The following is a 144,179-nucleotide window of genomic DNA, read 5'->3' as shown; positions in this document are numbered from 1 at the left end:
ACAGGAAGAGGTCTTCGACGGGCAGCCGCTGGAGGACAGCGCGCACCACCGTCGAGCAGCGCAGCGCCGCCTCGGCCACGGCGCCCATCCTTGTCGTCGTCGTCGTCGTCGTTGTTGTTACTGCTATTGTTGCTGTTCGTGTGCTTGTACCTTGTGGTACGTGCCCACTACGGGCGAGTGGCAACGATTCAGCTGGTCTGGAAAGAAAGCTACACAGGGTGTGCTTGTACCAAATGGTACGTGCCCACTACGGGCTTTTGGCAACGATTCAGCTGGTCTGGAAAGAAAGCTACACAGAGTGTGCTTGTACCAAATGGTACGTGCCCACTACGGGCGAGTGGCAACGATTCAGCTGGTCTGGAAAGAAAGCTACACAGGGTGTGCTTGTACCAAATGGTACGTGCCCACTACGGGCGAGTGGCAACGATTCAGCTGGTCTGGAAAGAAAGCTACACAGGGTGTGCTTGTACCAAATGGTACGTGCCCACTACGGGCGAGTGGCAACGATTCAGCTGGTCTGGAAAGAAAGCTACACAGGGTGTGCTTGTACCAAATGGTACGTGCCCACTACGGGCTTGTGGCAACGATTCAGCTGGTCTGGAAAGAAAGCTACACAGGGTGTGCTTGTACCAAATGGTACGTGCCCACTACGGGCGAGTGGCAACGATTCAGCTGGTCTGGAAAGAAAGCTACACAGGGTGTGCTTGTACCAAATGGTACGTGCCCACTACGGGCGAGTGGCAACGATTCAGCTGGTCTGGAAAGAAAGCTACACAGGGTGTGCTTGTACCAAATGGTACATGCCCACTACGGGCTTGTGGCAACGATTCAGCTGGTCTGGAAAGAAAGCTACACAGGGTGTGCTTGTACCAAATGGTACGTGCCCACTACGGGCGAGTGGCAATAATTCAGCTGGTCTGGAAAGAAAGCTACACAGGGTGTGCTTTTACCAAATGGTACATGCCCACTACGGGCTTGTGGCAACGATTCAGCTGGTCTGGAAAGAAAGCTACACAGGGTGTGCTTGTACCAAATGGTACGTGCCCACTACGGGCGAGTGGCAACGATTCAGCTGGTCTGGAAAGAAAGCTACACAGGGTGTGCTTGTACCAAATGGTACACGCCCACTACGGGCTTGTGGCAACGATTCAGCTGGTCTGGAAAGAAAGCTACACAGGGTGTGCTTGTACCAAATGGTACGTGCCCACTACGGGCGAGTGGCAATGATTCAGCTGGTCTGGAAAGAAAGCTACACAGGGTGTGCTTTTACCAAATGGTACATGCCCACTACGGGCTTGTGGCAACGATTCAGCTGGTCTGGAAAGAAAGCTACACAGGGTGTGCTTGTACCAAATGGTACGTGCCCACTACGGGCGAGTGGCAACGATTCAGCTGGTCTGGAAAGAAAGCTACACAGGGTGTGCTTGTACCAAATGGTACATGCCCACTACGGGCTTGTAGCAACGATTCAGCTGGTCTGGAAAGAAAGCTACACAGGGTGTGCTTGTACCAAATGGTACGTGCCCACTACGGGCGAGTGGCAACGATTCAGCTGGTCTGGAAAGAAAGCTACACAGGGTGTGCTTGTACCAAATGGTACATGCCCACTACGGGCTTGTGGCAACGATTCAGCTGGTCTGGAAAGAAAGCTACACAGGGTGTGCTTGTACCAAATGGTACGTGCCCACTACGGGCGAGTGGCAACGATTCAGCTGGTCTGGAAAGAAAGCTACACAGGGTGTGCTTGTACCAAATGGTACGTGCCCACTACGGGCTTGTGGCAACGATTCAGCTGGTCTGGAAAGAAAGCTACACAGGGTGTGCTTGTACCAAATGGTACGTGCCCACTACGGGCGAGTGGCAACGATTCAGCTGGTCTGGAAAGAAAGCTACACAGGGTGTGCTTGTACCAAATGGTACGTGCCCACTACGGGCGAGTGGCAACGATTCAGCTGGTCTGGAAAGAAAGCTACACAGGGTGTGCTTGTACCAAATGGTACATGCCCACTACGGGCTTGTGGCAACGATTCAGCTGGTCTGGAAAGAAAGCTACACAGGGTGTGCTTGTACCAAATGGTACGTGCCCACTACGGGCGAGTGGCAATGATTCAGCTGGTCTGGAAAGAAAGCTACACAGGGTGTGCTTTTACCAAATGGTACATGCCCACTACGGGCTTGTGGCAACGATTCAGCTGGTCTGGAAAGAAAGCTACACAGGGTGTGCTTTTACCAAATGGTACATGCCCACTACGGGCTTGTGGCAACGATTCAGCTGGTCTGGAAAGAAAGCTACACAGGGTGTGCTTGTACCAAATGGTACGTGCCCACTACGGGCGAGTGGCAACGATTCAGCTGGTCTGGAAAGAAAGTGATACAAGGCGTTTCTTTTAGCCGCACCAAAAATTTTTAAAGATTGCCTACGGCAGATGTACCACAATTCTAACCTTTGGGCTAAATTACTTGATGATGGGGCCATTACTTCTAGGAGGAATAAAATATGTTCGTTTGAAGAATTAACGCATTAGGCTAATTATTTGTTGATTCATTACCTTACGCCCCATATTTCTAGGTTCGAATTATAGCCGCCTATAGTTCGCACGGTGTATCCACTTGGAACGAATTATCTGGAGAGCAGCAGTTCCAAGATATTAATTTTCAAAGTGTGCGACGAAATTCATTGACGTTCCAGTTACTTCTTTAAAATCGCTGTTTTACGCATTGAAGCACAAAAGCAGTATTAGTAATCTGTAACTAAGTTACCTTAGTCTTCAATTCATAGGCGCTTGCTGTTCCTCTCCCCTGAGCCATCTGCACTCCTCTTTTATATACAGGGTATATGTTTCCCGTACCAAGCCATGAATTCTTCGTCGACGGCGGCTGCAGTCTGGCGACTGTATCCAGCATAAGCATAGCAACGATCGACATTTACTTTTGGAATGATGCGACATGCTATAAGTTTGATGAAATCAAGGGGAAATATATATATATATATATATATATATATATATATATATATATATATATATATATATATATATATATATATATATATATATATATAACGAGAGAGAGAGAGAGAGGGCAGTTTTTCGCTCGAGGGGCAAAGCATGCATTGACAGGGATAGCACGGTTTAGTCTTGCTACTGAACTCCTCGGATGGTATTATTATATAATGATCGGGCACGACATGTTCAGACGACGCACCCCTCCAGGCAGCTGCTGCCGGGCATAAGGAACAGCGCCCTGGCTAAAAGTCTGCTACCAGACATCTCACGATGCTGGAGTTGCGAAAACACCCGTGTGCTTAGATTTATGTGCACGTTAAAGAACCCGAGGTGGTCCAAAATTTCGGAGTCCCCCACTACGGCGTGCCTCATATTCATAAAGTGGTTTTGGCGCGTAATACCCCGTAATTTCAACAACGCAGGCCTGGCTCAACTACCGCGAGGAGGGCATGAGGAGGGCCGCCGGTGTGAATGTGCCTCGAGGGATCGTATATAACTGCCATCAATATAACAATGCTTAACACAACATTAACGAAACGGGAAGTGCGCATTCGATCACGCCACAGAAACAACGTTCGTATCCTATTATCTATATACGTGACCCACGCGCTTATTCTACTTGCCTTTGTGACTTCGGCCAACGCAGTTCTTCAGCACTTGGCAGCACCGCAAATCTTCCAAAGCCTTACTACTGCGTTATGTCAATGGCACAGACCTCTTATAACCAACTGTACTAAAGAAGGACGCACTGCCTGTTATATGTGAGAGGCAGTGTTCCCTCCATGCAGTTCTATATACTGTTCTCGGTCCACTTGCAAGAAGCATGGAAAGCGATAGCAAGGTTTAGCGTTGGCCTGAAGCACCTCGGGCGGTGTTCTAAGACTGTACGGAGGGGGGGGGGGAGGGGGTTGACGTGTTGGCGTAGGCCACGCACCAGTCGAGGCATAAAGCGCCCATGGCTCGGTATACGCAGATGTGGCGTGGAGCGCCGCCAGCGGTGTTGCAGGCCTCGTTGGTCCACACGAGGTGAGCAAAATAAATGAATCGGCGTTCGGTAGCTTGAAGTGTGCGTCGTCCGTATACCACTCAGACAACTTTATGCACCTCTGCGTGGTATGCAGACAGCTGCACCAGCGGGAACGTTATACTGTGTACGTGCGCACATACCACGATAGCGCTCGAACGCATGCCGCGTGCAAATGCCGCGTTGCCACGGCATGCAACAATGCGCGGCCATGGTACAACGATACCAGCAGCCGATGGAAAAGCGCTGCCAGCATGACCGATTGAGCGGAAGCTCGAGGGTGCGCGCCTCCACTTTGCTTTAGTTGTTTTTGTAGTCAAACGCAATGCGCGCCTCTCGCGTCGCTGGATCGCATGCGTGGACCGTGCATGCGCAGTCGATGCCCTGACAGCAAGGCGGCGGCGACTCGAACGCGCCTTAACTGTCCATATAATTGCATCCCAATAAAATTAATTTACGGAACAACGGCGCTATAGTGCTTATGTTCCAGCATGATGGTATGGTATGCTATGCTATGGTATGCTATGGTATGGTATGGTATGGTATGGTATGGTATGGTATGGTATGGTATGGTATGGTATGGTATGGTATGGAGAAACTTTATTGAGGTCCAGCAGATCGTGAGTCGCCACGAAGCAGGCCGCTCCCACGTGGGAACCGGAAGGCCAAGCCTCTCGGCCGTTCGTGGGCCTGCTGGACAGCCCAGAGTTGGTCAGCCAGAAGAGGGCTGCGGAGAACCGCCTCCCATCCGGCCTAGCTGTTATCGATGCCAGAGCGTGACCGGGCACATCGCCAGAGCATGTGTTCTAACGCGGCTATTTCTCCACAATCGTGGCGAGTACCATCGGTGTAAGTATCCGGAGAGATTGTATGTAAGAGCGACGAATTGGGATACGTGATGGCTCAAACAAAACTTGTTGCTGAGCTAGTCGGTTCATGACTTCAAAAACAAAAGGTTACGGCGCTAAGCAGACGAGGATGAAGTAGACACAAACGGCTTATACGGGGGCCATATATGTCGTTTGTGTCTCACTTCGTCCTCGTCTACTTAGCGCAGGAATCTTTGTTATCAATTTATGATGGTTCAAGTATAACATCGAAATTTTAGACATACTATGTACATTGATTTGCCGAAACATCGTCCTCATGAATTCCCATGTCTTTCTGTTTTTCTTTTTGCACTTTGTGACTTCGCTATGCATTCTGGAGTCCCCCAATACAGCGTGCCTCATAATCACTTCGTTGTTTCGGCGCGTAAAATCAAAGATATTTTTTTTTCGCCATGTAATCTTAATTATGTAGACATTGCGTTATAAACGCATAGATTTAAGGTGACTATTAATATCCGCAGAATCTTCTTACCTTCATGCATATAGAGAAATATTATTGCTCTGAAATCTAGAATGATGAAGCGTGATCAGTACCGCTGCAAGAACGCCGGAAGCCACGATGAGCGTGATTTGAGTAATCCACGCACACCTATATAATTCCCATGGTATAGCTGGAGGATCGCAGCTTTGCAATTCCCTCTAGTATCTTTTTTTTTTTTTTTGTAGGGAACTACGGTTGCAAGCAGCAAAGCAGCGGAGTGGGAAATGTAGCGAGGGGAACGAAATAAAAATTGCCAGGATGGTAATCCATGTGGATTAGCCCGCACGAGTGCCCTGCGGCACCAACGCGCATATATCACTTACCATAACAATGCGGCCACGGAGGCATTGCCAGCGTGAGGGGGTATCGTTGAAGCCGTGAGAGCTTATTACTGCATGGTGGCACAGAGGTCTCTCTGTCACTACCCCCCCCCCCCCCCGCCCCCCGTACCCTCTTCGCTCCTTCCTGTAATAACGCTCGTATCGACGGCACAGCTAGATCCGCTTATAACGCCACAGATCACCTCCGTGGTCACGGTGGGTGGCTTGGAACATAAAGCTCTAAAGGAATATGTTCATTCTGGTCTTCTATTGCGTTTCTTTTTTTCTATATTTGCTTTCTTTGGACCCCTCTTCCTTTTGTTGTCGTCCCATCAGCAAAAGCAGGCAGGCTTTTCATTTTCTTGCGATCTTCTCAGGCACGTATAATATGTATATGTACGGAAGGTATCACCTTCGCATTACAGCGTTTCGAACAAAAAAAAATGTACGACCTTACATCGTTGTTGTTTCTTCTTTTTTTATTTGGTCACGTATAACTCCCTTCTCATCTCTGGCTTTGTGCACCGTCGTTGTGTCGTCTGTTCGAAACGGTGCCTTCGTTCCCGATTTGTTGTCATTATTATTATTTTTACTTCTTATTCAGTGGTTACGTAACTTCTAAGGTACATATCATCTGCGGTTTTGTGCAGCATCAAAATGTCGTCTTTGCGAAACGACAACTTTGGGCGGCCTCTTTCAACTCCTCGCTGAAAACCGGTGGCGATCCTTTGTGCGCACTCTCCGGGTGTCGTCTGCTTTTATTCGTGGCCAACTGCGTGAGCCCACGGGATGCGTGACGCGTTTTGCGCGACCCTCAGATTGCAGCACCTACCTTTGTGCATGCACAACGTTTTGAGGACGCTCTTGTTTCCGTTGTACTGCGGGTACCTGTGTCGCTATAGTATCTGAGCAGATTAACAGACGTGTCCCATGGCGCCAGCATAGGCTTCGTCGACTTGGGTGAGTGTATACGATCGACTTGAGTCGTGAGACCTGTGTCGTTTTCTTTAGAACCGACCGCAACGCTCTTAACATTGACGTCTGCAACCATTCAAATTTAGATCACGCCTTTACTTGAAGCTCACGCACGGTTTCAGCGCCTCTGTGAGCTTGTTGTATGCGAAGATGTCAAGTGCAGTTCAAGGGGTGGATGAAATCGAACGTACGTGTCTGGCTTCGGGCATGTCGTGCTGAATGCGTCACTTGTGGCAGAAGCAGTGCGGGTGTATACGCCTGGTGCTTCGGAAAATGCGCTTCGGAATTGCCTAAACATAGGAAGTATGCGTGGTGATTCATCGAATCCGTTGGGATCGCTCGCTTCATCTTCACCCGACGACGAGGCGTAGACAACCCCGTCGTCCATTATGGCCGTCGGCTAAGGGCACGATGGTTGCGCCTTTGCGCAGTTCAGTGTCGCTTTTCTGGATAAAATTGGCAGGGATTCCCTACGCCGCGAAAATTAGCAGCGTGTTCCTTTCTTTCTTTCTTTCTTTCTTTCTTTCTTTCTTTCTTTCTTTCTTTCTTTCTTTCTTTCTTTCTTTCTTTCTTTCTTTCTGAATATATGTAGCCATTATGAACTAAAATAACAGGCTTCAATTTTTGTATGAGATTCATAATCATTAAAGAATTAGCAAAATTTCCATAATTGCTCCTCGAATTACTATCTTGAGTCATTTCATACGTATGCCTCTGTGGCAAACACGTTTCTATGGAATTCGCTCAGTTATTGCATTTGCATTTTCCTATTTTAAAAGTTTCTAACGTATTTTGTGAAACACTCTTTATGTTAGTATACGTGAGAGCAGCTAGGTTACCAGGGAAAACCGAATGCTGTCTTTCTGCTGTATATATATATATATATATATATATATATATATATATAATTACCAGCCACTTAGCAAACCGATATCTGCTCAGCAAGAGTATACAAGCGTCGGGTGTCCGCCATAAATGAGACCATGGCGGTGTACGCAGCAGAGTATGTTTAACAGTCTTAGCAAAAGTACTGCCTATTTAATGATACTTCTCGGCCTGTAGCATGTCGATAGACACAGTGCATGAAATCTTGCATGAGCGACTTTCATCGCAACCTATGACACACCCGTTTGAAGACAAGCTGTAGGTGTGTGAGAATGCAATCTATAGGATTTTTTTTTTTTTGCCAACGTCCTTCAGGCAATGTTTGCGATGTGAAAAATTGAAGTATTAATGAATGAAGACGTATTAGAACAAGGTACTGATGTACGACACGCTCTGAAAACTAACGTGTGCTCGTAATATTCAGTTTTGTATACTTGGCCTCCGAAAACTAACCGTCCAGTGAGAAAAATAAGCAAAAAAATATGGTAATTGTGGATGGCATCGATGTTTCGCGTGGGATATGATATCGACAATACGAGAGCAATCACCCCACACTGCAAGAGCTACGGACATCCACTGCCCAACACATTGCACAGATAACTCCAACCGAGTGCTTAGCAATGTGCTACGTCATGTGTAGGCATGTCTTCAAGCCGGTGGTGAACATTTTAAGCATCTACTGCAGTGATCAGTGCAGTGGCGTATATGCACAAGTAAAAAAAAAAAACTTCAAGTCTGAAGACCACCATTTTTACTGCACAGATACCATTCGGACACCCCGTATGTAGAACCAGTGGTCGAATCCTGTCTCCCTTTATTTGCTCTTTCCTCGAGTCATTTGCGTATATTGATTAGACAGCCGCATGTCATATCATAGTCAAATAAATCCACAAATCAATCCAGCCTCCGTCGCAACTGGAAGGGGCATTTAGTAATTCTTTACTGGTAAATTTGTAGTATAATTTGAAACTCTTCAGCTGTGCTTAGTTGCGCATGATGATCGTATTTTTTTATACTGTTTACTGACTTCGCTTGACATTAAAAGCACGGCGGCGGCATTTCGATGGGGGCGAAATGCGAAAACACCCGTGTACTCAGATTTAGGAGCACGTTAAAGAACCCCAGGTGGTCGAAATTTCTGGAGACCTCCACTACGGCGTGCCTCATAATCAGAAAGTGGTTTTGGCACTTAAAACCCCATAATTTAATTTTTTTACCTTTAAAAGAACTGAGAGCCGGGCTAGCTGACCTTGGTTCATCTTGAAGTTTCAGTGCAAAACGAACAGCTAGGGACAACGTAGAAACAAACACGTATACGGCAATAAAATGTAAGGGCTTTAAACCCTGTCACATGAGGTAGAGGAAAGTAATGCCTAAATTATTAGAAAGAAAATTGACCCGCCCATATGCCCTATCTAGTAGAAAGCAAGACATCCACGCGTTCGACATCTTAAAGTATAAACCCCATGCAAGCGATCTTGCACGCGACAGCGACAGGCGACGCGATGGAGATGGCTGTCGCGTTCGCTCGTCGCCTACAAGTTGCACCCCATGCGAGCGATGACTTCGAGCGACGTCTCCCCAGTGTTGCCGGTATGAGGGCAGCAATATGGCGCCGAAACTAGCGTGACGCGTGCTTTATTAACTTAAGTTGATGTATTTTACTGTAAAAAGCAGCATAAAATATTTCTGAAAGTCTTGCAGTAGGTTCTTATCCTTGCACCTATAAATATTCAATCGTTTGCTCGTTCCGTGCGACAATCGGAAGTGCTGGAGTTATGTACATCCAGTTCCGGCTTTGCGCTATTGGCTAGTCGCTCATAGCACTTCCGGGCGACGAGCGACGAATTCTAGATTTGCAAAACCGAGCGATCGCGCGACAAGACCGAGCGATCTGTTCAAGCGACGGCCTGATCCGTCGCGCGAACCCGTCGCTCGTCGCTGTCGCGCACAAAATCGCGCTAATGGGGTTTAGCCTTTATTTCGCATAGTTTACTTGCAACGTGTTATTAAATCCTTAAACCGACATTCTTCTCATCAGTTACTTAATCCCTTCTACCGCGCTGTCGCGATTTTGTGACATACCGAACCCGAGTTAATAAATCCTTACGGGACGCCTAAGCGAAATAAATCCTAATTTTTGACGTCATGTATGGCCCAGAACAAAAAAAAACCGTCAGCGTGTAGCCGACAACAACGACTTGCGCATGGTGCATTGAAGGAAGGTAAAAACTCGTGCGGTTGCATCCATTCAGGTGCCTAAATTGAAGTCGCCATCTCTGCAATACCGACTGTTTCACGGCCCGCCATAGGATGTGGCACTTTTCAGCTGGAAAGTCTGAGTAAGTTCAGGGTGAAAAAGTGCCGGTATAAAGGCACAGTTGTGTGCTAGACGCCTGCCTTAGCTTTTTTTTTTTTTTTTCATCGATATACAGATCTCACCCGGGGTACGAAATCGTGTAGAGTAATTTTGTGGCTTGCTCTCCTTGCATACAAGTATTTCTAACTGCAATTCGAGTGTTTTTCTTTAGGCATAAGATGCGGGCCATAAGAGGTTAAATGACCTCATACATGTATACACTTGCCGCAGGTTATTTGGCCTTCTTGTGAACTTGTGCAAGCTTTCTGCAGAAAAAAAAAAGCTGTCAACTTGATTTCTTTCGGGTTGGTGTTAGTATGTTAAATTAGAACAAAAGTTGCTTCAGACTAAATATTTATGCAACGGTAAGGCCATAAATCTACACACACACGCTGTCTAGAGACGACTTTATTTTCGATTCATGGCCGTTCGGTTGTTACAGACAGAAAACGGCAACTTTAACAGCCCCACGTGGAGTCATGCACCCAAACGCTTCCGTATGATAGTTTACATAAAAATAAATTGAAAGGGAATGTGCCTAATGTTCTTACAGCAGCTCTGTTGACTAATTTTTGTAAAGAATAAACCATCCGATAACGGCTCTTTATATTTCTTTTCTTTTTCGTTTTGTAGCTGGCGCCCTAAATGAGAAGCAGTTCTGCGAATTAAAAAAAGAAGAAAGGAAGGCGTGCACCTTTTCAACTCGTGGAAATGAAGTGTCGGTTGCTACAAATTCTGCGTCCTTCTCACAGAGAGAGGCAAAAAAAAAAAGAGAAAAAAAAAGAAGGAAAGAAAGAAGCTGGAATTGTGGGTATTCTCCGCGCAAAACTTACAAAGGGAAAAACAACGTGAGCTATAACGATCGTTCTCGTTTTGGCCTCGAGCCACGTCAGCTTCTGAGTCGTTAACGACATCATAGTTCACACAAAGTGCACTTACACCTTCTCATCTCGCCTTCCTCCCCCGAGTTGCGCTACACCAAACAGAGTAAGCGTAAAAATAAAGCGTATACACAAATGAGAGACACGCGAACATGGAGATTAGCAAATTGCAGAAAACAAGTAGCCGTATCCTCCGGGAGAACGCGGCGAGCCACACCGAACATTATCCCCTCCCCCTCAGGATAGCACAGGAGAGCGCCCACTGGTGAAGAAATTACCTTTCTGATTGCAAATTGACTCTGATCCAATAAGTTTTGTCGTCCCAATTCTCCTCGCTTATACCTCCTATTCCTTCTTCTTTCTTTATTATTATTTTTTTTTAATCTTGCGTCGCTTCCATTACCACACGTTATCTCGCACAAGCTCCGAGACCCAGCGAGCGTTTCAGCCGCAGTTTCCGATCGCCTCGAGCATCGTCGCGTACACACTCTTATATATATATCGCATCGACCAAGCGAGCGAGCCGAGTTTATTGGAAGGGAGCTAGCCATGTACACCCTGCCCGTGGCGAATGAGGGCGCTGCTGCTGTTGTTGCTGCTGCTGCGGCTGCTATACGCTCACCGCGAATCATCCCAAAAATAGTTTCGCGCCAACCTGCGCGGTGGCGGGCTCGAGAATGAGTTTCACTCGTTACCGGTATCCCATATCTCTTCCACCCCAACCACATCGCCGGCCGCGAAAACGAACACTTTCCTATCAATGCTGTGGTTTGCTTAAATACGTGCAGTGCACGACGATGGTGCCAGATACCTCTCGCTTCAGTCAATTGGAAGTAAGCGATGTATTTATTATTGTTGTTGTTGTTGTTGTTGTGGTGGTGGTGCTGCCGACAATGGTTACGGTTGTGCTGTTATTCGTGATGACGATGTTGTTTTTGGCGGTGAAACAGCGCAGAAAACGAAATCAGACTAAAAGAATGCACACAGGTGACGTGCCAGTATATCCCAAGGATCTAAATCTACACCTACACACGTGACTAGGGGTGTAGTCAGGGGAGGTGGGGGGGGGGGGGGGAGCGACCACACTATGCTTAATTACAATTCGTGTGCAGCTTCACCAGCCACGTAAGTGAAAGCATAGGCAGGTGGTTCTCATAGGCGCGAACCAACTGGTCTTAATTTCAGAAGAGAATGCATCTGCTCTCATGGTGGCTCATGTGCCACTACACATGTTATCATCGCTATAGATACCGGCACAATAGATGCTTGGATATGTCGCGTAGGGCAGAGTGTATCGTCAGACCTCATGCGTTTTGCGTAGCGCGCTTCTTTGTACCTGTACAACGCGTTACAACCGCATCCCAGCATATGGTTCTTCGTATTCCGTAAAATCTCGAGTACTGAGGGGAGTAAAAATTACTCCCATAGGGAGTAAACTGTGTAAGAAAGTTGTAAAAGCTCTATAAAAGTTTATAGCAAAAGATGTTAGTGATATTACAGAAAACAGACGAAAACAGCCGTACCGTAGACTTTTGGGGGCATCGATTCTTATCACAGCCGTACAGCCGGAAGCTGCGCGGAGAAGCCGACTTTTCGTAGTCTCGATGGTACGTATTTGCGTTCACACTGCAAGGAAACGCACTCAGACTGCTGCAAAAACAAACAGCAATAAAACCTCGGCACTACTTTCTTAGTCGCAATGCATAGTGACCGCCTCATCACGCAGCTCGTGCCTTCCGCCACGCTGCATCGTTTTAGGCAGAGCCCATACACTGCAAACGCGAAGCATGGGCCTTCCAAGCGTGTATCGTCTCGCGCTGCCCGTGGACCGCCTGGTGGAAGCGGCGAAGCCACGGCCGGTTGCGGTGCGTGGCTTCGTACGGGTGCTCAGGGGAAAACGATTCTGCTCCTTTGATAATTCACCTTTCTTTTTTTTTTTAGCACTATACGTGTTGACAGCTCGCTTACCGGGAAACGAGGCAGATAAAAAGAGTAAAAAAAAAAAGAAAGACAAAAAGGTGGCGTGCGGTGTCGAAGAATGGAGTTTCACCCGAGCGGCGCAGCATCATTATCATTTTTAGCCCCGGGCGAACGCGCGGAGACCGGCGCTGCGAAATCGACCACATCGCTCGCGCGCGCCGCAGGTGTAAAGAGTAGACGTCCGCAGTGGCCTCGTACAGTAAAGCATAACGGAGAGGGGTGTTATATGGACGAGAGCTTGTTGTACCTACATCAGTATGCGTGTATCGCGTTCGCTCGGCACCCGGTTCGCGCATTTTGATCGCTTCTATCTCTCTCTCTCTCTCTAGAGAGAGAGAGAGAGAGTTGACGCGCAGTGTAGTTGACACCACCGCCGCTAGGCGTGGGTCGCGACGTTCACGATCGGTGCGATGCAGTCGCCGTCACCCTCCCGCGGGTTCTCGCTTTTGTTGCGCCTTTTCGATCCCCTCGAGCTCCGTTTCGAAAAGACAGCTGCGTCGTGACGGAGTGGCGGTACATCGTTTTTAACAGCGATAGCTATACGCCTCGTGCACCGCCTAGGACGCTTCCAACAGTACACGCTGGAGCAGTAGCAGACGACAACCCTTTGCAGCAAGGATGGCTGAAGTTCGCGGCTGCGATTTCTCCTTTGTTCGGGTGCCAGGCTGCTTCTTCTGCGGTGACAGCTGTAGGGAAGATGCTGACCTCTGTGCGAGCGGGTACGAACACGATGTTACCGGTGTTTGGGACAACATGGTCCGCATACGTGCAAGGTGTGTCCCGCAGACAAACGCCATGAACCCCATTTACATGACGTGGAGCTCATGTTGAGTAGCCGATAAATTTTGTTGAGTGATGCGATCTCTCGATGTTTTTTTTTATTCTACCCTTGCCGCAATGCTGCTTCTGTACCTGAATAATAAGCACCCGTCGTTAGTGCAGACTTATATCAAACAAATCCGCACGGGGCAATCTCTGCATATGCCGTTGTGATTTTTCTGCCGATGAATACATGTGACATCGCCGAATAAGTGCAGTCGAAGTCGCCTCAAGAAGAGTAATTGCCAATTTATTGATGGAAACGCGTACACTAGCCAACGAAGTCACCAAACACACGGGTTAATAAAAGCGCGTGTTAGTGCTGTACCGCCGATGCAATTCTGCCGCATACGCCCTATGAACTACCGTTCCCGCTGCAGTTTGTGCAATATTAAATTCCCCAAGGGAGCTGCTTGGATACGTACAAAGCTAAAGACTGACTAGCTTTTCAGTACTTTCTTATATCACTAGAGAGAGGTGCCACGTGATATATTTAAAGACAGAGCAGCGCCAGTCAAAGTAGATGAGCGCTGGCGGCAAGGCCCGGTTTAGTCGTCTGCAGCGTAAGTATAAGAAAGAATTCAGTTGAGTACAAAACTGACATGCAAGAAGGGACTACGTTGTGAAACAAACAAATCACTCGGCGTGTTAACTTTGCTCAGGCAGCATCGAGGTGTGATGACTTCCCAAACAGGACGCGAACTTTTCAGCGAGAAATGGAACAAAAATACCATATGCAGCAGCTATTAGCAATTCTCGCCCTCAACTACCTATTTTCTAAACACATTTCCAAAAACGCAAACAGTATCTAAGATGCCCTCGGGCGAAAAGAATAAAGCTCTTAAAGAAGCACTTCCTTGGTATCATTCCGATAAGACACAGCGTGATTTATACCCTTTATAAACAAGGCAGGGTGAAAACTTCGCAGCTCAAAAGAATCGACAAGAATTATGCATGGAGCAACTAGCAACAGTTAAACATGTGCGAAGCCTTGCATAAAATAGATCTAAGAACATGAAGTGCGCGACAACTGGTGCGAGGATTTACCGCGCCACATGAAACCAACCATTTCAGTTCTTGCAAACTTCAGTAGCTTTAACACACAACGCAATGCGCTCGTGCAGTCGTGCTGCCTAGCTAGCGCAACGCGGTAAAGAAGGGGAAACAATACAAGCAGCAAACAGCATTCCGAACTTTAGCGAAATGCCTTTAAACCTCATGCTGCACTGCAGACGAACTTCGTTGCTCACGCGTCTAACTATGATCGAGTGAAAAAAAAATACCGACGAGACAAAGGAAAGGATGAGAACAGGAAATTTCCCTTCAAAGCGACGATCCATTTTTGCTACCGTTGCTCCCGCTGATGAGGCTTTGCCGGGAATGATTAGAACCGTATCGCCGGCACGTTTTCGCCGGTATTTGAGCCCCCCACCCTGCAACAATCCTTCTTCGACATTCCTGAAGCTTTGGCGACCCCACATGTGCGAATGGTGTTGTCTATCTTGCTCTGAAAACGTGAATAAGACAGAGAAGCACGATCAACGACACAAGAAACTACGGCGCGCGCCAGGCTCCACTCCCGCGTGTTCTGCGCAAGGCCGCCACCAGTGGCGCGTCCGTCGGCGTGCACGGCGCGTATAGACCTTTGCACTGAGGCTCCCACGGGCGCCACCATATTTGGACTACTGGCGCCGCCTAGCGTCTGCTTGGCGGCAACGCCATACTGGACTGTCGTTGCTTAGCCTCAGCGCGCTGCTGTTGCTATCAACAAACAGATCTAAAAACGTTGGTTGCTATCTACATCTGTGTATCTCCGTATCTTCGATCTTCACAGAGTCGTCTAGCCACTTTCGTGCTATTCTCACCAGTGTCGAGAGGCATCGGCTACGCATTGAGACGGAAACTTTCCTGCTGGCGGCGGCCGTACGACTGCACGCGACTGCCGGATGGCGCCGGGAAGCGTCAGCTCAGCGCTGCAGCTGCTTTCACCCATGATTCTCTATATCTTAAGTCTCCTCAGCATCGTTTTGGACCTTTAGTGCAAGTATCACCAGTGTTGAGAGGTGTCGCTTTACGCATTACGGCGAATGCTTTCCTGTTTTGAGCGCCCGTGGCTGCGAATCAGTCCGTGCGATTGCGGAAAGGCGTCGACGTCAGCCACTGTCGGCTTGCCGCCGTGAGTCGACATCGCATCAAACGGGCTCCTTCCCCGGCTTGCTCCTGTGGCCACGACGATGAGGATGTTCGCCAACTACTCCTCGAATGCCCCATGCATATACGAGATACAAAGACAGCAGCTAGAACAAGAGCTACACTTCATCGATCCTCACCGGCCTTTCTCACTCGCAAAATTGCTGGGCCCATGGCCATCGAAAATAGCACAGCGAAAAGCATTGAACGCAATTGAGCATATTTATGCGGACACAGGCGTCCTCAACAAATACTAGGCATTGCATTGAATAATCACACGATGTCACTAAAACATTCTTCTATTATTTGTAATTATTAGTGCTTGTATATTACGTGTTATAATTTCTTGTTGTTGTGCATGAATTATTTTAACACTGTAATTCTTCTTCTGTTTATATGCTCATCGAAGTCTACATCATGGCCGTTTGTGTGTGTTTGTGACTGTTTACGAACTCATTGTGGTGCAACTTGCAATTGACTTTTACACTGTGATGTTCATAGGCGATTAGGACTGTGCTGTGGCTTTCTCAGTCTATGAAGTGACTTTTTTTCATAATTTTTTTTTCATTTTTCTACATTTTTTATATTGCTGTTTCTGCTATGAGAAAAGGAGTAGCCGTCACCATTGTAAAGTGACTACGTCTCTTTCTTTTATTTTCATTTCAATAAAAAAGACCCAACAAGGCCAAAACTTAATTGACCTTGTTGGTTCATATTTATTTTATAGCCCATCTAAACATTAGGGGCTGACGATGGAGACACATACAGTGCAACTTACCTACCTCGCGTATCCGAGCTGAAGCAGCGGCTCTGGATTCTCAGGTGTCCGCTTCCCGTCGATAAAATGAATCGAGAAGACGCGCGACGACTCCGCAGGGAGGAATCCCTTACGATTTACAGAGCTAATCCAGCGATGCCTCAGTACCGCGTAGCAAGGAAACCGATACAACAGGCACATGATGCAGCCGCAGTCTCTTGCAGAACATTGTGCGTGCTGCACTGCACTTTTCTTGCTGCACTGTGTTTCTTCTGGTTGTTCGAACAACCGTGCACAGCGCAGTGCTCCCCGGACGTTCGCACAGCCTGTGCGGATAAGCATAAAATCGCGAAAACGTCGTGCAGCCAATGCGGGAACTGCGCACGTGACAGTCCAGCAAGAGATGGCAACTATGAGGCGCTAGCTACTCTCGCTACCGGGGGCCTGATATCCGTTTCCCACTCTCTGGTTCGAGGCTTCCGGTGCAAAGGTCTAAAGCTAAGCGCATTCCAGCTGCAGTCGCGCGGCGCTGCTGTAGCCGTCGTAATCCGAGAGTTTCCTACAAAGATCGCTAGAGGGGACCCCTTCGATGGGGGCGAAATGCGAAAACACCCGTGTACTTAGATTTATGTGCACGTTAAAGAACCCCACGTGGTCGAAATTTCCGGAGTCCTCCACTACGGCGTGCCTCATAATCAGAAAGATGTTTTGGCACGTAAAACACCATAATCTGATGTTTAGAGGGAGCCCTGGTGCTAGCGTCTGCGGCATCTGCAGGCATGGTGGTTCAGAAAGCGGGGGAATGATGGGTACAGTATACCGTATTTACTCGTGTAAGGTCCACACTTTTTTGTTGCAATTTTTACCGGGTGCGGCCTCTACACGAGACGGGCTTATGGCTACTTACTGAATCTTCTAACTACGCCCAGACAACTATGCAAATAAATGCAGCCAGTGACGGCTGACCATGAACAAATTTACAGCCGCCGACCGATCTTTTATTTTTTTTGGGGGGGGGGATGGGGGATGAAGACTAGCGCTGCCTTGTGACGGCTTGCAGGAATAAACCAACGCATGAGTAGGCGCGTGATGCATAGTGAAACTTTTTTTCCAAGTTATCGCACTCCAGAAGCTGTGGGTTTTAGACATGGGCGGGCCTTACCCGAATAAATACGGCACATAGTAAACAATTTAAGCCTCGTGCTTCTGGTTTCGAAGGGCTTTGTTCTTAGCACATTGACAATACCAAGAAAGCATTGTGCCTCGCTTCGCGATTATTGTGCATGTGCAATGAAACTTGTTACCTTTCATGCGTATAGAAAAATAATTTCTTCGAAATTCATACAGCCAAAGCGCAATGAACGACGTCAAAATAAAGTTTGGAGCAAGAAGAAAAGAAAATTATGCAGAACGCATGCCCGGTGTTAGTTCATGTAAGCGAAACTTTCTTAGTTTTGGATAACGGCGCATGGTAACAGAACACATGGCAGCACAATTCGCAGGTCTTTTTTATACGGAATCATCATTTTGAAAAGGTCTCTGAAAGGTTTCGGACTAACTTTGAAGACGTGTAGCGTACGGCTACAGTAAGACATTCGCGGAGCAATTTAGGTGAAGCGTCTCATATTAAGAGAGCTACGGACGATTACAAGGTATACCCTCCTCCATAAGCATGCTTCTACAGCGAAGCTGTTTATGGCTAGGGTTCCGTGCATTTTCATTCTGAGCGTGGAAAACCCATGGATAGATCCCGGAGATACTACAATACCGGGCCCACCCGCGGCGGAGGTGAAGCAAGCTTCAAGCACTCCGCCACCTTGCAAAAATAAGTTTAATACATTGGGTCCAAACAGAACCCGTATCAGCTATTAAGCTGATCAGAACAGATACCACATTTTGACCCGCGTCGATCGTGTCTACGTTCGCACCGCCCTCTCTTTTGTCGGCGTTCCAAGCGCTTGCGTATCTCCTTTCCTTCCGTTCTCCCGTGGTGACGATCCCGTCGAGACGCCACGCCACGGCCGCTCTCGTAGGGGTGCGCGCGCTTCTCTAGAGAAGCGCGCGCACTCTAGGTCTAGAGAAGCGGCACTCTAGGTCTCTAGGGGAGCGCGCGCTTTCCTAGTCTCTAGGAAAGCGCGCGCTCCCCTAGAGACCGGCCGTGGCCACGCTTGTCTAGTTTCCTCCGGCTCCTCGGGGCGGCGCTCCCGTCGTCCACGCTAATGTATATAAAATCACGGTAAATGAGTTCGTTATACCATTGTGCAAAATTCCGTGTCCCCTCTGTGTCCTGTGCTAGACAGCTTCGATCGCATGGTCATCCAGCATCACAGAGCGGAATGGCTCATGATTTTGTTTCTCAACTCGTTGTCCGAGTGATCGGAGCAAAGCTCCGCCTTCACTGGCTCTGCGCCATCATGTGAGATCGGATCACCTACTTCCGCTTGTCCTGGAGCCAGCGCACGAAGCCTTTCCAACATCTCCGCTAGCCGCCTGGCCGTCGACCCTCAGCAACAGCTCCCCAAGGAGCATGCGTTGCGAGGGTTCTGTCTCAACGCCGGGGTGTGTCCGGTATTCCGGTAACCACAGGCGAGCTGGGCGTTTCGACGGATGGGTGGAGGAGTTGACTAAAGCACCTCCGTTTAATTAGCGAAACACAGAGCTAATAATCTGTAACCAAGCGCAAAACATTCTACACTTGGATGGGGCCCTTGGTGGGCCCAAGCGGTCTATGTGTGCGTGGGGGGGGGGGGGGGGGGGGGGGCTCTAGAGAGACTAACTGCCGCGAAATTTTGGACCACGTAACAAGAGAACAGCGAAACGCTGATCAAACGTATTCGCGCGTCACCATTTTGAAAAAAAAAAAACCATTTTTTTTGCGAAGTAACTTTTTGAGAACTTGACCACGCCTGAGCACTTGCTTAATTTCCCTATATAGTTATTTTTCTTTCTCTTTACCCCCCTCCCCTACGGAGTGTGGCGGTAGCGGGGCACCTCATGCTGCGTGGCAGCCGCGTGTAATCCTTGCATAGCACCTCCACTCCAGTGCTGCTCGCGGCACCGGCCTGCCGCTCTCGCTGGAGATATCCGTCGCGCACTCCATAAATAAAACAGTGGCTCGCCGCTCATCGCCCGAGGCAACAGTTATGAGACGATCCATAGGTGGCGCTGGCGCCACCGTCGCGGCAGTTTCGTTCCCGATAACACCTCGACACGATTCACTTTTCTTTTTTCTTTAATTCGCTCTCTATCCAGCTGGAAGCGAGGGAAACGGGAGGTTCCCCCCTCCCACCCCTATACACTGCTTCGCTCGAGCAATTCTCGAACCTCGAATTGACACCGTATATGCACGTTCGCCGAACCGTTGTCGCGTTGGTTCACCGAGCGCTTTGCGGTATACGTACTGCGTTATACCGCTGCGCGCAGCCCGTGTTTTTGAGTGTCTGGTTCAGCGACTATTTGACCGCAGGGTATGTAGGGAAATGGAACGAGTGGTCCGGGCTCGGCTCGGCTTCTTCTGTACTCCGTTTCGTACTATTGGCACGCGAAGCTAGTGAAGCTACTCAAGTATATCGTGTGGCTGTAGAACCAGAGATGCGAATGGCTGAAAAAAAGAAATAGTGGGAATAAAAATCATCTCTCTTTTTTTTTCAGCTTGTTTCTTGAGCCCCTGAAAAATTGGCGAAACTTTCCAACCCCCCAAGAACAACAACGTAAAGTTTAGACAAAAGTCAAGTAATGCAGCTGTAGAATTAGAGAGATGCGAATAGCCATGGCGAAAAGAAAGAACACGAAATATTGCACACACACACACACACACACACACACACACACACAAAAGATTTTTTTGCGTTTGTTTATTTCTTGCATACCGGAGAAATTGGCCAAAATAACCAGACCCCCCCTCTCCCCTACCCCATTTCAAAAGATATCAACGTAACAGTTAAACACAACCATGTGCAGAAAGGGAATCGAAATTTCTCCTGTCTACATTAAGAATCAATCTTCAAGCGGAAGCAGTGACAGCTTAATTTGCTGATTTCCTTTTTTCACTTGTTTTTGTTTCGAAACATCCCAATTTAGACTGTATTTGTAGAAAATTTAAATTTCCGATGTCACAAGCAGTGCATGTGCCAGTTCCCCCGCTTAATCTTGCATTTCTAGTCAGGCAAAGGAAATATATTGACAGCCTGTTCATATTTCTGACCTGTATAGCGTGCATAATCGCCCTGCTATAAATAATTGTAGTGGAGAGTTTGAAACCTAGTTTATTTCATATTTGTCCTGCAAGGAAAAACCGGTAATAAAAGAAAGACATAATTTTACGTCCCTATGTCGAGCTGTTTCACTGCACGGTGAGCAAAATGAGAACAAGAAGAAAGCAGGAGCCATCACTTCGACAAGTGGACTTCTCCTTTTCAAGGCGACATATGCTCTCCTCAGCACAGTATATATACTATATAGTTAAGGTTTTTCGGAGAGAGGATAAGGTGGGTGGGCGATGGGCGAAGCAATGACTGAGAGTGTGTCAGCGGCGAGGGTGTAGAATTGAAGAGAAAAGTGTGCTGCTGAACATCGGTGGAGGTATGTGAGGTAGCGCCGTGTGTCTGCCAGTTGACGCGTCATTGTGGCTTACCCTTTTCGTGAAAGGGGCGTCAGTAAGCCAGTTGCCTCAGTAAGTCATAATTAAAGGCAACGTCGTGCCTATAGTTACTTAGCACATCTTGGCTCGTGGATGCATGCCGCACGAAATATCGGTCTTAATCCATCGAAGCTTTGACTGGTGTAAAACGGTGTATATATTGCTTGTTTCATGTTTTAATCGGGAGCTATACTTGCGCTGACTGTGTGTAGACGATTTTCATCGCGCTCCCGAAGGCGCCGCCATGTTTGATCACGTGGTGATGATCCCTTGCTGGCATGCCTCCGCGGACGCTTCTTACGATGGAAGTGCAAGACGCTGTTGCGGCGCAGCAAGCCTCTGTTTGGGCGGCTGTCGTAGACAGTGACTGGGTGAAAGACAAAAACTTAGATCAAACCTTCAGAGGAACATGTAAACGTTGCATACGTCTACCCTTCCGAGCTCATTATGCCTTGTCCAAGTGGTATACAGGCACACATACGAGAAGGCAGGACGAGAAACGATCGATGTTATATAACTCAGTAGATAGTCCAGACTCTCCACCTCCGGAATAAATTAGGATCACTGTCTTTTTCTCTTAGCTTTAGCGTCTTTGTGTGCCCAATTACTTTGAAGCCACAGCTCGTCATGTTCTCGGTTCAGTAAGAACGCTTGTTCGGTGTCTTGTCATCTGATAACTTTTTTCTGCATAATCGCTCGAAAGCGGGCTCCGTTGCGGAAGGTTGGTTCTTGCTATGCTCCGGGCTTGGATTGTTACGAATGCATGACATTTCAACTGTGGTCCCACTGCAGCAACCGCGCCCACTGCTCTACACATTAGGGCGTAGGTGCGTTTCTATTCTTTTAAATTATATCAGCAAGTGTAACAGCTGTATTAATCAATGAATGGAACTTTATTTTCAAGAACAAAAAGAAATGTATAGCACATATATTTGGACCGGTAAGCGGCTCTCTCTCTCTCTCTCTCTCTCTCTCTCTCTCTCTCTCTATATATATATATATATATATATATATATATATATATATATATATATATATATATATATATATATATATATATATAGAACGTGAACTTTTAACAAGCCAACTAACCAATAAACCGTCTTTCTTTGTTCGTATATTTGAGTTCCCTTTTCTATATCATTTCTTAGTATCAAGTAAAACGAGTGGTAATTTATTTACTCTCTGAGTCTTGATGTCTCTTGGATCCACGTGGTTGTGCCCAACAAAAAACCGATCTCCGCCATTCCTCATCTTCCTGATCAAGAACCAGCGCACCCCTTCCACCTCTGAATTCATTCAGGAAGTCTGCTTCTTGTTCCTCGCTTTTTTTTTATATGCCGATCATTTAGTAGCTACAGGCCGTGACCAAATCGGACTTCGGAAGCGTTTGAAGACAACCGTAAGATAGCCTCGCTGTCCCTGACGTATGAGCTGCTCGGATTTACGTACGTCATCGCAGGTTTCAGCACTTTTTTTCATTTTTTTTCCCTTTTCTGATCGAAATCTCACGAAAAGAAATGCCACGATTGTGTCCTAGTTACTTTCGTCTAGCAGTACGCAAGGGAGAATTTTTCTGTAAACACGGATATACTAACCGGAAAGCCATGCAGTAGAGCTCGAAAGCACGCTTTAAGGGCACGAATAAACCTTACCCTATACTCAAGTGCGAGGCGGATGAGCTCTTCGAAACGGCGTTCTCACAGTGGCGAAGGTGGAACCTATAGTTGGAGCAACTGAACGCCAGATGGCGGTACGTTCACGGTAAATTGGCGCGGGCGCTCAGGACGCCAGGGTGAGTAGTAATGACGAAGCGCCTCCGGGGGAACCTCAGAATAGCGTCGCCGTCAATAACAGAAAAAAAAAGGAAAACAAGAAAGACAGCTAGAAAGAGAGTTCGCAGTGCAATAGGCTACATAAACATGCAGGGCAGCAGAGAAAAAAAAGGAAAAGGGGGTAGATATTGAGGAGCAGTTAAATAGAGAACGAATAGGGGTGCATGCAGTTACAGAAGCGCACTTGAGAGACTCGTAAGAGCCGCCAGTGATTGAGAATTATGTTTGGGAAGGGTGCAACAGAACTAAATCGGAAAGAAAGGGGAGGAGAGTCGGGATGCTCATCCATCAGGGAACCAAATGGAAAAGAGCGAATTCAAAATGTCAAGAGCATTTTTGGTTATCATGCACGATGAGTTGAAAGAGAAGTTGACTGTGCGTAACGTATTTGTGGACTGGAAATAATCGCACAGAGAAGAATCGAAATTTGGTGGAATGCATAAGTGCTGATATTAAGACTTTCTGGAATGATGCCGAAGTTATCTTATTAAGTGACATGAATGCCCACATACAAGATGTAGATGGTTATACCGACAACAACGGGAAGTCAATGCTAGATCTTTGTGAGCAACATAACCTCGTTATCGTGAATACAGGGCCTAAGTGTGAAGGGCAGATCACGTGGGAAGTGCGAAACCGGCAATCGACCATTGATTACTGGCTGATCACAGAAGGAATTCATGTAAGGTTGAGAGAAATGGTCATTGAAGAGGAAGAGTACAGCAGCGTAGGGAGTGACCATAAACGCATCATTTTGAATATGGTATATGTAGTTGGGAAAGAGAGCAAGCATTGCAAAATGGCCAATACAAATTTGAACGCTGAACAAATAATAAATATAGTTCCAGGTTTGTTTTATGCAGACAACATTGTGTTAAGTACTAGCTAACAAGCAAATTGATATGCAACATCTGGCTAATATCTCCTGACAGGAAGGTGATAATTTAGGTCTGAAAATCAGGTTTTATTGTATTCAATGAAAACAGTGAATGGACAGTGTCAATACAGGGCCATTAAATACATCGCGTGAAAAAATATAAATATCTTGGTATATGTACAAACGAAGGCCATAGGTATATGGAAACATAAAAAGAACAATAACAGCAAAGGGGAAGAGAAATGCAGCCATAATTGAACCACAGAGCGCTACGGGGTGCTCCAGGGTATGTGGAAAGGTGTAATGGTTCAAGGGCTTATATTTGGAAATGCGGTTGTTTGCTTAAAGTCAGGGGTACAAACAGCTAGGACTCGATGGCAACCAAAGGTCAGTGGGACGCCTCGCATTGGGCGCTCACGGGAGGGCAGAGAGGGACTGGACAAGCTTTAAACTGGGGCAAGATTAGAGTAAAATTGATTATGAAAAACGACTGAGGAATAGGAAGAAAGTAGACGGGCTGGGAGAGTGTTCAGAGTACAGGAAGAACAATGGTTCACAGTGGAGGAAAAGAACTAGGAAGATTACCAGCGAGTACGCGACCTGTATGGTGAGCAACGTACACGGCAACGAAGAATGTCAAGCGGAAAGTCAGTGAGGCTGAGAAAATCTCGCTGGTGGCGGCAATGAAAAAAAAAAAACCCTGCCATGAGTAACTACTATACGAGAAAGAAGCGAAATCACTGAAGAAAGAGTTTATAACTCAAAGGGAAGCTCATAACTTTTCTAAGAGAGATCAGTGTGCTTTATAGCACGCACTTACAAAGCAAGGTACACCAAGGACGAAGAAGCATGTGCCTGCTGCGGCAAAGCTAGGGAAACGATGAAACATGTTTTATTAGAATGTGAAGATTTCATTAGAATGTAAAGACAGTGGTTGATTTAGGCACCTCTTGCCTTCTTGAAGCGACCTTGGTTTCAGCGAGAGCGGAGAGAAAGTAAACATGTCCGCAATAGAGATTAGTAAGAGGTGATTTGAAAACTGGTTCTATGAAGTAGGGAAATGACAAACAACGGAGACGTACAAAAATAAAGTTCCTAATAGGGGTTCAGAAAGTTAGTGATGGGAATTATTCGTGTTTTTTTATACTTCGCTTTCTTTTTCTTCTTTAACATAGGTGGGACATTAGGCAATTTAATAAAAACCTGGTGGCGTAATTAACCCAACGCCCCGTTGCAAAATTGACGCTGGTAGGATCCATCCATCTATGGATAGGCAAGTTATAGTTGCAGCGGCGGCATCCCAGTGGGAAGCAGTGTCTCGAACAGCGTGGAGATTAGAATGGTGCAGTCGAGCGCCTACATAGACGTAATAAACAAGAAATTAATGGTAGAACCAATGACTTGCAGTCCATACATGCAAACTGAACGAACTAAAACGAAGCGCCGTTACACTTACCTTTTGCTCAGCCTTCTGGAGACATAGCAGTGCGTAGCAATATACCAATAATTTGACGACGTTGCTTAAAAAAATCGCATAGAAGGAAATTCCTGCCGGCAGTGCTCTGTCTATATAGAGTTAAGCTGTCGATATAGGCATGCTCACATGAATATATTTATGTATGGAGAGGGTCGGCTTCCTTTTCTTATTCTCGCTATACTTTAATCGCTTCGCAGTACCGCATGTATGGTTAGGCTGTTCAGAGGCCATTCGACTTTATGGTGGCATGAAAACAACCGTTGTTGGCCTCGCCAAAGACGAGATCTCCTTTTCGAAATGTTGGCTCCAACCTGAGGCAATCATTAATCGGCCATTGTTGGTCACGTTGGAGCTATAGGCGGTTGGCACTTAGCCGACGAAATTAACACACACACAACACACACGGGGGGAACCGCACCCACAACCTTCGCAATATATATATATATATATATATATATATATATATATATATATATATATATATATATATAGTGCGCGATGATGTAGCAACGCCCACCCTATAGTTCGCGGATTCGTTTGCCGCCCACATTCTGACGGAGGGGCATCGCAGAAACTTACATGAGGCTGGCTCTTGCGCCACGAAACAAATAAACAGTGGACTAAGGCATCTCTCGTAGGTGGGCTGTTCATTTGGGAAGCTAATTCTTACAATTTATGCATACGTATTATTGCGCAAGCATTACATGCCCCATTACGCGAGAATGCGGCGGCGGCGTGACCGTGCGGTAATATATAGATGTGTGAAAAATGGCCAACGGCGCGAAGAGCAAGAACACGTCAGAAATGATCTGATTGGCGTCAAATTTCGCGGAGAGGTTCCAGGTAATAAAGTACATTAATGACTTTGAAAACAAGATTTGCTATGTTTCGGCCTGGGTGAGAATCGAGCCCGGGCCTCAGGGTTGCGAGACGAACACACTTCCCCGACCCCGGTTCTGGCTGACTAAAGGTGTGGCTATAGTGCGTGCGTCATTGGGCACGTGAGGGCGCAGCCAATGGGGAAGAGGTGGCGCCGCGTCATGAGTCCATAAAGCGAGCTTGCTGCCTCCCAATCAAAAACTATCAATCGAAAACATTTCACAAAAGGGAACTATGTTTTCGCATTCCCACGCGTAAGCAGTCTTATCCGCCGAATTTCTTTTTGTTTATCTTACCCCCTGGTAGTTACTTGAACCCATCGAAGGAGCAAAGAAGCGTGCGTGCTTACCTTTTCGCTTTGCATAACGCGGTGTATGCTTGGAAAAATATCGAAATAAATGCGCTTTCGTATATAGGAACGCCGTTTACGAGCGATTTTCTTCAACAGCTCAAGGAATATATAAGAAACTTCAATTATTTGATTTCCCCTGTGCTTTCTATGGCTTCATTGTCTGTTTCTTTTTCTTCATAAGATTGTTACTACAATCGTATAGCCGGCTGTAATTTTCTATTCCTGCCCAGTCGTTTTGAGACATAATAGCCGCTAAAGGAATGCGCACAAATCACAGACACGAAATAAAAAGCAAATTGCGACAACACGGACGCGATTGTTTTTCTTTAGTGTCTGTGGTTTGTGTGCGTTCTTTTAGCGGCAATTATATCGTAAAGCAAGTATACCAATAAAGCCAAGAACAAGTTATTCTACCCAGTCGCTCTGCCGTGCAAGTGAGGCAGCGATCTACTGCGGCAGCACAACAGTTAGCATTATATACGCGTTGTTGCTAGAGCATGGATATCTTTAGCTGGGCACTGATGCCGCTCCTCGGCTTCCGCATCAAGGGCGATGAAAGATAATTGACGTGACCCTAAGCGCGCCCATGCATTAACTGCAACCAACTCGGAAAGTGCCGCTCTCCCAGTTAAATCTTGGTTTTGGCATCCCTGGGTTGGCGTTGAAAAAAATAATACAGGAGGCTATGTCATAACATAAATTAATGACACGTACTTTTCTTCTGAGTGCTGCGAGGTGGATAAAAAGTGAAGATAGCAAAAAATAACAAAAAGGTCATTACAACAGGGAGAGATATGTCCCTTAGATCTATCGATTACTCGATAGTCAATATACTGCCGAACAATATGTATACCGAAAGCGTGTCCACGCATTACTTCCTTGCGCAAGCAGGTTATCGGAGCCATATCAACGGTGAATTCGTGACGCTGAAATTGGGCTGGGCACCAGAACACGGGAAAATAAAAAGACAAGCAAGCATGTTTATTCGTAACGACGCGGTGTGATCGGCCTCAGCGTGTCATCATTGTAGCTTGAATTTACACCGCACCCGCGTATAGCAACACGATTGTCCCTCAGGTGTGGCGGGCTGCAGAACGTTCCTGGAAGAGGGCAGATAAACAGTCAATTAGCACATCATTGACCAACTTTGAGCAAAGCGGTATACGTGCATAGCTTGTTATTAATTTTAGCACAATGCAACTTATAACTCGCAAGTTACGTTGTTAAGTAGCTTAGCGCATGCCACCTATGTGCTCTCATTCAAATGCGAACAGCAGGCCGCGTGGTTTTTGCGCAACCCAGCAAGTAAACTGCACGGCGCCGAAGATGTGCGACGTCATATATGCAGTTGGCCGTACCTCTCCGAGGCCTCTGCTTATTGCCGAGCTTCGCAAGAACCACGCGCTCCGTTGTAGGCATTTGAACAACACCGTAAAATAAATTACACCCTTAAAAGTGTAAAAATGGTGTAAATATATCCATAGTTTACACTCACACCCTTTCTGGGTGCAGCAAAGTGAGTCATAGAGAGATTTACACCCTTATTCACTTTAAGGGTGTAATTTATTATACAGTGAACTACTAATACATTATACATTGAAGGAAACGCAGCTAAAGGGACAGCACAATGCAAAGGCAAATCCGCTTAGACGGACAACGTATTCATCCAAAACTCCATCTTCGTTAGTTTTGCGGTGAGCGGTTTTGATTATGGAAGGAAAAAATGGAGACCAAGATTGATGAGTGTGAATCAATGACTATGAATCCATGAAGACTGAATCTAGAAGACTACATATTAATCAAGTGTGTACATTGCTGTATAATCGTATACTGTGTTTTATTTGTAAACCTGGTTCATTTTACCTCAAGGTTCTTTTAAAATAATTTTTCGGCTATAAGGTGTAACGTTGTGGCCGCAGTGCCTGGCCGAAAAGTCGAAATAAACTTGTACGTGTTGTCGTCTTCCTGTGGACCTATTGTTTGCGCTGTTCGGAATGTCTATGTTCAACCCACTACATAGTCCATCGTGAATTGTTGCGCTAAAGAAACCGCCACAAAGAAAGATACACAAGGGGAAGTGCTTTCTAACAATAGTTAGAAAGTGTTAGAATTGTTGGAATGTTCTTGGTCATGTGTACCTTTCGTTGTTCCCGTTTGTTTAGCGCAAAAAATTCACGATGCATCAGTTACAACTAGGCCGGATCGCAGTGATCCGAAACCGAAATTCACACTCTAGAGCAACTACTGCTGCAGGCTGATGCCTGATGCCACAAGCTTCTTGCTTGTGCCGGCTGTTTACTTATGCGTATCTATATCCTTGTCAATAAACGCTATTAATTTTTATGCTATGCAAAATGTTTAGAAATTGCCTGTAGACGATAGCACACGTCTACTAACTAAACTCAAAGAGGCGGACGTTATCTGCATGATAAATCGAGATCAATATTCAGCTAATTAGCGAAATTCTGTTATTGACAGTTTTAATTAGTTACCTTAAGGCACGTGTTCTAACGTACACTTGGAACAAATTTAGAGGTTGGCACCGGTTTCAAGATATGCGTCGTCAAACTTGCGGTAAAAATGAGTAGGGTCCATTTTTTTTTAACAAAACGCCATTTTACGCATTGCAGCCCAAAAGTAACTGGAACGACAATGAGTTTCGTCGCACAAATTCTGAATGAATATCTCGAAGCGGTTGTCATCCAGAGAATTCGTTTCGAGTGGGTACGCCTTGCGAACTTACCGGCTACAATTCGCAAATTTCAACGTGTGTCCTAATGTAAATAGTAAAAAACTTAATTATTGTAAATTTGACGTTTAGCCGACTATGAACTTCTTTTAATTTACAAGTTTAATTGGTAATTAGTCGAAACACCCTCCATGGAGGTTATCCGACCCAGTCCCCGCCTCCTTTCCCCGGGAAGTTGAGCATGCCACGAAGAATCCTCTTAAACACCGGTCTTCACTTCTCGCGAAAATTTCGTGAACTCCTGCTGTTGCATACGGTCTCAACGATTGAAAAGCGATACTCGGGCAGCACGGCGGCCGCCGCTTTTCGCGCCACGGGTGATCGCTGGGTGATCGAGTGCAAAATGCAGTCACAGTGCACCACGCAGGCTCTGGCTGTCGTGTTATACAATAAATGCACCATCTCGGTGTCCCCCGAGACCACCGGTGGCGCAAAAGAAATGACCGCCAGTCACGTCCTCCGAGAACTGCGTTTCAATTGCGGAGCACTGTATAGTGTACATACAAGATGCAATTCCTTTATTATTACGCCGTACGGGTGAGACAGCTCAATTAAGAAAAACGTGAGTACGACAGTTAATTAAGCCAGATGGATACAAGAGCTCGTCTTTATTCGCATGCAGCTCTCAGTTTCGATAACATATCCGCTTAGGTTCATTACGTGGCCTAATTAAAAAGTCTAGAAGCGCCTATAGAGACTAGACGCACCTCTTCAACACCGAAAGTTAAAATACTACATTGAGTAATTGCAGGTTTGAACGATGAAAGTTAGAAAAAGTAATCAACCTTCCAACCATAAAGAAAAGCACGCACCTATACAATCCTTGAAACATTGCAGATATGCCTCACAAGACGCATATAGAACAGTGATTGATTATCCGAGACTTACGGATGTATGATGACATGGCAAAAACATCACCGCTGCAGAACTGCGAGAATTATTTCTTTTTTTCGTTCTACTATACGTAGAAGTAAGCTTATTACTTCATGATCATTCTTGATCTCTAAATTATTATTGCAATTGGGCATCCTTCAAAAGAAACAACACTGCCAGGGTGCTCCAATTTTTTTCTGGTCCCGCTTAAAGCAAAGCTACTAGACAACTGTAGCCGCAATTTCTTCCGCAAAATCGTCCCGCGGTCTGCTCATTCGTAAATCCTCGATAACCATTTCGCTCGCCTGGCACTTATTCATTTATACTCCATGACAAATCACCGGTTACCTCCCTCTCTCAATCTCAACATAATCAATCGGGCACTCAACTTCCAATGAGCATAGGGAGACTACATGTTTTCTTCTCCTGTAACAATGCGCCTATACGGATACGAGTATACTTCTCGCAGTGGAGCTGCTGTCAGTGAACTGGATGCAGCAGTGATGCTGCTGTACCCAATGTCAATCAGGGAACAGCCAATCACGCCACCTCAGTCTGAGACCCGAATTTTCGCTTTGAAAAGCACCTGTATCAATGATTAAAGGTTACCTTGCGTACACCTCACTCGTCCATGGACAACTCCTCTGTGCGGCGTTTCTTTTAGTCAGTAATCCGTAATTTTTGTTTCCGACGTCGCATTTTACTGGCTCGACGTTGGAGATCGGATAGGAGTTTGTTCGGCTGAACGGTGAAAGCTGACAGCAAGGTCCAGCATACACTGTAAAATAATTTACATCCGCAAGAGTGAATAAGGGTGTGACTCTCTCTATAACTCACACCATTGCACCCCAAAGAGTCTAAGAGTGGGAGTTATATAACGATTTACACCTTTATTTACTTTTGAGGGGGAAAACTATTTTATAATGTGGCGCAGCCTGTGCTACACTGAACCTCCTGGTAGCGGGGCAGCGGCTGAACCGGCAAAGCGGCCGTATGACTAGGGAGTCGGTAATTTACGCCCTTGCAAGTGAATGAGGGTATAAACTGGCCTATATCTCAGAACATACACCTTTCTTGAGTGTAAGCGAGTGAGTTATGGACAGATTTACTCAATTTATCGCTTTTAAGGGTGTAAATTGCCTTACAGCGTATTTCCATCGAAGGGTCCGAGAACTCGCTCATACATATTCACTGTTCTTAGGTGTATACTGCAACAATTTATGTCTACTATAAAGCTATTTTGCCTTTTCTGTGTCTTGTTCTCATGTTCTCCGGACCTTTTCTGTATTTTTGTTGTTGTTGAAGCCGTTGGTTCTAGCCCCTGAACCAGCCCTCCCCTTATATCATGCTTTTGGGCACTTAAGGTGAAATAATTGAAGTAGAATATCAGTCGCTCAAACTGGCATACAAGGATGTCCTTTTTTTCAACCGCTTGTTTAATTCACTTCATATTTCCTTGAAGACTACTCATTATGACGATTACATAATACTGTTGCTTTACCTACGGCTGCTTTTAATAAGAATAACGTTAGAACAACCACTCATAATGAGTCGCTTCCGACTCACTTGGAATTCACCAAGTTTGCGGACAGCTTCATTGCGTCTCTGGGTGTCTTTGCCGTTTGTGTGTTTATGTGATCACTTTGTATACCACAATTATCATTCGGGACCTGTACTAGCATGCCAGGCGATCAGTTAGGCTAGCATCCCTAGCTTATCATTAATGTCTGCGTCGCTGTCTCACAGCGCACGTGCGATAAAAATAATGCGAGAAACTCAAAGAAACTTATGGCGTCTACAGTAGTTGCTGTGGGTTGTCCCGATTTCATGTTTAACTACGCGATTCACTGATAGACCTGTTTCTTGATTATCACTGTTTTCGAAGATGACGGCAAAACGAAAAAAAAAGAAAGAAAGACACTACTTCGCTTTGCAATATGACTCAAGACATATAAGGTTCCGTTGAAAGCTGAACAGTACATGAAACGCGCGCCTCGAACAGTTCTTTCAAATATTTGCGTTCTTACTATCGAACTCTCAGATGTGGTCGATGCGAACGAAATCGTTTGCTCGAGACGACAATGGCCGCCGCATTTGTGTATCAGCATGTTCTTCAAATGTTATATTCCACGGTAATCGCACCATACGTGCTACGGTGTGTTAGTATACCCTTTCTGTGGGGCTGGTGGAAGTCAGGCAGAATTCACGTTGTCCTGACCACCGTACCTGTGCACGTCCGTTCAATGTATAGCCGACCGCAGATGCTTACGGACTGTGCGATATAAGCATCCTTGAATTTCGAGGAGTTTGCGATCGTAGCCAGTAAAACCGTATATCGTACGTTGCTCGCGTATACCTACTATCTTAGTACATGCTGTAAATTCGAACACCACGCTGCGTTCGCAGGGCTGTGGAAGTGTTCGCCCTTTTCTCATACACCACGGTCTATAAACTTTTGCGGTGAACTGTTCATAGCACAAGAATTTTACTTTTAGATTATACAGCTATATCACTGCCCGCTAGTGCGTCGGCAGCCATCACTCGGCTACTTAAAGCTACGTGAGGCCAAATTTAATAAGAAAGATTTTACCGAGAAAGGTCAACGTTGAGAACAAGTACTTTCGCCTTAGGAAAGCTTGAAGTCACCTCTTGTGCCCATGCCATCGTGTAGAGCTGACATTATAATTTGGTGTGGCTCGCGAAGTCGACGACGAATAATACACTGTTTAAAAGGCAACGCCTTAATAAAACATATTCCTATATGGGTATCATTACTAGATCTGGAAAACGATTAATTATCATTAATTATGAAAGCCTGATCTGACGCAAGAACAACATATGTGCCTGATGCATAGTCTTTGAGGATCAGTGCCAACCCAGCAGCCGCCCCTTAATAACGTTAAACTCGCCGCGCAAGCGGGATGCCGTGCATGAACTCTTTTCAGGGAAAAGGAGGTAGCGTTATGAAACCATCGCTTACCTGTTCTTTGTTCAGTGCGCACAGAGTCGTCGACGCTCGAAACAGATTGCCGCTTGCAGGGAGCCTGATCGGCCGCACGTCGTTTCACCAAAAATGGCAGTAAATGCGAAACACAACACGCATGGCCCGCACCCACTGCCGGCCGGGAGCCGTCTGCTCTCTTGACGCGCGCGCTTCATCGAAACCGGAGAGCAGAGCATCGCCGGCCTCTTCTGCGCACGCGCCGAGAACGCCGCTCTGCGCAGGCGCAGTACGCTTCTTGCATTCCGGTACGGATCGTCGAAGGCGCGCCGCGGCGTTTCGAGGCGGCCTGTGCGCGCGCTGGTTGCCTCGGTTGCGCGGGGAGGGCGCATGCCGGCTCGCGCTGGAAAGAGAGACGCGTGGAAAGAAGGTCGGGGACTTCTCGCTACGCAGTGTGATATGCCATTGGCGGTAGAAGGAGGGGGGGACGGTATCCACGGCGACGCCGGTTGTACGCGCCCGAGGCTCGGCCAGAGGAGAGGGGCGGCGCCACCGATGCCCCGATGAGCCGGCTCGCCTACCCCCAAGCCCGGCCCTATCATCGCCGGCACAGTGGAGCGCGAGCCAGCGAGCGGGCCGCCTGCGCGTCGCGCCTGAGCCGGCCATGAGCTGATTGGCCCCGCCCGAAAAAAGTTGAGCGCGAGGAGCGTGTTGCCCGCGCCGATTCCGCAACCGAGCCGCCTCGGACTCCAGAATCAGTCGGTCGACAACGCACACTGTGTGCACGCGCGCGCGCGCGCTGCGCATTCCGCGAGTGAGCCGCCGTTCGGTTTCCGTCTGCTCATTTAGTAGCAGACGACTGAGCTCATTGAAACCTGTGCACTGCCCACCGAGCCGCACTGCCGGTTGGCTATCATGCGGAGTGACTGCTCGCCGCTCCTCAGTAATCCAGGAGCGGACGACGCGCCGTGTTCTGTGCCGCTCCCGACAGCAGACGACGTGACTTGTGCGCCGCTACCCGAGTGATCAAGAGCAGACGACGCGCTCTGACTCAACCGCTTTCGAGTAGTAAACGTCCGGCCTACCTCAGGAGCAGACGACGCGGTTTCCTCAGTGAACTTGTACGCCGCTCCCACGCACAGCCACCGTGTAGATTTGTGTGTCTTGTGTGTTCGGCGATGGCGCTGGGGCCTGCGCCCGCTCCAGCGGCCGTGTTTCCTGCGTCGGCCGCTGCTCCGCCTCACCCACCGATGCTGATGCTGCCGACGCTCAACTTTTCCGTGGGCCAGGTGGCCGCCGTGTGCGAGACGCTCGAGGAGAGCGGTGACGTGGAGCGGCTCGGCCGCTTCCTGTGGTCGCTGCCCGTGGCGCACCCAAACTGTGCCGAGCTGAACAAGAGCGAGGCGGTGCTGCGCGCCCGGGCGCTGGTAGCCTTCCACGCGGGAAACTTCCGCGAGCTCTACCGGATCCTGGAGGGCCACCGGTTCGCCAGAGGCTCGCACGCCAAGCTGCAGGCTATGTGGCTCGAGGCGCATTACCAAGAAGCCGAGAAGCTGCGCGGCAGGCCTCTGGGACCCGTGGACAAGTACCGGGTGCGCAAGAAGTTCCCGCTGCCGCGCACCATCTGGGACGGCGAGCAGAAGACGCACTGCTTCAAGGAGCGCACGCGTTCGCTGCTTCGAGAGTGGTACCTCCAGGACCCCTACCCGAACCCGACCAAGAAGCGGGAGCTGGCGCAAGCTACGGGGCTGACGCCTACCCAGGTGGGCAACTGGTTCAAGAACCGGCGCCAGAGGGACAGGGCGGCGGCCGCCAAGAACCGGTGAGTCTCCGCCGTTTCTACATTGTTGCGTCTCTCGAGCACTTTGCGTTGTTATATACGCGGTTTAGACTCGCGACCGTTGCATCGAAGGTGATAGTACTACTATATGCAATAATTTGTCTGAGAGAACACTTACATGGATGCGTCCACTTGTGCGCGGTATTTAAACACAAAAATAAAAATGCGATGATGTGAACAGTTTTATATATAGAGAGGAAGAGAGCGAGCGTGGCGAGGATCATATATTCTGCGCCAGAACTTGAAAAATAAAAAAGCGTACAAAGAAGGGACTCTTCGCACGGCGAAACCGAGATCTTCAAATTTAGGGTCTATTCTTACGAAAGGAGGGATTGGCGCCGCGGTATGGCTTGAGTGGCATATAAAGCAACGCGCACCTGTAATTATACGGAGGATGGGGGTAGGAGGTGGTCCCCGCCCTGCGGCAAGTTATCTTTTCGTCCACTTTCATCATCTCCTTACCTTAATATTTCTACATTTAGGTTCAACAGACCAATTAACCTTCCCTATGCTTTCGCTGGCTTAATTGCCTGTTACTTGTTGTGACTACCCGAAAATCGAGCTCCTCTGATCGCATCATTGTTCAGGCTCAAGGTATGTGTTTCAGGTTGGGAAAATCCTTCTGTGAGCCTTGAAAGAGTCAAACAGGCATGTAAAGACGCGCGAGAATCGCGGTAATACTGTATGTGTCAATTCTGCACATAGCGATGTAACATGAGCGATTTACATTCACGCTGACCGGTTCATTGATTGAACAATTCCGACAAACGGAGCTGCAGTTGAAAGAATTTTTCACTCACGAGATGATAATCACGTCACATCTCACCATTAGTCTGCCTATCACGGCAGCAGAGTGTTCATATTTCCTCGAAATTAATCCGGCATTTCTTGGACATGAACCGATGACTTATGAGCAAATAATGGAGTGATTCCGGTGGAATGGGCAATAGGATCATGATCAGTTTCGTGAACAATATTTCGTTGTATTTATTCCATTCATTTTCTTCCCATTGATGCCCAATGGTTGGATACCGTGGTTTGAAACAAGGCGAACAAATATACCTGCGCGCTCTTTTCAAACGACGAAACCCAGATCGTCAAATCCGGATCCTCAAGTTTCTGACTGCGCTTGTTTATCTCGTTTTGCAACGAAAGCTTGCTGAACAGGCATAGGGCGGATATATAACCGAATAGTGGCTAATGACGAATTGTCAGTGGAACACACCTATAGGAGAACCATTTGAGAATACTGAGACGAAACTGCGGATCATATTCTCCATGCCGGTTCGTATAGTCGAATATCATACAGTGAAGAGTACTGAGGCGATCGACTCCTGTCGTCAGCTTGAACATTTATAAACCGGCCACCAATGCAAAGAATATGCACCAGGTATATTGCTCAGGAATGTAATTCAGCGCTCCGTTTTAAAATTGTTGTTAAATCGCATACCTGCCGTCTTGTATACCCCTGGAATAGAATATACAATTGCGCTGGTATACCGTTTAAGTGTCACGTGGTTTACGTTTTACATGTGAATAACTTGTTTGCTGAGGCGTCACGTATATATGTGCGATTATGCGCTACGCCAAGTCCTTGCTGCGCAGTTCGTTCCATTAGGCGTTGTACATTTTATCATTCAACGTTCAACGCCTCATTAAGATTGAACAGTACACAGGTGGTAGGGTGCCTAACCTGATCTGTGTTGAGTCCAAAACAATTAATAAAGGAAATGAAACACCATCTCTGACGCGTGCAGCGCATGATGAATTAATATTCGTGTCCTGCATTCGGTGTTTGACAGGTACTCACTGGAAAGCCTCGCCGCGTGGTCACATTTCTATACGCGTGACAGATATGATAGACCGCAGAACTATATATACAAAGCAAGAGCGATCAATATCATAGTACAGCAGAGCAGAGTATTTCAACCCACAAGCACAATTACGTATACGTAACAAGTGTGGATGGCGGAAAAAAAGAGCTGTATAACAGCAGCTTGACCACTGGCCCACGTCCCCTAATATAGAAACCGGAAAACAAAATGACAACATGCACCAGGTAAAAAAAAAAAAAAATGGGAGGAATCGCAGTATGGTCGAATAATAATGAATTCCAGCTTGGAAAATTCAGAAAATAGTCCAAATAAGTACAGTCCGCTGACAAGGAGATCACAAGTAAAGCATTTTTTTTTAATACGCGGAATAAACTTTCGTGTGTTATTCTGTAAGTGTTAACAACAATTGTAAGTGTTATTCATAAAGTGAAAGCCAATGCTTGAAATGCATAATTGTTACGTGGGCTTGGAATAAAGCAGTATGCTGAGTGTTGAGGCTAGATGTGGTACTTTGGCGTAAATTAACACCTCGTATTTTTAACTAATAAGACGAGTTTAATATATCGGCAGCATCAACACAAAATTTGTGTATTAACCTCGGATGAGCAGCAGCTAACCGTCTCTCTCTCTCTCTCTCTCTCTCTCTCTCTCTTGCTTTCGACTAATGTACGCTAATGGTTCACACTCTATTCGCAAATACGCAAGCTGATTGCATTTTCCTAATCGAAAACCGTCGCTCCTGTATCAACCATTCCCTTGGCGAAAAAAGGCAGACTGCCCTCGTGTTTGTGTGTGTTAGTTTACTTAATTATATGAATTTAACGGCTATCATTGCGCATCTAATGGGGCCTCGGCTACATATGATCCTCGTTGTGGGATATAAGAAAACATATGAAAGGTCAAAAAGCTGTCGTAAACGCGTAAAACATTGTATATAAGAGCGCCCACACTTGAGAATTTCATGCCTATACAATTCAAGGAAGGCACACAAATGGAATGCAACAACGCCTACAGACATACACAGTATACCGTATAAATAACCGAACCTCTTGAAAAAATTCTTCCAGATAACATGCACAGAAAGTTCCCAGTTCTCACATGAGACGAACAATGCGAATTCACGTCTGTATATAGTTAACAACACGAAATTAACACGGATAGAGACGTAAGAACGGCGAAAGGCAGAGAAGTTAACCAAAACAGAAATGTCTGTTTGTTACCCCACTAGAGAACGGGGGAGGGAGAATTGAACTATAATAATAAAGTAGAGAGAGAGAGAGAGAGATAGCACAGACAGTCACGATCAACACGCTCTATTGCAGCACGGGATCACGGGCAGCACAATTAACACCAATTCAGGCTACAAGCCGTTCGCGTGTGCAAGTCTGTGCTGCGATGGCTAATTGAGGTTGACAATCCAAAATAACTACATAATACGACAGCTAACTGAACGTGATCCGCACGTTGTGCAGCTAAACTTTAAGTTTCTTCTACCTCGATCCAGTTGTTCCCGTGGCCCGCATGCATCCTCCTGTTGAGTTTTGCGTTTAGGCTTTCCTTCCATTGTTTTCACTTCTTCGTGTAGTCTAAACGAACCATATATTACCCTTATTTTAACTATCTTCGTGCACACTCCAGTTTTTAGGTGTAACTGTGTAAACAGATGTTTGCTCATGTGTTGCCGGATTGATTTCTATTTCATGTACGCTTTCTTTTTTAGAACTTGTGTAGCTTTTATCGGTCTATTATGCTGCGGTAGCACGCGCAAACACATGCACAGACATACACTTGCTCTTCACATTCATATATACTGCGCTTGTTTGTCCCTAACTACTCGATAAGCTGCCTCCTCTTACTTTGTTAGCATTGATTTGTCGCCAATACCGCGTTAATTTTTATGTTAATACTCATTGGAGGTCCTCGTGACAATGTTTTAACTCCTGAAACTCCTCTTGTACTAATACTAAATGTATAAACAAGAAAATCAAAGGACCAAGGTTTTATTCTCGATATCATTGCTGCCATATTCCACGATTCGGTGTGCATACGACTTCTGTCGCCCTTTGAAACGAAACTCTCAGAAGTATAGGTCCATGGAAATAGGCCGTTTCGTTCTTGCTTTGCAGAAATTTGTAAAATAGGTTGTTTGTGCTTATTTCTTCAGCAGATCCGCGATGCTTGCTTATACTGAGGAAGTCTCTTCCTTGCTTTCGTATTTATTTTATTTGTATATATATATATATTTTTTTTTAGACGTCCGCTTTTTTCTTCTCATTCTCGACACACTTGTAACCATAACATTGATCCCAGCCGCAGCCCCTACTCCTTATTGATTTCTATCACTTATAAATGTTTAACCAGCGCCGAGCACACCCTGCCAACATCAATGACCTCATGGCTACCTCTATCGTCATTTATCCAGGGCTCAGACTTCAAAGCACCGTCTCTCGCCTTTCCCTTTAGTTTCCCTGTATGCTTTAAGCATAACACATCCCGCTTCGCAGCGAAAACAAACAGAATCAGTAGTACACTGTAGAATAATTTGCACCCTTAAATGTGAAAAAAGGTGTAAATTAGTATATAACTAGTATCGCTGCAGCCTGTTGGGTGCAGATGTGTAAATGCACAGATTTACACCACTATAGACAGACTTACTGGCAGATTTACACCCTTGTTCACTTTTAAGGATGTAAATTGTTTTATAGTGTATAGGAGTCCCGCATTCACACAGTGCTGCATCGTTGGACCGTTATTGTCGATCCGCTGTTGCATACCTGTACTATATAACACATACGACTGCGGCAAAGCGCACAACCGACAAAAACAGGCGCGCAGTGCTTTCGTCCAGTGGGTAACGTGATGGAATCGAGATTACCTTACCCACGTAACCCCCCCTCCCGCCCCCCCGTCCTCCTCTTCGTGTATGCTATGTCACACGAACGCAGAAGAGATGAACGCCCCAAAAGAGCCGAGACCGACGCACTAATATCGCCCCCGACCACATGCCCCTCTTTCTCTCTATGCCGTATTATATGCGCACTCGCATTGTCAGCGCCTCCTGCTGGCAGAGTGCGTATAGCCGCTGCCGAACGAGGTTGTGCTCGCGCCGCGCGAGCGCCCCACGGTGCACAATGGACAATCGCTGTCCCCCCCCGCCTGGTCTGCCTGCAGCTATGCGTGCAACGGTGGGTCGTGCCTTATTACTTCGCTCCGCGAATCATTATACCTACTTTGTGTCTTTCTCGTTGCGTCCCGTCTCTCTCCCACGCCCCATCGTTCGTTTCTCGGCAGAGAATATATATCGCCGGTGATATGCGATATGCGCGTGTACGCCTCTCTCAAACAAGAGGTCAAATCGGTTTCAACATAGGTTTCAATATAATGCGCGAACACGCATGTCCCGTATAATGAAGTGCTCAGTGAATCTAAAACGTTCAAAGGAACAAGCTGTTGCTTATCTGCGTATTAAGGCGTCAAATTCGAATCGACACTTTGCGAGTAATCGCTGCTTGAACACCAGCTCAGTGCTCATTCCCTCTAATGTCGTTTACATACGCCTGCCAAACTCACTCGCACTAACGCCAGAACAAGTCATTCTGCATACCGTTCGGTCTATTCGTTCAAAACATTACGCACGCGGAAGAAAGCACACGCAATTCACAAAGCGAGCAATGTATACCTGCAATCACAAACGCGCCATCGAGTCATTCTGCACACCCGATTCCGCCTTTCGCGCCGCTCATTAAACGTGTGACACATACAAGTCAAGCAACACATGCTATGAAACACACGTACGCAAGCACACACACACACACACGCACGCACACACACGCACACACACACACACACACACACACACACACACACACACACACACACACAAACACACACACACACACACACGCACGCACGCACACCCACACACACGCACACACAACACACACACACACACACCGGGTTATTACATTTATCAAACACCGAATAACGCGCGCACCCTCGCGCGCTTTCTCACTCACCTATCGCCGTCCCTCTCCTCCGGCCTCCTCTCGCCATCATCATCGCGGAATTATGCTCAATTCGCTGTTCATTACGGTGCCCCCGACCCGAATAAAAGTCCGCCCCATTAATATGTCCCCTTCTCATGCTACCTCCCCCCCCCCCCCCTCAAACCAGCGAGCCTTCACTTTTCAGCTGGCGTACGTTGTCGTTATGTCTCCTCTCCTACATCCCATGCCATCATTCTCTTCCCTCCACCTCTTTTTTTTTCTCCTCTCAATCCTCCGCTCCCTTTGTGTCGTGCTCTGTTCGCTCGTGAGCGTGCCATGTCGCTTTCTATTTCGATGTCTCTTTCGTGCTTTCTTTTTTTTTTTTTGCGAGCGTGAGTGCGCGTTCTGTAGGCCGCACGTTTTTACGTATACGTACATTGTGCACCTCCCCAACGGATTTTCGCCTCCCCATGGACCGTCGCGTTTGTGCTATAACCACGTGTCCGATGTCGAGGGGTGCGAGTGGGCCAGTGGATGGTGCGCATCCATTTCTCTTTTAAAGGTGACGCCAAAGCGCTGCGTTAAATTAGTCTACATAGACTGATGACGTATAGTCTTTCACAACGTTCGTTTCGATACGCGCGATTGGCAGCATAAGGTTGATTACTCGAAGACAAAATGAAGGCGAAATAGTGACGAGAAGAAAGCTCAGCGGTATAATCGAGCTTGGAAGTCGGTTCTCATCCCCTGCTGGCATGTTACAAAATCGAAAAACCGACTTTGTCCGTAAATAACACGGTTATATGCTGAAATTAACTTGTCTTTTCTTCTTATTGAGACGAATTAACAGGGAAATTGTGGGAACCAAGAGATGACACTGGTTGCTACTTTTTCGCATGACTGACATGGAAATGCATCACAAACATAGCTGGAAAACAATAAAAGACGTTAGACAATGATACCCTATGAAACATCTCATTATAGGTATCGCAACCACAGCAGAGCTACACAAATTTCACAACAGAGAAAAGTGGGGGATAAAATGATGCAATATAAATGTTGCAAACACTATACAAGTGCACGTAGTTATGAATAAAATGTCACGTGAGTGAGTGAGTGAGTGAATAAACTTTTATTGGGTCCAACAAAACGCGATGAAACGCTCACCCGGCTCATCCCACGACAGGACCGACAGGTCCGCAACGTACAGATGTATGCAATATGTACTGTACTGCAGTACATAACATGTACTGCAATATGAATCTCTATGGGGGACTTCAAGCTTTATAATTTGGCGCATGGAAACATGACACTGACTAATGTCGACTGGTTGAATTTCTCTCTCTCTCTCTCTCTCTCTCTCTCTCTCTCTCTCTCTCTCTCTCTCTCTCTCTCTCTCTCATGTCGTCATGTTGTCGGTATACTGCCTTCGAAGAAGCGGCTTCTTCCCAGAATGTCGATTACGGTGTACTCGATAGCAGGGCAGGAGAGTCGACGCATTTGGCAAAGACGAGATCAGTACCTTCGGTTCCGGTGTTCGATCCTATATACTCTCTGCATCGTGTCTATAGTATACGTATATATATATATATATATATATATATATATATATATATATATATATATATATATATATATATATATATATATATATATATATATATATATATATATATATGTGTGTGTGTGTGTGTGTGTGTGTGTGTGTGTGTGTGTATGTGTGTGTCGTACAGATGAGGTATATATATATAAAAGCTTCCTCTCGTCAGAGTATCCGTACCACCTTGTCAAGTAGTTGAGCTGTCAGATGGTAAACGGTACTGATCTTTAGAGGCGTTATAATTGTGATTGTTTAAAATGAATTCAAATGCCGAATGAGCTTATGATTTTCAGCGTAGAAAGAAAAAGCTTGGGAATAAACATGGCAAAGAAAGTAACATGTTATTTTTCTAATAGACTCAATGCTATTCGGAAGTCCATATACGCGGCTATTCTCGTATAGGCCACGGTTTCGGTACGCTTCGTGTATAGTTCTCGTATCCCCCCCCCCCCCCCCAGCTGTAATCGAATTTTCAATTAACCCATACGCGAAATGTCCGAATGAACCGCCTTGATTGTAATCACAAGTGCTCGATTCGTATTCGATATTTAGAATATCCGTGCACCCGTGCTTATTGTTATATTGAACAAGCTATGACTCGCTTCTTGCGGAGTCACACCTCGTAGGTGAATTTCTATCAACGGTGTGTGCGGCAATACCTCGCCAATGGTGTCGCTTCGCGGAGAACTTTATATCAAGCTCGACACGAGACATCGCTGTCCTCTGTGGCAACATTGCGTTTTTCGTTCCATTCCAGAGAGAAAGAAACATGTATACCTACGCCACTTCGTTCCGCGTTGAAGTGGGCTGCTCTCGCATGCAAATGAGGCCATATCCTAGCGGTGAAAGACATGCTAGCTCGCATGATACGACCCACGCCATAAACATTCGCGCTTCTGTAGACGAGCGTGCGACCCGCACAAAGCTTTTCCTAAATGTATAGGACAGTTTTGGTCGCGGACACGCAGAAGCGCTACGCCCCCCCCCCCCGCCTTTTTTATTTTTTTGACGACGTCTCACGGATTTCGCATATACCGCGTATCTGTCGTCCATATCCGCACTTCTTTTTTGGATCAAATTGGTGCGGGAGGCGCGGACGGCAGGTTGAGTCGCACCTCCGAAATGACCTGGCACCGGCGTATACTTAACGAGTCCCCAGGTGACGCAGGGTCGACCCGAGTGTTTGAGTGGGTGGCCCCGAGACCCGAACTCGACTGGCGTTTGGGACCCTGGTACGGGCTTTTGTTATTCGTGAATATGTATGAAGCCTATATAGTGATACGCCCTGCAGGCGTGTCGTAGTTCACTCGATATATATATATATATATATATATATATATATATATATATATATATATATATATATATATATATATATATATATATATACGTAGCTGCGTGCAGTGCCGGGTGCGCGTATATTTCCGAGTGGCGACGAGATCTTCCAAGTATACATGCATACATTCAGACCACTTCTTTACGCATCACAATGAAGGTAGAGGGGGGTGGGGGAGTGCTTTTCGAATATATACCTATACACCCTGTATATATATCTGCGCGCGACGAAACCGCTATAGTATACGTGGTTTTGAAAGCGTGTCGTAGCATACATTTCCGGAAACGGCTGCGCGTATAAATTAAATAAACTCCCCGCTCGATTCCTGCGGTACGTTTACGCTCCTGGTATTTATTATTTCTCCGAAATGTCGAGGGCAGGAGCTAATGTAATGCGTAGATTCTACGGATATGGCGTTTCCTTCTACGCGTATACGACGGGGCATTTTAAAACTGTAATAAGTGATATGCGTGAGTTTTCTCTTCTTGGGGGGTGGAACGGAAGAAAAAAAAAGAAAATCTGCTTTGAATACGGAGTGACACTTTCCTGCGATTTCATCTTCCAGGCGTGACGAAAAAAACAAAAATAAAGAAAATATCGCGGGGATTTCAAGCGCGAGAACTTGGCTTTATTCTCTTTTCTTAAAGGCGTAATAACAAAATAGGTGAAAACATTGTGTACCGTGGTAATATTTCTAAATTCTGGCTGTCTATTGTGCCTAAGTACTTAAATGTCCCGTTCTTTGGGGACGTACATGCTGTTGAGCACGCTGAGTACAAAAGAAGGAAATGGATAATTGTTGTTTCGCTATCCGAAATTCGCCGCATTTCCTGTGCTGATTTAAGTCATCTTTCCGACTGGCAAATAGGAAATACGAAATGTCCGGGACATTTATTCAGGTCTTTTCTTGTAGGGGAGGCAAAATATCTTTCGGTGTATTATATCTGAAAGCCCCTTTTAGTTGGTAAAGCTAAAGAAAAAGAATTACGGGGAAAGAATTGAATTTTTCAGTATGTATACTCGCAACCCGCATGGCGATAGAGGGAAACTGCACCGAATTTCACTTTGACTAAATTGGTTATAAATGAGTATAGCTTACGTAGAACCTCGTTATAACGAAGTTAAAAGAGAAGCGACAATTACTTCGTTATGTACATTATAACATGTCCTGCAATATGAATATCTATGGGAGACTTCGAGGGGAATTTCACTGCGTTACATCCGGCATGTTGTTCTATGCCGCTTCGTTGTAACGAGGTTTGACTGTGTATGCTATCTTGGCAAAGCTGCAGGGCTGGTAAATACTTAATTATTTGTATAAGCAGACTTTAAATAACAGTTAAACAGGCGACGGGTGCATCTGATGGTTAGCGGATACGATGTAAATCCGATCACAGCACCGCCGATATTTTTCATCGCGCCGCGGGTAGCCTCAGGCAATGGCTTACTATTCGAGGTCCGAGTACTTTGGAAGTACTCGGACATTTTTTTTTTTGCTCTCTTCCTTCTCCTTTTATTCCCTTTACCCCTTTTCCCAGCACAGGGTCGCCAGCCGGTATTTACACTGGCTAACCTCCCTGTCTTTCCTTCCCTTTTGTCTCTCTCTCTTTCTCGAGGTCCGAGCTCGCTACCTGAGGGCAAAAAATCAAAAGAAAGAAAGAAAAAGAAACTTACTGGAGCAAATATTCGTTATCGTATGAGTCCTGTGTCCGTTGCAACAAAAGCCCGGAGACGACTCGGCACATCGTAATATAGTTAATGCCAACGTATTCAACTAGCAAGACTTGCCTGTGTTTATATTTGAAAGGTTCACCTTCCAGAATCGCCAGTATTGAAAGCGGATGGAAGCATTGACTGCAGGGTCAGCCAGTCGAGATAAGCAATAGACCTATTGAGAGAGAGAGAGAGAGAGAGAGAGAGAGAGAGAGAGAGAGAGAGAGAGAGAGAGAGAGAGAGAGAGAGAGCGACCTTATAGAATACAACGAAATTTGAGGTCCCGTGGTTGGGGTCCTTAGTCCAGAGCTTCACTGGCGCGGGCAGCTCGCTGGTCTTGTTCCAGGAGAGCCAGTTGGCTATTTAGAGACGTTCAGAATATTCAGGGAAAAATAAAAGTGGGCAAGATATTGGTGGAGTCGGAGTTTCTACAAGCATGTAGGTAACTCCACAACATCGGATATCGACGAAGTGGTTTTAATGAGGAGAGAAAAGATTAAGGCTAGGTAGGCAGAAAGCTAGACTGAAATAGATGTGTACTATCGGATTACCTCAAGCGAGCTAAGTGAATATTTGTCACCGTCCCCGTTTCGAAGGGGATGCCAACAACATAGTATCATCATCATCACTGCGCCCAGAAGTCACGTATTCTGAACCATGCGTCACTTCCGGCAATCGATAAAATTATGGCGCTGTTTTTATGTTTCAACAAAATCTAAAAACGTCTGCTTATGCGAGACTTTCGTGACGTATCTGTACTGACATATTCAACGTGAAATTTTGTACGGACTAGGCTTTTTTTACGCGGCCAAACATTTCGTTTGAGTTTGCCTTTAAAACTCGAGAAAGCGCAAGTCACCTGCATCTCCTGCACTAAAGGAAGGAAAATGCGAAGAGCGCAAGAAAATCATTACAAGTACGTCTCACCAACGGGACCAGAGTAGCCACGACGCATTCGCGTCCGGCACAACCTGGCGGCGCGAAACAGTCGTCGTCTCCAAAGCGCAATTAAGCTGTCATCTCAACGGCTCCGTAGGATTTGCGCAGCCGCATACGTACACAGAGAACACGTGCGTGTACGTGTGTGTCGCGCGCACGGATGACGCGTGTTCTTAAGTGCCGCAAAACCAAGCGTGCCACCTTGTCCGGCGGGTGAGATGACATCAAGGACGCGTGAGGCGGGGAACTTATCCTCATGGCTTGTCATCCTCAGGCACGACAATCACTCCGTCTCTGACAGACGTTATAGCCCTCTCACTCCCTTCATCATCCTCTCTCGGCGTTTAGGTTATTGTTTTAAATGCCGGCCTCCGCGCGGCGACAAGCGGCTCCTTAATTCTGCTATTAGTTTAACCGTCATGACGCAATGAACGCGGACATGAGGAGCTCATAAGAGGAGGTGGTGGAGGGAGGCGGGAGGGGGTGATGTTCTTGGAAAAAACTCCCTGTTTGTGGAATAAAACCAAGGAAGAAATTGATAGAACCGGTGTCGTTACAGGCATAAGTTAACCGTGAAACTAAGAGCTAGAAGTTTTAATCAGGATAGAAATATCGAGGACATATATAGGCAATGTGCTAGCTAGACTATGTTGCCTGATTGGCTCAAGCAGGCCAGCTGACTATTCGTCACCGCCATGTTTCGAAGGGGTAAATTGTTGGTAAACTGTGTCGGTAAATTGCTCTTCTGCAATACAGCAAAGCGGAAAGTCTTGCCGTGCGTGGAAGCCTGGTAAGCCGGAAGAGGACGCTAAAGCGATGACGATGATCATGATCGTGGTTAGAGCATCTGCCAAGCTGGCACCTGTCGTCAAACTTGTGCCTTAAAATTTTACGATGCATTTAAAACTTTTCAAATCCCTTTTCCGCTCAATTAGATTACTCTCAGCAGAGAGTTCGTTTCATTGTAACTTGTTCCTTGTTCATTTGCGCCAGCAACCTTACAAGACTGGCCACCAGTTACTATAGACTCTACAGCGATTTCATTAAGGCTGCAACTGTCATTTAAACGTAACATCTCGGTCAAGCCCATACATCCTGCGCACCTATTGCGGGATGGGCGCTCTGACGTGCAGTAACTGTATGCACGAGTGGTTCCGGCAATGTGTGCACACGGAAGAGCGGTCTCGACGCCATCTTGAAGTTTTCGCACCATGAAGCGTGCCACCAGAATTTCGCACAAGTATTTTATTCGATCAAATTATAATCACGGCCAGACACAGCAAGACCAGGGTCGAGCTTACATCTGCTGCCGCAGTTAAAAACAGGAAAGCCGAAGTGCTCAATATTCACAGTGCGCGAACGTTACACTATTCTCGCCTATATATACAGTCACATATATGAACATCGCTGAAACGTGACGTGATCGTTCACATTCATCGCGCGTGCAACCCTTAACGCGAGCATGCATGTAGGCGAGCCTTACATCTGCGCGAATTCTGTGCACCTGGCCGCCCTTGAACGCTGGCGCGCATTCCTATTGTGTTCCGCGTTGTGTGCCCATCACTGTGGCGATCAGGAAACTAGGTTATGTTGGCGCACTCCGTAAAGAGCGAGAGTTGTTTGAGTTCGCAAACAAGGGGACTTTGTATCCAGTGCTCGAGACGATGTGTGCATACGTGCAGTATATTGCTTTCAGCCGGAAAGCAGTTTAGCGCGACGCGGAGTTCCGTTAGCGTTGCGACCTTCGACCCCCTTTCTATTTTAATTTTACTGAGGCACCGAGAGAGAGAGAGAGATAACTTTATTTTACTGAGGCGCAACTGTTCTCCAACAATCGCGCTTCGTGTTTGTCTATACGGCTATTGTAAATGAAGGCTATGTAGACCATTATCGTTTCGAAAACCTCGCGAAGTTGGCTGTATACACGTAGAGAGATATGGAGGGCGATTCGTGCTCTGTTCTCCTGCGTTGGTGTAAGGAATGTGCGTGTGTGCGCGTGTTAGTTATTATGTTAGTGCATTCACTGTATACGTATATGTCGTCTCATCGTTCACAATGCACCTTTCTCGTTCTCTCTATAAACGCTTGCTTTAGCTTCAAGCGACGCATCGCACGAGTGAGCATGGAGGTATTTTAATGAGAGAACTCGCATTCGAGGCTTGCCTGCCTGCGCTACGGCTCGCTTGCATACGAACAGGCACAAGATGGAAGCAAAGCGGGAGATGTACGAGGCTTCTTTGCTGGCGGTCATTGCGTACAATGTAGGTCAATCACAGCGAACTTTGCATGCGCTGGCTTGTAATGTGCAATGTGTGCTTGTAATGCACACGTGTAAAGGCACTGTTTGGATCCGACTGCTGGTACGATCTGTTGGGAACTCGGCGCTGACGCCCGTGGTTGTACCTGGGTCGCAAGCCCCAAGGGTAGCGTTGGCCTGGCGGCCTGGGGTACAACTGGAAGCATCCGAAGGTCCCGGCAAAGCATGAGTCGACTGGTAACAACGAAACAACTTGTTTATTTTAACATCGCAAAGAGTTGGTGGTCAGGTTTGACCGAAGTATAGAGACGGGAGAGCACTTCACTCAACAGAAGAAATCGGAGCCCCCTTTTTGCGTCCGGGGGCAGCTGTTTTTATACTCTCGCAGTTGAGGGCAAGAAGGAACCCCTCAAAAGACGAGCACGTGAATGTACAATGGGCTAATGGTGACGCACACTGTCGTAGCGATGCCGTAGCACCATGACGAGCACGATCTCGTAGCACCCTGTCGAGCACGATCTCGTAGCACCCTGTTGTAGCGCTGCCGGTCGGGCACAATGACTGTAATGAGAGGATGGTCCCTGCTTTGGCATCGCCTGTTTCGGGCACAATGACTGGAATGAGAGGATGGTCCCTGCTTTGGCATCGCCTGTTTCGGGCACAATGACTGGAATGCGAGGATGATCCCTGCTTTGGCATCGCCTGTTTCGGGCACAATGACTGGAATGCGAGGATGATCCCTATGTGGTCGCATCGCCGCAGTCGCGCCTGGAAACACCTGGCGATGAGCGTTGCGGCGACGACGATCGGGCCAAAAATGTCTGCCGCCCCGCCGCAGTCGCGCCGGCAAAACCACGTGTCGCAGGCGAATCGCAACAGACCGCCCCGCCGGGGGAAGGAGATCCCGATGGACAGGGGACTGCATCCGCTGTCCGGAGGGATGTCGCTCGATGATGCACATAACCGAAGTCGGGCGTCCCTCGACGTTTCTTGAGCGCAGCGCACAGAGAAGGCCTCGTTCTCTCGTTCAGGTTCGCACGGGACACTGCAAAGTGACTTCGGGAGAGTTCACATTTTTGTTCTCGTTCCCGGCAAGCGTTAGAACTACGCTGAAACTCAACCGCTCAGTCAGCAAGCACGGCACAACCCTCACTAAGCCCTGCCAGGCTCTTTCCCCTTTTTATACCACTGCCTAGTTCCTTACAGTAGTCTAGCATCACTCAGAACGCGTCCACAAATTGGAAAATTGCACTAGAAAGCATATCATCACTTTGAAACACTAAACAAAAGCAATATGTTAAAAAAGATCCTGCCTCAGGAAGAAAAACATCAGTAACAAACAATTTTGAGGCTGATTCCTACGTTAGGGGCTTCGACTTAAGCCATCGGCGTTACCGTTGAGACTCCCCTTTTTGTAACGCACCTCAAAGGAATATTGTTGTAAAGCGAGGCTCCAGCGCAGGAGGCGGCCATTTTTGGGAGAGATGGTCTGCAGCCATTGGAGAGGGCAGTGATCCGTCTCAATGATAAACCTCGAGCCGGCTAGATAGCATGACAATTTCTGAACGGCCCACACGAGACACGCACACTCTTTCTCGGTGGCGCTATACGCCTGCTCACGACTGGACAGCTTACGACTAGCATACAGGACGGGGTGTTCTACTTCTCCATTTTCCCGTTGGCACAGTACAACGCCCATGCCTCGCTCACTAGCATCGCACTGAACAATGAACCCTTTTGTATAGTCTGGCGATCGTAGCACAGGCTGGCTTGTTAGGGCACTCTTTAGGGCGCTAAAAGCTCTTTCCTTTGTCTCGTCCCAGACGACTGTTTGAGGCTCTGTTTTTCTTAGAGCATCCGTCAGGGGAGCCGCGATATCAGAGTACCTAGGGATGTACCTCTGATAGTAGCCGGCGACACCCAAAAACGACCGAATATCGGTCTTGGTGCGCGGTTGCGGAAAGTCTCGCACAGCGGCCACTTTTATTTCAGAGGGGCGGCGACGACCCTGACCAATCACGTGACCGAGGTAGACAACCTCGGCCTGTGCTAACTGGCACTTAGGAGCCTTTACTGTCAAGCCTGCTTCGCGCAGGCGGGTTAGCACTGCCCGCAAGTGTGTCATATGCTCAGACCAGGATGCGGAGAATATCGCTACGTCGTCTAGATACGGTAAAGCGAATTCTTGCTGTCCCCGCAACACTTTATCCATGAGACTTGAAAAACAGTATGGCGCGTTCTTCAAACCAAAACTCAACACTTTAGGACGGAATGTTCCCATTGGTGAAATGAACGCCGCATACCTACTAGCCTCTTCTGTAAGTGGAACCTGCCAATAACCCCTGACAAGATCTAGGGTGGAAATAAACTGAGCGCTACTAACTTTCTCAAGGCGCTCCTCGATGTTAGGGATCGGATAAATTTGATCCTTAGTGATGGAATTAAGCCTGCGGTAGTCGACGCAAGGACGAGGTTCCTTGCCCGGTACCTCAACTAAAATCAAAGGGGAGGTATAATCACTCTCACCTGCCTCAATAACACCGAGCTGTAGCGTTTTCTTTACCTCAGCCTCCATAATATCGCTCTGGCGGGGTGACACCCGATACGCCTTGGATCGTACTGGCTCTGTGGAGGTAAGTTCTATATCATGAGTAAGTACAGAAGTCCTACCAGGCCTCTCAGAGAACAGACCTTGAAACTCTTGTAATAGCTGGTGTAGTTCGGTTTTCTGCTCGGGCGACAGCGGTGCTTTACTGATAAGGTCACTAATGACTTGACCGGTGTCTTCCCTGTTCGTCACTGAGCCTAGTCCCGGAAGCTCGACCGGAAGCTCTTCAGGAACGTTTACCATCATGCACACCACTGCTTCCCTTTGTCTATAAGGTTTGAGCAGATTACAGTGGTAAACTTGCTGTGCTTTCCGCTTTCCTGGCAGACTTACCACGTAGTTAACGTCCGACAGTTTCTGAACAATTCGTGCTGGGCCCTCCCACTGCACGTCTAGTTTGTTGTTTAGCGATGTGCGCAATATCATGACCTCATCGCCAACCTCAAAACGACGGGCCCTGGCTGTCCGATCATAATAAACCTTGGCCCTCTGCTGGGCCTTTGTCATTGCTTCACCTGACAACTCCTGTGCCCTTCTTAAGCGTTCGAGGAGCTTAAGCACGTACTCCACCACGACTGGGTCGTCGCCCCTACCTTCCCATGATTCTCGAAGCATGCGAAGCGGAGATCGAAGCGAGCGACCGTACACCAGTTCAGCTGGCGAAAACCCCGTAGCCGCATGCGGCGCGGACCTTAAAGCAAACATCACCCCAGGCAGACACAGCTCCCAGTCAGTTTGATGTTCAAAACACAAGGCTCTCAACACGCGCTTCATGACGGAGTGGAGCTTCTCAACGGAATTCGACTGTGGGTGGTACACTGAGCTGTGTAGCAGCTTTACCCCACACCTTTCGAGAAAAGTTGTCGTCAAAGCGCTAGTAAACACTGTGCCCTGATCTGATTGAATTTCTGCAGGAAAACCAACTCGCGCAAATATGGACAGTAGTGCATTAACTATCTCAACTGAGCTGAGTTCTTTAAGCGGCACTGCTTCAGGGAACTTTGTCGCTGGGCAGATCACAGTCAAAATGTGTCTGTACCCCGTGGCTGTTACCGGCAGAGGTCCCACAGTATCAATAACGAGCCGTCTAAAAGGCTCCGTAATGATAGGTACCAATTTCAACGGCGCCCTCGATTTGTCCCCTGGTTTGCCCACCCGCTGACAAGTGTCACATGTCCTCACGAAATGGTCTGCGTCCCGAAAACACCCTGGCCAATAGTACTCTTGCAAGAGACGGTCCTTAGTTTTCTTAACTCCTAGGTGTCCGGACCACGAACCCCCATGCGACAAGCGCAACAGATCCTGACGATAGCATTGAGGAACGATCAGCTGATCGAACTCCACTCCTCTGCGGTCTAGATACTTCCGGTACAGGACTCCACCTCTCTCCACAAAACGCGCAGTTTTCCTGGCGATACCTTCTTTGACATTCCAGCGTATGTTTTCCAGGCTGCCATCCTTTTTTTGCTCGGCTATCAAAGCCGTCCGGCTGACTTTTAGCAACCTATCAAGTCCGTCTGACGTAGGCGCGATGAGCAAATCAGTAGATAGCTCTTCTAACTTTCCCGAATCGGGATTTTCCTCTCCAGTATCTGGCGCCTTCAACGCTACAGACTCAATTTTATTCAGTTCGGGCGTGCTCTGAATATCAGCTTGCTGCGCCTCTGACCCTTTTTCGTTGTTTGATAACGTCGGCCCCGCAACTACCGCCTTTGCAGCGAGCTCCCGAACCTTCGATCTGGTTAAGGCCTGAACACTAGCTTCACCAAACAAAAGCCCCTTCTCGCGCAGGAGGTGATCGGACCTGTTTGAAAATAGGTACGGGTACTGGGGTGGCAGCATAGATGACACTGCCGCCTCTGTCTCAAGCGCTCCGAAAGGTCCTTCAATAAGCACTTTTGCTACCGGCAGACACACGCTATGAGCTTCCACGGCTTGCTTGATCCATGCGCACTCGCCCGTGAATATATGGGGTTCTACGTAAGACGGGTGAACTACATCCATCGTAGCTGCGGAATCGCGAAGCACTCGGCACTCTTTCCCGTTCACGAGGAGGTCTCGCATGTAAGGCTCGAGAAGCTTCATGTTCTCGTCAGTGCTGCCTAATGAAAAAAACACAACTTTTGGTGTTGTTTCTGGACACTGCGCCGAAAAGTGACCCGGCTTCTGGCACGTATAACAAACGCCCGCTCGCCTCATCTCGAACCGCTTTCTGCGTTCGGCTTCGGCTGCCGCCGTCTCTTTACGTTTGGTCGGACTGCTTTCACTTGCATCCTCACTACGCGTGTTCCCCTTTGCTCTCATGGGTGTGAACTTCGGCCTCTCAAACTTCGAGCCAAATTCACCCTTTTGACCGTCCTTAGCTCCGCGAGCTCGACGCGTCACAAACTCCTCGGCTAGCTCAGCGGCTCTAGCCACCGTACAAACGTCTGGCCTATCCAAGACCCAGTACCGCACGTTCTCCGGTAACCGACTATAAAACTGTTCTAGCCCGAAACACTGCAGAACTTTATCGTGGTCACCAAACGCTTTCTCTTCTTTGAGCCACTCCTGCATGTTCGACATAAGCCTATACGCAAACTCTGTATATGACTCACTTCTGCCTTTCTCATTTTCCCGAAACTTCCGACGGAACGCCTCCGCAGACAGCCGGTACTTTTTTAGAAGACTCGATTTCACTGTGTCGAAATCCTCTGCCTCCTCTCTATCCAAGCGAGCGACTACGTCGGCCGCCTCGCCGGGTAACAAAGTGAGCAAGCGCTGTGGCCACGTTTCCCGAGAGAACCCCTGCTTCTCGCACGTTCGCTCAAAGTTAACCAGGAACAAACCAATGTCCTCTCCAAGCTTAAATGGCCGCATCAGGTCAGTCATTTTGAACAATACGCGTTCTCCTGCACCGTGTGCCTGACTTCCATTACGAGCGCGTTCCATTTCTACCTCAAGACGCTTCATTTCCAAAGCGTGTTGACGGTCACGCTCTTGTTGCTCTCGCTCTTTCTGTTCTTTACGTTCACGCTCTTCTTTTTCTTTTGCAGTCTCCCTCTCTTCAATAGTCTCAAGGCATTCCGACAGCTCGTCATCCTCAGCCTCTAACTCAAGAATAGCCTTTAGCAGTTCTGGTTTTCTGAGTTTGTCCGAGACATCCAGACCCAACTCTCTTGCAAGCTCCAACAATTTCGGTTTGCGCAACGACTTCAAATCCATGGCTGCTCTGAATGCTGCTTTCTCTACTGCTTACTATTGTCTTGCCGCAAACTAACCCGGCAGCAACGACAACCACAATTACCAGCTCTGTTTCTGACACTAACAAAAGCCTGGCAAAGCTCAGAAGAAGAAAGTCCCGCACTCACCAAACCTCGCAGCCAAGAGTCCAGCGCAGTCGTTCCGCTGCAGGCAACCAGTCATCACACAGGGCTCGTTGCACTGCTCCCGGATCGTCGTTGAGCTGCTCAGCATACTGTCAACTGCATCTCTTTGCTGCTGGCCTCCGTTGTGGCGATCTCACCGCTGGCAGACAGTTGTTTGAAGTCGTAGGCGATCTCACCGCTGCCAACCAGATGTTTGGATCCGACTGCTGGTACGATCTGTTGGGAACTCGGCGCTGACGCCCGTGGTTGTACCTGGGTCGCAAGCCCCAAGGGTAGCGTTGGCCTGGCGGCCTGGGGTACAACTGGAAGCATCCGAAGGTCCCGGCAAAGCATGAGTCGACTGGTAACAACGAAACAACTTGTTTATTTTAACATCGCAAAGAGTTGGTGGTCAGGTTTGACCGAAGTATAGAGACGGGAGAGCACTTCACTCAACAGAAGAAATCGGAGCCCCCTTTTTGCGTCCGGGGGCAGCTGTTTTTATACTCTCGCAGTTGAGGGCAAGAAGGAACCCCTCAAAAGACGAGCACGTGAATGTACAATGGGCTAATGGTGACGCACACTGTCGTAGCGATGCCGTAGCACCATGACGAGCACGATCTCGTAGCACCCTGTCGAGCACGATCTCGTAGCACCCTGTTGTAGCGCTGCCGGTCGGGCACAATGACTGTAATGAGAGGATGGTCCCTGCTTTGGCATCGCCTGTTTCGGGCACAATGACTGGAATGAGAGGATGGTCCCTGCTTTGGCATCGCCTGTTTCGGGCACAATGACTGGAATGCGAGGATGATCCCTGCTTTGGCATCGCCTGTTTCGGGCACAATGACTGGAATGCGAGGATGATCCCTATGTGGTCGCATCGCCGCAGTCGCGCCTGGAAACACCTGGCGATGAGCGTTGCGGCGACGACGATCGGGCCAAAAATGTCTGCCGCCCCGCCGCAGTCGCGCCGGCAAAACCACGTGTCGCAGGCGAATCGCAACAGCACGTCTGTTTTAACAAGCGATGAAGTGTAAGGAATGGGGGAGAAGGGATGTGGGTGAACTGTGTGGGGTCTTGGGGTCTCACAGGAGTACCGACCACCGCGGGTTCGAGCTTAGCGAGCCACAGGGCCGCGTCAGCCGTCAGCCTCTAGCGCCGCTGCGCGCGAGCTCAGGCCACAAGGGGCTACCGAGCGACGCACGCAAAAACACAGTATTGCCCTAAGATGAAGGAAACCGTTTATTGTCTCCAACGGCACCCAACACTGCACAAACGCCCGGTCCCGGGACGGCGGGGAACCAAAGGGGTCCCGCACCAAGGGCGAAAAATACAGCTAGGGGCGCCTGTAGCACGTCGCTGCGAGAGCACAGGTTCAAGCTGGGACGCGCCGCTAGGAAAAGTCCCGGCCGCTATGCTACTTGCTCTCGCGATAACCAATGGGCCAACTCGCCAGAGCTCGGGCAATCTCTCTTCTCCTTGGGACGGCACCCGGTACGTACATGCTTCCTCTCGTCCGCCGACACCTTTGTGACTGGGACTGAGCTCACGCACGGCGCCTTTGCCCGTGCGGGGAGCGCGTACCTCGTGTTGTTTCCTATCCCGACGCTAAGCCGAAGAACGGGTGCCTAGTGCTCGCGCGAGGTCGTACCACGCCGAGCCGCACTCATCGGAGGCCCAAGCCGAAGGAGATTGCCCGAGCTCTCGCGAGTTGGCCCATTGGTTATCGCGAGAGCAAGTAGCATAGCCGCCGGGACTTTTCCTAGCGGCGCGTCCCAGCTTGAGCCTGTGCTCTCGCAGCGACATGCTACAGGCGCCCCTAGCTGTATTTTTCGCCCTTGGTGCGGGACCCCTTTGGTTCCCCGCCGTCCCGGGACCGGGCGTTTGTGCAGTGTTGGGTGCCGTTGGAGACAATAAACGGTTTCCTTCATCTTAGGGCAATACTGTGTTTTTGCGTGCGTCGCTCGGTAGCCCCTTGTGGCCTGAGCTCGCGCGCAGCGGCGCTAGAGGCTGACGGCTGACGCGGCCCTGTGGCTCGCTAAGCTCGAACCCGCGGTGGTCGGTATACTCCTGTGAGACCCCAAGACCCCACAACTGGGAGTCCTTTAAACCCGATTTTGCGGCCTTTTCTGCCCCAAGCTCCTCTATTTTTACGGAGACAATGAAAGAAGGACAGAAAGGTTTTCACGCTGGTTGTACCAACGTTCGGAGACGATAATTTTCTGGTCTTATGCTCGACCTGAGGATACATTTAACAAGTTCAGTGCAGCAGCTGCATGCTACAATGTTCAAATTGCTGCGTGCTGTTGGCGAAGCCATGATTAGAAGTTTCTTTTTCGAAATCCGAGACGTAAAGCGCTTGTTGTGAGCCTTTCACGCTTTCAAAAGGGCTCATCTTCGTTATAATCTGGTAAAGTATGCTCTTGAAGATATTCTGTACAACGTATATTCAAGTGAGCCGTCAAAGGCTGCTGCACGCACCAGAGTATCGATGCTGACTTTAATTTAGATTATTTGTTTATCTATACACGAAAGCATGCAAGTTGAAAGAACTACACTTCAGCGCGAATAAAACAATTAATTAGCAAAAGGAAGAAATGTGACTCGCATAGTTCGGTTACCGCTCCACGTGATTTTATTTTTTTTTTCCAGCCGTGAACGATTCTCTTGCAAATTATTCTAAAGACGTTGAAGCTCTGACCGCCTTTGATTGAAACGTTTGTCCTGGTGCAATCACTTCAAAGCTTACGTGTGAACATTTTGAATATTAAAATGTTACTTATTGATTATCGCACAACTCTGATGTCTCCCAGTGGGATCAACGTCTCGATGAAACAGAACATATTTGGGGCAGGAAAATATTCGAAGCTTCGAATATGAACAGTTAGTGTGTAATATTCTATTAGTATTCGAAACATACTGTTTGGTATTTTCGATTATTTAAGACCACTAAAATCTGGCTACTGTTCACCGTAAATTAAAAAAAAGAAAGGGGGGGGGGGGTCGCAAGTTATCAGAACTGAAACAACGGCAAACGTTTTCGAAGCAAAGCAGAAACATAACGGTTAATGTAAGCTCTGTTTTTGGTTTGGTGGCGGAAGCCTACATAACAACCTGTTATCTTTAGTTGCATCTAATCTGTCAGTCAGTGCATTTAGCACACTAACCATGTAGCAGTTTTATTTTTTACGCTATATAACCAGTGATATTCTCCTAGCATATCCCTACACATTATTCATGCCACTAGGGCGCACAACTCCATCAACAACCTTTTTTTTCTTTTTTTTTTTCCCACAGTGGACTTCTGGTCTTCTTGCGATAAGCATTTATTTTGCGTTTTCGGAAACCTAGTCATACAGCAGTCATTCATTCTTGGAAGGTTTGTTCTGCAACCAAGCTCTAAAGATATTAAGATGCTAGTATTGCCGTCTTTTAATGACAATTAATGACTTTGTGTTTTTAGCTAACAGTTTATCCCTGACGGTTACTGTCTGGATAGTGAGTAAATGACGTAGTACCTAATTATACCGAATAGGTTTTGCTTCTGTAAATATATGCGTATGTGTTTGACTATTCGCTATTCGCTTTGTTATTCAATTGGTATTCGATTCATAGCAAAAAAAAGAAAAAGTTCACATTCGTCCACACCTAAAGAAAATAGCTATTTACCAACATACACGCTGCACTGTTCTTTTAGAAGGGTATGTTATCTACATGGATGCACTCGTGTGCGAACCCAGAGGTAGGGGTCTGCACATGCGCAGTATCGTGGCCCCTATAGCTGTGGCGTGTACGTAAGCCGCTTGCGTCCCCTAATCTAAAACTCTATGCTGCCCTATAGGTGCATAGATGAAAGTAGCGTCGACTCCGCGTCGACTTTCTCCCCGCTATACGGATATAGCAAATTGCCTTTCGCGTCGTCATGTTGTCGCTATACTTCCTTCGAAGAAGCGGCTTCTTCCCAGAATGTCGTCTACGGTGTACTCGATAGCAGGGCAGGAGAGTCGACGCATTTGGCAAAGACGAGATCGGTATCTTCGGTGCCGGTGTTCGGTCCTATATACTCTCTGCATCGTGTCTAAAGTATATATATAGTCTAAAGTAATATATATATATATATATATATATATATATATATATATATATATATATATATACAGGGTCGCAACGCCTGCGACTTACACGTATACGCGTATATATACGGACCGTGTAGAAAGCCATATTACCAATGACGCCGGCTCCTTCGTATACGTCTACCGGTATAGCGTTCCGGAGACGGCCTCTAATGGCAAAACTTCGTTGAGTTACCGGCGTCGAGCCGACGAGGAGTGTCTGATGGCTTTTACCGGGGGGCCTCGCTATGATTTTGGAGGTGTCGGCGAGAAAAAGGTGTCGAAGCATGTGTCGCCCATGTAAGGTGATACAAGTAGCAAGACAGCTCAGTGTCCCATTAGGGTCAAGTTAAGACGTCCCCGAAAGAGGAAGCGGCGGCTCTGCTTTTGCGTGTGTGTGCGTGCGTGCGTGCGTGTGCTATTTATATTCGTTTTTTCTTTCTTCTTATGTTGCAAAAGAAGCGAAGGACCACGAAGCGCGAGCGCCTCCTTGTGAGTGTCACTGAAATTACGAAGCGTATCTCGGGTCCGAAAAAAAAAGAAAAAATGCACAAAGGGCGAAAATGTCGTAAGACGGAGGTTTCGATTTTGAACAAAAAAAAAAAAAGAAGCAAGAATAAGTTCACGTGTCGACCCTGCCGCTCTCCACCGGAGTAAGAGAGAAGGGATCTACATATCACGCGCGTATCTAGCGCGCGCGTGACATAGATCGAACAAGGGACTCCGCTTTCATTTTCTTTCTTTCCTTCCTACCTTTTACATGCACCAACAAAATCGGCCGGGATCCCCGTCTCGTATCTCTCTGCGCCGCCGCGGCATCGCTTAAAAACTCAATTACGCTCTCTCGCGTGCGCACTTCACACCTCTCGCGGGACATATATATATACACACACAGCGCTCCAACGCGCGAGCGCGCCATAGCGCGCTATGGCGCGCTAGCGCCAATGTATGTAGTTACGCGATGGCTCGCTGAAAGCTTCTCTGTTCCGATGTGCCGTATGTATGTGTAGAGTGGGTGATGCGAAAGGTTGGGGGGTTAGGGGGGGAGAGACGTACTGTAGTAAAGCGAAGGCTCATGCCCTCAGACAGAGCGAGCCAGGAGAGAGATACTCGGCTCTTGGGGGCTGCGGCACCGTCGGAAATATCCATTCGCGCACCGAGACGGTGTCGCCGAAAGAAAAGGTTTGCGGGCCGCTTTTTAACGTCAAACTCAATTTCTGACGCTAGCCCGCCCTGGCGAGAAGCTCAAAGAGCCCCGCTGCTGCTCCTGCGCGTTACATATGGCCGAGTCTAGCCAAGCCGAGTCTGCTTCGCTGCCGGGGGGACCGGGCGCGTATGTGTTTGGACGAGGTCTCATCGCTAAGGTGCGCTTCAAGCTGCCTAATGGTTTCGAGAAGGTTTTATTTTGTTCTTTTGCCACCGCCGCCATTCTCCCGTAAATATTCCGTTTTTGTTTCCTTTCGATGTCAAATGGGTGTGAATGTTGAAGCGCGCGTTGGCGCGAATAAGTGCGGCTTCGCTTTGACGTTAAGTGGGATGGCGTTGCACTCTAGGTAGTTTCAGTGCACTCTGAGTGTGGATCCGAAAGAACTATATATATATATATATATATATATATATATATATATATATAGAGAGAGAGAGAGAGAGAGAGAGAGAGAGCAATCGTCTCTGGCCTTTTATTCAACTCTGCGTATGTAGGTGCATGCTGCGTGAGAGCTACCCTGGTCACATGGAGTGTGTGGTTTGTTCATATATGCATGCATGGACAGTCGCGATATAGTTGTACAGTTTCGACTTCTGACGCCGGTTCGCATGCACTATGTGTATGTTTCTTACTGTCTTTCTTTTTTCGGCTCAGTAAAAATTGCTAGTGCGAACTTGAACGGGCCAAGTGGACATGACGGCTTCTGTTTGTTAGTCGCGGGGTGACGTCACGAGAAAGCGAATGAGCGCACAGCGCTGAAATTTATTTCGCTGTTGCTATAGACAGCATTTTGCCTGCCTGGTGTAATTAAATATGTCTATATACATCATGCCCTTGAAGATACACGCCAGCCCCTGAAAAAAATCAGTCCGCCGACTGAAACTGTTGGGCAAATAAGCCGAAGGTATCCGCGAAGCTGTGCACGCATCGCTGCTCTTTATGTATATATACATATATATATTACCGGCTGTTAGCTCGGAACGTAAGTTCATGGCAAACAAAAGCTCTGTTTGTTTGGTTTGCTTGCTTGTTTAATTGTCCCATTTTAGATGTTGTCGTGACTAAGCAGATGATTATGTTAGTGCGGAACAGTTGAGAGATAGCATTTGTGCGTGCGTGCGTGTGTGTGCGCGTGCGTGCGCGTGTGTGCGTGCGTGCGTGCGCGCGCGCGTGTGTGCGTGTGTGCGTGTGTGCGTGTGTGTGTGTGTGTGTGTGTGTGTGTGTGTGTGTGTGTGTGTGTGTGTGTGTGTGTGTGTGTGTGTGTGTGTGTGTGTGTGTGTGTGTGTGTGTGTGTGTGTGTGTGTGTGTTTGTGTGTGTTGCCTTAATTCTCATTCGTACCAACGTCTAAAACGGAACAGTTAACCACACAAACAGATAAACTAACAAACACTATTGTTTCCACAGCTACTTACGCTCCGAGCTAACGGTGGATATAGTCGTAAAATGTAAAGGTTGCATAAAGGCTGTTGAAGGAAACACTAATGCATGCTACTTAAAGTGCGATACCGCGGTTGCAATTTTCAGCCTCCTGCATGTAAAAGACACCGGAAAGAATCGCGTTCAACCGTTCGTGTATGTCGCCGGTCACGGGTAACTTAAGCGTGTATCTTCAACAGTCTCGTTTGATTAGCGGTTCCTTCCGTCTTTTTTTGTCACCGTATGCGTAAGTACGTACAGGCACCCTGCATTACGCGTCTCCCAACACAACATCCATGCTCCGGACTCATTGATTACCCTAGAATACGCAGAGGCATCCCCCCTTCATCCCCCATCCATCCACCCATTTACCTAAGTTACAGGCAAAATCGCACACACGCGCATGTGTATACTATGCAGGCGTGCAAATTGCACGTTGTCCTTGCTAGAACGCTTTCCAAGACTTCTGTCCTGCGTTGCCGGGCCACGAGGAAGGATTTAGCATCCGCAGTGCCCTTGCATTGTCTTCGGTTCGAAAGCGTGCACCACGCTGAAACACGCAATTACGCGTAAGCAATTTGGAAGTTAGTTTGGTTTTTCCGAAGGAATAACCTATATTCGGAGATTGGCGTGAAGGGCATATACGGGCAACATTGTTCTGGGCCTGCCATCCTTGCAGCCGACAAGTTCATTTCCCTGTTCTGTATACAACCAAGAAACATAAAAAAAAACTAGATAGACAGCAGACAGCAGAAATAGGTGAACATAACACAGCCCAGCTACACGTGTAACTAATATCTTTCGAATAACGAACACTTCCTCCCTACATATATATATATATATATATATATATATATATATATATATATATATATATATATATATATATATATATATATATATATACACACGCTCTTCTAGGCTCTCCCACACCCTCTCTACATACTGTGACAGGCTTCCCGCTCTTCCCACATGTGCACTTTTTTTTCCCCACTTTGACAGTACTAATGCTAACTCATTAAAAAGAAAAAAATTCTGCCGGAATGGCGAAGCATCGGACGGTGCTATGACTACACGTGTACGATGCTTATCTTTTTATCTCGAAAAGTTATCTTTTTGTCCACTTTAATTTTTCCTTTTCCTGACCTTATTTATTTTATAAAGAATTTCGGGGAGCACCTTAGCCACACTGTACGATGAGGGAGGAGGGGCCGTGGTGACCTGCAGGTGGACGTGTCCTTTAGTTGCTTGTGCTGCTCCCTCTATTTTTCCGGGATCATGGTTGGATACCTTGCAGTTAGACCAAGCTGGAACACACACACATACACGTATATATATATATATATATATATATATATACTTCTTGAGAGCTAAATTCTAAAATACGGGTGGCGACCTTCTGAAGTACATATATTAATGCAGCCCATTCAGTTATGCTGGTGCGAGTGTTTGACAGAAAGCCACAGAGAAAATGTCCAACATTACTGTGTATGGTAAGAAACCAACTGGTTTTCTTGGCCTCATTGACCGGTGGCTTTATGTGGTCATGACGAACAAAAAATCGATCCCTTTGGTTTCTATTCTTTTCTCGTATATATATAATGGTTTTAGTGAGTTTCTTATTTATGAACTACATCGACTTTCAGCTTGGCTGTCTCCCAGACGTACAAAAGAGCGCAGGTTTAGGCGTGTCATCAAGCGAAGTGTAAACAGGATGAACGCGTAGGGACTCTATGTGCAGAATACAGCTTAATCATGCACCCGCGCGGACACATCACTCCCATTCACGGGTGCTCGATGCCACCGCCATGTTGTTGAGTGCGCAAAGCAAGCTGCAGGCAAGCTCGCGCCTTCTCGTTCAAGCGGCGGCAAACAGGTCTGCATGCGAGCTTGCGTGTTTGCTTATTATCGTTTGGCAGGAATATCGCAAGGCAGAAGACACGTACTCCGATCGCGCACTCCCTTCTGCTTGTCTCTGAAGGGCCGACGTATGTAGGCTTGACGCTGGTGCAGCAGCCATATTGATTTACCCGTTTATTTTATGTTTCCGTTTTATATACATGTGTTGGTAGCAGTTTGTTTTGGCGCTTCCGTTGTTCGCCATTGAGAACTTCTATTTCGTGTCTTTCAGGCGAGAAGGGGCGTTTTTATTTATTTTATTTTTTTGTTCTCTAAAGCCGCTTCTTCGCTCTCTACGGCCATGCGCTCTCCCATCCTCGTCACACCGTTCTTCTGTTTCACTTTTCGTCTGCCCGAATCAGCAGACGAACAGATGTATAAAACGAACCGCGAGAAGGCAGCAAGGGGCCGGGCTTGACTCTGTTGACACTGAATCCATTTTTCTTCTTCAGTGATAATGTCTCTAGACGTTCGCCTGGCGTCGTTCCTTCTTTAGTCGTTCAAGTCCGACACGCACACACACACTCTCTCTCTTTCCTCTCAGTCGCGCCGAAGGCGTGATGTCGACACGGCGGCTCGCGAGGAGCGCGCGCGAAGCGAAGGAAAAAAGAAATGACGTCGCTATAAGGCCCTTCCTCTCTTCTTTGTTTGCTAAGCCTCGTCTGGAAACGACTATAACGCGTACACACTCTAGACGACGCCGCGCTGAGCTGTACAGCGATGACGCAAGCGGCGTTTTGTCCTTCGATCTGCATTGTCCGTTCTCGGAACTCGCACTCCATCTTTCTTTCCCGTGATTACTTTTGTTTTCATTCGCTCTTGATCTTGTCATAGCATTTCGGTCTTTTTTTTTCTTTTGTTCTGTTACAAAAAAGGAAGCGCGGCACACCGCTGTAGAAAGCGAGTCCGTGTGTGTGTATATACAGGATGTGTGTCTGTCTGTTGGGCAACGGGTCCTTCTCATTTATATGTCTTTTCCGTTTCTCGTCCTCCTTTGACGGGTGATCTTGAACGTTCACACACACACACATGTAGTATGCGCGCGCGCAATCGTGTGCACAAGGGTATAACGTACTCGCGCGGCGGCAGCCAGTGGATAGAGACATCCGCATGTGTATGCGAACGCACTTGTGTGTACACGTATACGGGATGGGTTTTAATGAAGACAGCGACCACGCTGTCGACCGTGAGCGGCGTTTGTGTCTATAGACACAGCTCCTCGCGAAAGACCTTCAACACCCCGCGCAGCTCGGACTTGGCCAAGAATATAAGAAGCAGGCACGCCGTTCTCTTCGCTTACTCCCTATATATGTATATATGTATATAGCGGACAGGATGTCCGCCGAGTTTCACACTGGATGGCCGGTAGCATATAGGACGCTTCGTTGCTTCACTCTGTCCATTGAAGCTCCACACTGCACTGTGAAGGAGAAGGAATGTGATGTCACTTAGGGGTGCCATTCTATAGGCGTCTGTCCAACTCCGCCATGTTGTCGGATTCCGCCACGTTGGCGTTTTGAGCCAATAAGAGACGGCGTTTATAAGCCGGGGGGTTTATAACCACTCGGAGCTGGCAAGACGTGAAATTTGTCAATACGGCGTAATTATACAGCGTACGCAGAATGGGAACCCTCGGTTCGAATATTGATGTGCGGCTCTAAATATGGCGATGGTGTCAATCGTGGCAGCCATGAGGTTGCCTATTATAGTTACCTAATATTCTGGCGCTGAGGTCGTTCGGCTGGTACGCCAATGATTGGTAGTACGTTTATTTATGTTATCTTGCTGCTTGTGGCTTCATGCGTTATTCGAGCCTTTATCTGCTGTGTTTTGTGTGCCTTTATCCGACGAAGTTTCCGGCCGATCATATTTTTTATTTGATGCTAGGTGTCGTAGCGCAAGATAGGGGGAACGAACGAACAAACGCTAACTTCCAAATACATTTTATTCCATGAACATGAATGAAAGAAAACCGCGCTCCACCCTGCACAGGCGCCCTAAAATATACTTCAGTGGCAACACGAAATGACAGAAGTGGCGGACAATAATAATTAAAAAAAAAGATATTTACGAAACATGTTATATATATGAGTTAAACCGTGAATAGCCGCATGCTCACCCCAACGTCGTCACTGCTCCTCAAGGTCAACGTCACGCGCTGCACATATCTTTACTCTTAATTCGAGAGTTCAATAAGCAGAGCACCGAAAAACATTCTGCCAAAGAAGTACTTACGGCGCCTGCGCAGAAGGAGGGGTTTTCCTTATACGAGCTCTTGTTCTTTGAATAAAATTTAGTAGGGAGTTAGCGCTTGTGGTTCGTGCGCCCCCCCCCCCCCCTTATCTGTACGTGCTAAACAACCTCGCATCGTGGAAATACATGATCCGGTGAAAAGTTGACGTCACTGGTGAAATGGTTCGATCTTTCCGAACTCACCCGTAGAATCATCTGTATGCGAATATATGAATAGCTCGATTTCACCACACTATTTTATTTATTTATTATACCTCAAGAGCCCCTCGAGGAACATTGCATGAGAGCGCGTATGCAGTGAACCTGTAATAATGGCAGTAGTCCTGGCCACTTTCCCGCCGTGCTTGAGTTGAAAGCAACAGTGAGGAGAAAGCCAACGACGATGTCAGTGCTGATTTTCCCGGAAAAATTTTAGGGTGAAAGAGAGTGATGCGTTTACTCAGCCCCACTCTGGCGGCGATTCTTTCTTTTCGTTTTTATTCTCGCATAATGGCTTGATATCGAGCTAGGGCCAAGCGGGCATGGCATGGTTCAAACGCATCATGCTTCGTACAACAGTTGCCAGCTTCTTGGCAAAAAATAATTGTCAACTTCACTTATACCAATGTGAAGGAGGGCCACTACAACCCGGCATGCTTTGCGGCAGCGGTGGCGCATGGCGAAACTCGTCGTGAAATTGGTCTATTGAATGTCGTACCGCGCGTACTTGCTTCTTCCAGTTATACAGACAACGGTATTAACAGCTCAAGATGGAGGCGCTCCGACGGTTCTCCCTGATATCGGCCGCGCTTCGCGGTTCCAAGAAGTTTCGCACGGAGTGGTATACCGTGCGCACGCGCAAAGATAAGTTACGGCGTCGGTTGCAGCCGAAAAAGAAGGGAATTCGACGTCGATCTCGGAAGTGGATGCGGCACGGAGACAAACGTCGTCCTGTGTATATGCACGCGAAGCTATAGCGTCCGCCACCGCCGACCGTCAGGGCAGCGTGAAACCAGTTTCGCGATGGGGTTCTCGCCCTTCACCATTTCCTCCTCCCCCATAGGTCTCCTTCTGCACACCTCGTGGCAACGATGCACGAAAGAAGAGTCACAAGAACGGCCCTGACATCTCATCGCCCCTTTTCATAGCTGGACCGGCCCACTGCTGGACGGCGCATGCAGTGGCCGTATACGAAGTGTGCCCATGAGTGCGCGTGGCCTTTATACTTATATTACAGCGATATATATATATATATATATATATATATATATATATATATATATATGTGTGTGTGTGTGTGTGTGTGTGTGTGTGTGTGTGTGTGTGTGTGTGTGTGTGTGTATATATATATATATATATATATATATATATATATATATATATATATATATATATATATATAAGCCAGAAAGGGGGTTAACCAAGCGGCTCGATTTTTATTAGTCATATCATCAGAAGCCAACAAACACTGACACCTAGGACAACATAGGGGAAATGACTTGTGCTTATTAAATGAAATAAAGAAGGTTGTGGGTTCGGTTCCCACCTGCGGCAAGTTGTTTGTTCATCCACTTTAATTTCCATTAGTATATCGTTTCCTTATTTCATTTATTAAGCACAAGTAATTTTCCCTATGTTGTCCTTGGTATCAGTGCTTGTTGGCCTTCTTATTATATATATATATATATATATATATATATATATATATATATATATATATATAGATAGCACAGGCCTGCTCTCTAGTTGCCCTTTACCACAAAGAGGCAGATATGAAATGGGCAAATTTATGATAGAATTTGATTAACCCCTTCTCGAAAGCGTCGCTTCACATCGACTTAAAAGGTGTGCTTTGGATCTGCATGATCCATCTGCATGATCTATTTTTTCTTTTTTTGGACGACCATGCAAGCAGTGTTTCCCCGTATTTTTTTTTCCTTGGACGAGAGGAAGAAGAAAAAGTACTGTGCGTTGCCGCAAAATTATAGCGATAGCAGAGCAGCGATAAGCGCGAAATCTTCTTACTGCAGAGTCCGCGTGCCTCATAGTCAAATCGCGGTTCTGGCGCGTAAAACCACAAAGTGTTTACTTTTGATTGTTAATTCTGCCAAAGTTAGAACATCAAGCGTAGGCCGCTATGTAAAGCCTGTATGCACAGGTATACAGAATGTCGTAAACGCCATCGAACTGCATTTATAGTGTAAAAACGAAGCCGAATACAATTACCGGCCTCGGTTCGCGTGACTCAGTCGCGTTTACTGTGTGTGTGCTCTCTAACCTGACAGCGCGTATCAGAAACAGCTGAACGCGCAGCCGTTTCTCATCACGTTGCACGCGGACATGTGCAACGCGATGACATGCGCATGCATCGCGCCCACAGATACGGGGAGCAACAGACGGAGCGACCCCTACCGGTTTCGCGCGCGCTCCGCCGTTCGCCGCCTCATTGATATTCGGCGCTGCGGTCACGAGCCATGGCATGCACGCCCTGAGTCGCCACCGATCCCGATGTAATTATTTTACCGCGAAAGAGCGCTGCCGTTCTGAGAAGGGAAGCGTGCAGGAGAGTGTTATAAGCCGATGGTTATCGAATGCCTTGACGTGTCGAGCGGTCTCGCTTCTCTCTGGCTTAATTTCCTTGGTCCCCTACATGCTTGCCGTCTGCGCCTTTATACGTCCAGCAGACGAGATAGCTTGCTGCAGACGATATCTGCGACGGCTCACGCAGTCGCCTTAAAACGGTGCAGCACTGCCGGAATGGACCACGCAAGGATCATCCCTATAGACAGTGTGTTCAGAAGGAAGCTCTTACACGGCGTTTGCGTTGTGTGTGAGTTTCTTTCCGAACGGCGAACCGTTCAAAGCTCTTCAATATCTGGAAGCGGCCCCCGCAGTGTCGTCTGCTCGTTGTAGTCGCGAGCAGACGGCGCCGTCGCAAATGCGTCATCCGCGAGGAAAACTGAGTGCATCTGCACACTGCTCCGATTGGCGGACGAGTACATACTTAGATCCAGAGGCATTGCACGCATTATTTCTTTTAAACCATCCAGCAGAGCTGCAGTGGAAAAGCCACTTTCGATGTCTGGCGTTCTTTATTTTTTCTCTCTCTTTGTTTCGCAGAGATTATACTGTCGTCTGCTTTTCCCGGTTTACTGTCTTGCGAGTGTGTCCCGCGCACGTATACATATATACTTGCGTGTGTACGTGTACGTGCGTGTCGCTTTTGGCTCCTCTCGGCTCGGCTCGGCTCGCAGGAACGCCCACCGATTAAGAAAGCGCGGTCGAAGCTGAAATTGACATCCCCTTTATCGGGCGCGGGAATCTGAAGCGCTGTCCTGCGCGGGCCATCATCCCGCGGGACGTAAAGCTGCAGGACCTATGATTCGCTAATGATGATAACAGCTCACCATTAGGCTTTTCCGCTTCGAGCGCCTGCAGCTCGAGTAACGTGCAAAAAATATATAGAATAATGAGTAGACGAGAAATACTGTCACGTCGGCGTGGCGTCACCTTGCATGGTGTCTGTTATTTTCATCGTGAAGGCTTGCGACGCGTCTGGGATTATTTTAATGTTTACTATAGCCCTAGAAAGAAAGGACGGAAAGAAGGAATGAACAAACGCTAATGGGTGCAGCGTCTTTATTAAGTGGTCGGTCGGCGGATGCTGCCTCGTTGTACACTTCATAGACGTTTAAGGGGCTCTCCCGCGCTTAATGTATTTTCCCGTACTTTTTTTTTTTTTCGACCGCTCTGTCACTTTCCGTATTACAGTGTGTACTTTATCGCGGATGTTTGCTTTTCGTAAAATTGTCCCCGCTGGCGGTGTCTATTACGTAATTACGGTATAGACACGAGAAATTTAGGGTGCGTCCGCCATTGCATGGGCGTGTGCGCGGTCGCTCGCGTTTCAGTATAAAGCGAGTATTTTGCATCCGCCGACGAGATTTTTGGCGATCCTGGTGCACATTGCGGCCCTGTGGCTATACTACGGGGGAGACCGCACAGACGTATTGAGAGTAGACAGCTTTAGCTCGGCATCCGCAGGATCTCTGCGTACGCAGCAAACCCGCGGAGGCGCCAGTGCGCATGCGCAGTACGCAGGAGCACGCACGGTATCTTGCGTGCGCCCGCAGCTTTTCAAAAGCTGCGTAGCGTCCGCTGCGGGCTCAGTGGACTTTGCGGGACGTTCTCGCGTGTTCTCGCGCGCCCGCGAGAGCGCGTTTTTCGATATCGCTCTTGCCAAAGATATCACTACGACTTGTGGTTTGACTTCGTGGCGGCTCATATTGGCTACACAGGTTTCAGAAGGCGGCATATTGCGGCGCTGAGTAGCACACTACTGCAAGTTATTGCATGACTACTTGCATGAGTAGCACACTACTCATGCAAGTCATCAGTCCCCTTCTCAACTTTAGCGTCCGGCCAACTATTGCCATATCGTGCGCGCACGCTTCGCGACGCGCGCACAATCTCGCGCGCTGCGTATATGGGTTGTTACGGACGCCCAACTAAAGCTGTCTAGTTTTAGGTTAGGGGACGCAAGCGGCTTGCGTACGCAAGAGCTAGGGGCGATGTTACTGCGCATGCGCGGACCCAGGCGTAGGGGTCTGCGCATGCGCAATGCCGTGGCCCCTAGTTCTTGCGCACGCAAGCCACTTGCGTCCCCTAACCCAAAACTCTCTATTACTTTGACTTTTTGAACGAATGCCGAACGTAGGCACAGGCGATAACGGCGAGTACGCGCCAAGGTAACTACTGCTGGGTATATATGAAGAACTCTCAACGCTGGCTTGACGAAGAGCGCCGTCAGTGGTGCTGCATGCAGACATCCCATACGTCGATGGCGCACTCGAGATGAGACCGACGGTAGTGCGAAACCGTCCACGTTAATCGGCACCAAGTGAGATTTGTAGATAAGGTTAGCATTGACGATTCCTGCACACGTTCCGGTGCAGACCGGTGCATGCACGAAACAGCTCAGCAGGATCGAACGGTATATAGTGTGCTTATATGATATAGCGCGTGGGTACGACGCTCGTGCCAGTAGCGGAAGACAGAGACCCACGCCGACTGAGCGGAGCGGTCACTTGGCGTCGTCGTTTTTACACGAGTGGTGTAAGACATCTCTGAGACCAGCGGCAGTCGTACTGAGTATCACCTACGCTTGCGACCACAACATAGTTACGTCGCGTATACTACAAGCACAAATACGCACAAGTAATGTGTGATTTGACATAAACTTGCGTTCTCAAGTTGAAGTTGTAATTCAAATGCAGTGGTTATTTCGTAAAAGATCATTGCTGATCAGGAATAACTGCACTGCGAGACACGCGGAGGGATACTTTCATGGCCGCACTACTTGAGTATATAGCTTGCGCCGCGTCGCCTGCTATGCATGAAACAGTGGCAGCGTTCCAATACTATCGCCGTAAACATCAAAGCAGACGGCTAAGCCGACAGCGCCCCCCCCCCCCCCCCATCCTAAGTCTCGTATTCAAAAATGCATCTAAATTTGAAGCCTACGCTTGACTTCATTTAAATGACGCCTGTCGTGAACGCACCAAAGGAAACGTGATGAGCATCTTATTCGCACGAGGCGTCATTTTTATTGAGTCAAGCATGGGCTTCAAGTCAAGATGCATTTCTGAATGGGTGTAAGTCTCGTTACAGTTCCGACGAAGACGTCAAAGAAGGCGGCCTTCATGAAGACGGCCTTCGTGAAGACGGCATCGAAGTTGAAAACGATGCAGGCTGCTCTGCTGTCCAAACAAGATGGCGGCTGGGCAGAAGGCTTGGAAATTCTACCGGAACGTCGCCTGCGCACAAGAAAACGTAGCCACGCTGTCTTCGTTGTGTTTTTCGTAAAGTTCGCACGCGCAAGGAGTTAAACAACAAAAATAATATAAAATTTTTCTATATTCCTCCTTGTCGCCGCAAGGTAGCGTCATGTCGCAGAGGCGCCTTCACATCGTCTTCCAGGCGGTTCCAGACGCATTCCATAACTCAAGCTCGAAGCTCTCCTCTCAGCTGTCTACACGCGGAGCACATACACACAAGGACTGCCCGACATGGAAGCACACCACCGAAGCAAACCTGCCAGCTGGTTCAGCATGCAGGAACGTCTTAGCGCGTACGCCTCCGTGGCCTCACCATTATCATCCGCTGAAAACAATAGCAGCAACAGAGAGACTTGAGCAAGGAATACGAAACCTTGGACCGATCGCGCACAATGCCACTCCTTCTTCCGTGCGATAGCATGCACGCGGACTGGGGCGATCGCTCATTTGCATGTATGCACGAACGTGCGTAGATCCTGGAATATCACGTGCATATCCGCGCGCATGCAGGATCACGCAGCTATATACTGTACGTGCATGCATACGGCGATGATATACACGTAGCTCCGCGCGTGCGTGTGCGCACGTGACCTCCCACGGCGACGCGAGGATAATTGGCGCGCTCATTTCCAAATGGCGGCGGCAGGGTTTTCTTTCTTCTCCGGCTCGCGTTATTTTGTTTGTGGTTGCCCCGTTGTGGCATACGACGCATGCATGTGCGCAGGCTTCGGACCTCTGCACTGAGGCGACGGCGTGTGCATTGTCGGGGAGGAGTCCCTGCTGATTCGGCGTAAATTTATAGTTAAATTCACGTGCGCGATTTGTGCGCGCACAATATACACACTAGTTACAGGGATTCCCTGTAGGATCGGGTTAACTGGTCAGTGGTTTGGCGCTAACGCGGGGCGGCCTTTCTTATAGTAAGCTGCGCACGAATGGTTCGTTATTATCTATTTAATTTGCAATGTTTTGAAGTTTGACTGCTGCATCGTATACAGGGACGACTATGGAAGTAAGGGGGAGGTCTTCTGATGCAGGCTGCTCAGTGCCCTCACTAAAGAAGGTTTTGCACGCCACCAATAAGGTAGAGAGGAGAAGGTATACATAGGCGTCCACGATATGTGCTATCACAAAAGATAATAGCGAAGCAGAACATGGATCAAAGCAGATGCCTGGTGTGAAATTGTAATGGAAACAACGATATCAAAGTGCATAATGATGACGCAGTGTAAAAACGGTGTAATTATAAGGTGGTTTCGGGAAATAAAAGAAGTGGTTATAGGAAAAGGAAAAAAAAGCTCATTCACTGCAGAAGTACCAGAGAATCCGAGTTTCGAAAATGACCATTCCGTGTCTGGAAACACCAAAGTGACCTACAGATGTAAGTGACTATGTGCAAAAAAAAAGTATAGCAACAACGGCATTTTGCCGTGTAAATAAAATTTTTGAACTCGGACTTATTTCAGTATATTCCTATTTCACCATATTGAATACTGCAATACCGTTATTGTGGGGTGTATGTTGGTTTGTTTCTTTGATGACATTTATATCAAGGAATGCGTGCCTCATGAGTTAGGTTCACGAGCTGCTGAAAATAAATGCTAACCAAACTATCGCTGTATACCAGCGACTAACCTTGTACCAGCGTTGTCCATTGTAAGACCGACTTATCCCAACGTTGTTCTCAATGTTCGGCCAATGTTGCTCCAAGTGGGGCTTGCATATTTATTTCAAAACAGTAAGTCGTTTTGCAGCATTGCTTTCGACTTACCCATTTATTCCTTCGTCTTTCTCTTCTTAAGTCTCAATAGAGTCTGGAATACCCCTGACCAATCAACCTACAATTCTCTTGTTCCCGACACGCGCGGGCACACCACTCCGGGCCACCTGTTGCCTGCCTCCTCCATTGACTTACTCACATTCCGTCTCTGCATTCAGCCTGTGTTGATAGTTGCATAGTTGTTGATGGTTGCATAGTGTAAGTCAGGAGAGAGAGAGAGAGAGAGAGAGAGAGACGGTCACTTCGTATCATTAACCGGCATCAGACGACGCGAGAGGCCTACGCCGTGCTCTATGCGTCCCCACACGCACGCTGCAGTCCCCGGATGTAACGACACGCGGGGTAGAGAAGAGATCCGGCCAAGAGATCTCTCTTGCAGCAGCGACGAGGCTAGGGTACCTTTTCCCATGGCTGCCGCATGGTGTAGGCACGATCCTCAAGCCGTCACGCACGCCGGCGCTGAAGACAAGATCAGTTTCCCGTCTGGTTTCGGATGAGCCGGTGCGCTATGCGTTGACGGATCCCTGGCCTCTGCGATGACGTATATATTGTTTTTTCGTCCGTCGTATCACGCTTTGTTGGATAGGGCTAGTATTCTCTTACGCGTCGGTGTGTACGTGATACTAACTAGAATGTGCATGCCAATGGCGTATGCGTATACAAACATTCGGCGCCGTCAACTGCATGCAAGCACTGACAGCGTCATGACCATAGTCCATAACTGTGGTACGTCGAGGTGCTCCAGAGTAAATATTTCTATAGTATACGCCATGTTGGGAGCAGAAGAAAGGGTGTTTCTACTTTCTGCGTGCACCCAATAGTACAAACTTTCGACTCCCGTGTGTTGTCAGTCAGGGCCGCTTGCAGATTTCACACACTTGCCCTCCGTGAGCGATTATTGAGGCGCCTTTTAGCTCTAGCAAATGGGTAACTGTGTCAAACATCGTGAGGAAGCCACCGTAGCTTTAGACACCTTGTTTTAACTGTGATTGTGATCTACGATCTCTGTGTTAGTTGAAACAGTGAAAATACGCAGTTGCGCTTTTGTAGTAGTGTCGGCGCTTTTGCCATGTTGAGATACAAGTTTTCGAACCAGAAGTCGCAGCGTCTTCGAACTCGACGGTTGACAGAAAATGCTGTATTGTTTTCGTTTTCGTTGCCAAGTCACGTTTCATGGTTTATCATGAATTTTAGACAATGATGATCACAGCGACATTGTCGCCAGAGAGCATGGGGCGATGATAACACGAACGAAGGGCGTTAACCCTTGAACGGTGGGTTCACATTAGTCAGATGGGTAATCCTGGCTCAGCCACAAGTTCTACTGGAATTCGAACGAAGGCACAACTCTCATCAACAGTTGTCAAGGAAATTTCGTTGCTCTTGTACGAACAATGCAGCGATCATACCCATCTAACACTGATGGCTCAGCCACCTTGCATGGTTCTGCAGGATCAGTGATTTTTCCTGCAAAAGTCACTATACCTTGCAATACAAGATATCGCATCAGAACTCATCGACAGCCGCGGAGCTTTCTGCTCTTCGTAGCGCACTACGCATAATTTGAGAAGAACCACCTAAAAAGGGGGGGAGTGTTTTCAGCGACTCTAAGGCAGCTCTACATTGCTTGCTTTCTGCTTTGCGCAAGGGACCCTACGGGCAACTATAGTGCTAGAAATCCTAGAGCTACTTCATCGCCTCGTCGAGCAAGGAGACGACGTCGCATTTCAGTGGTTCCCTAGCCACTGTGGCATAATGGGCAATGAACATGCTGATGAAGCTGCTCGAACTGCTCATGAAGACGGTGTGCAGGAACCAGTCCCGCTATCAAGAACAGATGCAGCAGCGAAACTTCGGGTGCTTGCATATGATGCCTTACAATCGTCGGGGAACACACCTAGTTTCCACAACACACGTCTATATTGACTGAACCCCTGTCTACAACTTCATCCTCCACCTGGACTATCCTGACCCAAGATAACGGTACTTTGCCGACTGTGGCTTGGCGGCGCATTTAGGAAGTCGTTTGCTTTCCACATCGCATGCATGGGAGGACAGTGCTGCGTGTGAGGACAGTGGCGACGAGGAAACTATCGAACACGTTCTTTGTCATTCTCTCCGATACAGCGCACACAGACAGTCACTCGCGACTGCGCTGGCGCCTCTTGGCGACCGGCCACTTTCGGAGCAGACAGTCCTGGAACGACGACCTATACAGTCGTCACACCACAAGACAGTCAAGGCACTCTTGAAATACTTACGTTCGAGTGGCCTATTGTAGAGACTGTAATTCTCACGGACGTTCGTGACCGCCCTTTCTTTCTTTCGCTTGTTTGCTTTTTCTCTCCGCTGTGTTTTTCATTTCCCCTTACCCTGCCCCCCCTTGTAGGGTAGCAAACCAGAATATTATCCAGTTAACTTCCCCGTCTTTCCCATACAGTTTATCTCTCTCTTTCTCTCTATGCTTACCGTCTACCAGAACCTCAGTTATAGTTATCGCGGACGACGGCGTGAGAAACGTGACAAACAAAACCACAAGCAACATAGGCGCCATCGACACAGGGAGCCCGACTGTCGCCAAGTCGGCCGCGCCATTCGCATCCTTCTCTCTGCTGAACGCGTCTTCTGCCATCACGCTCTAAGCAGAAGTCCTCCAGAAGACTGCCAGACATCACGCGAATAAGCAGCCGTCGTTAGTGGTCGAAAGGACAACCCGGGTATAGCTTAGGGCACGCGCAAATTTGCACGTATAACACAACTGCAGCCATCATGCAAATGGCGGAACCGCCTCATCGGCGCCATTTGCACTTCGCGAAACCCCAAATTAATGCCTCGTTTAGCCGCTCCAGGGTGTAGAGGCATGCGCGCAGTGCATTCCTTTCGCCTATGTGCAGACGATTACGCGGGGCCCCACACGATCTAATCCTCGGCTATGTTTTTCAAGCTGGGCGAGTGGTGGTCAGGCCGCGAGGCCACGTCAAGCTAAGCCCACGCCGTGGACGTTCCGGCGTCGCTGAATCGCTTCTGCGTATTCGCTGGCGTGTGTGGCCGAAGAAACGCGTGCGGTATTTCGCGTGTAGCAGACGAATCCTTGCAGGAAATTATCTTCTGTGCCGTCCGCCATTGACAGTAGTCCCAGTACACGGGCGGCGAGAGACAATATTCCGTAACAAGGCTTAACGAACTCCCGTAAGGTGGCGCTTTTGCGAAGCGAAGCGAGTGCAGCGCCTCGGGGTGGCATAATGCTGAGAGGCGGAACATTGGAGCCGCCCCCTGCGCTGAAGTTTCTCCGGTAAACGGCGGTCAAAGGCTGCACTAAATGTGTTTAGGTGTCTTCGCATGTAGAGTTCATTACCATGCGTGCCTCTGATTCCACGTTCGAGCGTCGCGTGTTATTACGAAGAGGCTTAGAGATAGAAACCCGTCTCTAACCACTACGATATGTGTTGGAAGCCGGTTGCTGTTTGTGTAGTCGCAGCAAAGTAACGGTTATAGGGGAGCCATCGACCTCCCCTCGCAATTTTGTGATAACCTGTAACGTAGAGTCGCTCCATTTTCACCGCTCATTGTCGTGATTCCGTTACTGCCTATCCTTATGGCTATCTTTCCGCTGTCTTTCGTTCTCGCATAGTATTCTTTGTATTCGCTCGAACGTCAGCGTTTTTGAAGTACTCTGTCGTGCGGCGCGTGCATTCTCACTATTAACGTGTCGTTCACTGTAAACCGATTTTGCACCCATAACTGTGCTTTCTTAAACAAACACCCTTACACCCTTTATGGGTGCAATGGTGTGAGTTGTAGACCAATTAATAAAGGGAAAATCAGACATCCACCCGTTCGTAGCAATTGCTACAAAGGAAACCCATACGGGTTCCTCGAAAGAAAAGCCTCAGAGTTGAAGAAAAATTCGTCCTGGTCCGGGACTCTGAGGCTTTTCTTCAACTTCAACTCTGAGGCTTTTCTTTCGAGGAACCCGTATGGGTTTCCTTTGTAGCAATTGCTACGAACGGGTGGATGTCTGATTTTCCCTTTATTAATTACTTCTCTCCACCTTGCGGGTTTCCGCAGAACTACTACGTCAAACGCTTGCCTTTGCTTCGTGTGTTGTCGACAAATTCGACTTCGCCCTGCCATTTGCTAGCCGCCTGGTTAGCTCAGATGGTAGAGCGGCTGCCCCGGAAAGGCGGTGGTCCCGGGTTCGAGTCCCGGACCAGGACGAATTTTTCTTCAACTCTGAGGCTTTTCTTTCGAGGAACCCGTATGGGTTTCCTTTGTAGCAATTGCTACGAACGGGTGGATGTCTGATTTTCCCTTTATTAATTACTTCTCTCCACCTTGCGGGTTTCCGCAGAACTACTACGTCGAGTTGTAGACCAGTTTGCATCCTTACAGACCCTTATGGATGTAAAACAGTTTACAGTGCTGGGAACGTCATCGTTCCTTACATATTCATCCCTGCAAATTGTATCCGTTCATGGTGTTTCTTTTTTCTTTTCACCTCTGCCGAAAATATCGGTCTTGCCGAGATTTTCCGAGAAACAAAAAAAAATGTTTCCAATGCTAAGTTTCTATAGCCGGTGCCACTCATTAAGAATTATGGGCCGTACAGTTCGTTCTTTACTTTTAAGTTCTTACAGCGTCCAGGGCCGCTATACCATGTAAATAACGGTGGTCAGTGGTCGAAGAGCGTTTACTTGCTTTATTTCACTTCGACGTGTAGTGGTGCCCCGAAGGGCTGTCGCAGAAGTTGGGAGACAAGATGAGATGCAAAGTCATTGGCTTACAGTGTGCGAACGGCATTCAGCAGGCGATAAAAATTGGACATGACCAAAACGTTTCAGCGTTCCACAGTGTCGGCAAAGTATCTGTATTCAAATATCTGAATGCTGTGGCGAAAAGCGTACACATTCGATGGATGATAGTGTGTAGTGTTATGTAGTTGCTGAGTGTTATGTAGTGGTTGAGTAGAGAAACTTGTGTGAATCAACGCGTCGTGAAAAAAAAAAAAACGTTAAGGACTGGACGCGGCGACGAGTAAAGAGAGCAACAAGCTCAATATTGGAAATGTGAAAACCAGATGAAAAATCCCTGTCGTTACGATGATAAATGCAGCGTACGACTTACATATTCAATTTTGTCGCTATCAGATTTTCTTTCTTTCTTTCTTTCTTTCTTTCTTCCTTTCTTTCTTTCTTGTATATTCCATGCAACCTACATAGCCATAGAGACTCTAGAACTGGGCGACAGGAAGGATACGCACTACGTTAAGGACAAATAAACTAAGAAAAATATTGATTTGTCATCAGAAATGATACTTTACTAGAAAGCTTCACCTGCATGGGCGCAAGCTCCCAATTCCCTATTCAAATACGTGTGAAATGCATAAAGGCTGTTATTAGGCAACAAGTCAACCAATTTTAATAACGTTTGCTGCTATTAAGAAAAAAAAAACCTGTCGAAGTCTGAAGACTGCAGTAACCATAATTTTGATCTAAGGCCTCAGACATTTTACAAGAATTGGAGAAAATTTGTAAGTTGAAAAAATATTCAGGCATGGAAGTTCACAAATGCGCAAATCTGCACCGAAGCTAGATATCGTAGTTCTGTAAACTGCACCAACAATAAAGCTTGCAAGGCGGAAAGACAGGATACATGATAATACAGTTTACGTGAAATTGTTGAGTCAACATGGTCCGCTTTAGATGTCTGATAAGATACACAGCATAGCTTATATATTTGGGATATCGTCTTTTCCTTTATTATTGAATAACGTAGTTACAAACTTCATGCTTCACCTAATGTTGGCGCTTTTCAATGACATTTATAAAATACATTATCGTCCTATATGAGACACATTCTCCTTACAGTCCAACTGAATTCCTACAGATCCTTTTAAACAACATAAACCTAATCAAATCATGTGCAGCGAAATACGAAACAAATAATTCCTCCCTTCACGCGTATTCATATAAGATCTTCTAAGATAAAACATCCGCTAACAAGAAGTCTGATGCTGGAATGTCAACTTTCCACCTTCATGTGGCTCGTCCAACGAGAAGATTCGGTATAGTCGCCGACCAACACGACGGAAAACGCGAATACTTGCCTTCGTATTCACTCGTGAAGGTCTCGACTCAGCGCCCTTCCTGGAGTGCATGGATCGAATGTGCACTATATACAGCGGCGCCCTTCGACTGAATTCAGTAGACACTGCGCTTCAAAACGCTCCTCGCTGATTCCCACGACGAGGAGTCGCTTGAGGTAACACACTTATCATGCAGGCACTGGAGTTCGAGCCAAAAGGGTTGAGCGATCTTCACTCTCGAATCGATCACATCGAGAGAGAGAGAGAGAGAGAGAGAGAGAGAGAGAAGAAAGGCAGGGAGGTTAACCAGACGCACGTCCAGTTAACTACCCTGCACTGGGGGAAGGTTATCGGCAGAGAGAGAAAGAGAGGCCGATCACCGTGTACTGTCATTGAAGACGAATAGGGGACCACTTTAGTCGAGCAGCAACTCTGCCTGCCAGCGGGTATGTTAAATCGAAATGATATGTCGACTACAGGAACCTTTCAGCACGGCCTCCGAGATTTCCCGGCGTGCACTGCACACGGTGGTGATCTCGGAGGCCATGGTTCTAGGCAAGACCCGATTCAGTTGATCATTTGTTACAGGGCTCACGCATGCACAAGACGGGATGAGATGGCTCTCCGTTATTTCGAACAAGGCCACAAGCCAGTTGGGACTGTGTACAAGGGTGCTACGTTGAAAGAGGGAGAATAATTGCAGATATACCGATTGTTTTTACCATAACAGAAAGGGTGCGTCTGTGCATTCTCAATTTATTTCCCTGCTTGCAGCGCTGCCACAGACCGCATGAAAATTGTCCTTCACGTCATCTTCGTTCGTAATAACCGGTGATTCGCTATAACTGGGATAGTCGTAAGTGCAATCGACTGTGTAACCAAACAATACATGGTGATCCTACGCATCGTAGTGTAGTGTCAGAGAGAGTAGGACACGTTTAAGAAAAAGAAGAAAAAGAAATGTCGTTGCACTGTGATAAACGTCACGTTTATGACAGTGCAACCGTCTTTTTCAGGCCTACGTAATCGCGCTCTCACGTAACCGCACACACCCATCCGAGATGCTCCCCTCGCTAGGTCTTTTATGGTCATTTAAGAATTCCCCACTCTAAAGCGAAAGAAAATAATAAACAAAGTTAAAGACGCCCAAATTAAAAAGAAAGATAAAAAAAGGATGAACGAAGCCGGGAAATGAGACGGCTATTATTAACATCTTGTTTGCCCTTGTCATCTTCATTAGGCCCGCTTGGCCCTTCTACTTTATTGTCACTCTTTTTTTTCCTTCTTTTTTTTTTCCCTGCTGCTTTCTTCGCGCTCCATCTTCTTAACTTCTGGGCTTCAAATATCCCCGGGGCGCAGCTATGTCTCCGCCTCCGCGCGATCCCGTCTCACCGGCAGCCACGGAACGGGTAATTTTTTTTTTTCTAGCTTCTTCGCGAGGGCCTTCTAAATAGCCTTAGGTGCACGCGGACCGCCGGTCTTTGCGTTCGGCCCCTTTCAAAGTGCCGGGATCAGGTGACCGCGCGCGCGAGGTGATTTAACGTCACCTGCGGCGTCGCAAAAACTGAGCGCGTATACTTATGCGCTCATGCAACGCAAACATGAGCGTCTTGTGGGTTTCTTAAAGAGAGAGAGAGAGAGAGAGAGAGAGAGAGAGAGAGTGAGTGAGTGAGTGTCTCCACACTCGGCGCCGTACTTGTAGCACGCGCGCGAGCCCTCTGGTGGACCGTCATGAGGAAGAGACGCTAATTGTGGCTTTCCTCGGCTGGCCTATACACACACGCCCAGCCCCCCGAGAGATGCGTAATTTGCGCTTTCGAGGCATGACGCTGCGCTTTTCTCCTCACCCCCCCCCCCCTCCCCCCCGCACGCGCGCCGGTTTTTAATTGTCATGCTCCTTTGCATGCTTCTGCGGTCAGGAAAGGTAAAACGAAAGGAATACCCAGGAAAAGGGGCAGAAAAATATACATCACGGCAGAAAACGGCTGAGATCTTAATGAGGTGTATACGTATAATGTTTAACTCGCCTTCGGCGGTATACCCGCAGCTCTGTAGCGAAGTCAAGACGGAAACAAGTATAGGTAGCCGGTCAAGACGTGTCTGTGTACACACAGAGAGAGAACGTAGGTAGTTTCTTTCTTTGTTAGTTATCTTTCTTTCTTTTCTTTTGTTGTTCCTTTTCGAGGGCAAGGCGGCGCGCAAATGCGGTGACAATTTGCGGGCAACAGCGTCCCACCGAGTTGTGGCGTATAGGGGTGGTTCCTGTGTGGCCCCAAGATTGTCATTACGCGCCAGCGCGCCGGCGGCTGCTTGGCGTAGTAAACTACGGGGTAGGTTCGTGTTGTCGCATGTTGCGGAGGCGACCGTGGTCGCTTAAGGGGCCGAACGCGACGGGCGTATGGTGTGTAGCTTTTATTTTATGTATGTTTGTGTGTGTGTGTGTGGATGTCGTCTCGACCGAAAGTGGACACAGTCATTCGTGACTAGTCTGTTTCTTCTTCTTCTTTCTTTTAGTTATCTATTCGTCGTTCCTTTCGTCATTGTGATTCTTAACTCAGCCGGTTGCCGTTTTCCCGAGAGACACAGCTTGCGGTTCGGTTGTGGCAGCTGTCGTGTTACGCTTCGAGTTCCGTTTCGAATATGTGCTTGGTTTCAGGTATATTTATTACTGAGTGTGCACGTAGGAGAGATTCGCATCGTAAGTGATACTGCTAGCTCTTTCTCGCGTAGCCAAGGAATACATGCATGCCAATGTAGCCGGCGAAAACTAAGGCACAATTAACAAACTGGAATGAATAGTAAAAACAAAATGCAAATAGATATTCGAACGTGCTCACGCATAGTTCAGAGAAGGTTCATGCAGTTCACGCGTAGATCAGTGAAGGAAAGAAAAAGAAATCGACATAGACATAAAAAAGGAAGGGAACGCAGCCATTGGTAAGTTAAATTCAGCTCGAGTAAGTAGAGTCTACTATACGACATGGACAATTTCCCGCGCAAGTTATGACAGTTAAGTTGAAGAACAATATTGGCAGAATTCGCTAAAGCTTTAAACAGCGCGGGGAATACGCGCAACACGATGCTTTAAAGAACACGGTCTTCAGATAGAGCGTCAGATGTTCGAACCGACTTCATTCAAATCGATTAATGCTTCTATCGGTTGATCACCATCGACGACGTCTAAAGGCGCCGACGTAACTAAACTGCGCATACTATGATGTACTAGCGGTGTTATACTATATCCATATTAGCGCGCACTGCAATAAACGTACCATCGGTTCTGAGCTATTCGTGCGTTCCGGCTACGCCACGAAGGCCAGAACAGTGGCGATACCCAACGATATTGGTGCCCCCGGTTGCTGCTCAGACGACTTGGTCACGTGCTAGTCGCGTCAAATGGCCGGGTCAGAAAACCTTGTAACGTTACGCGTTCGCGTTTAAATCTCTCCTTTGCCGCTTTGCCATTGCTAGATTGTGCTACCTGTCATGGCAATTACGATAAATCTCGTTATCTTAAAGCGAACTCTAGGTGAAATAGACTAGAAACTGTAAGTGAGGTTGTCAGGTTAATAGTGGCGATAATGTGATCTCTGACACGTCTATATAATAGATCGCCAGATGCGTATGCCTGTCAATGCTTATTTACTGCGGAAGTGTACTCACAATGTACTGATGCAATAATCATAAACGTTAATAGCTGGATAATAAATGATTGCACTTCGCTTGGGAATACTCGTATGTGGGCATATGCCTGTTTATTTGTTTGCTGACAATGCTCCACTTTGCCGTTGTAACCTTCTGCACATCTGTAAACTAGCTGCAGACCTTGCTCAGTGCATGTTTTTTTCTGGGGCGTTATATTGCTTTTAAAGCTTCTTGCTGTTACGTCTGTACTTACTGTATTGTACTTGTCGTTATTGAAACCTTTACGCTTATATGCTGTGTCAGAACCCCCCCCCCCCCCTACTCCCTATTATCCTACGGGGACTGAGGGTGCTGTATGTAAATAAATAAATAAATAAATAAATAAATCTTTGCGTATCATATACATGCGCAGCTTCGCGGAAACGGCAACGTGTATACCGATATACAGTTCGGTTCGTTCTTAAGGCGAGCAATTGGCTTGTAATAACGTCGATATGACTACCCTTTTCTACTTTATCGCAACATATATATATATATATATATATATATATATATATATATATATATATATATATATATATGATGCAGACCTTTCTATCCAAGAATGCAATCGCCAGGCTATTCTTTCAGTAATATCTCGCTTGCAATAGATGTCGACACACTAATTGCGTATTCTGTTTACGAGTGCACTTCGCACTCTGACAGACCTGCCGCAGTGGACCCTGATACCGCTTTCTTGCGCTATATTCCGGAGTACCTTGAGAAAGTTCCTGTACTCTGATTAGAGGTTGTGAAGCACCTGAACGCCGAATTGATACCTTTCTGTGCCGAGTCTTGTTCAGGTAATTATAGCAGCGCCTTGTTTTCACGCTTCGGAATTCCAGCTTCTCGCACGTCTTTAACATGGCTCAGAGCACGCAAAGAAGAAGAAGATAAAGGAGAACAAGCCGAAAGAAAAATGACCTTCTTGTAGCAGCTTCTCCAGCTACAGTGAGCTGGCATTCGCGCCCACCACGCTATTTTGCGAGCTGTAGCTTCGCGCGACAAGAAAAGAAAGAAAGAAGCAACAGAAAGCCACCAGACAGCGCTTCCGAACAGCTCCCGCGGTCCTTGTACAAACATGACCACGTAACAGCCGCACTCAATAACAGCGACACGACAGATACAAGTCGAGCATACACACGTACTCGACGCTGCCGCGGCTATATATTAGCGAGAGGCCTCGCTAGGCCTATAGGAAGCAACCAAACAACAATGGCGGCCCGCCAAACAGAAACGAAACCAAACGACCTGTTTCCGGTAGGGGCCTCGCGTGCAGACGACTTCCTGGCTGCCTGCAGCGCCAAACACGCCACCTCGTGGTCGCGCCCCGAAGTGCGGTGTTTCGCATTGTTTGTTTGCGCCCTTTGCGTGTGTCGGTTTCTGTTCTTTTCTCGTCGCATTTTTATTTCTTTTCTTTTTCATCTGGCTTAGTGTTATTCCTTTTGGGCCGGGCGAAACACAATATGGCATGTCACCGCGCGGGGTACACGCGCCAGCACACATTTGTGTAGCAGAAGCAGACGTAAAAAGAGAGGCTGCTTCAATGCGGACGCGCGTGCAGTACAATAGCGGTGGGTGCGCTCCTCGATCAGAAGAGTAAGATGCGGATTCGGTTTTCCAGACGTGGAGTGTTTCCTCTCTCGTCCGTTTACTTTTGAGCCGAAGACGACAACGCGCGGGTCGATGCGAACACAAATACTACATGACTTTCAGGTAAGAGTTGCGTACTCCCGGCCTAAAGTACAGACGAAAAATAAAAAAAGAAATGAAAGGAAAATCTGGCCAAAAATATTATTTTGCTTGCTGCGGAAGAGCATGCGAACGCCTGCGATAGACATACTTGTTTGAAGCCGCTGGCTCCTTCCCTGCTGGTATCTGCAGCAGACGGCATTTTGTGCTGTAGCAGACGACGCGAGTGTATACGTACGTTTTTTGAATCCGTGTTCCGGCTTTTTCCTGTCTGGTCTATTCAGCAGACGACATTTCTCGTTGTAGCAGATGACGGGAACATACGTCCGTTTTTCGAATCTGCAGCGAGGAGAGATGGTAGGGATTGTCAGGTATATATATATATATATATATATATATATATATATATATATATATATATATATATATATATATATATATATATATATATATATATATATAGATTGTCAGGTATATATATATATATATATATATATATATATATATATATATATATATATATATATATATATATATATATAACCGAGGGACCCCTCGATTAACCCCGTTTCTTCCGTTTAATAAATAACGAGGGTCTCGAATCCGGCAACATTGATGCACTCAGGTAGCATATGGTGGTTTATTGACCAGTTGCCTTCACTCTGCGGCAAAAGGATGTTACACATCCGCCGCCAAGGTTTGTGAGTGGTGGCGCTGGCTAACACTCCCAGGGTTAGTAGCACATAAGTACCCCAGAAAGTGGATGGGAAGACGGTGCCGCGGCAGCTCAATTGTTAGAGCATCGCACGCGTAATGCGCATACGTGAGATCGTACCCCACCGGCGGCAAATTGCTTTTCATACGCTTTCAATTCCATTATTCTATAATTTCTTTATTTCAATTAGTAAGTACAAGTAATTTCCCCTGTGTTGTCCTTGGTGTCTTTGTTTCTTGGCTTCTTAATTATAATATGATTAATAAATATCGGACTCCTCGGTTAAACCTATTTTTTTTTGTCGTTCCTCCAGCTTGTTAGTAATTTTGTGCTCGTAGGTGTTAGGTAGGGAACGGAATACGTCGTCGTCTGTGTAATGCGAGATCCACAAATGTGACGACTAAGGAAAACAGACAACGCGGTTATAAACTTGTGTCGTCTGCTGGCTTTCCGACTTCGGCACTGTCTCTTCGAAAAAAGAAAAATGTATACAGCGTTTCTCTTTTTTCTTTCTTTTAAAAAAAGGCCGAGCTTTGTGGAAAGGAGAAGCATCAAAGAGGCGAGGCTGAGGGCGTCCGCTAATAAGGCATTGCGAGGAGGGAAACGAGCTCCTAAGTGGCGCTCTTCGGGGCGAGTCACTGCAGAAACGCGAGATGAAAGGTGAGTTAACGATCTGTGTACGCTAATGCCAGGTTTGTCGCGGTCTCCGCGGGGCGTCTAGTCGCGCCTGCTGCCTTGGGAAAGCGCTCCGCTAGAGGTTGAAGCAACGGGAAAGGAGGAGGGGGAAGGGTAGCGCACGAAGCCAAGCGAGCGTGTGTGTTGCGGCGCGACCACACTCGGCGTTCTCTGGTGCGTTCAATGAAAACGTAATGGCGGAGGAAAGTAGCGGCGAAGTGATGAGGTCGGTGGCGGTGGGGGGGGGGGGGGGGGGGGGGGAGTTGCGCTGCAGAAGGAGCTCATCGCCGTGCCTGGAACGATTAGGAAACAGACATGGAGTGCGCGCTGTCTATACACAGACGGTCGCGCGTAGAAGACACACACACACACACACGCACGCACGCTGACGCTTCGCATGTCAAGAGTTCATTAGCGAGGTCCCGCGCTAATACAGGGATTGGAAGTCGACGCTGAAACAGAGACCTGCTCGTGCGGGCCATTGTCGGAGGGAGCCCTACGGTCGTCGCCTGCAGCTCTCTCTGTCTGCTTAGCACGCCGGTTTGGGCCGAAGAATAAACATCTCTCCCCCTCCTCCCCCTCTCTCTCTCCCGCGACTCCGCCACTACCTTTCTTTTGCACGGAGGAAAGCAAGGATGAAGGCATCCTGCTCCTTCTAGCTCTCCATTCGCATCTGTTGAGGGTGTATATATATTTGCAGGCGTAGATATAGCATGCGGTGGCTTGTCTCTCACGTGACGCGTTGACGCGCCTGTTGCGAGAGACGTCGCCTTTTGGGTGCATCGTTTGACGGGGGTGAGGAAAGAGAGAGAGCGAGTACAGACAACAATCGACGTGTCGTTGACACAAGAGGACGGAGGACGTCGTGATCGTGGAAGAGGCATTCGTATGGAACTCGAGCGCCTTCTGAATACACACGCATGTGCATGGGAGCCGACCCTCGTGAAACGGATCGTTGCCTCCGTCTTCTTTTTTCTTTGTTTGTTTCTTTCTTTGTTTATAGAGCGTCGCGTGCCTGCTAAGTGCAGTTTAATATAGACCCTTCGTCTCTCTTTCCACGGAAGCTAGGCCGGGTCACAGTGTTGCGGCCGACGAATTCGTCGCTCGGCCACATGACGTCACGTATGCCATGTTGTAGTCCTATATTGACCGCTTCAACTGTATTCTTGGAGATAAGTGTATCAAGATAACAAACTGCTTTTCACAATGGTTTGGAGACCTCGATGACTTCGGTGCTTACCTCCCCCCCACCCCCCTACCTCCTCCCGATAAGGCCTGCCTGTATAGGAGCAGTCAGTCCCATGGTGCATTTTGGCAAATGAAAGAGAAGTGGACAATCTCATTTTAAAAGTTCTTCGGCGTCCTATGGCATCGCCTCACAATGAAGCTTGTGGCCGCAGTTTCGCACCAGGCTTGTGAAGCTCTTCAGCATAGGGCTTTCAAGGGTCAGACGAAACGATGGACTATGATATTGCAAAGTATCTGGAAACATGCGAAGAATGGCTGTTAACTTGTGCCGCTTTTTTTAGGACAACGTATGAGTGGTGATGGTGAGTCGTTTGATCAGAGCAGAAATCTGCGTTATAGCTCCCCCAGCCAACAAGTTTCGTATCGTAAATTGAATGATGTAGGTGAAACGCAAATTGTTTCTTAAAGGTCATCTTACGTGCACCACTACAAACAGTATGTGGTTTTCCAGCGAATAGAGTTCTCTCTCTCTCTCTCTCTCTCTCTTGCAAGATAAGAGTGTTTCGAGGGAGGCTCAAGGGGGCGAGAAGTTATGCAGCATTGGCGTTGGTACTGGGCATAGTAGCGTACGTTTTTCTACTAATGTGACTATAATATTTTAGGACTGTTCTAATTCTTTTGCTATTCTTAATTGGAATCATACATCCACTGTTCTGGAAAGAAATAGCGATGAACTCCATTTTCTTCTTCTGCGATGAGAAAAAAGATATGTGATCATTAGGAACTGAAGTTCACGAACAATACCTTTTAAAGCACTCGTGCTTCTAAAAAAAAAAAGCAGAAAGTGGTTAAAAGTGTTGCGCTGGCTGGCGATATGTGTAGACTCTGCTATCAGCGTCATTTCTGCAGCTATGTGCTGTCCAAAGACGCGTGACGTGGGTACATTTCGTTACGCGTTTGGGATCAGTAAGGCGCCTACCAATGACAGACAAGATAACGGCTCTGTAAGGCGTTCTCGAAAAGTCCATTTCAAAGGAAAACACAAACCGTTTTTATATAGCGGACATTCATTTCCTGCTGTGGCTGTGCCTGCAGGAAAGGGGACTACACTTGAAACAAAGAAACAACCGTTGTTTCATGGATGACAAGTCCGATAAGCCACTGTAATGAAATTTCTGCATCAGGAGGGCCTCCGCGATTTAATTGAAATGCAGAGCCGACAGGCTAAGTTTCACAGATACAACAAGAAGAAAAGAAAATAACTACAAATCCGTGTCGAGAAAGCACTATCCCAGAGAATAAACCTCTGGGCGCGCCGTGCGGGACCTTATACGTTTTGCAACTCCACGCATAATCTCTCCAAGTCGTCATTCCAGAAGTGCTCGCAGTGACCGCCAGGTGGCGTAATTGACAATTCCGGCGGCTCCGGAGGGCCGCGGACACTTGTCGACGAATTCGAGGCGCGTACATAGGCGATGCGCAGAAATCGTTGCGACGCGTCGGCAGAACGAGGCTGCCAAAAGAGAGAAGAAGGCGTGGAGGGCGGTTAGAGAAGTTCCGAGAAGTGGGCCCACTGGAGCGAGCGGGATCTTGAGTGAAGAGGTGCTTCACGAACCGCGCACACTTGGCTGGTCCCTGAACGGGTCTCTTTTCTTCCGCGGACGTTTTCGAGCGGTCGTCTCCGAAGGAGACCTTTATGCATGTGGCCGAGCGCATTGGCAGAAAGGAGACTTCGCCGAGTTAGATATAGTTTGCCTCGCGCGTGCCATGCGCCTGACGGACCTCGGGCACTCATCGTCCCCTAATTACGTGCATTGGTGCAGAGGCTATACAGTGTAGTGGATAACGGCGGGGAGAGCGCGATGACTTCGGATTCTGTATACTAGAACTTGCTCATCTGGCTCTGCGCGCGCTTTCTGTCTCGGCTACACGTTGGCCTGACGTGACTGCCCGTTCTGCGACCGGCTAGGCAAATGAGCGTGCATGAATTAAGGTGCAGCGTTGCTAACGGCTTTCCGGAAACTTCCTCGCTTGAATGGCCAGTACTCCCTATTCTTTTATTTTTGCGCATTTCAGCCGCATTCGTGTCTTTAGCGATTCTTCCACGTCGTACAAAGAGTACTGCACAGAATTAGTCGCACGAAGTACCCGGCTTTTAAGATTACCTATAAAGGCTCGTGCAAAAGCGTAAAGTAGGGAGCGTTTCAGGAAGGAGGCCTCGTCTCGGAGTTCTTGTCGTTCCGTGCCAGCCTTTTCATCGCCGCTGAGTGAACTTTTCCGTGCACGCTTTCCTATAAAACGAGGGTCACTGGTAAGCGTGTGGCGTGGCGCTAATTTTGTTAGCGGGCTTTCCGAAAGAGCTTTCGAAGCGTGGACCCGAGGACGCCGCCCGACGCTGTGGCGTTCGTTTTGCTTCGACACATCTCATTTCGTAAACGCCACGTGTACGCCCTGGAGCGATGGGCTCTAATTGGTCGGAAGTATACCTCGCGAGCACTCTACTTATGCAGCGGTGATGGCGTGCACGCACTGTTTGATGAGCACGACACTGTCCCGGAGTGAGTAGCTTTGTTCTTAACTTACGCAGGTCTTACAACGTCTCTGCTAGGACAACGACGATAACGACGATGACCGCGACGATGACAACTACAACTACGATTATGCAGTCTTCGGCCGGAAATGAGATCGATACATTGACTGTGACGCACCTCTAAGGTGGCTCTGCGGAACAAGAGCTTGCTATACTTGTTTTTGGTCTCGGAGTCACGGCCCGGTAGTTGTTTCTCGATTACTATCTCCCTAGAATGCCACTTTCACAGTGCGTTGATTGGCCGAACCAGCTGGCCAATAGCTGGGTGTACGTCCAGTCTGGGGCTTCGTGCTGTTTGCGTGGCGTCACGTACATGCAAACGTGAAAGTATATTCCCGAAAGTGAACAGTCGGTAATATGCCCTAAATAGCCGTAGAGCTATATACGGTGTGATAAAATTTAAGCTTTACAGAATCTTTAAAAAAATCGCCTGTGGCCGCGATAGCATAATTCCTCTCCTTGAGCTGCATTATTCAAGACGGTGCACATTACGTGCACGAGAAATTGAAACACGTGATCAGCTAATTCACAAAGATTCCCTAATTAACTTCTTGATTAATTACGTTACGTCGCATATTGCAATTTACAAATTGTAGGTGGTGAGATTACAAGGCAAGTGCACTTAGAACACTTTTTTTTTTTCGAGACATGCGCCACCAAACTCGCGCGAAAATTCACCGTTGTTCCACTTACTTTCATAAACAAAACGATATTGAATGCGTCGAAACTCAAGACTCCACCCCGCGCCCCCCGTAAATCTGAATTTTGGATGTCTACTCTGTAGGCGTGCAACATACTAAAGTAGTCGCTAACACGTCTACTTAGTCAATGTTTGGTCAATAGTCTTGCTTGCATGTCTTGCAATAGTCTTGCTTCATGCATGTTGACAGAAGCAAATAAACGATACGAAACAAACATTATAAGCCCATAGGTCACCGACTCCTTATAGACTGTCTCTAAATTCTGTAGAATAGTCTCTACAGGCTTTCTATAAACAGTGCAAATTATCTTTTTTTTTCTCCTCCCCCCTATTTTTGCAAGCGGCATAGCCCGAATTGGAGGTATGAGTCTATAACGTGCACGTGTCTTGCAAATGGGGATGGCTATATATATCGTAAGCTTGTTATTTATAGCGTCTTTATGTCGTGCGTTCGTCCCTGTCCGCAGCGCCACCTCGCGTGGCGTGTGCACTGCGTGTCCCGACATCGTGCGTGCCTCCACGGAAGGCCACGCGCGCAGCTGACGCGGCAGGGGGGGGGTGGCGTTCAGGGTCGCAAAGGTTCGTGCGTCTTCCTCCGCCGCGCTTGCGCAGACGGCACGCGGTATTGTGTTCTCAGCGGGAATAGAAAGAAAACAGCGGTGTTTTGCGGTGATCATCGCGCGAGAGCGTCGATGCAGCCATATAATCCTGCCTGGAGACCCGGGTATAGCCTCGGGAAAAAAAAAAAATAAAGCAGCAATAAGTGGGAATCGCGCAGAAGGAAAGAACGAAAGAAAATATAGAGCCGATTTCTCGCGTGACTCTTGAAACCGAGCGCTCATGCGATGCGTAGCTCGTCGCTGTTATTTTCAGTTTTGTGTCGCCCTCAATTTATTCAGACTTCTCCTTTTGCGGTATAAACAGGGCTGTCTGTCGTCGTGCGAACTGCGAGTGTCGGAGCGTGCTCCGCACACAGGCGCACGTTCGCTGTTTTATTTTAGAGCGCAGCACTTAGGCGACCGTCCATGCGGCGAGCGTCGGCGTCGTACCTCGTAACCGAGCGAACGAGCACAGCGATGGATGAAAGCGAACGGGGAGCGCAGCGGGAGTTGAAAGACTGCGATAGCGGAGAGAGCGCGAGGAGGAAAGCGGTGGAGGAGGGGGTGTCGAGAAGCGTGAGAAGAAAAGCACTGTGCCGCGCAAGACGGGATCTGCGGCGTCGATGGCTACGAGATGGCGCCAGATTAGCGCGCGTCAGACATATGGAAACAAAGCGCTGCGTGAGCGGAGGTCTGCCTGTGGCGGCCGCTGCTGTGAATCGCGCCCACGCATCACCCACTTTCTGCCTCCCGCGATATCCCGATTATTGGGGCATTCGCGCCACACTTGGCTCCGTTTGCAGCATGCCGCACGCGACAGATTGTTCGCGCCAGCCAAATATGGCGAAATGAAAACACGTATAGAACTGCGCTGAAATTTCGCGTTAGAGAGTATCGTAATCGTCGGTGAATTGCTTGTTATGCTTGTTTCTTAGGATTGTCTGGAGAGATATTGCGAATATATCGAGATATGCGTGGAAAGTATGTACATCGACAGGTCTTGGCACGTTAAGTTCGAAACACTAAAGCAATACGCAAAGCCCAGTCATGAGAAATTAAATGATAGCACGTTGTTGTGAAATACATCAATGAAATGCCGATGCATAGACGTTGGATGCGCTGGCGTTCTCGTTTGCTATTTCACTGACTCGTAACTTGATTCTGTTCGATCAATTACTCCATAATAGCGTCTATGTTAAGGCGTAAACAAAAAATACGTGACACTTATGGACATGGATGGCACTGGAGTGCCCATTCTGAGTTGCGTTTTGATATCTTCTTCAGACCGATAAGGTGAGGAGGTCCAGGGCTGATTAAGAATGCAACATAGATGCAATTTTCGAAGAAGACTAGGCATCGGTATATCTGTTGTATTGTAAATCAGTCTACGATGAGTCTAGTTACATTTTGAAAAAAAAATGGCATGCTCTGTAACGTCTGCATTCCATGTCGTATTATTAGGTTAGAAACAAATATGAGCAGAGGCATATATAGGAATGGCGATGTGTTCGCGACAGACTTGAACTTTTTATACTATAATAGAAATAAACGTTAGGTGGATGGATATTATATTACACATATAGATCGTTGTATAACGTAAGCGAGAGGGTGGCAGGTCTTGTTGTGAAGCTTAATAAGAGGTACAAATTGAAGGTGGTACAAGTCTATGCCCCTACATGCAGTCATGATGACCAGGAAGTCGAAAGCTTTTATGAAGACGTGGAATCGGCGATGGGTAAAGTCAAAACAAAATACACTATACTGATGGGCGACTTCAATGCCAGGGTAGGCAAGAAGCAGGCTGGAGACAAGTCAGTGGGGGAATATGGCATAGGCTCTAGGAATAGCAGAGGAGAATTATTAGTAGAGTTTGCAGAACAGAATAATATGCGGATAATGAACACCTTTTTCCGCAAGCGGGTTAGTCGAAAGTGGACGTGGCGGAGCCCGAATGGTGAGACTAGAAATGAAATCGACTTCATACTCTGCGCGAACCCTGGCATCATACAAGATGTAGACGTGCTCGGCAAGGTACGCTGCAGTGACCATAGAATGGTAAGAACTCGAATTAGCCTAGACTTGAGGAGGGAACGGAAGAAACTGGTACACAAGAAGCCAATCAATGAGTTAGCGGTAAGAGGGAAACTAGAGGAATTCCGGATCAAGCTACAGAACAGGTACTCGGCTTTAACTCAGGAAGAGGACCTTAGTGTTGCAGCAATGCACGACAATCTCATGGGCATCATTAAGGAGTGCGCAATAGAAGTCGGTGGTAACGCCGTTATACAGGAAACCAGTAAGCTATCGCAGGAGACGAAAGATCTGATCAAGAAACGCCAATGTATGAAAGCCTCTAACCCTACAGCTAGAATAGAACTGGCAGAACTTTCTAAGTTAATCAACAAGCGTAAGACAGCGGACATCAGAAACTATCATATGGATAGAATTGAACAGGCTCCCAGGAACGGAGGAAGCCTAAAAACAGTGAAGAAGAAACTACGAATAGGCAAGAATCAGACGTGTGCGTTAAGAGACAAAGCCGGCAATATCGTTACCAATATGGATGAGATAGTTCAAGTGGCTGAGGAGTTCTATAGAGATTTATACAGTACCAGTGGTACCCACGACGATAGTGGAAGAGAGAATAGCCTAGAGGAATTCGAAATCCCACAGGTAACGCCAGAAGAAGTAAAGAAAGCCTTAGGAGCTATGCAAAGGGGGAAGGCAGCTGGGGAGGATCAGGTAACAGCAGATTTGTTGAAGGATGGTGGTCAGATTGTTCTAGAGAAACTGGCCACCCTGTATACGCAATGCCTTAAACCTCGAGCGTACCGGAATCTTGGAAGAACGCTAACATAATCCTAATCCATAAGAAAGGGGACGCCAAAGACTTGAAAAATTATAGACCGATCAGCTTACTGTCCGTTGCCTACAAAGTATTTACTAAGGTAATCGCAAATAGAATCAGGAACACCTTAGACTTCTGTCAACCAAAGGACCAGGCAGGATTCCGTAAAGGCTACTCAACAATAGACCATATTCACACTGTCAATCAAGTGATAGAGAAATGTGCAGAATATAACCAACCCTTATATATAGCTTTCATTGATTACGAGAAAGCGTTTGATTCAGTCGAAACCTCAGCAGTCATGGAGGCATTACGGAATCAGGGTGCAGATGAGCCATATGTAAAAATGCTGGAAGATATCTATAGCGGCTCCACAGCCACCGTAGTCCTCCACAAACAAAGTAACAAAATCCCTATAAAGAAAGGCGTCAGACAGGGAGATACGATATCTCCAATGCTATTCACAGCATGTTTACAGGAGGTATTCAGAGGCCTGGAGTGGGAAGAATTGGGGATAAAAGTTGATGGAGAATACCTTAGCAACTTGCGATTCGCTGATGATATTGCCTTGCTTAGTAACTCAGGAGACCAATTGCAATGCATGCTCACTGACCTGGAGAGGCAAAGCAGAAGGGTGGGTCTGAAAATTAATTTGCAGAAAACTAAAGTATTGTTTAACAGTCTCGGAAGAGAACAGCAGTTTACGATAGGTAGCGAAGCACTGGAAGTGGTAAGGGAATACATCTACTTAGGGCAGGTAGTGACCACGGATCCGGATCATGAGACTGAAATAACCAGAAGAATAAGAATGGGCTGGGGTGCGTTTGGCAGGCATTCTCAAATCATGAACAGCAGGTTGCCACTATCCCTCAAAAGGAAAGTGTATAACAGCTGTGTGTTACCAGTACTCACATATGGGGCAGAAACCTGGAGGCTTACGAAAAGGGTTCTGCTGAAATTGAGGACGACGCAACGAGCTATGCAAAGAAGAATGATGGGTGTAACGTTAAGGGATAAGAAAAGAGCAGATTGGGTGAGGCAACAAACGCGGGTAAACGACATCTTAGTTGAAATCAAGAAAAAGAAATGGGCATGGGCAGGACATGTAATGAGGAGGGAAGATAACCGATGGTCATTAAGGGTTACGGACTGGATTCCAAGGGAAGGGAAGCGTAGCAGGGGGCGGCAGAAAGTTAGGTGGGCGGATGAAATTAAGATGTTTGCAGGGACAACATGGCCACAATTAGTCCATGACCGGGGTAGTTGGAGAAGTATGGGAGAGGCCTTTGCCCTGCAGTGGGCGTAACTAGGCTGATGATGATGATGATGATAACGTAAGCGACTTATATAGCAGCTACGTAGCCCAGTGGGTTGGACGCCCTGCGCGACTTCGGGAGGTGCGTGGCTCGATTCCCACCGCTGTACACTCACCTGTTTTATAAGACCGGGTACAAGCATCCCCCGGCCAGGCGTCCGGCTTTCCGGGGCTGCGTTTCTTAAGAGGGGCTCGCACACAGTATGCTCGACTGATATATGCTTCCTCTGCAGTAACCAATACAAACGAAACAGCACACAAACTTCAAGAATTAGTCTGGCGGTCCCACGCCGCCAATTAACCATCAGGCGGGTGTCCTTTCAAGCGAATGAAACTACCGCAGTTGCTGAGACTGGCCGGCTGCGCACTTGTACCTATTCTACCGGTATAGGCCACTAGTCTGCCTCCCACAGCAGCGGAGTATGCTCGACCATTTCACTAAAGCTGCAGTGGGACAAGGCGCGCCCAGAAACCTTCGCAAATATCTATAGGAACCTCCTTTGGAGATGAGAACCCATATGACCAACAGAGCGCCAGGTGCATCTCTACGCACTAGAAAAAAAAAAAATCCGGTGGGCTTCTGGTGGCACCGGGATTCGAACGCAGGAAGGACCTCCCGCACGCGAGGCGGGCGCTCCACAATTTCTCCACCCTGCAGTGAAAAGTGTCACTAGTGCATGGAATGGACGCACAGAAGCGAAATTCTTCAAGCTCTCCTATAGGTTGTCTGTCTACAGGTTCTTTGGTACACAAAGCCAGCCGGGCACCCTTAAAACCACTATCTCATTATGCGGTACGCCGAATTGTAGTGGCTCCGAATTAATTTTGGCCACTTAATGTCCTACAACAAGCATCTAAATCTAAGTAGACGAGTGTTTTTTACGCGTTTCGGCCCCCGTCGAAATGCAGCCGCTGCGGCCGGGATCGAGCCCGCAACTTCGAGCTCAACACTGCAACGCCATAGCCATTGCAAGCTATTGTAGCGGGTAAGAAAGGAAATAAAATAACATGAAAAACAAATGAAACACGAGGCCACCCCCTAACTATGGGTCGGTTATTCTGTAAAACATGCTAGAGGGTTCTAAAGAAAAGCGGTTAGGAAAATATGTATTTTCCCTGCAATTTATTTCTCGTATCTACGTATTGGTATGCAATCACGTCGCAGTTTACGCGCCGGCTCTTTCAGGCATTCTGGCGCACGCGACAGGGTATGAAAAATAAAAGAAAGATAGGAGGAAAGAAAGAGAGAGAGAGGGAAAGAAAGAAGGAAGGGAAGAAGGAAGGGAAGAAAGAAATAAAGACCAGCATACTGTAGAGCTGGCTTGGCTCGGTTGGGTTTGGCTTCGGAGACGGCCGGTTGTCGTGACCAGGCTGCGCGCTGACGTATAATCCGGCGCCACCTCGCCGCACGGTCGCGCCCTCCTGCACACGGACTCGGCGTATTATGCGCACACGCAGGCGTCAATGCGCGCGCGTGCGAGGTACGCGTACATAGATGCGTGTTTGCGCGATGGCCAACGTGGAAGCTATAGCGCGCCGCCTCGAGGAAGCGCTACGCGTTCCGCGCGTGAAGCCGGCACCGAATCCATGTCGTGTCACGGCATCGTCGTCGTACCATACAGACGGCGCGGTGACAAACAAGGCCCCCGCAAACTTCCCGCGACCTCTTCCTCGACGGCGCCTTCTTTGCAGGCTTCGTAGCGTGAAAAAAAAAAGGGGGGGTGGGCGTCGTTGGAGTGGCAGCCTGTATGCAGCTTGACTGCATCCGCAATGAATTAAATATAATAATAAGTGAATAAAAGAAGCGGGGGGCGGGGATATGGAAGCGGCGGTTTGCTTGAGATGGCGGTATCTGTAAAACGTGTGACCTGGTGCGGACAGGTGTGGTTAGGTCTTTTATGTGGGACAACGCGCGCCATTCTATGTGGGTCGCGCTATAACCAAAAGTCCAGTTCCTTCGTCCGTCTGGCTCGTGAAGCCTATTTATTTTATCTGTGAATATTATTTATTAATCCTGCGACCCCCTCTCAAGGAACTTTAGCCAGGTGCGAATACGACAAAAAGAACGTCAGTAAACAAAATTTGCTTAAACAATCAAACAATACAGGTAACAATACAGGTTACACGCGATCATGTTAACGGGACAAAACGTGTAAAGCCGTCAAATGATAATCTAGATACGAACGGTGTCAGCTTCGGCGCCAGCGTTAAAAAAAAACCTATTCGTTTTCTCTAAATTATTTTATTCCGCTCAGTAAGAGTTCGCGGAAAGAAGGAATATTTAAAACATATCTACGTATAAAGAGTGTTAGTGATAAATCATGCTTTTGCCTAGTGGCATATCCAGATGACAAATGAATTATTTTTGTCGTGTCGATCTTATAATGCCCTTTAATTAAATCATAGATGAACTTCAGGCGTAAACAACGGCTTCCCTGGCTCAGGGTTGCTAGATTGGCTTTCAACAAAAGTTCAATTATGCATGTGCTACCGAAAGCAATTATAAACAAACGAGCGGTCTGTTTTCTTTCACTGTGCAGTCACTGCATTTTCATTTGCATTTTGTGGCAGGCACGAAGGGTCCATTTCATAACTGGATCAAGAAATTATTCGTCTTTCTTACCATACGCTTGCCGAGTTGACGCATGATATTCTATCGCATCTCAACAGAAAGTATGTCAGGTGCAACAAAAACTCAACAGAAACACAACGCCATTTTTATCATGACTTTAGTGGTAGCATTTCAGTCGGAATAGATGGTGGCATATCGACTATATAGGCGCTATTGGGGAAGCGTATACCTTGTCTGGCAACAAAAAGCTGATACATATTTAAGGGGGGGCTAGTGGAAAATCTACTTAAGCCCATTTAGTAAATTACACAACTGCGAAACCAAAACGTTAGGGATAAGATGTCGGTAAATGCCACGTACGGGAGTGCGGGGAACTATCTCGCAGTGACATCACGAATTTATAGAGCAGCTGCTTAAGTGTTAATCGTCATTCAGTGAAGATAGAATCTGTTGCATACTAGAGAAACCAAATAGCCCGCCCCTACACTCTACTATATGCACTCCTTCACGAACACGCTGGGATATGCGCTAGAACGTGTGGCTGGCGGCGGGCTGCCCTTTCGTGATAGAAATTTGACTCCCGCCTACACTCTAATAGGCTTATTTATATTCTTTTCACGAGAACGCTGGGATATGCGCTACAGAACGTGTGAGTGGCGGCGGGCTGTCCCTCCGTGATAGAAACTTGACTGTCTACTATATATGTACTCCTTCACGAAAACGCTGGGATATGCGCTACAGAACGTGTGATTGGCGGCGGGCTGCCCCTCCGTGATAGAAGCTTGACTCCGCCGAGGCGGATGCGGGAAATGAAGGGGTGGCGCGGTCTTGCACATTCGGCAGCGCTCAACCGTGGGTGGGTGGGTGGCGTCGGGCGGCGCGTCTGAGAAAAAAAAAAAAGAAAGAACGCGCGCGCCAACGGACGACGACGCGCCGTCGTGTGGGCGGCGTTTTCTTGCCTTGCAGCTGCGTGCGAGTACGCGGCTCCGCAACCGCGGCTCGGCTTCTTCTACACGTCGTTTCAATCACTGGCGCTTCCGGCCGCCGCTCGCGCTAAGACTCTCGCGGTAGCTCCCGTGAACGTGCGAGGTCGCGGTGCGTGGCTCATTGCGCGCCTGCTTATGCTTGACGACGATGCGGGCATAAAGAGATCGAGGAAAGTTTCGGGGTAAATTATTCGAAACTATAGACAAACTGGGCGGGAACCTCTCGACTACGTGTAGTTGGCGCTTGACGACGTATACGGCCGTGAGCGATATACGAGAGGAGGAATTGCCGAGCGCGATTTTTTGGGCAACGACGATACTTGTGACGCGTGCATTCGAATTCTCCTCGTTCCACGTAGGTTCTACGCTGAGTGAATCACACTTTAAAAGATGTTACACTCGCGCAAACGGTACCTATATGGAACAAATGTCCTTTGAGTGCCGGTTCTTCGATGTAACGTTTTGCCACTCTTACTGTACATTAAACTAGTCCCTCTTAAACTAGTCCCTCAAAGGTTTCGCGTAGTAGAACACGTTAATCTCGTTGCACAATGGTTCCGTCAACTAAGCGGAGCATACTTGCAAAAGTTTTCCACATATTTAGTTTATTTGTTGTGGAACAAGCTTAATTGCGTGGTAATATTCAAGCAGTATAGCTTTCCCGTTGAACATTCAGTATCATAGAGCACTTTTGGCTCAGGGTATGTGCGTTTAGCCATTATACGCGGTCTCCTGTAAGCAATGCATGTGTTTCCCGTCACATGATGACTATGATGGCGATCGTGAGAGGAACAGAAATGATTGAGGCAAGTGAGATAAATTATTTGCAGCTTTAGATAATTACCTAGATACGCAAATAGTTATTGGCCTACGTGCGTTTTCATGAGACGAGGGGTCGGACGTACAGGCCATTGAGAAATGTGCCGGAAATAGTTGGAGCAAGGTAAACTGAGTGTCGTCCGAAACTCGCAGTTCCCGGCACCTTTGCGTTTACCTTGTGGCAACGTCCGGTTGTTCTATGAGTGTATATATCATCTTAACGCGCTGAGGGATAATCGAGATGGACATTAAACGGGAATTAAGCCAAGTTAAGCTAAGTTATGGTCGGGTTACTCACAACTCTAGAATTAATAGGCAGGACTGACCGTGAACGAATAAGGCTCAGTCAGTCTAAAAGGAAGCAAGCAAGAACGACCGACGAGTGATGACGCCATGACATGAAATTCCTGCACCAGTTTTCGTGACGTCGTTGACTCTGACAGCGGACGCTCCAGACTAGTTAATGGTTCAATTACGAAACAACGTTGCGTTTAGAAACGCGAATCGACTAAACCCATGCAAAGGTTTGACGTCGGCGTGAGTTCGAGCTCTTTCGAACTCAGTGTATACATTGACACGATTACATCAACGTTCGCCTCAGGCTGTTACGTCACAACGTCGGAACCACTTTGGAACCGGCTGCCCCGTTCCCGGAACTGGCCGCACTGCTAACAGCTATAGGTGCTTCATGTCCGAACTGCCTCCTCTCGAGTTGCAGAAGCAGATTCGCGCGCCAGTTATGTGCAGTTGTCCAGTCGTACGATACGCTCGCGTATACGCTCCGTATACCGTATACGCTCTCGTACAACCGTATTGGCTCCCGCGTCTTGTGGAAGCCGGACTTAGATAAAGCGATATATATATATATATATATCTTCATGGCCGCTGCCTACACTGTTTCAGGTACGACAAAACGCTGATTGAATTCATACCGAATAGCCGTACAGCGTTATTCGCATAACACATCTAAACCATTATGGAAAGACTTCATTGAAAAAAAAAACATCCAATGTTGTGTAACGTGTTACGCATATGTGCGCACACCTAACACGCCTTCGCCTTTCTCTTATTTGATGCACCCTGAGATGTTCGGCACATGCCCGCAGTGTTTCAATATCTCCATACGATTAACACACAAATGGTGCTCGCTTATGGTACCGATACCGAACCTTCTTTAACAGGTTATATGACTGTCCCTGGTTACGCGACCTTCTGACTATACGTTGCATAAATAATATGCGTCCTTAAACGCTTTGTGTGCGCGTGAATCTGTCTCACACATCGTGTACATATGACGCAACAGCGATTCTTCCCGGTGGTCGACGAATCTTTTTTTTTTTATTCCCATATTATGCATTCCGTGCGCGTGTTCCCGAAAGGGATGAGCATCCTGATCGCCCACTTGGAAGGAAGCCTGTGTGTATACGAATGCCTCACATATAGGCATTATATACAGGGGGTGGGAGGGGGAAACCTTTTGATCTCACACCGCTTTCGCATTTACTCCCCGCTTTAGGGACCTGCCTTCCAGTGCACACTACCCGCGGAATCGCCAACCGCTGAGAAGGATCCATCACCGGTTGCAAAACCGCATTCGAGGCCGCGCTGCTGCAAAGGACGCGAACGGAGTCTCTCGCCCTATAGCCTCTCAGTGCGTGCACAACGCGAACCGGACGACCGCACCCTCCCCTCCCCCTTCGCCCCCCTCCTCGCCCTTCGGGCGCGATTTCGCTTTTCGCGCCTTCGTTCGCATATAGTTTCGCTCCCGAGACGAAGAAACATTGTTGCGATCGCAGCGAAGGCGTTAATGCCGCCTTGGAATACCAAATCGCCGTGGGCGCCGCTGCCAACTTTGTCGCTTAGCGTCCGCAATAAAAAGTGCCGCCGTCGCGAGAGAATGCGCGCACGCTCAAACGTTCGACGTTGCCGGACTTGCGCGCTTCTGGCCTCGCTAGAGAGAGAAGGTGAAAAGAGGAGGAGGAGAGGAAATAAAGAGAGAAGGCAGGGATGCTAACGAGAAATGGGGGCACATCACCGCTCGGAACTTGGTCATGATTTCGCCCCTTCTTACGCAGGCTTTTATTCTGCTCTGCATCACCCCACCGCTTTCCTGCTTCAACTATCCTGTTGGATTCTTCGATTTCATCGACTTACCTTGGAACCCTTCCGTCACCGCCCACGAAGAACTTGAAACCTGCCTACCACCGCCGTTCCAGCCGCTTGTCAAGTATGACGCCTGGCAACCTGGCGGAACTATCAGCGCGGGAGATACGCATCGACTAGAAAAGACGCATCTGCTCTGGAGCCACTTGGGGCACATCACCGCTCGGAACTTGGTCATGATTTCGCCCCTTCTTACGCAGGCTTTTATTCTGCTCTGCATCACCCCACCGCTTTCCTGCTTCAACTATCCTGTTGGATTCTTCGATTTCATCGACTTACCTTGGAACCCTTCCGTCACCGCCCACGAAGAACTTGAAACCTGCCTACCACCGCCGTTCCAGCCGCTTGTCAAGTATGACGCCTGGCAACCTGGCGGAACTATCAGCGCGGGAGATACGCATCGACTAGAAAAGACGCATCTGCTCTGGAGCCACTTGGGGCACATCACCGCTCGGAACTTGGTCATGATTTCGCCCCTTCTTACGCAGGTTAGTTACCTGCCGTCCTCGGCATCGTTCCGTTCAAATGACCCGTTCTTGCTCGCGGTGACGTGCCCCCCCGAAATGCTTGATTGTTGTCGCCGAATGCTTCGCCTGTCATGTTTCCACTACTTTACTGCATTCCTTGTTTTTTTGATGCTCGTTCAGTCAGGTGATATTGAACTTAACCCTGGGCCCCCTGTGTCATTACAGTCTATTTCTGAAGCCTTCGCTCGTCTCGAACGATCTCATGCCACAATAATTGCCGAGTTGTCAGCTATTCGTGGTGCCCAGTCAAACATAGAAGAAACTGTCAATCGCCTGTCGCTACGTGTCGATGATTTGGAAAGAAATATTGGGAATGTTCAATCGAGTAGCCCCTGCCCACACGATAACACAAGCCAGAACAGTACTAAGCTCTCGTTTGAAATCAAACAGCTCGCCGAAAAATGTGATGACGCGGAGAACCGCCTCCGCAGGTCGAACCTTATCTTTTTTGGAATTTCGGATGCAAAAGAAGAAACGTGGGCACGATCTGAAGAACATGTCGTTTCCTTCTGTCGCGAGAAACTTCGTGTGTCACTTGATCCTGCTGACATTGAGCGCGCGCACCGAATGGGTCGTTACACGGAAGCTAAGAAACGCCCCATTATTGTAAAATTTGCGCGTTTCAAAACCAAATCATTGATACTTTCAGCTACATCTCAGCTTAAAAATTCAGGGTATACTGTTCGCGAAGATTATTCAGCCCGTGTCAGATTGGCCCGTAAAAAACTTTTTGCGTATGCTCAGCAAAATAACGCTGCGTTCAAGATACGTTTCAACAAACTTGTTATTGGTAGCAAGCAATACGTCTACAATGACACAGCCGATACTGTAACAGAGCTATTGTCATCATAGCCATCACCACCATCTGCTTTCCGCCCACTACGTGCCAATCCTCATCAAACATCATTAGCTAACAGAAATGCGCGGGCTTCAAAGAACATGACTCTAATACTGACAAATATCCGCAGTTACCTCCCAAAAAAAGAAGCAGTAGGGTCCCTTCTTGAAGATAGTTCCGCGGACATTGCTATTTTTACCGAGTCTTGGTTAACTCCAGATATCGACGACACAGAACTTCTTTCTGAAACAAAAAATTTTATTGCTTACAGGCTCGACAGATCGGGAAGAAGGGGTGGTGGCGTCCTTGTTCTCTCGAAATCAGAATTGCTTACATCCCCCGTCCATGTTAGTTCCTCTCACGAGATACTTTGCGTTAAACTGACCCTTCCTAGCTGTACAAACATTATTGTTGCTTGTTATCGGCCTCCTAATTCCGACTCCTCCTTTCTTACCGACCTTCACTCCGTCCTACTTGATCTGCACTCTCGGTTTGTCAATGCGAACTTCCTACTTTGTGGAGACTTTAACTTTCCCGATATTGACTGGGAAACACTGTCAGCACCTTCCGGTCCGTCGAACAAATTCATTGACTTAGTCCTCACGTTTAACTTCACCCAGACAGTTAAAGTGCCTACTCGTGGCGACAACATTCTCGATCTTGTTCTCGCTTCCAAACCTGCGTTAATTGAGTCATTAACAAGCATCACTGGTCTGAGCGATCACGAGGTGCTTGTGTTCAATTTTTCCGTTCCCATCGTCACAAAGCAACGCTCCATTAAATACATTCGCGACTACAATAAAGCAGATTTTCGCCCTATTAATCGTGAGCTAGAAACTTTTTTCCACCTTTTCCAGCAGGCCGCACCCACTAGATCAGTAGAACAAAACTGGTTGCTCTACAAGAATAAAATCTTATCCCTTGTCGAAACCTATGTCCCCCTTGTTTGCATACGTGGTGACTGTAACAAGCCCTGGTATAGCAACGCCTTGCGACAGTTAGCAAACAAAAAGAAGCGCCTCTATCGTGCGGCCAAGCACACGAATTCTGTAAAAAAATGGGAAACGTACAGCAAGTGCCTCCAAGAATACATTAGCATACTACGACGTTCTAAAAAGAAATTTTTTCACAAAGATCTTGAAAACATTATGCGCGTTAACCCCCAAAAATTCTGGAATCTGGTCACCCCGTGCAAAAGTCGTACTCAAAACATTTCTTTGATTAACCATGATGGCTTACATGTCCCTGATATTGAGCGCGCGGATGTCATGAATTCATATTTTTCCTCCGTGTTCACCCACGAACCTGCACTTCGTACTCCCCCAATACCTGCTACTAGTTTTTCCATAATGCCACCAGTTCTTATAACCCATGAAGGTATCGCTAAACTCATCGACAACCTTAAGTTGTCAAGCGCTCCTGGACCAGACAACATAACTGCCAAAATATTGAAGGGCACCGTGAGCATTTCTAGCCGTATTTTGCAAATTATTTTTCAGCAATCTGTTTCAAACGGCGAAATACCAAATGATTGGAAAACTAGTAAAATAACCCCAGTATTTAAGGCAGGCAATCGATCCGATCCTTCTAATTACCGCCCAATTTCATTAACATCTATTCCATGCAAGCTGCTGGAGCACATTTTATATTCGCAGATCGCATCACACCTCGACAATAACTCTTTCTTCTATGAAAAACAGCACGGTTTTAGATCAGGCCATTCATGCGAGTCGCAGCTTTTCGAATTCACCACAGACCTTCACTTAAACTTAGATTCTTCTTTTCAAACTGACGTCATTTACCTAGACTTCTCCAAAGCCTTCGATCGCGTTCCACATCGGCGTTTAATGGCAAAACTGTCCTGCCTCCACGTTGACCCTTTAATCTTGTCATGGATTGACTGCTTTCTCTGCGAACGCTCACAATATACAGTAATAGGGAACCACAGATCGCAAAATACTACAGTCATCTCTGGTGTCCCCCAGGGATCAGTGCTGGGACCACTCCTTTTTCTGATATTTATAAATGATCTTCCTAATGCCATATCATCTTGTATCCGCCTCTTCGCAGACGATTGTGTCCTTTACCGCCGCATATCTACTCCCGATGATCAGGCTCTGCTTCAACGCGACTTAAATCTCATAGAAACCTGGTGTGCGTCATGGCTTATGCAACTGAACATTTCCAAATGTAAGTTCATGCATGTATCAAGAAAGCGAAATAACCTCAGCTATCCGTATTCATTAAATTCTACACCACTCTCTGAAACAGAATCATACAGGTATCTTGGAATCATCGTGAACAACAAACTAACATGGTCTGAGCACATTGCAAAACTTTGTACAGATGCTTCTAAGTTGCTTGGGTTTATCAGACGATCCCTCGCTTTTTCACCCCGTTCTGTCCGTCAACTCGCCTACGTAACATTCACCCGTTCGAAACTCGAATATGCCTCGGCGATCTGGAATCCCCATCAGAACTATCTAATCGATCAGCTTGAAGCCATCCAAAATCGCGCGGCCCGTTTTATCACATCGCAGTATGACAGACGACACAGTATAACTCTTATCAAGGCATCCCTTTATCTTCAACCCCTGGCACTTCGGCGTAAAATTTCACAGCTTTGCCTATTTCACAAATTATACTATACCTTCCCGCAGCTAAGAAATTCTGTATTACACCCGCCGCTTCGCACCTCACGCCGTCTTTTCAACTCCTTAAGTTTGCAGCGCATACATGGCTCCACAAACTCATTTAATAAATCTTTTTTACCTAGCTCCATTACATTGTGGAATGACTTACCCGATTCCATAGTTACTGAAATAGAACCTAATAAATTCAGGCACTTATTAACAGCACATTTCAAGAGCTGAGCTATTTTGCCGTGTTTTTGAATGTGTATGCGTGTTTTCTTTTGTTTCCAAGTTGTTCTTGAGCCGCTGTGTCTATCTTAGTGTTGATGCTTCTAATGATGTTAATGTTGAACATGAATCCTGAACTTTGTGTTGCTTTTTTGTTGTTACCGACCATTGTATATGTAACGACTGCTCCCCCCCCCTTATGTAATGCCCTAAGCCAAGGGCCTTTAAGGGTAAATAAATGATGATAAATGATGATGAAATGCGCCTGGTTGGTTATACTCTACTATTGGGGAGGGAAACGGAACAGAAAGATAAGATAGAGAGAGGGAGGGAGGGGAGGCAAAGGAAAGCCACGGCGAGTCAGAGACGTTCACATAGGCCAGTCGCCCTAACGAAAGACAAGAGCGCCTTCATAGCTTTGTGGGCCGACGAGCGATGGGGACGGTCTTCAAGTAGCACCTGCACAGACAACGTCCGATCCTCTAATCGTCGCAATGCGATAGAGAATGTTTGTCTTTCCGACTGAAATCATTGACAGTGGCACAATAAATGTTCGATGTTCTGTTCCACGCCGCAGACTGGAAAGTTGACGAGTAGCAGTGTACCAACAACGAGATACTTTGATTAGCTTGTTTTCTTTTTTTTTTTAGCTGGCTGTAGTGTTTATATGTTGTGTGAGTGGTGTGTGTGTGCTTATTTCACGAACCATTGTCTGCACTCGAATCAGAGAAACCTCTTAAGTTTTCATTACTGACGTTTCCTCCTTCTCTCTCTTTACGCTGCATTTACTCGCAAGTTTTCTCGACCGCTCCGTGACATGCTCTCACGCACGCTCCATTGCCCGCTCGGTAAGCCCGCTCCAGTGCACAATCCAAATGAACGCTGTTCGAAGAACTCGCATAACGTTAAGAGCCAGTCACGCAATACGTTTTGTAGCTGTTCTCAGCTCGTTGTCTACTCTATCAACGCGTAAAGTCGTGGCATACACAGAGACGTCAAGTTTTTGACTCCTCATGACGTCACGCCAATGACGTCGAGCTTGAGAATGGCCCGCATTCACGACTTACACTCAGATTATTCTCTTGCGAATTGCGCTGTCTGCTGTCCTTTAGGTAGGCGCTTCATATAGACGTATACTTCACGTACGGAACAGGGCAAAACTTGATGGTATCAGTTCGTAAGCATTCTCTACCACACCTGACCACTACATCTGCAGGCGCAATGGTCTCTCTGGACTGTACAGTCAACCACAAAATTTTACCGAGCGCGAGATCTGAGGCAAAGCTGAACATCTGCTCAGCCTCACAACGCAGCCTAGTATTCGCATAAGAGCCTCTGCTAGTATATATGAGCAACATCGTCATGTTCGGTTTTACTGACTACTGTTACAGGGTGCTCGGAAATTGAACGTTTGCTGAGATACCGTGGTCCGTAAAGTTTTGTGGTGGACTGCATGTTGTTGACGTGTGTGTGTGTGTGTGTGTGTGTGTGTGTGTGTGTGTGTGTGTGTGTGTGTGTGTGTGTGTGTGTGTGTGTGTGTGTGTGTGTGTGTGTGTGTGTGTGTGTGTGTGTGTGTGTGTGTGTGTGTGTGTGTACAAGTGGACATAGGAGGCTATTAGCTCTAAATTTCTGCAAGCTCCATCTATTTCGACGTCTTTCACCAGCTATAATGCCCTCGGAAAGCATGACGAGAAAAAAAAAAGAGAGAGGAACAGTAAAAGAAGAATAGTAACCAGTTACTTTAACTATTACGTTTCTGTCCGCGGGACATCGTGGCGCACTGATTATGTTTCCCCTGCCAGAACTAGAATCTTCTGTGAAACTGATCGCAGTCCGCAGATGCCCGGAAAAAAGAAATTGTGTCCTATTCCCTGGCGAGGTGATCGAATTCAGCATTGGGCACAATTATATGTCATATAGCCGGCGTGATATCGTACTATACACTAAATTTTATGCTTTATAACAAGGCAACAAGGACAACAAAGTGTCGGTGGCGTCCTATAACCTATGAAGTGGTCTCCGAGTTCACGTAGTTAAGACACTCCAACCTGCCACGCTCAATAACTGTTCGGGCCCACATCCTGTTTCCCTCACACACTTCCCAAGTGTCTTTTTCGGCACCCGGATTAAGTCGCAGCCGAGAGATCAGTCGCGGGAGCACGCTCGCACCTTTCCTTATGCATGCACCCACCAAACTGTGTGACCGCCGCCTCGGGTTGGGCAACTTTATTACCGCGGAGACAGGTTGTAGGCGATTTGTTTTCTCATGCGGTACACGTATACATACACATATATACTACACGTACATGCAGGTTCACGGTTATAACGCTTCGCCGGTTCATTCGTTCTGCTGCCTTTGGCTGCACGCCTCGAAGTAATTCTTCCTCGCGTTGTGCCTCACGCCTCGCGCGCGGGCATTTATCACGGCACCGTGGGAGGGCGTCGGTATCATCGTCTTCTCACCAGGCCATTGGAAAGAGAGACAGGAGGCCAAGAGTAATGGACTCCTTGCCGCGTAACGAGCTCCGGTTCTCGGTTCCCGGGGTACGCTGGCATTCCCCTCCTCCTCCTTTTTGCGCATCGCAGAGTGCGAGAGGCGTTGAAACTGAGACCGGAACGGCGGTCGTGTGCTCTGTGGAACGTATACGAACAGAAAGGAAATAAGTCGCAGACAGTACGCGTATAGGTGTGCTGGAGGACTTCTTGTTGCGGTTCTCGCTGTGACAGCGACAAGCTGAAACCGAGACCCGGTATCCTTCCGACAGTACCGTGCCGCCTCTGGCTCGGGGTGGCATTTACGAAGGCCTACTGGTTCCACGTTGGAATGGGGGGTGTGCCCGTGCGCGACTCTTGTGAAACCAGAGAAACGATTGAACACATCCTATGTATCTGTCCCCAATGCGACGTCGAGCGTGAAGCTCTCCGGACAGCATCGAACCAGCTGGACTCAAGACCATTTTCGCTAATGAAGATCCTTGGACCATGGCCGTACGCGTCGATGGCACAGAAAGCCGCGAAAGCGCTGTTTAAGTTCTTCAAGTCGACAGGTCTTGGCAACCGCGTGAAGACTCGGTGCGAACCTTCAAATGTGCGCGAAACTGTGCTCTCTCTATTTCCTCTCTCTATATATATATATTTCATTCCCTTCCCCATGCAGGGTAGAAAACCGGACGTGCGTCTGGTTAACCTCCCTGCCTTTCCTGTCGTCTATTTCTCTCTCACTTTCTCTCCCACTATACTCACCTGTGACCGTGTAGGATTTGGCTGCTTATAGAAAAGCATTCATGATTAACTGAATATATACTTTAGATATAACGAACCGAAGGAAGAGAGGCCGCGTAATTGTCCAGATTGAAATTAACTAGCCTTTCTGAAGAGTGTTTATCGAAGGCTATAGAGACTCAACAGGAATTCTATGGAATGGCAGGACGATCACTTTTTTTTTTTTTTGCGAAAGGCGGGTCGAATTAAAGAGTGAGAACGCGAGCGCTGTATAAGACTCCAGACCCGGTTTGATATTCAAAATTGGGCTGGCAGTGCAAGACAGCGTGAGAAGCATGAACTGAGAACCGAGATACACGCAACGCTATATAGTACCGCCTATCAAGTGACTATTATCTGACTAAGGCCAAGACTAAAGCTTCAAGGCCTGAGCCTTGAAGCGTGCCCAAAGACCGTGCCCTATCACCTGGCAAAATCTTTCTACATCTCGTGTGTATGAACGTGTATTGAATAGACGCCCGGGGCTTTGCCAGGTCTTGTGTATGCGTTGTAGACAATCGCAGGATACATACTCGTATATCGACGGATATTGTGCGCGACCAGGTAGGTGTACCTACAGCTGCAGGGTGCTCGATCATCTCGATGTGGGTGGCTCCGTACGATCGACGAACGAGGGACTCTCTTTCGAGGCAGCGGAATACTAAAAGGCGTTGTCTGCTATTCTAACGGGGCACCTGTTTCTTTCTCGGAAGCTATTTCGCAAATGCTGAGGGGAGGGGGGGAGGTTACGTGCCAAAAACCGCGGTCTGATTACGAGGCATGCCGTGTGGTGGGACTCCGGATTAATTTGGACCACCTGGGATTCTTCAAAGTGCACCTAACGCACAGTACACGAGCGTTTTTCCCCCATTCCACCCCCATGGGTATTTGCTGCCGCCGCTGCTCGGTTCGAACCTGTGACCTCGAGCTCAGCACCGCTACGCCATCTCAGCGACTGAGCTACTGCCATGCCAGGTTGTAATCGACTTCTGGCGACCAGAACGGATGATGCCTACGCTCGCGTTATTCACGGGAAATTTGCTGTAGTGGTTAATTCCATCTGGCGACTTTCGTTTTAACCAGAGGGCACACTTAATATTATTTTTAATGTTCTTTTATTTATATTTGAATACGTCATGATGAATGAAGGACGGAAATGATACCGGAACGAGGCGGGGTGCTGATTATTATGCTAATGATGGAACGTTGTGCAACTTAGCTTTCTTTTTTGGATATGGCTTTGTCGGCAGCAACTTAATCACTAATGGATGGGGGCTCTGACGATTATTCTTTGACGAGAATATGCAGCGCTAAAAGTAAACGCGTCTCTAGTGCTCTGTGGTTACACACACACACACACACACACACACACGCACACGCACACGCACACGCACACGCACACGCACACGCGCGATGTCTCTACCAGCGTGACTGTTACTGTCCATGCCTCTACCGTTCCGGTACGCCGTAAACTGCAATTCGTATATATTTATAGCAGGCAGGCTGTAACTGTCCACCACTCGTATACGGGGTGTTTTTGCGAATACATCAAGCAATTTATAAATATTGCGTGTGGCAGATAGCGCAATTCTAGTAGCTGGTCTACTAGTAGGGGCAGGCGTTACTTGTGGGAAAACTTGAAATGCATGCTCGACTAATTAACAAACATTTAATGATTTAATTTTTAACTCATTACTTTGTGACATGTACTGTAATCTGCAAATTGTAGCCGGTGAAACTGCAAGACATATCCACTTGGAAAAAAAGAAAATGTGTGTGAATGACACCATTCTCGAGACATGTGCCATCAAACTTGAGTAAAATATGCACGGTTGTTTCACGTACTTTTTAACAAAATGCCGTTTTAGGCATTGATCGAAGCACAACTGGACCTGCAATGCATTTCTTCGCAAGCTTCGAGAATTAATATCTCAAAACTGGCATCGTACGGAGAATTGGCTCCAAGTGAATCCGTCTTGCGCACTCCCCGGCTAGAATTTGTAAATTTCAATATGTGCCATAATGTCGTTAGTCAAACAGATAATTAGTGAATATACTTAATTAGTCAATTATGCATTTCAATTTCTCGTGTTAAGTAATGTCCGTCTCTTCGAGTAGTCTAGCTCGAAGACTAGAATTTTGCTATCTGCCACAAGTAATTTTCAAAAATTGCTTAATGTCTTAGCAGAAATACCCGTTATATGACAGCTCTGTGTTGTCGCGAACCCAAGTTTCAATACAATGTAAGAATACGTACCAGCTGTAGCTGATACGTGACGCGAACGTCGGCAACCAATTTATGTATATATATATATATATATATATATATATATATATATATATATATATATATATATATATATATATATATATATATATATATATATATATATATATATATATATATATATATATATATATATATAGTAATACCACAAGAGCTTGCGCTCATTCCGTACCTACGCACTCTGTATAGAGTGCGTAGGTACGAAAGTATAAAGCGTATGTACGCTCTATACTCTGTACTATGCCATACTATACTATACTATACTATACTATACTATACTATTCTATGCTATACTCTGTCCACTCTATACTCTGTATAGAGCGCATACGTACGGAATGATATGCACTCTGTACAGATTGCATTCGATTACGAGCGCACCCGTTGAAAAAGAGGGCCCCGTCGGAAGGCGTTAGTTATAGCCGCAATGCCCGAGGCGCTGATGACTCGCACTCACCTTGCAGCGACATAGCGTTTTCGCGGAGCGTAATTGAGCCTCAAACAAGCAAAGATCTACTCACACGAACACTTAAACAACAACAAAAAAAGTCAGGAACAATTACGCAGTGTCTCGTTGATCTTCAGTTATAACGCTGCCCACGAATGCGCACGCACACGTGCACGCGTGCGCAAGCCGTGAAAATCGCGGCGCCCGCCGGAAGATAAACGAGCCGCAATCCCATCCCCGGTCGTTGCATATATATGTGCGCACTCTCTGGGGCCTCTCGTTCGCCAACCACGCGCGAGAACTGCCGTGCAGTTGCTATATAACATCTTCACTTATACTTGGCCGTGCATGCGCGCGGGGAGGCACGCCGCGCGGCTTGGGAGACGAGGATTCATGTGTTTCGTGTCGGTATCATGGCGCGTGAAAAATCGTCCCCGTCGTTTGCTCCTTCGCCCCCTCTCTCGTTCCTCCCCCCTTCGCATTATTGTCTTGGTCTTCGGTGTCGGCGTAGTGTACCTCGCCGCACATTTGCACCTGGGAGGGCGGAGATGGAGACGCCATTGCGGACGCCGCCGCCAAGCTTTCGCGAGTTTGCGCTCGGCCCCAGAAACGTTCTGTGCGATGTTATACGATATACGTACACAACCACATATGCCAGGCTGGCTCGCTTTATCGAAGACCAAATACCTTCCTGCTACCTTTCTTGTTTTTCTTCTTTTCTTTTTGGGGGGGGGGGGTGGAGAGGGCTGGGGGCGGGGTTGGCGTGTTCGCGGCTTTTAGGCTTTAGAGATGTGGACCGTGCCCCGTTTCTCTCCGAGTATGAAGAGATCGACATTGCTGGCTTACAACAGCGCCCGAGTAGTTGAGTCACTTGGATTGGGGCGGCACTCGAAAGCGGTCAGAACCTTCTATAGCACAAACTGGGTTACCAATTCTTGTCTGGTTTTGAAATATCCGCGTTAAAGTCTCCGACGGTGACCATAAGGGTATAGTTAGTGTCATCACGGCTAAGCCATGCAAAGTGCGTGGTCACGAACTTGTCGATATCACAGTTGGGTGTGCATGGAGATATATGCACAGTGGCTATCACAAATTGCCTATTTCGTTTGTACGACCCAGACATCCCCACAGTCGTTAGCATTGCCCTCTTGCGAGTGAAGGGTGTATGGTTTTACATATATTTTGTCCTTTGCATATAACGCAACGCCTCCTGGTCGTGAGCTCATGTGGTGTTCACAAGCGATTCCAGTGTACCAATGAACTTGAAACAATGCATTATTATTATTATTATTATTATTATTATTATTATTATTATTATTATTATTATTATTATTATTATTATTATTATTATTATTATTATTATTATTATTATTATTATTATTATTATTATTATTGGCTGAGTGCTTGAAGCCTGCTTCCCCTCCACCGTGGGTCAGCTCGGTATTGAACTATCTCCGGGATCGGCCTACGCTTACCTTTTTATTGTTGACACACAAACACGAAACATACATGGAACCCTATAGCCATATGTAGCTCCGGCGTAAAAAAAACTTCAGCAATTTATTCCTACTGTCAACGCACATACTGTGACCGCAGAAGGCTCTCTTATATAATGGCTGCCGCCATTTCGCGTCCTTGCTTGCTCTGTAAATAATAATGCTGTCTTCTTAAAAAGAAAAACACTTGTTTTGCGACGCGCCCAACATCGTATTCGTCAGCTATGCAGAGGTATCTGCTCTGCCCTCCAAAATACACACAGACGAATGTCGCCACACTCAGAGTCGTGCGTCGCACTCCTTTAAAACCCCGGGCACAAATTGTCGAGGGCTAATGGCGCGCTCCATCATATATAGCTCAGCCGACTATATATATATATATATATATACATATATATAACATGGCAGGACCGATTATTTCTTCAAGGATGCATTTTGCTCGTATGGCTGTCCACCTAAACGATGTTTATGAGGAAAGCGACTTTAGACGGCGCATGGTGTGTACCTCGTCTTGCCGAATTGCTTATCCCTGTCATTCCTTCTATAGCGAAAAAGTAACACATTTGGAGAGCTCTCTGGAAACATGCACGAACAGCGTGTTCTACGGTGGCCCTTGAGCGTTAGCTGGAAAGCGCTTGGCGGTGTGAATGCTACAGGTATGCATACTTGGTACTTCTCTCTCCCTTCTCTTTCTTCCCCTTCTCCCTTCCCCCAGCGTAGGGTAGCCAACCAGACTCTCGACTAGTTAACATTCCTGCCTTCTCTATCTATCTATCTATCTATCTATCTATCTATCTATCTATCTATCTATCTATCTATCTATCTATCTATCTATCTATCTATCTATCTATCTATCTATCTATCTATCTATCTATCTATCTATCTATCTATCTATCTATCTATCTATCTATCTATCTATCTATCTATCTATCTATCTATCTATCTATCTATCTATCTATCTATCTATCTATCTATCTATCACTCACTCAATGCACTTGTCATTGTGTGTGTCAGTTGTTTATGGGATGATGTCACCTGTGCGATCTCACATTATGCACTGTTATAAATATCATGGAAGGGAGGAAAAAAGATATCACGTGGTACAGCTCACTAGTTACGGCGCGCAGGACTCAAAATTTCACATTGCCTTTACGCTCTCGGGGTCGGCGTTTCTATGGTGGGCACTGCGTTGGCGGGCAATGTTTTGTGTTTATTCGTCATGTATGTGCTGATGTTGAGGCTTCGATCAGCAGGTGGCCGGACGGTGACGCGACACGATGGCGTTACTGCGATGACGGACAGGCCGTTGAAAAACTTATTTTCAAACTTTCAACTCCTGTCACTGTGACGAAAAACAAAGCAAACAAAAAACGAGGAAATACGCTTGCTGCGGGAAGCTTCAGCGTATACCGCGAGTAAATGATTACTAGGGACAGGTTCCCTGTGGAGCCGTTCCACTCCCATCACAAATGCAAATGAGGTCGCCGCTCGCGATGAAGGGTAACAGGCTCGGCATTGAGCTTGAGACGGGTATAGCTGGGGTTGGAAAAGTGAGCGGGGAAAGTAGGGGAGAGGGGCGCTGTAGGAAAGCCGAGTTGGTCGTCCCCGTATACCTTCACGTTTTCCTTTCTGTGGAAACGCGTCCCGTGTCGCTAACGGGATTTGGCGACTTGCTTGCTCGCTCGCTCGCTTCCTTATCCCCCCCCCCCCCCCCTCGTGCGCAGCGGCAGCTATAGCTCGCGCTGTTTGCTCGAAAATTAAGCGCCGGGAAAACAGGAGGTCTATATACGGTCTATACTTGAGCCGCGCGCGAGCACGCTATATAGGGCCGTCATCTCGTAGGCTTCACTCCACCTTTTTTTTTCTTTTTTTTTTTGCGCCGTGCTTACATCATTCGCCGTGTGTTCCAAACTGTGCTTGGATCTTACGCAACAAACATACAGAGCCCACACATTCGCGAATTCTGTTTCGCTTCCACTGCGCTATATACGCGTTCGCTCGTGTTTTAAATTGAATTAGTGAGCGTACGCTGGCGCCCCGCGGTTTCGGTGGAAGGCCCAGCTTCATGGTGTATCCGTCGCACGAACACCCTTGCGGCCTTTCTATTCTCGCGGCTTACAGAGCATGTGCCGGGGCTATACGGAGGTTTCGGTGTTTTCTGTGGAGGTATGGATCAGAATTGTGAGACCGTCCATTTGTAGAAATGTTAGCCTAAACCAAATCGTACGTCCAGAGAGAGAGAGAGAGAGAGAGAGAGAGCCACGTCAAGAGAGAAAGAGAGCAGAGAGGAGAAAGGCAGGGTGATTAACCAGAAGAGAAAATCCGGTTTGCTACCCTACGCTGGGGAGAGAGGGGAGTGGAGGTACAGAGATAAGGAAGTCGAGAAAGAGAAGGTGAGAGAGAAAGAAATCATAGACAGACAATCACGGCCACCACTGTCAACTTCACCGCTTGCTATTATACCGCAACGGTAACACTTGTGGCACTACAAACTCCAGTTTAGGCTACAGAGGCGCCTGTGCAGCTTCTCTTAATCTTAAGAACTGGAGCAGTGGCCTTGTCGCATGGCCCGTGAGCCCGGCATTCCAGAATGACTTCCTCTGTTGACGGTCTTTGATTAAAGCGCGCTGTTGCGAGGCCTCGCTTCTGTCACTTGTAGCGAGGACAGTCAGGCAGGACGTGTTGGAGGCTATATGCTGCAATCATTATACAAAGAAAATAAGGAGGCAAATGCCTATGTAGCTGCGCTCGCAAGGAAAGAAAAAGTCATATAAACCCAACCTGTTATATGTTATACCAGGTGATTTCTTTTCCGAGAACAGACTCGTTGAAGATCTCCGATATAGCTGATAGCGCAATCCTTTCGTATCAGCTCCACTACTTTAAACAGGTGAACAATATCTCCACGACCAATTGCGGTAACATGTCAGCTAATTAACGCAGCTTTAGTAATTGAATTTTTGTTCACTTTAGATCGCGTATCCCGACTGCGCCGAATTGAAGCCGAGCAATAGTGAAGCCACACTCAATTTAGCAAAAACCCGCCATCTTATAGCATCCATTTCAATGAATACGCGCTGTAAATATCCGTGGCGAAATGCATTAGTGTTTCATTTAGCTCTGATAAGCGCTGCATAAAAAATGCAGGTCCAATGTCTGTTAACTTGAGCGTCAGTACGTCTCGCCGCATGCTTTGCAGACCATGAAAGGAGAGGTATACAGAATAATCCTGACTCCCAGGGATTCATCGGCACCTGGCCACCGCTGGTCAAAGGTCATGATTGTGGGACCAAACTCTACTGCGTTGCAGACACTGCGCTACGCAGGTCACCACATGCGGAGGCGCCCGTTCGCCGCCACAGAGTATTGGAGATCTCCTAATATTACGTCATGTCGTCGGCTGTGACATTCAGTGTTTATTTAGCAAGAGGACACTACACTGCGGTCACGAAGACGACGAGTTAGATTACGTATAGATGGTGTCTTGGCTAAAACGCCAGTTTAGGTGTATCCGCTTTTCAATTAACCTTTACAAAAACTGCCATATAATTTTGTTTCTGTGTCTCCACTAAATTTTCGTTGCCCTCGCTATACTTTCTGTTGAAATGCAGCTCAATTACCATTCATTATGCTTGCAATTGATTAGCCTTCCTTCCCGTAACGTCTCCCGGTGGAGGCGCCGCGTCCACGAAACCCTCAATTCGTTCACTCCGTGCTTCTGTAACCCAGTTCTTCTTTTACAATTTTTTTCTTGCTCTCTACTAACTCGCCGAAGCTTTTCTTTAAGCTTCGTCGACCGCAGTCAAGCCGCGGGCCTCGAGCGTCGCGAAACTGTGTTCTCGTCCCCACTTCCCCACAAATCCCATTATGCAGTTGGCTTGTGTGTGTACAACCTGTTACGCACACCCGCACCGCAATCCAATTGAACGAACGCTCGCGGGGGGTTACGCGACGGAGCCGCCGCTATGAAGTTGCCGGCTTTTCGGATTACGCTTGCAAATCAGCTGCCTACAACACGCTCGCGCGAGCGGATATATGGGTGATTCGAGTTAACCGCTGGATTGCTGCAGGGGCTCGGTGTGTATATCGCTCTTGTGTGAGCGCTCCGCATACATATACGCGCGCGACCGAAGAACAAACAATGCTAGTTTAATAATCTAATGTTATGTATTACTCATTTTCTTCCTTTTTTTTTCTCAAGCACCGAATATTTATTTATTTCAGCTGAACACGAAGAATAAGGAGTACAGTGTTGCGGTTGGGACGCTGCCAGTACTCTCTCTTCCACGAAGCCGTTGATAAGGTGCCTCAGATGCATTATCGGGTGTTACTATACACACGGCGCGCTTTGACGGTGCTTCGACAGTGCTACTGTGGTCACGTGAGGCCGTTTGTAATGTCGTACCACGAGATTATAAGCAGGGCTTATTAGCGTTCGTTGTCACCATCGTATATCCCGTCACATGCTCGTGCTAACACAAAGTGGCTGCTTCATTAAGGTAACGCTTGGAACGTCTCCGGAGTGCCCTGAGGCGACAAATCGAATACGCCATGAGTACCCACGCCACTCGCCACGGCGATTCGGCGACTATGACGTTCAGCTGTTGAATACAAGGTCGGGGGTTCGGTGCTCCGTCGCAGCGGCTGCATTTCGATGAGGGGGAGATGCAAGTATAGGCTCATTTACTAAAGACTTGGGTATGCGTACAAGTTTACATAGAGAGAGCCATTTAGCGGCGAAAGCGTGCGCAACTTAGTCGTTGGGTTCTATATACTTGCAAATGGTCCTAAACAAGAATAGTGTTCTTGGCAAACATCAATATTTGGAAGGTTCGATTAGACCGACTAGTCCGACGGCAGCGCGAGGCTCTCCGCACTTTTCTTTTTTTTTTTTCGTTTTAGTAACTTCTGCTGTCGAGCTAGTTGGTACATGGTACATTTGCTACAGTGTTTTATTCTGTTGTCCGTATCTTATTTCTTGCACCTAAAACCATATCTAAAAGCCATTTTTTTTTCTAAATGCATAATTGTCGAAAAGACTGCAGCCAGGTTTGCAGTGCGGCTCCATTTTGATGGCACTGGTCGAGAGATTTTTCAGCGGCACCCAAGCTTTTAACCGCCGAGACATTTTCTTTTTTCTTCTTCTACGTGTTGTAACATACACATAGGTTTGAATTCAGCTTTGTCTGACGGCTGGCATACTTCTGCGCGGAGGGGAGGTGGAAGATTCGAGACTCCATCGTTTGCTTAGCGTGGAGGAAAAAAAAATGAAGATGAAGAAACATCCGTTCTTTTGCTTTTTTAATAGGAATATCGTGAGCAACAAGCGTGTCCATATGCATATTCCATAGGGTAACAGGTAGCGATTCAAGTATGACTGAAAAGGTCAGAATGTATGACCATAATGTACAAGGAAAAAGAGTGCAAACACGGATTAACCCGTCCCTAATTTTGCTTGTATGCGCCTTTCCCGCCATACGTTAAGGAATGGTAGAGGACTCAAGAACGGGGCACTTCACCAACAGGGAGGTTGACGTCCGCAGGTCGAGACATTGGCTATAGTCCAGTAATAGTACTAACACATTAGATGGAAAACGCAGCAGTCGGTCATTGAGCGATTGATTGATCGATTGGCTGATTTGTCTTTGCATACAGACGATGGGGCGACCTATTCACTGCTAATGCCATCCTCTTACCATAGGCCGCATATGATATGCAGTTGACAAGCCGTAAAAACGTATGTTCTGAAATCACAGCCTGCTACGTGATCTGTATAACACTGTGCGCGACAGAGTCTTTTGATAACCTGTCGTAATCGGCTCAAGAGAAGTCGGGGAGACAGCGTTACGATAGAACGTGCAGCGATAGCAGTCCGCAGGGTCGTGGTTACCCGAGATGTTCGCACTATAAACGCGACAAACCTGGTATGGGCAACATCTTGAACGGCATACTTCACCAGTCGCATGCCGTGAAAAATGGACGGACACAGCGGACAAAGAGGATGCAAGCAAAAAGAAAAAAAAGAAGAAGCGTGCCTGAACAAGCGGTTCTCCTATACCGCTCTGCTTGTACCTCTCATTCATTTTTTTTTTCTTTCTTCGTATAATTGTTTGTCTCTCTCTGTTCCCACGTCGCGCTTATACACCTATACCGACGCACCCAGTCCAAAGCGCGCCACTTCGCGGCAAACACCGACCTCCCCGCTCATTCCACGCAACCCGTATGATCGGCACGGCGTTGCGCAGAGTACACGCCTGCTTCAGTGGCGGCCGCCTTGCGGCGCATCCGCTGTCCACAGCCCGAGGCGTCCACTACACGGCAGGCGCGAGGCTGGGCATCGAAGCAAGAGCTCAGTTCGAGCAGCGCTGGTGGGGGGGTGTCACTAGCAGACAATGCTCTGAGGGTCATTTCCCTTTCGTTCTCGGAAGGCCGCGCGCGCGAGCTCGCGTTCGCCGCGTATGTGTGCCTTCACGCCTGAATGCCGCACGGAGCGCCGACCGGTCTCGCAATCTATCGAGAGCGAGCGATGCTGAGCGACCATAACCCCGCGGCGCCCTCCCGCTCGCCCCCGTCTCTGTCTAACTTTGCGGCAAGTGCCCTCAGGGGGGCCTAGAGGCAGGGAGTCCTTGCGCTTCTCCGGCGTTTTGTAGATTTTGCTTTTAAGTGGGCGCAGTCGATCGTTTATGGTGCTATAACGCTGACCCGGATCATGAGTGCATGTACTGAACTTGAAATTAAACGCTAGCGCAGTTCCTGGTGCCGCCTTCGTCACTTGAGTAAAGCGATCTGCCCCCCGCCCTCTTTCTTTCACCTTTTTTTTTTTTCACGCGCCATTCAAGAGTTCTTTTGACACCATCGAATATCGTCCATTTCTTCTTTTCCTCTAAGGTTTCACTTCTTTTCGTAGCTCGGTTCAGTTGTCTGCGGTATCATCAGGAGAATTCTTCAATCATCGAATCCTGCCTAATCTGTAACGCTACATTTCATCATTGTGCTCATGAAGATAGACACGCAGTGGCGGAAGCGTACAGCGTGCCAGCAATATCATAAGGGGCACTATCAGGCTCTCAACGTCGCAATTTTCAAACCTTCGCGCATATAATATGCGTGCGGGGAATGGCACGAGAGCGACGACTTGCGTGACGTGTGGGCAACTGCAAACAATTGCGTGGCACAATAATGCGCATATGCGGCATGCGCTATAGTCACGTGAGTCCTACGCAGGCGCGCAGCCGTATGAGGGCACACACACACACTGGCCGAGTCGACGTGATGGCAATCTCAGCTTCTGGGAGGATTTCCGGCCGGAAGTCCGAGTGACCCGCCCACCGAGGCTCACACTCCTCTTGTGTGTGTGTGTGTTCTTTTTTTTTAACCTGTTTTTACTACTTTTGTCTTGATCACACGTTCTTCGCTATGGCTGTTGTTTTTGAGGAACGGCGACACAACTCGAGGGAAGAGAAAAAGAAATCTAATCGGGAATTAAACACCGAAACGAACCACGGTTCGTTGATTATTAAGCCCGGAGATAGGGGGGAGGTGGGGGGGCGCAAAGCAAACGCGTGTGTTAAGGAAGCGGAACAGTTTCGAGGGACGCGTGCTTCTGCGCATGCGCCCGGGGAAAATGAGAACCGAGATTCCTGATAAGCGTTCCCTGTGGCTGCGTACGCCGAAGAAGACCTGTGAGTTTTCAAGGGGTTCGCGCCTTTGCGTGACGTATAGTGCTGAGCACTGCTTCAAATCTTGATAGAGGGGAATTGGGAATTAGCTTGTGGGCCTCCGAGAAAACTTATTAGCGCAGAAAGTTAAGACTACCGTTGTTGAATTTAGCGTTACGCACGTTTACGGTGACTGACCGGCATGCTACGGACTTCGTGTCATTCTGACGCTCTCGGCGTCCTCTTCAGCAGTGCCGGCGCTTTGTCACCGCGCCGACACCTGTTATAGTCGTTCTGCTCGTGAATGCCGCGCGCTATGATCGCGTATGCCATGAAAAGCAGACTACCGTGTTCGTGACCACCGAGTGCCTCCGAGATCGAGGGGAGCACCGCAGGTCCCAAAAGCCATGCTTCTTTATATAGGGACGCAACGTCCAGCGCGTACAAGAGTTCTAAGCAGGCCTACTTGGTTTACGACCATTATGGTGGAAAAAAAATGCTTCTGTCGTGTTCGTCCATTTGTTGCCCGTCGTCCATGTTGATCGCTTATTAGACTATATCTCCTCTTTCGCCTCACCCATCACTTCGTTAGCGCGCGCATGCAGAGTGTCGTACTTCACGAAAATCTGGTCGGACTATTTATCTTCAGAAGGTCTACGGTCGTTTCGTTGGATATTCTACTGAATGTTTGCTGGCAGCCTGCGCACTGGTATCCCAACGCTTCTTTGTCGACAATATCCGGTTAGATTTCTTGCAAATGACCCGCTTGGAACACTATAGACCACAATATAAAAGGGGAAATGAAGCTGCTAATGCCTTTTGCCTATAGACAGCATGTGTATATGCATTATAGTGAGAAATACAGTCAGTCCGTGAGAAAGCAAGGCAGTACATTTCTTGTCCACGGAAATTATGCAGCCTATCTAAATTTCCCCTTACAAGGTAACAATGTAGCAAAGAAAATAAGCTTGTTACCAATTTCTTCCCTATGAATAGTTTGGCTACTTCCCATTCACAAAAGCCAATACTGCAACTAAATGTGGACGACGGTTGTGTGCAGATCGCAAAGAAGAATTTGTTCTCGAGACGAAGGCTGTGCCCGATGTGACAGCTACATGCTTCTGTCGCAGTACAAATGAGCTCAGAGGTGAAGGAACAGCCGACAAACACTTTCTGCAGAGCTTGAGCCCAGACCTTTAATCGAGAGATGTACCACCCGGTCGGTCCGTAAGTGGGCCACTGGTGGTGCTGAGCTCGCCACCTAAGGTGCAGTTCCTCCACTAATGCCCAATTAAGGTGAAGCTTTAGCTCGGCGCTAACTCCTACTTCTCTCGTAAAAAAAAATAATCAGGAAGAGCTGACGTCCGCTGATTATTTCACGACGGTTCGCCGTCCGTTAATAACACCGACGTCGCGTACAGGGCGAGATTATTTGGGTAGATGCGGGAGTCGATAGGGGGCGCAAATGGGCTCCCGCAGCCGTACTCGGCGGACACAGCTTATGGCCTCGGATGCAGGTGTATCCATCGTGCAGCAGAAACCCGGAAACCGGGGAGCAGAAGGCCCTCTGACGACGCGTTATCGACACGCCGATCTGCGTAATCGGTGGGTCCTGTGTGTACGGTAGTGGCTACTTAGGCACAGAGTTGCAGAAAGGGATGTCAAAATAGTGTGTGCGTGCGTTCGTGTGTGTGTGTGTGACCTGTCGTGGAGGAAAAGGCAGACGAGACGGACGAGCTGGTCACGCAAATGAGCAGCTGAACTTTCCATCCAGTTTCGCGGACGAGCCCGAGTGGTATCTCATTTGCTTCGCTGGTATACCTTAGCAGTCATTGATTGAATGTACGCATGAATGAACGGCTATAGCTGAAGTCCCCCTTCGTAGAGCTTATGTATACAGCAAGCTTGCAAGGTATACTCCGAGGCTCCAGGCTCAAGATGTACCAAAGAACGGACCGTTGAAATGCCAAGGCGATACACGCGGCGACTCATGGCTTACGGTGCTCTATAGGGCTGAGCACGAGGTCGCGGGTGCGATTCTAAACAGCAGAGGCTACGTTCCGATGGGGATGGTATGAAAAAAAAAAAAACGTTCGTGTACTTATATTGTGCACTCTAAAGAAACACGTACATGCGGCCGATATAAACCTGGAGCCACAACACTCTATAGGGCCAATACGTTATGTGTTCTTTGGGACGTTGAAACCTATAAACTTCATCTCGGACTTCTTAAAATGGGAGGGCATACCCAGACGATTTGGTTATTAGTAGTAATTATGCGTGATATTCAATAAAATCACAACAGAAAATTTATTGAAAATAACAACAACGAAAAAAGAAACCAACCTAATTCTCATAACGAGTTTTGCAAGGGTTCCTTCGTGATTGTTTGTTGTTTCACGCCTTTTTCATGTGAAGCAAGCAGCATGTCCTCCAACTGTTTATAAAGTATTTCAACAGCCGCTGCGATGTTACGTTGTACAGAGCTTCCCAGCGTCGAAATGTACGCGTACTATTTTCTTTCCTTTTCTTCCTTTCTTTTTGAGGGGGAGGGGGTGAAGAGGAGGGAGAGCGGTTCTGAAAACGGCAGCACGCCCTACTATGCCTTCTCAGCGGATTCAGAAACGGCATATACCAGAGGCTGCCACTTAACAACTGAAAGATTGTTACATATTAGTTATTTAGGTACCTGTCCTCTCCACTTAGAACCTCTACGTAGTGAAATTGCTAGCAAGAGAAGGTAGTTTTCATCAGTATGCAGACTGATGGTGCTTAAATATGGCCATTTTAATCGAATGATCACAAGCAAGGTTGTTCCGGTTCAAGGGTAGTGTCTCCATTCCTACATAGAAGCATACGCGAGACAAACTTGAAACAATATTCGTATTTTCTTGATAGTTTGTTTGTTTGTTTACTTTTCAGAGATGACAGATACTTTTGGAACAAGGCAGCTGCGAAACGATCGAATTTCCTCAACACCGTGTACGCTATAGCGGAGGGTTATTAAAATCCATCCTCCTCTCATGCGTGCTGCGCACAAGATCGCAAACGATGTTTCCTTGACTCCTCGATCTCTTGACGCAGCGCGCGAAATCCTTTTCGAAAGGTTTCGTGTTTCGAGGACTTATTAGATGCGCAGCTATATACATGGCAGTCAGTCAATGAGAAACACAGGCCTCTTTGCTGCGTGGCCTCTTCATCGCCGAGGGGTTAAATTACGTGACTTATAGTCACGTGTAATTCTTATATGGCTCTTGCCTTTCCTATTTGTTTACGAAACCGCTCGCTGAGTCCACACGTTCCATTCATCGAGACCACCTTAGCATCAATAACTGCAACGTACTTTTTCAAACCAATCCTTTAATTACATCACCACGATGCTTGGTGGCGCAGACAAAACGCCTTTATACATGGTTTGACCAGAGGTCTACGCCCCCACCTAAATAGATTTGCCGCGATTCCAGTGTAATACGGCGATATTGTGGTAACCTAAGCGTCATTTCTTCTTTATTTGTATGTCTTTTCCGCGCTATCTGCTTACGAGCAAGTTCAAATTTACACTGACGCCTCTTCAACGCGTCCGCCCATCGCATGGCGCAAAATGAGATGAGGTAAGCGACAGCAACTCTAACAGCCCCTGTCTTTTTCTGCCGCCGCAGGTTGCTTCAGCAGCAGATGCAACAGCAACAGCAGCTCGCCCAGCAGGGCTACGGCAGCTCGAGCAGCACCAGCTCGACCGGCTCCAACCGGAACCACAACCACCACGGCACCAAGAACGGCACTTCCGGTTCCGGGGGCTCGCACCACCACCAGGGCTCCTCGGTGGCGTCGGGCGGAGGAACGGGAGGCGGCACCGGCGGCGGCGGTCACCACCACCGGACGTCCTCGTCTTCCTCCGCGGCCGTGGACAGCCGGAGGTCCGCCGGCGGCGGCGTCGGCCCCAAGTCGCCCGGCGTCGGCGACGACAACAGCTGCGGCAGCTACGGCGACAGCTCGGCGGCCCCGAGCTCGCCGACGCCGCTGTCGACCACGTCCGAGTCGAGCCGGAGTCCGAGCCCTCGGCCGCCCCAATGACATGAGGCCCCGCCCGCCCTGATGGCCGGGGCGGGCGGTGGGCTCGCGCTGAACCCCAGCTGCCTGGTCGGCGGTCCCGCGGCTCCGGGAGTGCCGCTTCCGACGGGACTGCCGCTGGCCACGACGGCCGTACCGCTGGCCGACGCGCTGCCGTCGTTCGAGCAGTACCTCCAGTATCTGTTCATGTCCCTGCCCCCGCCGCCGACGGCCTTCTACGCGGCCGCCGCGGCGCACCAGCAGCAGGCGCAGCAGTTGCTCCAGGAGCAGCAGCACCAGCAGCAGCAGCTGCTCAAGAAGCAGGCGGCGGTGGCCGAGACGGACGACGTCGAAGAGAAGGTCGACGTCGTGTCCTCCACGCCGGAGCCGGCGTCGGACGAAGAAAAGTGAACCTAGACGAACTTGTTGTGGGGACAAGTTGGCCGATGCTTGGGAGGAGTCGTCGCAGCGCAAGCAAGACGCGCATAAAGAACGGTAGACGGTGCAGAAGACGGGACAGCACAATCGCTACTGTTCTGCCTTCAGTTCCTCGTGTCATTCTTGTTTGCGCTACGGGTGGCCTCCCGAAAAGTTCAACCCCTCGTCGCCATCGTGTACAGTGGAAGCTTGTGTGTTCAAGACTGAAGACTTGGCGGAAAGCGCGAGGACAAAGCGCAAGGACATCTGTGTGCCCTGGACTGGAGAAAGGCCTCGAAGTTACGCTGCGGTCCTTGTCTTCTGCGCTGTGATATATTTAGCGTGTTCGCCCCGATGAACGAAAAAGGCCCGTCTCTCTATCTTCCTCGAGCCTCTTACGGGAAAGGTGTGCACAAGACTGACGTCACGCATTGGGGCCTCCTACAAAGTGAGGCGTTCGCACGTGTGTGTCTTGAAGTGCAGCTTCACTGGACGAGCGACTTCTCTGCAATCCTGTTATTTTTCTTTTCTCTCTTCTTTTTTGGGTGCGTGATGAATACGACTGTGGTGGGAACTCTCAGACATTTTTCCCACGCTGGACAAACAGAAAGGAACACTCTTGGTGCGAGTAAGCGCATCGCGGTGTCTGTGTGTGCGTGCATCGGCGCATAGCTTTTGCGCATATGTAACCTGTACCACGCGGACGGGTTTAGAAAGAGACCTTCACGTGCATGCTTATCTGCATGCGTGTCTTGGACGTTGCCCTCCCACCGAAGAAAAAAAAAGACGACACGGCAACATGGAGTGGGTTGCCAGAAACTCCGCATCGTATCTTATGTGACTTCTGTGTATAGCCGTGGGGGTTCTTAAGTAATATGTATTTACGCACCGGGCGCCGAAATCGCACTATACGGTGACAGCGTGCGAGAGCCGATTCCAGAGGCTCCTTAAGGTGATTTGTAACTCAAATTAGCTGAGAAGAGTCCTACGAGTAAAAAAAAAAAAAGAAAAGAAAAAATCGAAACGCGTGTTCCTTGTCAGGTATTCTTGGTGGTCATTATCTCCTACACTTCGGGACATTAGTCTCAGGGGTGAGAAGGTGCTCCTTTGATCGTTTGAGCTACGAGGTCAGCGACGACTGATCTGAAAGAGAAATTTTAGAATTATCTATTCGGAGTCTTTTCAACCGGATTGAGATGACCTACGTGAACCGGTGTAGAGTGTTCTGGGCGATGTCTACAAAATCAGCAGATACCCAGTTCATCGAACATGAAAAAAAAAGAATTCGGTGGTGTTGGCGGCTTGCTCGAAGACTGAAACATCGTAGTTGTGCGTAGTAGGCGTTGTTTATCACGCGTATTTATCACGAGCGTCAATCGTGGGATTGTCACACATGCCAGCCGCACCGCAGTGGAACGCTGCTCAAAAGCTGGCATATGAAACTGGTCTAACAGTTGGCAAAATCCCTTCGTACTTAGCTTCAATGTCCAACTTGACAATTCCAGGGGGTCAACGTTATCCGTATTCCCCCACTATACCGTTCTTCGTAATCAGATTGTCGTTTTGGCGTGGAGAAACCTGGAATTTGATTTTAATTTAATTTTAAGGCCGGTTTTTCGTCAGAATACTCTATAGCACGTGTAAATGGAATAGTGTAGGTACAGGACTCAACCCCACATCACATGGCAAAATTGGGCGCCTTTGATACACTGTAGAAGGGTGTGTACTTGACTTACTCACAGAGCAACGAAAATTGGCTATCCTCTAGCTACTTCACTGATCAGGAACCTGAGATTAGCAAAAAAATGCTGCATCACAACGCCATTAACATGACGGGAAAAGAAAGCATTTCACTCTGATCAGTGCATCATACGAAGCGATCCAGTTAAAGGACATCTCTCACTCGCTGTGTCAGGTATGCGTTATGGGTCATCTTGGTGCAACTGAAAACCAATTTTAGCCGTGGTTAAAAAAAAAGAAACACGTTTTCCAAAACTGCAGATGGGCAGAGTCATTCTTTCCGAACGGGAGCACCTTCTCACAGTCGATCTTTGAGAACATTTTCTTTTTTTTTTTGTGATCTGTGACCATTGGTATCTTTAGACCGCATCGCAGATGCCCTTCTTTAGGAGCACTTTGTTCAATTTTTTTTTTTTTTGAGCTACAGCCACGCACGCAAGTTAGTCGATACTGTTGTGAATCTCGCGCAACACTTTCGAGACGGTGCTAAAGGCCCTTAAACTTCGTAAGGCAGCGCCACGCTTTGAAGAATGTCTCCTCCTACTCGCGAGCTGTAGCCGAGGCCCACGCCGCGTCGCTATTGGCCTAATAGCATCACGTGGGCCCTCGCGCCGTGCTTCAGCGCCATTTTCGCTCGAGAAGCGTCTACGAAGTGGCGAGGAGCGCATGTTGGCGCCCTTGCTATGCTCGAGCGGTGTAGGCGGCGCCACAGTCGAGGAGGGAGCGTGAAAGAAAGTAGAAACGAGGAGGAGCGAAGGCGGAGGAGGAGAGTGTTGCTACTTTATGAAGTTTAAGGGACTTCAGACGGTGCGCGTTCATAGCGCGACGATGCCGAGCGCGTGCGCTTCTGTTTTATACTCCGTCGAAACCGATCGAAACCTTCTCTCTCTCTCTCTCTTGGAACGTCAAGCGCAGTTTTGGAATGCTACGAACCGCGTGTGCGTGCGCCATTGTATGTGTACGGGTGTCCCGTGTCGAACACGCCGCTTTATTGGTTTTCACTTTCTTTCTTTTTTCTTTCCTCCATTTTTTCTGTGTCACACTTGTGCGATTTTACAGTGACCATTTTGGCTGGAGGAGATAGAAGGGACTCGGGGGAAAAAAGGCTTTTTTTTTTAATCTATAGGGGTGCTCGAATACTGAAAATTTCGAATTGAATATGAATGCTGGACAAAAAAATAAGGCCTCGAAGTATGGTATTATTCGATTGATTTATTGATTCGTGGGATTTAACGTCTCAGAGCAACCTTGAGGCTCTTAAAGACGACCTCGTGGGGGACATCGAATTAAGTTTGACCACCTGGCGTTCTTTAATGTGAGCCTAAATCCAAGTATACGCGAGTGTTTTTTTTCGCACCCGTTGAAATGCGGCCCCCGCAGCTGGGAATCGAACCAGGGACCTCGTTTCTCAGCAGTGCAACGCCATTGCCACTAAGCTATACTGCGGCGGTTAACTATCGAATTCAACGCGAAATTTCTTTTTTACTTCCTATTCTGCAAGAAAGAAGCACGTGAAATAGTGGTCGTAAAATGAAAAAAAAAATGTCCCTTAATGCGCGCAAGTGACAGTTAGGATGCAGCTTGTAAATTATCACAAAGCAAAAGGTGACCGTAGAAATTCACTGCAATTGTTTCGCTGGTTGTCTTGCGACGGCCACGAGAACCGGCCAATGGACAAGGTGCGTGAATCGTTTTCCCCGTGGCCAGCTGCATAGGCGCCAGTAATCGCAAAAAAAAACTATATAATCAGCCATAATAGAATATCTGTAGAAATCGTATTCTAGAATGGATACAATCCGATTTTAAACGAAATTGTTCCACTGCTCTTGGAAATTTTCGAATATTCATGCACCCCTAATTCTTTTTTTTTTGTGCTACCTGCTTTCTTCAAGAAATGGGAATGCCTGTCCTTGCTGTGCTTCGATATTCGCAATGTCTTTTTAGTGCTCTGTTGGTAGGAATTTTTTTTATAAACAGTCCTCACATTTCTGTTTGGCTGGCTCGAACACAGCGCCTTTTTTCTTCATTTTCATTCTTTTTTTCAATACGTGAGTCTGATAACTGCGCATCTGAAATATGCCGGGGTCACATCCGCCTACGAGTCATTCGTATCGTACGAATGAAACTGAGAAATCCAAATACGTAGCAGAGGGTCAAAATGCTAGATCCTTTTTTTTTCATCTTTTTTTCTTTTTCTTAGATGTGTAAACAAGGCTAGATTTGGTGCATGTGCGCAGATATCGCGCGTGAATTCTCGTTCCAAGCAAGTGGTGGCTTGCACTGATGGCGCCATGTTGGATAACCGTCACGGTGAGAAGCTGCGCGTTCTGACGACAAGTGCAAGCTATCTATAGTCCGAAATGTCCGCTTCGATAAGACGTACGCGGTATTAGGAGGAATGCTATGCTGAGTGACGACTGCGGTTTATCTCGATCCATCGGGGGCTGTATCACGGTTCGAGTAATCGTTTGCGATCGAAAGAATGAATGATTCGAAAGAGTAACACTGCATTCAGTGCTATTTTGTCACTTCTGTGTCTCTTTTCTTTTCATTGAACGCTCTGTGGCACGCCAAAACTGAAGGTGCGTAATGAAGCCCGAGAAAAATTGTTAAAACAACACCAAAATTCTCCGTTATGAAGAAAGTTTTGTTTCAGCGCGCCAATTACTTGAACTTGGCTCCATTAAGCGGCGATTTGGCTAAGTGACACTATTCGGGGTGTACTCGCTTGGCCGGAGATCTTTCGGGCCAGTTTGTGGAAGCGATTTTCGTACATTTGCGATACATTGGCTCCTTGTAATCACTGTATAAAAAAAAATATAGTCGCGAATGACCGTTCTTCTGCCGTGTGAAAAAAAAAAAAATGTCGCGGAAGCAGGTGTATACCTGTCGAGTCCTTTTGCTTTCCACCGATAAATTATGTGGTGCAGATAAGTGCAATAAACACGTATCGTGTTGCAAAGCGGCGTTCCCGCGTGTGTACAGAGGGGCGCACTGTAAAATAAATTAACCCTTATTCACTTTTAAGGGTGTCAATTCCTTTAAAGTGTAAAGATGCGCGTATACACGCAATCGTTTGTGTGGCGATGTCGTAATACAATCCTATATTTACGGCACCTTGGACTTCACTGTGAATATAATTATTTTGTGTTTTTTTCATTGCGCTCTCATTGTATAGAATACAGGGGTGTCGGGATTTACAGCCTTTCCATTTCCGAATCCATCCCGCGAGTCTGACAGGATCCGTTTCAGAAAATTTACTTATTTAGACCTTTTTATAAAAAATCTGCATGCATTTCTTTAAAGTCTCTAGAACGTATATAGATTGCAGCTTCTGGACTCGTATTCTTGCACTCATTGCCGAGTAACGTCTGTGAAATTCTGCAGACAACCCGGTTTGGGAGTGTATGGGCCGCGATAAACGCAGGCAAATCGGCTTCGTAATTACTTTTGTCTGTTGAGTTTAATTAGCCCGAAACAAACAAATACATTGGTAGAAGTGAAGTGTACATGAAATAGGATATCCCAAAGTAGAAACTGTGTCAGCATAAGGGGGGGGGGGGCTATACCTAGCGAAGAGGACGAGCTTGTGAGAAGGCAGAGCCGCTTACGAAAAGTCTGTAGACTATATTAGACTGCCGAAATTCAATTTATCAGGTGACGTCTTACCAGCATCTCTTGCGGACCTCACGATGAACACCTGGCTCTCCGAACCTTAGGAAATTGAGCAGTGCCGCAATTTCCGGGCGACCACATCGTGGGTACTTTCAAATTTGTGTGACGGAGCTACTGAAAAGGTTAAAAGATTGTCATAGATTTTTCTATTTAATTTCAGCAGATTTTTTTTCTTGAATTCTAGAACTGCGCAACGTTAAGGTAACGGCTGTTTGTTATGTCTTTCGTCAAGGCCACCTCCCTTGCTCAGGCAATCAAAGTTCACTGAAGGGGTTCCCTCGCAGAAACATTTCAGGGAGTCGGCTAAAAAACTCCAGGTTGAAGATTTTTGCGTATTGTCAAAACTGTTATCACTTTCAGTGCGCGCCGATTGGATGATTTAACAGAACCGATTGAGCTGATTGGCTGGCTGTGCAAAACCGCTCGGATCATGCGCAACGCGCTGTGTATTATGTCACGCGAGACTGACAGTATTGCCGAAAGTGATCGTCCTAGAATAAGTCCCCAGTATATGCATATATGCGTGGTCCAGCGACGTCGCTGGTTTTTCGTGCTGTGGCTTCCAAGCTTTCTTTCGATGTATTTTTTTTTTACGAATTCGCACTTATGTCGTGTACAGCCGAAACTTTCTGTTTGGTTTACAGTGTATCCCTGACGCCGAAATATGCGTCAGGTTCGCAACATGCGATTCTGAGCAGGATGGGATGAGATTCGCCGAAAGATGCCGCGTGTATATACGTATGTATACATAATGCTTATGGCTGGCGTGAGAGAAGTGCGTCGAAATGGAAACAGGGGTGTTCCTTTCCTGTACATAACTCTTTCGCTTCAATTCTCGCTTCCCTGGTGGCGTCGGGTGAGGCGATTCGAGATCAGCAGTGCGGCGTGCGGCAACATTCTTGGCAACGTCTAACAACAAACGCACATTTCGCAATCGTTTATGACATCGCAGGTTCGGTAGTTCTTGAGGTCGCCTCGCAAATGAATTCGAAAGTCCGATCAGTGTACAAGTAATCACTCATTTCCTTTCACGGCTATGGATTTTTTCGAATGTTAAGTATATTTATTTAACTACTCCCCTCGTGGGGCTATCTTCTCCTTGGTGAGGTTATCGCAAAAGCCGTTTGAGTTTCTGAACTGTAAAGCTACCACAGAAAAATGTGGTGCCGCAATCATTTAAAATCCACAGAAAATATGGATAGTAGACAGGCTTTACACAGCAATTGGCCACTTCTTCGTTAAGAAAGCACATTTGGTCGTCTCTTAGCACTCTGTGCTTCGATTTCACTGCGTGCTAGCCACAAAATATTTACTTAAGGCAGTTAAGCCTGTTATTTTCTCAGTTAACTCATTTTATCGTATGATTCCTGCCTCGTAAGTAAATATTGACAACTAGAAGTATGCACGTCGTTGAATCAAGATGACGTTTGCGCAAGTAACACTGAAAAAGTATATTTATTTGATTCTGAACAATTGCTTATGTTTGTTAGGCTCTGCAGGGCAACATGGTGATCATATCATGAGACATATCACCCCCTAGCAACGCATTCGCGATAAAAAACGATCTTCAGTGAGTCTAACGAAAGATTCCACAATACCGCTTGCTGCGACAAAATTATGGGCAAACACGTACGCTGCCCATCAAGAACGCACTGGCTTTACCAGCCACATCATAGGGCAGCGATCGCGGACGCTAGCACCACATTTATCTCTGGCATTCTTAGCCGTGAAACTAGTGCACCAACCATGACCTCCGAGATTACGTGGTTGCGCTGTCGGAGGCAATGCATCAACAATACAATTTCTTTCGTATCCTTTACGTTTTGCTGCATCATTTGCTAGTGTCTCTTTACCTATCGAAGTATGGCAGGCACCCGTTGCCGTGAACCCTGGTTACGCCACCACAATGGATTGTTACTAGCTGCTAACTATCACTACGGCAGCTTTGAAAATAAGCATCCCCCGCTTCTCTAGTGCGACATCCTGGCCGAGGTTGGCGATGGTGTCCACAGCGCATGAATGGCTTCATCCGTGCTTCTGTTGTGGGTGCGTGAATTCACAGTGCGTGAATGTGCCGTTGCTAACGCATCTCCACGCTGTATTCCAAGAAATGTTGTATGTTATAACACAGTCTTCTTCAACAAAAAATGGCGCTGCAATCGAATTGACTCCCTGAATGGAGTCCTCAGAAGTGTGTGCAAAGTCAAGAGATTTGTCAATGTCAAGGTTTTGTATGGGTATAATTTTACGAACACTCGCTACGCAAGCGTATGTATACCTTGAGCCAGGTGATTCTTGGCTGACGGCTTTCACTGCAATCTTTCTCTTTTCTTTTTTTTTTTTGGCAGCGGCGAACTAGTGTCTTGTTTGTCTTGAGCCCTTTGTGTTTTCTTTTATGACATCTGGCTTCGTGGCGTGTGTGCGTGTCTGTGTTTGTGTGACGCAGTGGCGGCACGCAAGCCACGAATTGCAGGAATGGAGCTGATGAAGCATAAAAGAACGAGAAAGAGAAATAGATGTTATATAATAATTATTATTTAAATAAAAAGTGTTTCCTTTAAGCGAACCGCCTGCGTTGTCATTGTCTCTGTGTAACACCGTTCGTCGAAGTCCCGCGCGACTCCTCAATACAGTTACAAGATGCGCGTGGTTTATTTTAATCTATGGCGCTAACGCCGACACTGAGCCTGAGAACAAGTGATACTGACACTGGTTGTTTACAGAATTGTGACATCGCTTTTTTGTTTTTGTTTCTGTAGACTTAACACTGAATGTTTTCTTTTTCGTCGGTTTTGCAATTTTCAACAATTTCTGTAAAAAAAAATATAGCTGCTTTAATCCTAAACTTGTTTCCAGCCGTCACTGGATCTTCACTTTTTTTTTATAATTGCAACAAACTTACCAACTGATACTGACAGTTTACCGAATTGTGACATCGTTCTTTTTTATTGCGAATTTACAGAGTTGTAAACCTGATACTGGATCTTTTTTCGGCCTCATTAACTGTAATTCAATAAATGTAAAAAATGGCAGCTTCAATCGCAAATTATCATCCAACAGTCACTAGATTTTAACTTCTTTAGTTTAATGCGACAAACCACGTCAAATTTTGTGCAGTGATTACCGAGTAAAATGATTTCTTTACTCCTATGAAGTGGATAGTCGAGTTTCGCGTTGATGAACAGTAGGGACAGCAAAGAAGGAAAAAAAAAAGAATGATGCAAATCCAACGCACACGCTGAAATTCATGCGAAGCGAAGGTTCAGCGTGTATTAGATCTTATGCAGCTAACGGCGATGCGCTCAATTGTGTCTCACTTACATCCTACGCAGCGTGAAACCTCACGCATTGTTTATGCTTACCCGAAACAAATGTTTACATCCGTTCGCTGCACCATTCGCAAGCTATACATGCCGAAATGACAACACCGTAGTCAGAAGGGTCAACAGCGAAAGGCGACTATGCAGCACTGTCAAGAGGGCGATGATTGTCGAGGGAGGAAGGTCGACGACAGGCGTATTCACGCAGAAGTCCATACGCCTGTCGTAATGCAATCGCTCACACAATCACTCACCAATATTTTCGCAGGCTAACTCGCAGTCATGCTTACTTACTCTCGCCGGGACTCACTCACGTTCCTATACTCATGCCCATTCCCACTGACCCAACACTCACTCGCGCTAATATTCACTTCCGTTAGCGCTTACCTGCACTCGCCTCACACTCGTACTCGCACCAACTCATCGGCACTCACTCGCATACGCGCTCACTTACACTTCACACTCGCCCACAGTAACTCCCGTTCAATTTCACGTTGACTTAAATTTGCCCTCAGTGCCTTTCGTTCGTACTAACGTTAACCGGCACTCACTCCTGCTCACACTCTCGTTTATGCTCCCGTCCACTGACGCTCTAGCTGACGCCTGTGAAGTTGATGTGGAGGTAGCACGAATCACTGGACGGAGGTGGATGCTCGCGACTGAGTATGCCGACATATTGTCATCGTGGCACATTCCCGATACACCAATCGCACTGCGACGTCGTTGCCCGGAACAGATACGGGCTAGGCTATTCGTTGAAAGTCCATAGTCCTGTGCCCAACTTCCTTCTTGGCGCTGTCTATAGTGCCTCGAAACCACTTTTGTCAATGTTACCGCTTCGATTGTTCTAGAAAAACTGGCCACTCAGTATACGCAATGCCTCATGACCTCGAGCGTATCGGAATCCTGGAAGAACGTCAACATAATCTTAATCCATAAGAAAAGGGACGCCAATGACTTGAAAAATTATAGACCGATCAGCTTACTGTCCGTTGCCTACAAAGTATTTACTAAGGTAATCGCAAATAGAATTAGAACACCTTAGACTGCCAACCAAATTGGACCAGGCAGGATTTCGTAAAAGCTACTCAACAATAGGCCATATTTACACTATCAATCAGGTGATAGAAAAATCTGTGGAATATAAACAACCCTTATATATAGCTTTCATTGATTACGAGAAAGCGTTTGATTCAGTCGAAACCTCAGCAGTCATGGAGGCATTACGGAATAGGGGTGTAGACGAGCCGTATGTAAAAATGCTGAACGATATCTATAGCGGCTCCACATCCACCGTAGTCCTCCATAAAGAAAGCAACAAAATCCCAATAAAGAAAGGCGTCAGGCAGGGAGATACGATATCTCCAATGCTATTCACAGCGTGTTTACAGGAGGTATTCAGAGACCTGGATTGGGAAGAATTGGGGATAAAAGTTAATGGAGAATACCTTAGTAACTTGCGATTCGCTGATGATATTGCCTTGCTTAGTAACTCAGGGGACCAATTGCAATGCATGCTCACTGACCTGGAGAGGCAAAGCAGAAGGGTGGGTTTAAAAATTAATCTGTAGAAAACTGAAGTCGTGTTTAACAGTCTCGGAAGGGAACACCAGTTTACAATAGGTAGCGAGGCACTGGAAGTGGTGAGGAAGTATATCTACTGAGGGCAGATAGTGACAGCGGATCCGGATCATGAGACTGAAATAATCAGAAGAATAAGAATGGTCTGGGTTGCGTTTGGCAGGCATTCTCAGACGATGAACAGCAGGTTGCCAATATCCCTCAAGAGAAAAGTGTATAACAGCTGTGTCTTACCAGTACTCACGTACGGGGCAGAAACCTGGAGGCTTACGAAAAGGGTTCTTCTTAAATTGAGGACCACGCAACGACCTATGGAAAGAAGAATGATGGGTGTAACGTTAAGGAATAGAAAAGAGCAGATTGGGTGAGGGAACAAACGAGAGTAAGTAACATCATAGTTGAAATCAAGAAAAAGAAATTGGGGCATGGGCAGGGCATGTAATGAGGAGGGAAGATAACCGATGGTAATTAACGGTTGCGGACTGGATTCCAAGAGAAAGGAAGCGTAGCAGGGGACGGGAGAAAGTTAGGTGGGCGGATGAGATTAAGAAGTTTGCAGGGACAACATGGCCACAATTAGCACATGACCGGGGTAGTTGGAGAAGTATGGAAGAGGCCTTTGCCCTGCAGTGGGCGTAGTCATGATGATGATGATGATGACCGCATCGAAAGCAGACACTCTGAAAAACGTGTGTTGTACCGCTTCCGTGACTATAAGTCATGGTCATTGTTTATTCTTTCTATCTCTTTCTTTTTCTCTCGCTTTGGTATTGTGAGTACGGAACAACACATCGATAGTTCAAAGAGCCTGTGGCGCCACCCCACTAAAACGGTAAGCGCAAGGCAACCAATTGCTAACTGCCTACCTGTGGGAAACGCGACTATCCAAATAAACGTGAACGGAGAAATCGTTTTCCTCGGCGACCCCTACCCCCTGCACCAATTTTAACGAGGTCTCTTGCATGTAAACAAGAAAGTCAAAGTCTTGTGACTTTTGGAACGGATTTTTTTATTTGTTCAGGCTATCCCATCTAGTGTCCGAGTCCTCCTTTTTAAACCAGTTGCGTTGAACCACTCATTAGGCGGTATCGGAAAAAAAATAGAAGCCATGAAGTCAGTAGTCGCTTTCGGTACTTCCAGCACGGCAAAGATACAGGCCTGCGTAATTGGCTTTTATTACACTCCGACAAAGCCATCGCTGCAGACATGGCACGTCGTCCGTCCGCGCTGGCATTAATTACTACGTGAGCCAGTAAAGAAGCCGCGCGAGAGTGCGTGAGACCACCGTATTGCGACTCTCGTGTACTTACTATCTAGCATTCCCACTCCCTTCAAGGCACCGCTACAGATCCCGCCGTCGTAATGGAGAGGCCTGCGGATTAGTGTGGCCCCTCTGGCGGCGCCTTTTGTCGCGCCTGGCTAACGAGAACTTGGTAACCCCGCAGAAGAGGCGAGCCTATCTTCTTCCCATACTTTGTATCGCTCTCTTTCTCTGTTTCTTTCATTCTTTTTGTTTCATTCCTAACAATGCCACGACAGAGGCGGAACACACCTTCTTTCTTTTCTGCATCTTGGATGGCACAATGGGCCGAATGCCCGTCCGTACATCTAAAGGGCGGGGTCACGGGATACCCCGCGGCTTTCCGCGAAAATCTCGGCGTAAGACTGCGAGTAAAGAAAGACCCAGCCGGTCGACGAATGCGTCGTCGTCCCCTTAAAAAGCTTCCACGAAGCCGGAGAAGATGACAAGCCCTGCATGCGAGAGATGACACGCTATAGCGGAGTCTCCCGACCAGATGACACGGGGTACTTGATTGACAGCTGAGAAATGCCGGGAGGGTAATGTAAGCGAGGGGGAGGGCTGCGGAAACACGTGGTCTCGAAGGAGAGGTCTCCAAGAGGTCTTGAGGGAGAGGTCTGGAAGAAAAAAAAAAAACGTTAGGACGCTTTGCACCCGCCGTTCTTTGGGTCTGCAGGGTGATTCTTCGAGGCTCGGCTTTTTCTCGGAACAGAGTGCCCCTTGTCGGTGATATCAGGTTACACCATGGCCTGACGGCTGCGAACTATGAAAACACCCGCGTGATATGCCAAATGCATCCTGCAACGAAAGCTCTATAGGTTTGAAGATGGCTTTGCTGGCTCCTACGTTCAAAGAGAAGGAATTTTTCGGGACGTTCCTGCTTAGATGCAGTATGAAATGATTGAACATGGTGAATAGAGTCAACAAAGACAGAAGTAATAACGCGGCAGCGAGGGGGTGTGGTGGATAGGTTTAGGCTCATATCCCGTCTCGTGGTACAATAGATACGATTGCTGACCAACAGGCAGGCAGCTACAGGCAAGCAAACAACCAACTTGGAAGAAAATTCTTCGTTTGGTAAACAGGTGTCCTAGCTCGAAAATCACGACATGAACTGACGTCACTACTTCAAAATTTAAACTCGTATAAGTGTTTAAGTACTAATAGCGTGTTGTCCCTCAGTGTGGATGTTCTTAAGGTGGTCATGTAGTCAAAGAAGTATTCCTGCTTCGACTTGTTTGGCGTGGACTGTGTTGATCCACTTGTCGCCATGTTTTAAAGTGAAGCTGTCTTCGTTTGCCATCCATTGGTTTTGACTGTGTCGGTTAGTCGGTCGCTCGCTGGTTGGGTCTTCGCCGACTAGATTCAACCTAACTTCCCTTCTTAAAGATGAGTGTCCGGCACCAGTATTCGAACCATGGTGCGCCAGCGCAGCAGATTGGCGCTCTAACAAAACAAAAAAGATATTGATGAACCCTCTTTCGTAGGAATCAGTAGAACACTAAAGTGAAACGTGTCGTCACAGAAGCTGTTGCATGCATGTTTGCTTCGTGAATTCAAGGTCCACTGCAGCGAAAGGCGCACGAATCGCGCGTCGGTGACCGCGTTGCGGGTTGCTTGGCGCGCGGCTTCCTGCTTCCGAGTCGCTTCGGCGATGGTACGAGCATTTTTGTCCGGCTCTGTAGTGTCTTGGGCAGCCGGTTGAGTTGCGACACACTCAGCTTCAAGGAATGCGAGTGGCAGAGCGCGCAGCGTGCGACGCCAACGCGCGAAGGCGTTCTGCTTGACGCTGGCGCGTCTCTCGCCGGACCTGCTTTCCCTTTTCTGCCCTTTCCCTCCCCGGAGGAAGCGAAACGGCTCTGATTGGTTGCGCGCGGGGCTTGAGCGCGCGCCTATGCAGCTGGAATCCTTGCTAATGGCTCAGGCTCCGGCGCCGGCGCAGCTGTGAGCTCATCAAATCACCCTTTCCCGCGGCTGCTCTGCTCTGGGCGGCAACTGGGTTTTCTTTTTTTTGCGTGACCACGACAACGTCACTTGCAGCTAATACAAGCTTCGCTTGAGAAACGTACGGCCTGCCGCTTCGGGCGGGCTGCAATGGGAGCTAACGTAACATCCATAGTTGCATTCTTGGCCGCTTGGCTGGGCCGAACGGCGCTAGTTGCGGCGGACAGTACGCGTCCGGCGATGGCGCTCGAAGCACGTTACTTACGCATTTTCTATGCCGATCCCAGACAAACAGTCCCGGGTGGTGGTGCCACGGCATAGGACAGCGTAAGGTCCAAAGATAAAACAAGTTTTATCTATAGGGCCCTTAGGACAGCGTTTTCGATGCACGCAAGAGGCCGCACCTTTTTTTGGACATGACATCGCGGCGATGCACCCTCCTCTCACGCAACGTCTCACGAGCTACTGCGGCAGCTGGTGTTCACTTCCGACCGCTCTGCTCCGTCTAGGCATGCTAGTGCCTGGCGTTCCGAGTCAATTGGTACGATTGCATTGAAGGGATTGGACGCGGCGAGAAAACTGTCAATTGTCTTCTAAGGTCTAAGCATTCTTTGCCACGCGAAAGGCCATGGGTAGACGTGCATAAATTAGGAAAGGCAAGAAAGCAGGACTAACCAAAAACGAAGCCGCAGCCGAGCCAAACAATGCTTATACACTTTAGTAGACAATTCACAGAATTTCTGTAGTTTTTTTTTTTTTTACACAGGCAATAAATTTGCCGCAGTTGGGCTTTAAAGCAAGTGTAAAAGGGCTCTAGGCAATATCACAGATATCGCATAGGACACAGCAGTTTTATCGCACCACCCACGTTGGTCCCTATACCTGAAAACCGCGAGCCGCGTGCATCACTTCCAGCGAGCGTGTTACACACTCGTCCCGCAAGGCATCATCACTGGCGTGACTAGGAGCTCTATATATTCAATGAACGGAGCGAAGATCGCGCAAGTGAGTCAGCTGCGTTCTTCCCTCGACCACGCCACGGAAGGCATTGAAAAGCACAAAAACACACAAACACAAAAAGAGAGAAAAAAAGCAAGACGGCAGGGGTGTTTCGGGTGCTCACTAGAGGGCGTACATGCTGAGAGGGGCTGCTACCTCGGCACATGGTTTCAATTTCGGAGTTCGTTGTTGTTATTATATTTTTCTTTTTTTATGTATATTCCATTTATTTTAACATATTTCGCAACTGTGGCTGATCTCACGACCCGTGTAAGCGAATATCGTCGTCACGCCCACTGCGCATTGTGCCGGCAGGTACCAGGGCGAGATGCTAAAACGCTTTCGACGCGAGTTGTTCCTCCTCTCCCGTTTGGTGAGGGACGCGGGTGCCTTGGTGAGTGTAGCATCGTTTCGTTGTTTGAAGTCCGGATTCAGTTGGGCATGGTCGCGATGCGGCCGAGAGGTGTAGTAGGGCTGCAGATTTGTATACAAAAGAACAAGTTGCACGATGAAAAACAAAACGAATCTCGACGAACCGGTAGAGAGAGCGTTACGGGGGTCGACCCGACCCGGCTAATAAATGGCAGAATGGTAAACGGAACGAGGGAGGAGATGGAGGGGATGTTTAGAGCTCCTACGGAGCAGGTTTTTCTTTTTTTCAGCGAAGGGAACGTTTCAAAACAAAGGTGTAGCTATGCAGAGAGTGTCGCTGTATACAGATCAGAATAGCACCTAAATAACATTACTGCACTCATGCCCTGCCGTAGTCGCTTATTTACAATCCTCGTTGCAAAACTTATATACTGAACAATTAAATCAGTCTTGCAATTCGACTTTTTTTATCGTGTACATCGCACTTCGTTTTCTACCCATTGATTGGCCGCGTGTAGGGTATTAACCTATTTAAACATTTAGAATATACGGATAAACCTTTTCTTTTCAGCACCCAATTTTTCGTATAGGTTGCGTTACCCTGCAGCGTTATTGTGTGATGGAGGCTCGTCGAGCTGTTGCCGATTCCTTCGAGATTGTTCGTGACTTCGCCTACCTTGTGAGAGCCTCCAACTATTCTCCGATTTAGGATTGCGCGTGCTTAAGAACCGAGATATGCGGTACCTACGCACACTCTATTATTTATACCGCAGTACGTCGCGCTTGCGAGCTCGCGGCATACGGCGTTGCGAAGTGATATACTCATGTTCCCTGCACACCGTCGGGTGTCTCTCTAACGGCAACCGCAACGCGATGCAGTCGACTGATTCTCGGTATATGTATCGTACGCCCGCTCGTATATATATATATATATAAGCTCGCATTTACACGCGCACCAAAGTGGCGATTAGAATCCATTATCCGCTGTTCTTTTTTTTCCTTTCCCGAAACGATGAACGGATCCAGACACTTCAAACAATGTGCACTGGTGGCGCGATACTCCCTCTTCCTTTCTCTCTCTCTCTCTCTCTCTCTCTCTCTCTCTCTCTTCCCCACTGTCTACGTGTTTCACTTTCACATCCCGGAACAGTCGGTCACGGCAAACGCTCATCGCGTGTCTCGCGCGGAAGCGCCCGCCGTTTCCAGCACGGGGCTTGAGACCCGTGTTTAAGCGAGCCATTATAATACGCCGACGCTGCGGCAGCAGCGCTTCGCCCCCGAAACACGGCCGGAACGTGTACGCTTACGTGTATACACACATTCAACCGCGCGCTCTTGGCGCCCGCAGCTCTGGAATAGTCGTTGCATATACACGAGCAGCCGTGCCGTGTCAGCGAGTATCATTTGCAAGTCCGCGAGCGTTTTTAAACGCCGGGCTCACGCTGGTACGGCGAGACGCGCGAGGCACGCCACACTTTGCTGTCGCGACACGTGTCAGTGCTGTTTCGTGAGGTTGCACGCACCGGCGGTGCGCGAAAGGCGTTGTTCGATTGGGGGCAATTACCCCTCCCACTCCTTACGGCACGCCGTGGTAATTCGGAAGCTTAGTGATGTTTATTGCTGTCGTGGCTTTGAGTGTGGTGGCGTATTGGGAGACTTGGTTACGCTAGGCCTTTTTTGCATTAATATCGAAACTATATCTTAATTTATGTACTCGTTGGTAACTGCGTTTTCTTTTTGGTTGTTGTTCTTGAACGAACATTTCGCTGCAGCAAGAAAGCATTGCGAGTCATCTTACACAAACGAAGGCGTGCTCTATATATGCGCTAGAAATGTCCACTATTAGAAACCGTTGCAAAACTACTTCCTAAATGACATCAGGTAAAAGTTTGAAGTAGTTTTCTGGTGTCTGTCTCGCTTATTGCTTTCGAGATTCGGAGTAAAAGACACGTGCCAACAGCGACAGTGCTTTGAATTGCAGATTTCATCGCGGATTTTATGAGTGATGAACAAATAAGCATAGGAACGTTAAGGCCGATAACTAGAGTTGCTATACACTGATATAATATACTGCAGAACACAGTATGCAAGAAACGTAGTGCAGAAATTCGGCACACGAAATTAAATTAAAGCGCTTAGATGGTCGCAAGTTTTAGCATCACAACATTCATCATAACATTATTCAGTGCAAGCCTGCTATAAAAGATGGTCATTTTCTACTCTCTCTCTCTCTCTCTCTCTCTCTCTCTCTCTCCACATATATATATATATATATATATATATATATATATATATATATATATATATATATATATATATATATATATATATATATATATATATATGTGTTAGAAGAAGTCAACAAAAAAGGATGCCAAGGGCAACACCATACTGAAAAAAAAAAACGTATTCCCCGCAACTCCTATTTCCAATAAAATCATATGACATATAGGAAAAACGGGTTTTTGTATGGAATCCTATATATTTCATATCGAATAATTGGATATGGGAGTAATGGGGCGCATGGACTTCTCAATAGGGAGAGCACAGAGGAAATTATTTGTACCTACTAATTGAATTAAAGAAATGATAAATTAATGGAAATGCAAGTGGATGAAAACACACGACTGGCCGCAAGTGGGATACCAACCCACGTCTTCTCATTACGCGTGCGATGTTCTTCCCAACTGTAAGAGCATCCGTGCCCTTGACGTTATGACACCGACGTTTCAAGACTGGCTGCCAATTACATCTACAGAGCCGTATTTTCACTGTGCACAAACAATTTCGTTGGCGAACCAAGGTCGTGTGTGTGTCTACAACATTGCCCTATTCTTCAACTAATATTCCCATGACATCTCTGAATCATTGCTCACGTACGGGAGAAATCCACAAATGAATTCCAGCCTTAAAGACGCCCACAAACAGCTTATACAGCTGCTATATATATATATATATATATATATATATATATATATATATATATATATATATATATATATATATATATATATATATATACGACGCACCAGACTCTATACCATTGCAGAGGTGAGACGCCGATAGGAAACGTTCTCTGAGCGGAACAAACACCCGATGTTTTCAGAATAACCCACGGAACCAGACGGACTTTTCATTCTGCCTTCGCATCCCATCAAGATCCTGCCGACATGAGGCCACCGTGCTTTGTCCGTTGCAGCTAGAAGTGGTGTTCACAAAGCCTTGCTTTTCACACTGGAATGGCGGTCAAAGCTATACGTCTGATAACTGTGGACGCGAGCAGCTCCTCGCAAATATCTCGGACGCTGACGGCGGTGGTAGAAGAACGCCCCCTTACCTTTTTATTGTATCCTTTGCAGCCTAATTCAACAAGAAAATTGCGCGGCGTCTGCAACGTTTCTCGTCTGCATTGACGTCACGAAACTACATTCATCTTGGCTGTGCTGGTCGCGTTCGTTGCGGTCAAGCCAAGTCGAGCTGATCCATGAAGCTCACACGAGCGGTGGCGGCAGTGACGGAAAGACGTCGCCCTTACATCTTTATTCTACCCGTTGCAGGTTGGTACACTCAAATTCGTTCCTAAATACTTACCTTGCCCCGTATTTCTGCGGCTGCCACCACCCCTGTTGCCGCCGTGTTGCTTG

The 144,179-nt window shown here is 47.5% G+C and overlaps 2 protein-coding genes and 1 pseudogene across 2 annotated transcripts in view; 1 reads left to right on the top strand and 2 right to left on the bottom strand.

Annotated features, from left to right (window-relative positions):
• The window catches only part of LOC142588908 (uncharacterized), a 2,519-nt gene extending 2,431 nt beyond the window's left edge, over positions 1–88 (bottom strand). Inside the window, exon 1 of the mRNA XM_075700718.1 lies at positions 1–88. This exon is cut by the window's left edge and continues 263 nt beyond it. Within this exon, the coding sequence (XP_075556833.1) occupies positions 1–88 (88 nt within the window).
• An 18,212-nt stretch (positions 89–18,300) lies between these two features.
• Positions 18,301–18,477, bottom strand: LOC142589153 (U2 spliceosomal RNA; annotated as a pseudogene).
• Positions 18,478–33,852: 15,375 nt separating this feature from the next.
• On the top strand, positions 33,853–125,211 carry LOC142588256 (homeobox protein SIX6-like). The gene is made up of 2 exons (XM_075699823.1): positions 33,853–35,010; positions 124,797–125,211. The coding sequence occupies exons 1-2, from the start codon at positions 34,367–34,369 to the stop codon at positions 125,209–125,211; spliced, it is 1,059 nt and encodes a 352-aa protein (XP_075555938.1). The 5' UTR covers positions 33,853–34,366.
• The last annotated feature ends 18,968 nt before the right edge of the window (positions 125,212–144,179 follow it).

Source organism: Dermacentor variabilis, chromosome 7, assembly GCF_050947875.1.
Source record: "Dermacentor variabilis isolate Ectoservices chromosome 7, ASM5094787v1, whole genome shotgun sequence".
NCBI lineage: Eukaryota > Metazoa > Arthropoda > Arachnida > Ixodida > Ixodidae > Dermacentor > Dermacentor variabilis.
This window is presented reverse-complemented; position numbering and strand designations above follow the sequence as displayed.

What these genes read in the sequence shown, in the direction of transcription:
- LOC142588256 (XM_075699823.1), top strand. Translation starts at nt 34,367, where the DNA reads ATGGCGCTGGGGCCTGCGCCCGCTCCAGCGGCCGTGTTTCCTGCGTCG. An exon ending in GCGGCGGCCGCCAAGAACCG is followed by an intron (nt 35,011 to 124,796) that starts GTGAGTCTCCGC and finishes CTGCCGCCGCAG; the next exon opens with GTTGCTTCAGCAGCAGATGC.